This window comes from Haliotis rufescens, unplaced genomic scaffold (assembly GCF_023055435.1).
Source record: "Haliotis rufescens isolate VD_foot unplaced genomic scaffold, xgHalRufe1.0.p SCAF_6, whole genome shotgun sequence".
Taxonomy (NCBI): domain Eukaryota; kingdom Metazoa; phylum Mollusca; class Gastropoda; order Lepetellida; family Haliotidae; genus Haliotis; species Haliotis rufescens.
The window spans coordinates 37759159-37903337 of record NW_025964334.1 but is presented as its reverse complement, the minus strand read 5'-3'; the positions used below and the strand labels follow the sequence as shown (position 1 = coordinate 37903337).

At 41.6% G+C, this 144179-nt stretch overlaps 5 protein-coding genes across 7 annotated transcripts in view; 2 read left to right on the top strand and 3 right to left on the bottom strand.

The window, feature by feature from the left end:
* Positions 1–48427, top strand: part of LOC124145836 — a 64594-nt gene extending 16167 nt beyond the window's left edge. Inside the window, exons 3-25 of the mRNA XM_046515788.2 lie at positions 11035–11375; positions 12017–12145; positions 14927–15121; positions 22122–22282; positions 24523–24638; positions 25172–25311; positions 28705–28965; positions 29631–29676; positions 29878–29980; positions 30638–30891; positions 31473–31557; positions 32621–32745; positions 33389–33553; positions 34032–34186; positions 35230–38958; positions 39885–39995; positions 40500–40637; positions 42952–43103; positions 43353–43532; positions 44231–44425; positions 45215–45262; positions 46189–46308; positions 46803–48427. Coding sequence (XP_046371744.2) covers positions 11100–11375; positions 12017–12145; positions 14927–15121; positions 22122–22282; positions 24523–24638; positions 25172–25311; positions 28705–28965; positions 29631–29676; positions 29878–29980; positions 30638–30891; positions 31473–31557; positions 32621–32745; positions 33389–33553; positions 34032–34186; positions 35230–38958; positions 39885–39995; positions 40500–40637; positions 42952–43103; positions 43353–43532; positions 44231–44425; positions 45215–45262; positions 46189–46308; positions 46803–46878 — 6960 coding nt within the window. The 5' untranslated portion in view covers positions 11035–11099 and the 3' untranslated portion in view covers positions 46879–48427. The remainder of the gene's footprint in view (positions 1–11034; positions 11376–12016; positions 12146–14926; positions 15122–22121; positions 22283–24522; positions 24639–25171; positions 25312–28704; positions 28966–29630; positions 29677–29877; positions 29981–30637; positions 30892–31472; positions 31558–32620; positions 32746–33388; positions 33554–34031; positions 34187–35229; positions 38959–39884; positions 39996–40499; positions 40638–42951; positions 43104–43352; positions 43533–44230; positions 44426–45214; positions 45263–46188; positions 46309–46802) is intronic.
* Positions 48428–60479: 12052 nt separating this feature from the next.
* On the bottom strand, positions 60480–78667 carry LOC124145837 (myoglobin-like). Of its 2 annotated transcripts, none has more exons than XM_048386601.1 (14): positions 78534–78667; positions 75635–75730; positions 74353–74472; positions 73414–73532; positions 73081–73095; positions 72383–72482; positions 70884–71001; positions 69899–69950; positions 69273–69336; positions 67358–67433; positions 66386–66487; positions 65365–65461; positions 64927–64997; positions 60480–62366 (listed from the first exon to the last, which is right to left on the bottom strand). In XM_048386601.1, exons 1-14 carry the CDS (start codon positions 78600–78602, stop codon positions 62308–62310), a joined length of 1158 nt encoding a protein of 385 aa, XP_048242558.1. In that variant the 5' UTR covers positions 78603–78667; the 3' UTR covers positions 60480–62307. The 2 variants fall into 2 exon arrangements, with proteins under 2 accessions (XP_048242558.1, XP_048242559.1); XM_048386602.1 differs by lacking the exon at positions 78534–78667 and adding an exon at positions 77915–78029.
* Positions 78668–87991: 9324 nt separating this feature from the next.
* On the top strand, positions 87992–98092 carry LOC124145777. 2 transcript variants are annotated; one of them, XM_046515694.2, is made up of 5 exons: positions 87992–88091; positions 90778–90963; positions 92143–92156; positions 94603–94776; positions 97901–98092. In XM_046515694.2, exons 2-5 carry the CDS (start codon positions 90908–90910, stop codon positions 98041–98043), a joined length of 387 nt encoding a protein of 128 aa, XP_046371650.2. In that variant the 5' UTR covers positions 87992–88091; positions 90778–90907; the 3' UTR covers positions 98044–98092. The 2 variants fall into 2 exon arrangements, with proteins under 2 accessions (XP_046371650.2, XP_046371651.2); XM_046515695.2 differs by having other exon boundaries at positions 88015–88091; positions 90784–90963.
* A 20873-nt stretch (positions 98093–118965) lies between these two features.
* LOC124145838 (myoglobin-like) lies at positions 118966–128370 on the bottom strand. The gene is made up of 7 exons (XM_048386312.1): positions 128246–128370; positions 127313–127376; positions 126912–126987; positions 126186–126287; positions 120844–120940; positions 120007–120077; positions 118966–119412 (listed from the first exon to the last, which is right to left on the bottom strand). Exons 2-7 carry the CDS (start codon positions 127367–127369, stop codon positions 119351–119353), a joined length of 465 nt encoding a protein of 154 aa, XP_048242269.1. The 5' UTR covers positions 127370–127376; positions 128246–128370; the 3' UTR covers positions 118966–119350.
* A 3263-nt stretch (positions 128371–131633) lies between these two features.
* On the bottom strand, positions 131634–142015 carry LOC125374836 (indoleamine 2,3-dioxygenase 1-like). The gene is made up of 6 exons (XM_048386508.1): positions 141911–142015; positions 135157–135252; positions 134599–134715; positions 133752–133870; positions 132233–132247; positions 131634–131838 (listed from the first exon to the last, which is right to left on the bottom strand). The coding sequence occupies exons 1-6, from the start codon at positions 141977–141979 to the stop codon at positions 131634–131636; spliced, it is 621 nt and encodes a 206-aa protein (XP_048242465.1). The 5' UTR covers positions 141980–142015.
* Between the last annotated feature and the right edge of the window lie 2164 nt (positions 142016–144179).

Here is a 144179-nt window from a genome sequence, read left to right as displayed (position 1 = left end):
TCACTAATGTTGGCATTTCTTTCTGACTATGCACCCACACGTTTATATGTTTGAATAAAGATAAAACTTCAGTCAACTTCAGTGTATGCATGACCAGATCGTTTTATGTGGGTACCTAAATACATTTTCTCCAGGGCTACAGTCAAACTATTCCCAATCGGACAGTTTGCACCTCCCTCTTGAGACCTACAGTGACCCGGGTAGGGTCGGGTAATAGGTGGGTGGGTACCCGGGTAGGGTCAGGTAATAGGTGGGTGGGTACCTGGGTAGGGTCAGGTAATAGGTGGGCGGGTACCCGGGTAGGGTCAGGTAATAGGTGGGTGGGTACCCGCGGAAGTAAATATGGACTCGTCCCAGCCCTAGTATTTAGAGTACCGTTCCTTGTCTTCATGTCTTTTTCTTTCTTTCTTTTTCTAAACTTGCTCTATTTTTCAAAAAGAACAGTTCCAAACAAAAAAACATCTTGAATGCAATGTTAAACCCTATTTCACCTCACCTCACCTAAACAAAGGGATAAAGTCTAAGCCGTTGATCACAATGGGCTCACTTCTGACATGAGGCTGTCACGTATCACAGAACTGAATCACTCTCACAGGCAAAGCTCATGTTGTCAATCACAGGTTTGTCTGGTCCAGATTCAGTTGTACCTACCTCTTGAGACCTACAGCGGGTACCTGGGTCGGGTCGGGGAATAGTGGGGTGGGTAACCGGGCTGTAAATTTGGACTCGGCCCAGCCCTCGTTTGTTCTATGCCACAGCTAACCAGGATTCAACACAACATATTTCCTCATATTGACTGATGTGTGTCCTTGAACAGCTTCCTTGTCTAGCCTTGATGTTAGTGCTCATCCCTGGAGGAGAACAGTGCTGGCAACATGGAAGTCCCAGTCAGATACTGGAAAGTGTGTTCTTGTATGGTGGCTTTAACAAGCTTGTATACAAGGGAGAGAACTGTCCAGTTTTCACCACCTGTTCATTAAGGAGTGACATATCTAACACATGCAGTATTTCTGCAGATTTATGAAAAACAATCTCAAATTAACTTTCACAGATTAGGCTCCACTTTTTAAAAGTACCATTTTAATATTTTCTAAACAAATTGCCAGTATCTTTTATTATGGGGAAGATCTTCCACAACACAACAAGTCCTTAGAACCTGATGCTTTTGATGGGCGTAACAACGCTAATTGTTATATGCTCCCCCATGATGTGGGTCATTTGTGCTGTTATAAACACTGAGTGGCCTGGCCCTGGTCCTTATGGCTGTCATGTTCATGGTGATCTTCATGTCCTGCTTCTCTTGCCCGGAGAGCAGAAGATCAAGGGCCGTGTCATAGCAAAAGCCTTTAAAAGATGGTACTTGTTGTTACCCTGTCTGGCGCTCGGCATTAAGGGGCTAAAACAAGGACTTGTCAGCTCGGAGTCAGTATACTGTGTCTGAGTGATGATTCATGTTAAACTGTGGCATCAATCGGCACCAGTCCCCACTAGTAGAAGCAGACACACACACACACACCCACAGACACAGACAGACAGACAGACAGACACACATCTCTCTCTCACACACACACACACGCACACGCACACACACACCTCACACATCTCACCCCATTTCACCTTGCCAGATAAATTTCTCAGCGTGGAATAAATCTTGTGGTATAAAACCTAACACTGGCCTCATAAAACCCCATGTACCCCTCGTGGTCCTGCTACAACTTATAATATAACACTAAGGGAGCGTCCATTTTAATTGTGGTGGTGGTGGGGGTGGGGCGGGGGGGGGGGTGGGGCGGTGGGGCGGTGGGGATATATTTTGGAGAACAATCTATTTCTCTTCCACATGTATCCCAAAAAATAACGGTATTTATTTACTGAGCACATCAAACAAACTATTCATATAAAAAATCTTTCTTTTCCAGTCACCCCCCCACTCCCCAAACCCAACCCCCCCACTCCCCAACCCCACCCCCCACCCCCCACCCCCTGCACCCATACTGAAAGCAACCGGTCCAGTAATAAATTAAACATAAAAATATTTATTTTTATTTTGTCTCCCGCTGGTAATATAGACCTTTTAGACAATAATTTTTTTTATAAATTCCTTGTCTACATTACTATCAGTGATACAAGAAGCCAGCTGCAGTTTTAACTCCATGGCAGAATGACTAACATATAAATAAATAAATAAATGATTGACATAGCTATTTATTTTTATTATGACCGACCTTGTGTGGAACAGCTGGAACAAATCCTAGAAACATGAAATTAATTCAGAGTGGCCTTATAATTAATCTGTCATGCCATGACACATTAAATGTAGCTATATGAAAGAATGGGGTGTTCTTTAACTTCTTTAAAGTTGTGTATATTTTGGAAACACGATATGCCAATGGACGAGATACTTCCATAGCCATTGTGATGAAAGGTGAAGGGCAAGGGGATTCCCCCAAGTTCTAAGATGTCAAGTGACAGGTAAAACCACACTGAAGCAAGTTGAAACGAGACCCACTTTAATCCCACCACCAAGTGACCGCTAATCATCCCAAGTACAATACCCCTGGTCTGGTCATTTCTCACTGACCTATTCTGATACCTCCCCCACCAGTGACCACGTAATCCTGTCTTTTGTTCAGGCCGGCACATCCAATGATGTCAGCCGGATGAATAGTTAATACCATTGGCTGACCCTTTGACTGTCTCATTTTTCGGGTAATGGAGATTTTTTGTTGACAAGTCTTGACTGGTCGGAGATACTGCTGGGTTGATAGGTGGAGGTATTTTTTGTCCCATCGTTCACATGGTCGGCTCACGTTTGATAATGGGTAAGTTGAAAACGGACACTCAGCTTTAATGTTTTAGGGCCTTTCTCAAAAGTTGTCTGGACTTTTTTTAATGTTAAGTTTACATGTATACTCGGTGTAATTATTGCAGGGTCATGGAGATAATAGGGGATAAAAGTATTTAAAAGTATTTAAAAAAACCTTTGCTTATTCTACTTCCAAGAGGGCTGTTCAGTTGCATCTGGAATGTATCACTTTGTACCCAGATCGACAGTTACTTGTCATGTATTGCATATGCATAGGCTAAACCACTGGTTGCGTTCAGGCGTGTGGTATGGGTAGCTTTTGCCATCACCTTCAATCTTGCACTTTTCATTGTTTTTAATAGTCCTCGTCATTTTCCCGATTTAATAAAATACTGAATCAGTGTGACATAGGCATAAATGTCCTTCAGCTGTTAATCACATTGTCAACATACTCAGACCCTTCAATAATGACGCTGAGTATGTTACTGGTGAGTGAGTGAGTGAGTGAGTGAGTGAGTGAGTTTGTTCAACTCTGCTTTAAGTAGTTTGAGTTATAAGCGTCAGTTTGAGGTTGGAGTCCAATGTGACGAAGGTTGTTCAGATGTTTACCACTATGGAGAAACCCACAGTCACAGGGATGAGGCTCAAGCACCGGGGACCATAAGTAATGGAGAAATCATGAGAATCTGTTGATTCTACTTCCAGAATCAACATAGTCGAGTGATTTCATCGACTTGAACCATGTTATATATACAGGGTTTTACACGATGCATAAATGTGCGTCCAGTACGCACAAATATAGAGAACGGATGCAGAAAAATATATATCCTGTGTCCCTCTGGACGCACAATTATGTTCATAAAACCTACAGCGTCCACATGATTCATTCCAGGCTCTGAAGTAATTATCACAATGAACGGTACACTACATCATTTCATTACTTTACAGGACCCTCATTTTGCCTGCAATGACCCTTACAATTTATTATAGGGGGACACCCACTTTTGTAAGACAAGGAAAAACCCTGTGTATATATATACACAGATATGTATGTATATGTAATTTCTTTATCATTTGCATATTGACCTGGAGTTGCGTCAGTTTTACTTATAAATACACGTTCTGAATGGCCATACGTTCTAGATGAACTGCTAATTGTGGAATGAGAAAGAATATACACTTGTGCTCTTGTAGCTATTGAAACGCTGTCTATTCAACAAAAGTTATCCAGTGGCAACACACCTAAGTTATCAACCCTCAGGAAACAAGTACTGCCGGTATGTGACCTATTATTGACAGATTGTGAAGTATTAAGAAGCAGCCAAAGGCTAAATCTGTACCATAAGCTTCAGTCTCACACCTGGGTATCACACCTGGGTATCACTACTGGGTATGAGACTCGCTCAGTGTGTCACACCTCATTAGGACCTTAAGGCCTCGCCCAACATTCCCTTGTTTTCTGAAACTTGACTAACCCATAGTTTCAGTTTTAACCTTAATATTATTAGTAAGTGAGTGAGTATGGCTTTATGCCTGTTGTTAGTAATATTCCAGCCATATTACAGCAGGGGAATCTATTCCCAGGTGTGACGAGTGAACGCTTTGACCACAAGGCTACCCCACCGCACCCTTAATATTCTTATGGTAGGTTAACAAGATAACCATTTATTTTGGTTATCTGTGTAACAAAGTGCAATAAATTAAGATAAAAGGACATATGAATGTCTCATGATCACGATTTTAATTAAACCAAATATACCCAAAACAGACTTATTTAGACTCAGAGTTGGGGGGTGATGGAGATCTGTATACCCAGAACAGACTTATTCAGACTCAGAGTTGGGGGGTGAGGGAGATCTGATGACCTATTTCTTATTCGTTATATTTATGAACATATCTTAATAATACAAATTTAGTATCTTTGCTTCATGTCTGTGGGGTCCAATGATTTTCAAAAGGTCAGGCAGCATCCCTTAATGTTATCCTGCAGAAAACGGTTGTTTTTTATGTAACTTATGCAATTGTTTTCGCAGGATCCATGTTATTTTTTTTGAACTAGAGATCCAAAATTGACCCAAGTATGCCGATGTATCAAGACTGTACTTCACTTTCTAAACTGTATATTCAAATGATAGCTATATGATAAATTTCTATTGCAATACTATTGTTTTAGTGTATCCATGTCAGTGTGGTTTGACTGTACCTTTGACCAGTGTGTCGACAAAACAATAACAATGAGACACATGTGTGACCCAGTACAATCCCCGATCACGATCACGCTGGTGTAGTGCTGGTGACGTGAGGCAGTCTGGTGAGCTATAAGCAGGATACACATAACATCACTGATCGGCATGATATGTCTTAACGTGGTTTTGATGTTCCTAATGTTTCTACCAGCTTGTCAACTACACAAGTTACAGATATACATGTACCTAGAACAACCTCACCCATGCATTGTAAGTCTTATCTGGTATCCTGGCTCGTCTGGATCTGGGTTCACTAAGCTTCAAATTTCTCTCACGAGGTATTAGAGCTAGAGATTTATGATGGATAAGAAATTGAAGGATAATATTTCAAATACTCATACCTCTCAATTTAAGAAAATAAGAAATTAAGAAAGTCTCTAGGTTAACAAAATAATACTTTTTTAAAACGTGTCTGCCAGGTGCTTTGTCTCGAATCCTAGGTCCATCCCTGTATATATAACTGTCGGCACTGAGAGCTGTTTTTGCAGTATATTTCTTGAGATTATTTATCAATTACTTTGTCAGTATCAGAGATTTATCCAGGCCTGATTAGAGTCTTATATTCGGCCCCAAACCTGCAGCAAAAGTCATTCATAATTCGTAAATCAGAATGAATAATTATGATAATATAACAACTAAGGTTATAGTTATTTCATTGATAACTGGACCAATGAATTCGAAGAGATTGTAATGCTAAGTTTTATATTATTGCCTTGATTACAATCTCAAAATACAATGTTAAAATGCCTCTGAATTTGAAAAATTATTGCAATGAAAAGAAATCCAAATTTTAAACAAAGTAATGATTTTGTCCCAATTTGCCTGCCACTAACTGCAGCATAGCATCACAGAGAGGGTCATTTAATACTGCAAGGATCCTGGATCTAGGTGTCAAGACATTTGATGTTTCACCAATAGAAAATATGTCATGACCTTACGTAGGTCAATCAGGAGTCTCAAAACTTCTTATCTTGCCATATTTTCCCACCAGTTATTGAAATGTGTGATCCTAGTTGTGATGCTATAGGGCCAGGATATATATCGGTGTGATTGTTGATAACACACACCCAGGGGGCCTCATTACAATATCTATATCACAGCTACACAGTCAGTCATGCAACTGCCATGACACGTCTTGTACCTTTCTCCAAATTTTTTAAAATTCTGATGGATTTTTGAAGATAAATTTTCTTAAAAGGATATGAGGGCTCTATTGGTCTCCATTGAGATATATGATCAGGTATGTTTGGTTACATTGTGAGCTGTATTGGTCTCCAGTGAGATATATGATCAGGTATGTTTGGTTACATTGTGAGCTCTATTGGTCTCCAGTGAGATATATGATCAGGTATGTTTGGTTACATTGTGAGCTCTATTGGTCTCCAGTGAGATATATGATCAGGTATGTTTGGTTACATTGTGAGCTCTATTGGTCTCCAGTGAGATATATGATCAGGTATGTTTGGTTACATTGTGAGCTCTATTGGTCTCTAGTGAGATATATGATCAGGTATGTTTGGTTACATTGTGAGCATGTGTGTTGGTATCCTGCTTGTTTGGTATTGGGGGATTGTGTGGCTGTAATGGCTGCTAAGTATGGGGAGAGTCCTGCAGAAGTCCTGACCTTAAAGGCGAGGCCCGGTGGCCTGGTTGATTGCCTGTCATTGTACCCCGATGACATGGATTGTTGCTCACAATATCAGTCACTGGATTGTCTTGTCCCAAAATATAGCAGAAATATTGCTGAGTCTGGCGTTAAACAACAAACAAAGGAAGCAAGCTGGCTATGGATAACAGACAGCATGTCACTATGATTAATTTTATAATCCTTAACTGCGACCAGCAATATTATTGTTATGTAAATAATGGAGTCTGCAAACCAGAAAATGATTGATAGCCTGATGGAATATTGTTGAAATGACAATAAAGGGGTCCTTGTTATAACCATATTCTTAAAAGACTTTAAAAGATGGTACTTGTTGTTACCCTGCCTGCCTATCTACATTGTAGATATTGCTGCAATGAAATGGCATCACAATGCTTTGCAGACCATTGTGCCGTCATTGGTTACCAAATAAATCAAATAACAACTGAAAAAGTTGGAAGAATGATGTTGGATGATAAATAGAATCTCACCCTTGAGTCTTTTGATATCAAATACATCAACACTTGTCTATAAAAGTTCAAAACTCCTCAGCAAGCCTTGGAGTTTTAAACTTTTATTGACTCGTGTAGACTTGGGGGAGATTCTAAATTTATCATCCAGAAGTTGTTTCCACCGGAGATATCGCTTGGAAAGATCAAGTGACATATCCCAGGAGATATCGCTACAAAGAAATTGCATCACAATGCTTTGCAGGCCATTGTGACTTAATCAGTTACCATGACATCACAAGCAAATGACATCACTCTCTGACACTAAAACTATGTTTTTTACATTCAAAAAGCTGGTAATTAGATTCTTGTAAGTAGGAAGAATGATTTGAGATGATAAATGGTATCTCATCCTTGTGTCTTTTAATATCAAATATATATCAACACAGTTTTTAACTGCTGTCAACTCATGTTGATATATTTGATATCAACAGACACTCGGGTGCGATTCTCTGTTTGTTGATAGTCGTCCGTGCCTTAACAGGAATGCAAAGTCATCTGAAACCAGATTTCACTTTGTAATTGGTTTCTGTCCACAAGGATATGTTGACAGGTCAGATTAAGATAGAGGAATATCAATCGCCTGACCTAGTTTACAAGCATGTGTAGTTTTTCCTCTATAACAGAACGTTAACTGATTTAATGTCCTTAATGGCTGCCATCAGCTTGGATAGACATTGGAAAGGAAGGCGCTAAAAGCACCTGCGGTTATTTTGGCAACAAAGAGTTTTTGAGTTTTTATGGCGTTGATTACAATCCAGTTGTTAAATTGTTTGTGTCAAGAAGTATTAAGTGTGCATATGTAGATTTAACTGTACTGAGAGACAATTTGCTAGTGAAAGTTTTCTGGTGCAAATGTGATTATGTCTTTTAAACTTTTTCTTTATGTTCAGCTTATAAGCTAAGCAGTCATATTAGAACCACTTTTCAACTGATGTTAGTGTCATGGCCATCGTTTGTCTACTGCAATACCCATAGTGGCAATGTTGTGTGGACTGGTGTGGTTCCTATGATATTCTGTATGTTTTCCACCTGAGAACCTCATTTAAGCATCAGACCCGTAAACATCCGGGGTAGAACAGGTCTTGAGCAACCCATGCTTGCCCTAAAAGGTGACTATGCTAGTCGTAAAAGGCAGTTTACGGGATCAGGTGGTCAGGCTTGCTGACTTGGTTGATGCATGTTATCCTATCACAGTTGCGTGGATCGATGCTCATGATGTCAATCACTGGATTGTCTTGTCCAGACCTGATTATTTACAGACCGCCGTCATATAGCTCGAATATTTCTGACTGTTGCGTTAAACAACAAAGAAACAAACATCAAACAGAGTAACCGCATATTTCCCTTCTTCTGATATGAGTGGCTATGTGAACCAAGGGACTGTTATTTTCTGGGTTTTGTTCCAAATCTTTGTCAGGATTTGTTTGACTTGGTTTAAATCCCAGATTTGCTCTCATTAGGATTCCGGGCAGTTAGCATCACACCTGTTCCATGTGCCTTCACCAAAGGGAGGTGTCCATGTTAACCTGCAGCATGGTATCTCAGTGGGCTAGCGGGGCGGTCAGGTAGCCTTCAGGTTAAAGCGTTCGCTTGTCATGCCGAAGACCTGCGTTCGATTACCGACAAGGGTACAATTTGTGACGCTCATTTCTGGTGTCCCACTGGAATATTGCTAAAAGCGGCGTAAAACTCACTCACTCACTCACACAGTGGGCTAGCACTATAAAACTGGCATTAGTCCAGACTAGTACAAGAACATTGCTATACAAGTGCAAAAATCTTGAATGTTTGGTTTAACCTTATTTCGTTCACCTAAGAGTAAAAAGATCTTGCAGTTGAGCTGAAATTTTGTCATTCATTGTCATCCCAAATAGTCAGCTTGTATAGTTCTGAAAGAACAGGTTACAGTTTATCAAGACTCTGCTGAAAGTAGGTCAGTTGTCAGGAAGTATTCCGCAAAATCTTTTCCTCTGACCAACTGACTGACAAATTAGGTCTTCTTTCAGGTTAAGTCAATACCTCAGAGTTAGGCACAAAGGGACATCACTCTAAGTGACATTTTGACATGCTGTCTTTGTTAGCCTCACATGTACCTGGAGCAGGTTCCAGTGTCTTGGGAGCAACCCTCAACATTATTACCTTCAGTCAAGTATGGCTGGTAATGGGTCAGGTGTGGGTTTAGAAATGGGTCATTTATTGAGTAGAGGTACATAAACTTTATAGTCAAGTAGTTCATGTATACCGACTGGCATTGAGACTTACAGGGAGATCAGACAGATTCACACTTGTACCTTTTTAACCTCTCCTTCTACTGCAGTTTTTATCATATCAAGAGCATCTTTAATGTCTGTGATGTTTTCATTAATATAATAGCACAACCACTTCTTTTTTCATTTAGGTTTTATATGAATTGAAAGACTGGTGAATACCTCTGATCTAGAAATGAACATTTCGAGTTGACTCACTAGTAGATAACTAGTTGTACACATGTCAGAAATGTTTGATAAAATTCAGGCTCTCTGATGTGTATGAATTAATTTATGAGAAGTGTGTGTTGGTGTGGGAATGCATGAATGAATGACTTTGAACTTAACACATGTTCTTATTTTTTTACTTCATTAACAAACAGTATTTTATGATCTCCATGTCATGTTGCACAGTGTCAAGACAACATGACATGAGTTATTCATACCACAGAGGACAGTAAGATACCCAGAAGACAAACACATGTTTTTGATGAAACAGTTACAATGGTAGGAGCTCTGCTTCAGTCTGAATCAGATTAGAGACAGGGTATATTACCATTGATTTTGAAGGTTTCTACAGGGTGGGATCATATTATAGATGGTGGTATAGTATTAAGGAATTATTTTATTGTATTCTATCGAAAGGTGAAATTGATGGAAACTTACTAATAAATATGATTCCGTGGTATGACATTCTTTCTTCTTAAACAGTGAGTAATTGGGTGAGTAAATGTGGTTTTACGCTGCTTCTACCTGTATTCCACCAATATCACGGCACGGGACACCAGAAATGGGCTTCACACATTGCACCAATGTGGGGAAACAAACCCGAGTCTTCGGCAAATGCTTTAAACACTAGGCTACCCCATCATCCCTCTTACACAGTAAATATTAAGAAGTAAAATTATTGAAACATTTGATATTGTTACAGGGTGGGGGCTGTCACATTAGGGATGGCCATATACTGTATGTTGTAGTGATGGGTATTGGCCGGACATTTGTATTGCAATTTGTTGAAATAATGATTCATGCATTGTGATACGTACCACAATATATTGCATGTGTTCTTTCATCGGTAGTTTGTTTTGAACCTGCATTAAAAAGGACAACTTCCCCCAAACATATTTGACAACTTTGTAATCATCCACCATTTTGCTATAAGTATGAGTAATAGATGCATTATAGATCTACATAGGAAGTTGGTCCCGAATAGTTTCGCTTTGATCCCAGAAAACAGTTGCTTATTTCTAAATATCATAATTTCAATTTGATTTTTCACTTATGTAACCTTTGCTAACAAGATGAATCTATGAATGATTTAGAAAAACGCAATATACCAGTGTTTTCCAAATGTATGGTGTTACATGTTCATCAGAATTTCATCAAATTAGAGTTAGAATTGGTCTTCATTGGCCTCGTATGATGCAACTAACAGGATCGGGTGGTCAGGCATGCTGACTTGGTTAATGCATCCAAATTGAATAGATCTATTCAATCAATATTGCTGAGTGTGTCATAAAACAACAAACAAACAAACAAACACCAAATTAGATGCCTACAACCCTGTCTATATTTGCAGTGCGTTGTGAAGGGAGTGCTGCCACCACTACGTGAGGATGAAGAGCCAGAGGGGGAATCTACACGATGCCAGAGTCTTCAGAGTCCCAGAACAGCCAAAACAGTCCCATGGCGCCATCGGTTCGTCTGCCATCACCAACACGAGCCATCATACAGGGAGGTAGCTCCAGGAGAGACAATGGGTCAGGAAGCGTTGTTGGTCAGTTGTCATCATCATCGTATTCCAATCTGGCAGCAGCACAGAGGAAGAACCGCCTAAACTCTGCCAAGTATTATGACATCGCATCGACCATTCTTGCAGGTGGACCTGACTTTGATGAGCTGTTTCTTGCTGCAGCTAGGGTAGGTCTACTATATTTGAATGTTCTTTTTAGCTCACCTGACTGAAAGTTTAGTGAGATTATGTCATGGCCTCCTTGTCCAGTGTCCATCAGCATCAGTGATTGTAAACCACTGGACCAATGAAGCTGAAACTTCACATGCTTGTTTCGCCAATGATGACACCTGAATTTGCTCAAGAAGTTCAAATCCTCAACACATATGTTCTGTTTTATCGCAATATTTTAAATTTGGGACCTTTGCACTTTGGACCATGATCCTGAATCCTAAATGCATTTTTTGGCACTGTAATCATCATCACCTCTGAAAAACTCTTGACTAATTGTTTTCAAGAGCTTCGATTTTGATTTTCAATATGGCTGCCGAGGCAGGAGTATGGTGTATCGATGTCCCATGTTTACATCTCTTAGTGTAGGTCTGTCCTTGATGCCCTGTATGTTTTGGATGGTTTTAAATGAAACAGTTGCAATGGTAGGAGCTCTGCTTCAGTCTGGATCAGATTAGAGACAGGGTATATTACCATCGATTTTGAAGGTTTCTTCAGGGCGGGATCATATTATAGATGGCGGTATACAGTATTAAGGAATGGCTGACCTTACAGGTGGATGTCACAACATATGTAACCATGTATCATGTGTTTCCAGGATGGGGAGTATGACAAGATTGAGCACTTCCTCCAGGGAAGGAGTGACGTCATCATCAGCATTGATGCCAAGGACAAGCGGACCGGGAATACACCTCTCATCTGGGCAGCAAAGAAGGGGCACGCAAAGGTCTGTAGCAAGTACTGGCACAGTTACATCATGTCAGATTGATAGATACCAGACACATATCACCTACCTGTTTGTTACCTGTTTGCGTATGCTGTTAAGTGTTTTATTCATATCTACCCATGGGGATCCCAACATAGGGTTAGTCCCAAGCAACCAGTTCTGGTTGTAAGAGGCCATGTAATGGATAGGGCGCTTGGGGTCAGGCTCAGTAACTTGTTTGATAGTGTGTCATCATACCCTGATGGCATGGATAGTTGCTAATAGTATCAACCTCTTGATTATCTGGACTCAGTTATCTACAGCCCAACTTCAAATGGGTGGAATATGTCTGAATGGTCTTAGACAACAAACAGACATTGAAATATTTTTTGGCTATTTTGTCGTCTACATTATACCTCAATCAGCAGAGTAAAGATACTGTGGTACAGCGCTGTAACCTGTATAAAGCCAGATCCCAACTCATCAAGTTTGGTTCATTTTGCAAAATAACCCTGGTTGTGTAATAGTCATGTAAACTAGTGAAACTAGTTAATCCAGTTTCAATATGGAATCTGAGATGACCCAACTATTTCCCACTCGACGTGAGTTAGAAATAGTAGGGTGACAATTTAAATGCCATGTTTTGTCTTTATCAATAAAGTGGGAGTGAACAGTGGCTTCCTTTAAGGTCACATTCTTTGATCTATTGCCATGTGCCTGTGTCGTGCCAGTATCTGAAGCTTGTATTGATAGTTCATGATGGTCAAGTCATGTTAAAAATTAAAGTCCCTTGATTTAAGACCCGTGAAGATCCGGGGTAGAATAGGTCTTCAAGCAACCCATGCTTGCCGTAAAAGGCGACTATGCTTGTCGTAAAAGGCGACTAACGGTATCGGGTGGTCAGGCTCGCTGACTTGGTTTGATGCATGTCATCGATCCCAATTGCGTGGATTGATGTTCATGATGTAAATCACTGGATTGTCTGGTCCAGACTCGATTATTTACAGACCGCCGTCATATAGCTGGAATATTGCTGAGTTCGGCGTAAAACAACAAACCAAACCAAAAAACAAAACCCTTGATTTAAATACAACAGGAGAAAATCTCAAGGACCATAGGACCCCCCATTAATTTCGAAGACGTCTCTGTCGCTGGCTGGCCTGGCACAGCGCTGATGAGCTCGGCTCCTGTCATATAGCTGGAATATTACTGACTGTGGCGCCAAACAACATTTACTCACTCACTTACCAATATTGTAAGTGGGTGAGTATGGCTTTCAGCGCTTTTGGCAATATTCCAGCAGTATCCCAGCAAGGCTCCACCCATTGTATCCATGTGGGGAATCGAACCTGGGCCTTCGGCATGACGAGCAAACACTTTAACCACTTGGCCACCCCACTGCCCCACCAATATTGTGAAAAACTGTAGACTCACAGTGTACAGGTACTCCTTTAAGATCTTCTTTGACCTGGTGCCATGTGCTTATGTGGTACTGAAAGTGTCTATGTGGTATTGAAAGTGAAGCTGTGATATTGAAAGTGCCTGTGTTGTACTGAAAGTGCCTGTGTGGTATTGAAAGTACCTGTGTGGTATTGAAAGTGCCCATGTGGTATTGAAAGTGTCTGTGTGGTATTGAAAGTGCCTGTGTGGTATTGAAAGTGCCTATGTGGTATTGTAGTGCCTGTGTGGTATTGAAAGTGCCTATGTGGTATTGTAGTGCCTGTGTGGTATTGAGGTGCCTGTGTGGTATTGAAAGTGCCTGTGTGGTATTGTAGTGCCTATGTAGTATTGTAGTGCCTGTGTGGTATTGAAAGTGCCTGTGTGGTATTGAAAGTGCCTATGTGGTATTGTAGTGCCTGTGTGGTATTGAAAGTGCCTGTGTTGTACTGAAAGTGCCTGTATGGTATTGAAAGTGCCTGTGTGGTATTGAAAGTGCCTGTGTGGTATTGAAAGTGCCTGTGTGGTATTGAAAGTGCCTGTGTTGTATTGAAAGTGCCTATGTGGTATTGTAGTGCCTGTGTGGTATTGAAAGTGCCTGTGTGGTATTGTAGTGCCTGTGTGGTATTGAAAGTGCCTGTTTGGTATTAAAAGTGCCTATGTGGTATTGTAGTGCCTGTGTGGTATTGAAAGTGCCTGTGTGGTATTGAAAGTGCCTGTGTGGTATTGTAGTGCCTGTGTGGTATTGAAAGTGCATGTATGGTATTGAAAGTGCCTGTATGGTATTGAAAGTGCCTGTGTTGTATTGAAAGTGCCTATGTGGTATTGTAGTGCCTGTGTGGTATTGAAAGTGCCTGTGTGGTATTGTAGTGCCTGTGTGGTATTGAAAGTGCCTGTGTGGTATTGAAAGTGCCTATGCCGTATTGTATTGCCTGTGTGGTATTGAAAGTGCATGTGTGGTATTGTAGTGCCTGTGTGGTATTGAAAGTGCCTGTGTGGTATTGAAAGTGCCTGTGTGGTATTGAAAGTGCCTGTATGGTATTGAAAGTGCATGTGTGGTATTGAAAGTGCATGTGTGGTATTGAAAGTGCCTGTGTGGTCTTGAAAGTGCCTATGTCGTATTGTATTGCCTGTGTGGTATTGAAAGTGCATGTGTGGTATTGAAAGTGCCTGTATGGTATTGAAAGTGCATGTGTGGTATTGAAAGTGCATGTGTGGTATTGAAAGTGCATGTGTGGTATTGAAAGTGCCTGTATGGTATTGAAAGTGCATGTGTGGTATTGAAAGTGCATGTGTGGTATTGAGAGTGGCTGTGTGGTATTGAAAGAAGTTATTTGTTTCCATCAATATCTCTCTTCCATCTAGATCGTGCAACTGCTGCTGAAGCATGGCGCCGACCCGACACTGCGGAACTACGAGGGCCAGGTGGCAGTGGAGGTTGCATTGGCTTCCATCAAGATGATACTCCTGGATTCTGTAGAGAAGACCACCGAGTCATCACATCGACTGTTACTTCAGGCAGCGTGGCAGGGAAACATCAAAATTGTCCGAAAGTTGCTGGTGAGACTACTGTGTATTTCCAATGTAGACATTTAGTTGTTGGATCTTCAGACGTTGTCTTGGTTAAGGTCTAGGTCTGGAAGTATTGTTTGGGCTGGATGAAGATGTGGAATGTAAAGACTGGAGAAACTTTGAGGAAATGACAGTGAAGGGGCTGCTTCTGTTTCTGCATTACCATATTTCCTTTACTAGATGCCAGGGTATCCCTTAATTTCGTGCAAGCCGTGACCCAGCATCTATTCTGTTCAATGCTGGCACAGTGGCAACTCACTACCTTACCGAATCACAAATTCTACAGTCATACACAGTGGGCAAGTGCAGAATATGGTCATTATTAATCATCAACATATCACAGCATGAGAGACCTGGTGTAACAGGATACACATCCCCCAAGCCAGTTCTTCCCAGGGGAAGATTTGTATGAGGCTATTTTGTCCCCAGGGAATAACTATTGTAGACCAAACCTTCATCAGGACGGACCTGCCATTGGAGGCTGGTGTGTATTGGAGGCTGGTGTGTATTGGAGGCCTGGTGTGTATTGGAGGCTGGTGTGTATTGGAGGCTGGTGTGTATTGGAGGCTGGTGTGTATTGGAGGCCCGTTGTGTATTGGAGGCTGGTGTGTATTGGAGGCCCGTTGTGTATTGGAGGCCCGGTGTGTATTGGAGGCCGGTGTGTATTGGAGGCTGGTGTGTATTGGAGGCCCGTTGTGTATTGGAGGCTGGTGTGTATTGGAGGCTGGTGTGTATTGGAGGCCCGGTGTGTATTGGAGGCCCGGTGTGTATTGGAGGCTGGTGTGTATTGGAGGCCCGGTGTGTATTGGAGGCTGGTGTGTATTGGAGGCTGGTGTGTATTGGAGGCCTGGTGTGTATTGGAGGCCCGGTGTGTATTGGAGGCTGGTGTGTATTGGAGGCTGGTGTGTATTGGAGGCCCGGTGTGTATTGGAGGATGGTGTGTATTGGAGGATGGTGTGTATTGGAGGCCCGGTGTGTATTGGAGGCTGGTGTGTATTGGAGGCTGGTGTGTATTGGAGGCTGGTGTGTATTGGAGGCCCGGTGTGTATTGGAGGCTGGTGTGTATTTGAGGCTGGTGTGTATTGGAGGCCCGGTGTGTATTGGAGGCCCGGTGTGTATTGGAGGCTTGTGTGTATTGGAGGCTGGTGTGTATTTGAGGCCCGGTGTGTATTTGAGGCTGGTGTGTATTGGAGGCTGGTGTGTATTGGAGGCTGGTGTGTATTGGAGGCTTGTGTGTATTGGAGGCTGGTGTGTATTAGAGGCCCCGGTGTGTATTGGAGGCCCGGTGTGTATTGGAGGCCCGGTGTGTATTGGAGGCTGGTGTGTATTGGAGGCTGGTGTGTATTGGAGGCCCGGTGTGTATTGGAGGCCCGGTGTGTATTGGAGGCTGGTGTGTATTGGAGGCCCGGTGTGTATTGGAGGCTGGTGTGTATTGGAGGCCCGGTGTGTATTGGAGGCTGGTGTGTATTGGAGGCTGGTGTGTATTGGAGGCTGGTGTGTATTGGAGGCCCGGTGTGTATTTGAGGCTGGTGTGTATTGGAGGCTGGTGTGTATTGGAGGCCCGGTGTGTATTGGAGGCTGGTGTGAATTAGAGGCCCCGGTGTGTATTGGAGGCTGGTGTGTATTGGAGGCCCGGTGTGTATTTGAGGCTGGTGTGTATTGGAGGCCCGGTGTGTATTGGAGGCTGGTGTGTATTGGAGGCCCGGTGTGTATTCGAGGCTGGTGTGTATTGGAGGCCGGTGTGTATTAGAGGCCCCGGTGTGTGATAGAGGAACTACAGTAGTTGCAAACACCTCTCTTTAGTAACTGTTAGATTGTGTCTTCCTATAGGGCCAAGCCTTAGTTTCCTCTTTCAAGAATGTTCTTTTTGATAAAAAATTATTCACTGAATGAAAATATCTCTACTTCATAATCCAACAAAACACATGACATTATGACGTTATTTCCTCATGGATAATACCATGGTCAATAAAACTTGGTTGACGGACATCATTAAAGGAAAAGTGAACCTATTAATAAAGTCTGAAAGGTTGATAATGTTAAACAGTATGTAGCAATACGGACCAGACTTATTCAGCAAACGTGGTTCAAAAGGCAACATATTCAGATATCTTCTAATAAATCGAAATAAATAAGTTGCCAGGCGGCCACAAGGACCCACAAACTTCAAACTTGCAGGTCCTGACTAAATACTTCAGGCCCTCATTTAAAAAAACCCCTGCAGCTTTGTGACAGGTAAGTCGAGACTAAAATTTACTGCAGAAGGAAAGGCCCTAGACAAGTCTGAAACTATGGTCCCAACATGAGATCTACCTGACACAAGCCTATGTCGCCTCTTGCGACAAACATACCTTATTCGACGTAATAAGCACCCAGTCCTAATAAGCGCCCACGGCGATATTTGCTAATATATTGGCTAGTGAACAATCCCAATTAGCACCCCTTCCAATTGATCAATGTACACAAGACGTATTTATTCGTGTATAATACGCACTCGTGTGTTATATGCACCCTTAATTATGGGCAATTAAATTCTGCAAAATATATTTGTCATGTATAATACGACTTTTCTTCTGTATCATTTCAGGCTGTCAGCATAAACCACGAAATTTACGATCTTTCAACTCTTTTTTTTCTCACCAAAATTATATTCTAATAAGAGCCCCCTTTTTCTAATTTTGAGAGCGCCCTGGGCGCTTATTACATCGAATACAGTAGTTGCCTTTTATGGCAAGCATGGGTTGCTGCAGACCTATTCTATCCTAGACCTATCCCGGATCTTCACGGGTCAAATTGTATATAGAGATATGGTTACTGCAGTTACATATCTGGTGTCTGTCTCCTCAGGCCAGATCCTTTGTTTGAAATATGCCTCTGTTCACCCAGCGGTTAATGGGTACCCGGTAGGATGAGATTGTAATGTGACTCTTAACCTTCTAGTGGCTCACAGGCAGTGCGAACCATATACACCTCAGGGAGCTGAGAATGAAAATCCATTGAACAGATAATAATGTAGTGCTTTGCGCATGCTTTTAGGTCCATAGGTACTGGTATGTGGACATTATAAACTGGAACTAAAAAAAAATATTGTTATGTGAGTTTTGTCCCCATTTTGAGAATGCCAGGCCTTAAGTATGTTATTTAGACAAAATTAGGAACATTAGAGTCATAGTTTTTTGTGTCGTTGCATTGTGACATCCTGCTCATGAGATTTTGATTTAGCACCTTGTATACAAGCAATATCTTTATTTAAGGGCCTGACATTGTCTGTTTTTCTAGTCCATCCTGGTATAAAAAAAGTCCTCAGTCTGCATGAAACAGCACATGATAAGTTACCCACTGGTGATATTTGATTTACAGTTCACCATGTGGGTCCGGAGCCTGTGATAGTGGCGGTAGTGTGGGTCTTATGTTCATGAGCTGGATTACCTGGCAATATACACCTGTCAATATCCCTCGTTACTCTCTTGACGTGCGTCAATATCACCAGACTAATAAATTTTGTCAATGGTCGGCTGTCAGAGAGAGCTGATAGTGTCATTGGGGGCAACGCTGCTATGTCTTTGTGGATTTATGACCATTGTTCCGGAGTTTGACTGTAATGATACTGCAATATAACTACAGTACGTAAGCTAATGGGCTTTGTTGATTTTAAAAGATTATTAACTTGTAATGTATATTACTCAAAAGAAGTTACGAACAGCGAATCTTTCATATTACTATTGTTAATCTGTCATTGGCAGATAATGAGTACCAATAAGGGAAACTTTCACAGGGTTTTTTGCGACTCACAAATGTGTGTCCAGTACTCAAAAATGTGGAGAATGGACGCAGAGGAAAGAAATATACTGCCTCCTTATGGGACGCCCAATAATATTCATTGTATCTACAGGACATTAAGAGCAGTAACGGCAATCATGACCACTGTCCACATGATCACTGATTCATTCCTGGCTCTCAAGTAATTATCTAAACGTACAGTACACTGCACCATTCCATTACTTCACAGGACCCTCATAATGCCTGCAAAGACCCTTAAAATTAATTATAGGAGGTCCCCCAGACTCCTACTTTTGTAAGTCAAGGCAAAACCCTAATTACAGAATTACTTGTGTAACAGCTCTTTTTTTAGTTATAGAATATATTTTCATCATATATAAAATATATACATATATACTACTCAAAAGAAGTTAAGGATCACCCGATTAGTTTCTATTACTATAGTTTATCTTTCATGCCATTACAGATTAACAATAGTAATTTGAAAGAATCTGCTGATCCTCAAGTTCTTTTGAGTAGTATATGTCACATGCAATTCATTATGAATGCTCATGTATATGCCTTGCTCATGTAACAAAAGACTAATTAAAATGATTACTGCAATAAAGCTTTACTTCTGAATGAGATAATTCAGGACATATATATTAATGAGTGTTACTTGTGTACTACAGGATGGAACTTCACGTAGCCACTTCACGTAGCCACTTCACGTAGCCACTTGTGTATTGTTTATCTTTTGTGATACAGCTTCCTCCATGTCTGCTGTTGACATACATTGTTCAGTAATTAATGTCAACAGATGTCTTCTAACTGTTCTAATTAGAATGCTTTTCTTTGTTTAAGGACAAGCATGACAAGTTTTGAAAAAAACCATGAATAAATATGATTAAAATGCTGTGATTAATTGAAAATAATCTTTTTGTAAACAATTTTTGTCAAAAATTTAAACATTTATTCTAAGAGTATAGGAAATAAACCCCAAACTCCCTTACACCATTCAATTCATTTTAGTTGTTCTTTCTGTGCATTTGCATACTCTTACTTAAACAAACTTTAACCCTTAGACTGCTGAATTATATTGAAGAGCCTCATAAAGTGAATTTGATCTTTTCTGACACATAATTGAATTTTACAAATTTGAATTTTATCTAAAAAAATTACCTTTTTTTACAATTTTGTGCAGTTGTTTCTTTTGCAACCATCCCTAAAAATTGTTATATCTAAAAGTATCGGCCTAATCATCTTAAAACTTTTAAAGTCAGGTACAGAATGTCCACAAATTATTTGTCTGGAAAAGTCACGATCTAACGTGCATTTGTTGGTTCAATAAACATAACATGAAATACAACAGGAATTTTAAATCCGAAAAGCATGAAGAAAATTGTGTTTATTGTGCATCGACTTATGTACACGAGATCACCAAACATGCCAGAAAACAATGTGTCAAGTAATAAAAACAAATCAAATCAACAGAATCTGTAAACAAGAGGTTATATTGGTCTTGCTACAGAAATGACAGATCTCACAGGATTTCACACAAAGTACAGGAAACCCACATACTGGATTTTTGCTTCATCATATTTTCTTTTTAAATATGCTGAATTTTATTTTTTGTTACCTTTTTAATTACTTCCTAAACCATAACAGCTACATATGACATTGACATTTGACACCTGTAGGCTCACTGCAAGATTCCCCATGACTCCACACAAAACTACCCAGGTGTGTCCGAGGCATATCAATCGATCTGGGCGCCACCGTTTATTCCAATCAATCATTGACTGTGACAGCTTGTCAATAAATCCATTGTCAGGAGAGAAATAGCCAGTGAGGCTCCTTCTTCTGCTTAAGGTTATTGGATATAGTTCCTTTACAGGTGATAGATTTGAGTAACTGCTATTTTTGGACCCATCGTGTTATGACTTAAGGATCTACTAGACGTGGGAAAAGAACCATTATGCTATCAGGGAATCTAGGAATATGATCACATAATGCTGATTGTTTTTTGTTCTTGATTGTGACTGGCTTGTACTCAAACGTTTCTAGTGCTAGGACACAAAGCAAATTTGCTGAAGTTTAATCAGAGTAAATTTGAAAATGCAAATAGAAACTGAAAAGAGTTGGATAGTTATAAATACTCTTGTCAATACTGGACTCCAAACAGAAGTAGCAGTGATATGAATGTATCAATATCTGTAAACTGATAATGATTCTGATATACATGTATAACCCCTTGAAGATCCAGGTTAGATTTGTCACTCTGTTCACCCAGCAGTGGGGGGGGCAAGGGTGGCCCAGTTGTCTAAGGCGCCTCGATTTGCTGTGCAGAGTTGCACGCCAGAAAACTATGATTGTGGGTTCGAATCCTGGTTCGCCCCGATTGTGTTTCTAGGTTTTTCAGCACCATACCCTGACATGCCGTGATATAACTGGAATACTGTTAAAAGCGGCGTTAAACCCAACTCACTCACTCACTCATCCAGCAGTGAATGACTGACTGTTAACCTGCTATAGCCTCACTGGTGCTGAAGGGGTCGTTGTCTGCTTTTGGCTAGGGTACATTTCTGTATCCTAAACTGTACCTGGGGCACGTAGTACTTGTGCTGACAACTACCCCTTCAGCCTCACTGGTTGCTTGGGTTGATTACTTCCCAGGGAGCTGAGAATTAAAATCAAGTGCACACTGATTCAGTGACTGGGGTAATAATAATATTTATCATGGTCTAAGGGCATTTAAGAAGTTACAAATTGCAAAGTGTGCAACCCAAGTTCATAATAAAATTATGATGTCAAACAGAGAATATTTTGTTCAGGTGTGACCATGCTGGAAGGATACAGTGGGCACCATGGCAACAGTTTTCAATTGTCTGTTGACAATTTGTTAATTGCCATAATTAAAGAAATAATATACATGGTAAACAAATGTTTGTTTGTTTGTTTCTTTTTATTGTTTTTTTTAATGCTGCAATGAGCAGTATTCCAGGTATAAGTCAGCTGCTTGTAAATAATGCAATCTGGACCAGACAAACCAGTGACTGATATTATGAGCACCTTCTCTCGTGTGTCAGAGTCTACCAAGTCTGACCACTTGATTGATTTATTTGCCTTGGATGACAAGCATAGGTTGTTGGGGACCTGTTCTAACTTGTAATCCCTACAGGGACTAATGTGTCCTGTAATGAATTTAGTTGTTATTCTACATTTGTAGCGGGAGAACAAAGTGAAGGATATCAACTGCCAGAATGCTGAAGGGTTAACTCCCCTGTTGCTGGCCACACGGGACAGCCAGCTGTTTGAGAGGTTGTCATTGCAGCTGAATCGGTCCTACAATCCAGTGGAGGTCATACAGGAGCTACTGGCTAATAGAGCGTAAGTGTAACCATCTGGCCAATAGAGTGTAAGTGTCACCATCTAGCTAACAGAACATCAGTGTCACCATCTGGTTAACAGAGCGTAAGTGTCACCATCTGTCTAACAGAACATAAGTGTCACCATCTGGCTAACAGAGCGTAAGTGTCACCATCTGTCTAACAGAACATCAGTGTCACCATCTGGTAAACAGAGCGTAAGTGTCACCATCTGGCTAACTGAGCATAAGTGTCACCATCTGGCTAACAGAGCATAAGTGTCACCATCTGGCTAACAGAGCATAAGTGTCATCATCTGGCTAACAGAGCGTAAGTGTCATCATCTGGTTAACAGAGCGTAAGTGTCACCATCTGGCCAATAGAGCATAAGTGTCACCATCTGGCTAACAGAGCATAAGTGTCACCATCTGGCTAACAGAGCATAAGTGTCATCATCTGGCTAACAGAGCGTAAATGTCATCATCTGGTTAACAGAGCGTAAGTGTCACCATCTGGCCAATAGAGCATAAGTGTCACCATCTGGCTAACAGAGCGGAAGTGTCACCATCTGGCCAATAGAGCATAAGTGTCATCATCTGGCTAACAGAGCATAAGTGTCACCATCTGGCTAACAGAGCATAAGTGTCATCATCTGGCTAACAGAGCATAAGTGTCACCATCTGGCTAACAGAGCATAAGTGTCACCATCTGGTTAACAGAGTGTAAGTGTCACCATCTGTCTAACAGAACATAAGTGTCACCATCTGGCTAACAGAGCATAAGTGTCATCATCTGGCTAACAGAGCGTAAGTGTCATCATCTGGTTAACAGAGCGTAAGTGTCACCATCTGGCCAATAGAGCGTAAGTGTCACCATCTGGCTAACAGAGCGTAAGTGTCACCATCTGGCTAACAGAGCATAAGTGTCATCATCTGGCTAACAGAGCATAAGTGTCACCATCTGGCTAACAGAGCATAAGTGTCATCATCTGGTTAACAGAGCGTAAGTGTCACCATCTGGCCAATAGAGCATAAGTGTCACCATCTGGCTAACAGAGCGTAAGTGTCACCATCTGGCCAATAGAGCATAAGTGTCATCATCTGGCTAACAGAGCATAAGTGTCACCATCTGGCTAACAGAGCGTAAGTGTCATCATCTGGTGAACAGAGCGTAAGTGTCACCATCTGGCCAATAGAGCATAAGTGTCACCATCTGGCTAACAGAGCGTAAGTGTCACCATCTGGCCAATAGAGCATAAGTGTCATAATCTGGTTAACAGAGCATAAGTGTCATCATCTGGCTAACAGAGCATAAGTGTCACCATCTGGCTAACAGAGCATAAGTGTCATCATCTGGCTAACAGAGCGTAAGTGTCATCATCTGGCTGACAGAGCGTAAGTGTCACCATCTGGCTAACAGAGCGTAAGTGTCACCATCTGGCTAATAGAGCATAAGTGTCATCATCTGGCTAACAGAGCATAAGTGTCACCATCTGGCTAACAGAGCGTAAGTGTCATCATCTGGTTAACAGAGCGTAAGTGTCACCATCTGGCCAATAGAGCATAAGTGTCACCATCTGGCTAACAGAGTGTAAGTGTCACCATCTGGCCAATAGAGCATAAGTGTCATCATCTGGTTAACAGAGCATAAGTGTCATCATCTGGCTAACAGAGCATAAGTGTCACCATCTGGCTAACAGAGCGTAAGTGTCATCATCTGGCTGACAGAGCGTTAGTGTCACCATCTGGCTAACAGAGCGGAAGTGTCACCATCTGGCTAACAGAAAGTAAGTGTCATCATCTAGCTAACTGAGTAAGTGTCACCATTTGGCCAATAGAACGTAAGTGTCATCATCTGGCTAACAGAGTGTAAGTGTCACCATCTGGCTAACAGAGCCTAAGTTTTATCTGTCTAACAGAGCGTAAGTGTCACCGTCTGGCTAACAGAGCCTAAGTGTTATCATGTGACTAACATAACATAAGGATTATCACCTGGCCATTAGAGCGTAAGTGTAATCAAAGAGGTCTGTTCCAGAAAGCGATGTTTGCACTACAACTGTCATAAGTATATGTAAATGTTTAAGATTGTCTTAGCACTAAGATACTTTGTGGAATGGGGCAGAGAGTGTAACTTGTCCTGATCAGATGAACAGAGTGCATGTAACCTCATCTGGCCAACAGTCCTTGACTGACAATTGATGCCTAATGTCTTGATATTGACATTAGCTAAAACGTGTGACTTTTTGACTTTGTCTGTTTGCAGTAACATCCACGCCAGCGACTGTGATGAGAAGACCTGCCTTCACCACGCCTCCCATTCCCGCGCCACCCTAGCGCAGTCTCTCGTGGATGTGCTCATCAGGGAAGGGTCAGAGCTAGGTACGGTGAATGACATCCATTTCTCATTCAGGGAGACATGTCACACGCCATGGATTACAAGTCTCTCAACAACGTGTATATCTGTGTGCGTTCATGAAGATATAAAAGTTTTGGATAGCGTGTTGGGTTGATTCAAACCTTGTGAGTGTGTTGGCTGGTGCATGAGATGTCTAATCCTTGTGTTAAGTAGTGTATTGCTGCAACCTTCATTTTAAACTGTTTATTTGCACTCTCTTATTGTTGGGGGCTTGGGGTGGCCCAGTAGTCCAAGTCTCTGCCGCTCATTATGTCATTGGTTTGTCAGTACCACAGACCGTGCTGTGGATTTCACAAAATACTGGAACTGCATCCATGTCCTTCTGCATCAGATTCACTTTGACTTTCTTCCCATGTTAAGCTGATATCCCGTTGATATAAAATATTGATCCCACTGATGAAATACAGTTAATGGTTACCAAGTGTTAAAAGCCCACACCTCTACCTCTGTACATATCCTGTCATGATGGTGTAGAACATTTTCAATTGTTCTTCAGAGCTGCGTGACAAGCGTCATTTCATGCCGATCCACTGGGCCTCACATTCCGGCAACACGAATGTAGTAGTGGCACTGCTGGATGGGGGGTCAGAGGTCAACTCCAGAGGGTTCGCTGGCCTCACTCCGCTGCACATCACGGTACGTCATCATCTTCAGTTTCCAATTTTTTGTGATAAGAATGATGTTCTATGTTTTACAGATTAATATTGTTTGTATGAGCAAGGTTTGCAAAATACTGTGCAGACTTGAGCTGAGAGAGACATGAGAGAGACATGAGAGACATGAGACATGACAGAGGCATGAGACACGAGAGAGGCATGAGACATGAGAGTGACATGAGACATGACATGAGACATGAGAGTGACATGAAACATGAGAGAGACAATAGAGTCAGTGAGTATGGTTTTACGCCGCTTTTAACAATATTCCAGCAGTATCATGGCGGGGGACTCTAGAAATGGGCTTCACTCAATGAGACATGGGAGTGCCAACAGACATGGGAGAGCCAACAGACATGAGAGCTCCATGAGACATGAGAGTGCCAACAGACATGAGAGTGCCATGAGGCATGAGAGTGCCAAGAGACATGAGAGTGCCATGAGACATTAGAGTGCCATGAGACATGAGAGTGCCATGAGGCATGAGAGTGCCAACAGACATGAGAGTGCCATGAGACATGGGAGTGCCAACAGACATTACAGTTCCAAGAGACTTGAGAGTGCCAAGAGACATTAGAGCGCCAACAGACATGAGAGCTCCATGAGACATGAGAGTGCCAAGAGACATGAGAGTGCCATGAGGCATGAGAGTGCCAAGAGACATGAGAGTGCCATGAGACATTAGAGCGCCATGAGACATGAGAGTGTCATGAGGCATGAGAGTGCCAACAGACATGAGAGTGCCATGAGACATGGGAGTGCCAACAGACATTAGAGTTCCAAGAGACTTGAGAGTGCCAAGAGACGTGAGAGTGCCAAGAGGCATAAGAGTGCCATGAGACATGAGAGTGCCAAGAGACATGAGAGTGCCATGAGACATAAGGGCGCCATGAGACATGAGAGTGCCATGGGGCATGAGAGTGCCAAGAGACATGAGAGTGCCATGAGACATGGGAGTGCCAACAGACGTTAGAGTTCCAAGAGACTTGAGAGTGCCAAGAGACATGAGAGTGCCAAGAGACATAAGAGTGCCATGAGACATGAGAGTGCCATGAGACATGAGAGTGCCAAGAGACATGAGAGTGCCAAGAGACATGAGAGTGCCATGAGACATTAGAGTGCCATGAGACATGAGAGTGCCATGAGACATGAGAGTGCCAACAGACATGAGAGTGCCATGAGACATGGGAGTGCCAACAGACATTAGAGTTCCAAGAGACTTGAGAGTGCCAAGAGACGTGAGAGTGCCAAGAGGCATAAGAGTGCCATGAGACATGAGAGTGCCAAGAGACATGAGAGTGCCATGAGACATAAGGGCGCCATGAGACATGAGAGTGCCATGGGGCATGAGAGTGCCATGAGGCATGAGAGTGCCAAGAGACATGAGAGTGCAATGAGACATGGGAGTGCCAACAGACATTAGAGTTCCAAGAGACATGAGAGTGCCATGAGACATTAGAGTGCCAAGAGACGTGAGTGTGCCAAGAGACATGAGAGTACCAAGAGACATGAGAGTGCCAAGAGACATAAGAGTGCCATGAGACATTAGAGTGCCATGAGACATGAGAGTGCCAACAGACATGAGAGTACCAAGAGACATGAGAGTGCCATGAGACATTAGAGTGCCATGAGACATGAGAGTGCCATGAGGCATGAGAGTTCCAAGAGACATGAGAGTGCCATGAGACATGGGAGTGCCAACAGACATTAGAGTTCCAAGAGACCTGAGAGTGCCAAGAGACGTGAGAGTGCCAAGAGACATAAGAGTGCCATGAGACATGAGAGTGCCAAGAGACATGAGAGTGCCATGAGACATGGGAGTGCCAACAGACGTTAGAGTTCCAAGAGACTTGAGAGTGCCAAGAGACATGAGAGTGCCAAGAGACATAAGAGTGCCATGAGACATGAGAGTGCCATGAGACATGAGAGTGCCAAGAGACATGAGAGTGCCAAGAGACATGAGAGTGCCATGAGACATTAGAGTGCAATGAGACATGAGAGTGCCATGAGGCATGAGAGTGCCAAGAGACTTGAGAGTGCCAAGAAACATGAGAGTGCCAAGAGACATGAGAGTGCCATGAGATGTGAGACATGGGAGAGACATGAGACATGAGAGAGGCATGATAGTGAGTGCTTGAGTTTGGTTTAACGCCACTTTTAACAGTATTCCAGTTATATCACGGGGTGTCAGCTTAATGTGGGAGGAAAGCCTGAAGTGATGCAGGTCTCAGACGTTTATCACTTCGCTGAAACCCACGAGCATGGGTATGGTGCTGACAAACCTAGAAACATAATTGGGGCGAACAAGTATTCGAACCCACAATCATAGTTTTCTGGCGTGCCCAAGGGATGCAACTCTGCACAGTGAATCGTGGTGCCTTAGATGAGTGGGCCACTTGTGCCCCCGAGAATCATGAGAGACATGAGACATGAGAGAGTCATTAGAGACATAAGACATGAGAGAGACACGAGACATGAGAGACACCCGAGAGAGAGAGACATGAGAGACACCCGAGAGAGAGACATGAGAGACACCCGAGAGAGACATGAGACAAGAGAGAGACATGAGACAAGAGAGAGACATGAGACATGAGAGAGGCACGGGACATGAGAGACACACGAGAGAGGCATGAGACAAGAAAGAGACATGAGACATGAGAGAGACATGAGACAAGAGAGAGACATGAGACATGAGAGAGACATGAGACAAGAGAGAGACATGAGCCATGAGAGAGACATGAGACATGAGAGAGGCATGAGACATGAGAGAGACATGAGACAAGAGAGAGACATGAGACAAGAGAGAGACATGAGACATGAGAGAGACATGAGACATGAGAGAGACATGAGACAAGAGAGAGACATGAGACATGAGACAAGAGAGAGACATGAGACATGAGAGAGACATGAGACAAGAGAGAGACATGTTGAGACATGAGAGAGACATGAGACAAGAGAGAGACATGAGAGTACAATAGACAATCCTTCTTGGCATGGTGAGAGGTTACATGATTTAGACACAGAGTGTTTATAAGTCACAGATATAAATTAGCCTGAGCATTAATCACATAATGTATCGGATTATGTTCTGGGTTGAGTTGACATAGATGTTGCATGTTCCTTTCCCTGAGTCATTATTATGGCCAAGGGCTGGCATCCCAGATTTGCCCAAATCATGACCTTGGTTTGTCAGCACCATACCTCTGCTGCTGGGTTTCACCAAGGCAGTGTTGAGGACCTATGTTACTTTGGCCCCATTATAGGCTGACACATGAGAAGTTACTGCTCAAAGCATCAGCAAACGGGTTATACCCTACTTGAGCACTATGATGACCGTCCTTCGTTGAGTGGTTGAGTCGTCTCTGTTTCACAGGCACACAACGACCACAACAAGACAGCTGTGGCGTTGTTGGAGCGGGGTGCGGATGTGACCGTCACTGATGACCGTGGACTGACTGCTGTAGATCTGGCCAAGACGAGGAAGATGAAGACGACACTGAAGGAGGCCTGGGCGGAGCAGACGCACATGAAACAGACAACCACTCTGGCTCCTGTCCGTGCTCCGAGTCGGGAAGAATCTCGCATGTCAATGGACGATTGTGGGAAGAGAAGAAAGGGAGAAGTTATTTTTGATGTAAGGGGTTGGTACTTGTTAAGTTTGTCCATTGAGAAAGGTGTAGATGAACATATTGTCTATAAAACAATTGACCCGTGCAGATCCGGGGTAGAATAGGTCTTCAGCAACCCATGCTTGTTGTAAAAGGCGACTTTGCTTGTCGTAAGAGGCGACTAACGGGATCGGGTGATCAGACTCGCTGGCTTGGTTGATGCATGTCCTCATATCCCAATTGTGTGGATCGATGCTCAATCACTGGTCCAGACTTGATTGTTTTACAGACCGCCTTCATATAGCTGGAATATTGCTGAGTGCAGTGTTAAACAACAAACAAACCAAACCAACTATAATATAATTTATTATATAATAAATTTTCTGTTTTGATAATCTAGAGTGGTTTTCATAAGATTAAATGAAGAAATTCCAGCCATATTGCAGGTTTAACAAAAGTGATAAAAGAGATACGTTATTGTGCAAGGGAGATTACTCCAATATGCATATCCTGTTTGACTATTTCATTTTTTGTCATTTTTATCAGCAGTTCATATTATATTATTTGCTTTCTGTTTTGAAATGTTTTGGAAGTTAGAAGAGAAAATGTACTTATATACTTAGAAAAGGAAATGAATAATTATGAACAAATCTTGTTACAGACTTCTTTCATGAATTTTTTTTATATTCAGGGTCTGATAACATCACCTAGGTCATCCAAGACTGGACCTATGTCAAGTAAGTACATTGTAATCAATTTCTATCAAGGGTTCTACCCTAATATCCAAGAGGCTTGGTTTGTGTAAGAGCATCTTCCATGCTTGATGTTTCTTATCTTCTCAGACATTTCTCAGAGCCTAACATTTCATTATTATTAGAGATCAGATGATAACAATATGACTATGTCTTGTTTAACCGTGGAATATCTGTTCTGCTCAGGACCAACGTTTAGTCGATGTCTGAGCAATGCTGACAAGGCACGGCGGGCAGAACAACAGATGATGAAGGATGTCGACTCGGGAAGGTTCACACCAACACCAAAGTAAGTCCTCATAGTAGAAGTGTCTGCGTTGACGCATCTGTTACTATGTGTTTAAGTTGACATGGGTGTCCCAGCTGTCTGAGGTGCTGCAATTTGCCGTGCAGAGTTGCCTCTCTTAGTTATTCCTGAAGGTGATGATTGTCGTTTGAATCCTAGACTTGGCCTGATAATGATTCTTGTGGGATTCACTAAACTTGTCAGAGTCTAGGACTTGCATCACTTTGAACATCTTGCATGAGCAGTAATTTAATGACGGGTTTTGTGTTGAAAGTAATTGTTCTATTGTTAGTAGTGTAACAAGCTACGGTAATGGTGAATTTGATCCCTTAAATGTTGTAGATGTTTTTGGTAACATGATTAGTATACATGATTGTATACGCTGCAGCAGTGTATCACCCAAGCCATCAGCCTGAAGCACACTTGTTTCCCACAACTACCTGGTCATTCCACGAGTAGGGTGTATTTCCAGATTCTGTTTCTTAGGGGATATCACTTAGAGTATGTCTGCATCGGCAACTAACATATGTAAACTTAAAGTTATCTCTGTCTTTTTAGATCAAAGAAAATAATATCCATACTTGTAATGTGTATTATGTGGAGCCAAACGGGATTCAATTTTTATGAGAAACATTTCAAACTTTTGAAACTTGATTCCAGGGAAAATGTAAGAAGACTTGGAACTCTACGAGGAAGTGCCAAAACATCGACTCTGCCCAAGGTGGTGACCGGGTCATGTGGTCCCCCCTCCAGCCCTGACCGTGCGTCCCCCCAGTCTTCCACAGGGAGGAAGAGCTCCCTAGAGGATGTGGATATCCGGAGGTCCCTGGAAGATGTCCGACCTGGGGGGGTCAGGAGGTCCCTGGACGATGGCCGGCCTGGGGGAGTCAGGAGGTCCAAGTCTCAGAAGTTGGGTAAGAGATACCTGAGAGGTCATGTGAGTGAGTGAGTGAGTGAGTGACTAACTATGGGGTTAGGCTGCTTTTAGCAATATTCCAGCAATATTGCGACGGGAGACACCATCTCAGCGGGAGACCCCATATGCCTGCAATATCACGGCCGGGAACACCAGAAATGGGCTTTACACATTGTACCCATGTGGGGAATGAACCTGGGCTTTTGGTGTGATGAGCAAATGCTTTAACCACGAGGCTACCCCACCACCCCTTGAGCCTGAACATTGTTCAGACTCTCAGCCAATGGGATCTCAACTCAGAAGTGATCCCCAGTAGCTAGGTTGTCATTAGGTGCCTTGAATGGGAATTGGATGGACACAATAGTACTGAAGCTGTGCTGGACTTATCTAACACCCGTGGATTGACAGGATGTTTAGGTTTCTTACTCCTGAAGGAAGTAATTATTTATTCTGTGTAACGTGAAATATGGATCCCATTTTATCGCCAAGTGTGGGAAGATCTTTGGAAATCCCTACATGCCTTTCGGTAGAGAATCAGAAATGAAAATCGGTTTTTATTTTTATTGTTTTCTGTTTCAGGAAATATTCCAAGTGACAGGAGAAGAATCACTCCGACGTCAGCGGGTGAGGTGACGCAGGAGGAGTTCTGTGTCCTGAACAACAGGTAACACAAACAAACAACCCACACGGGACTCCAGGGCCCCACCAACCTCAGCTTGTTGATAGAGGTGACTAAATGGATCGGCTGTTCAGGCTTGGTGACTTGGTGACTTGGTGACTTGGCTCATTGTGTGCCATCATGCCTTGATGGCATGGGATGTAGCCCTTGCTTTCTGTCACTGGTTTGTCTGGTCCAGACTTGATTACTTACAGGCTACTGCAATGTAGTGGGAATATTGCAGAGTACTGTTTAACAAACAAACAAGTAAACAAGCGAACAAGAATCAGGAGAATGTTAAATGCATAGGCAGTATACAATGTAGTGCATATACTTGATACATGAAAGGGCCCAGTTTTCAAGATTTGTTTCACAAAACATTGCTTATGTAGTTTGAAGATGATCCAGGGTTCGTGGCCATTTAGTGAGCGACAAGATTCTGTTATGTGTATATCCTTTGTTATTTTTGAGTGGTTAACTATTTACCATCCATGTTAACTATATATATTTTAACTTGTATCGCTATATGGCTGAAATATTGCCGATGCGATGTAAAATTTAACTCACTCATTTAACTTCTAATCTGACCAAGGACAATTGCAATGGATTAATAATTTGAGCAATCATTTCCACCCAAAATAATACTTTACACTCACAGCTGCTAGAAGAGACTGGGTCACAGTCATCTTATCATATTCATTGTGTGGAGTTGTTTCCCTTGGGCATGCCTGAATCCTATCTTCAGGGGCTTGAATCCCCCATTATAATTCCAAGTTTGGCAGCACCATACCCATACTCGTGGGTTTCACCAGAGTGGTAAATGGCCAAGACCTGCATCACTTCGGGCCTTCCTCCCACATCAAGTTGACATCCCGTGATATAACTGGAATATTGTTCAAAGTGGCATTAACCCAACTCACCCACTCACTTGAGATGCTAGATGATTGATGCAAATATTGATACTATGTTGATACTATATTGATACTATGTTGATACTATATTGATATTATGTTTCTGTTGACATGTGCATGTGACAGTGTGACAAATCATCACCATCTTTCCTCTGCAGGGTATCACCTGTACCACACGAGATGCAGACAAGAGGAAGACATCGCAGAACGGGGTCAGATCCTTTCATCCCACCAATTCTCGCTGACTTAGCAAAGTCATGTGATAATTATCTTCCACGGAGAGGTAAATGATGTGGCTTGTTATGGCTTCTATGAACTGTTGTCTTTTCTATCCTGATTTAGGAAAAACTTGAAGGGACGTATGTAAATACTTAGAGTTATCCAAGGTTTGACACAACCGAAAATGATGAATAAAGAAGGAATACGTACGGAACAAGCTTTTGCTTTGAGACAAGTGTAAGTTCAACACATCAAAGTTCAACACAACGGTGTTCATCTGGATGAGCCATCAGTAAGCAATTCAAAAGTCTTGTCCTGCTTGATGTAACCAGTTGCGGTAGCCGATCGTCACCACTCAACTCCTACTCCGACCTGCCTAGTTGAAACAGCTTGGTTTGATTCTCTCTATGGTAGTCCATTGCTGGAAATACCAAATAAAAGCCACCTTCATCATTTTGAAAATGTTGGTATAAAAATTAAATTAAGTTTTTATATATGTTAATTTAGTTTTGGCCTGTTCATAAGTTGCCGTACTGTTGCTCAGGCTATAACAGTCTCCATCATGGTGAGCATAAGGGTAGCCTAGTGGATAAAGTCTTCACTTCTGGGTGAATATGTGAAACCTTGTGTCTATATCACGCCATGGCACTAACTACCCCCAAGTCAAATCCTAGATCTGCCTCTGATCTCTGTCTTGGTTTCTCCAGGGAGGTCACTGTCCAACAGTGAAGAGTACGACCTGGACAAACAAATGAGGATGACCCCGTTACGGACGCCACTTGACCGGGAGATGACCAATCTCAACATCCCCACCACCATCCCCGAAGTCCTAACCCCTCGCACCACCACCAGTGCTGTGTTTGTCGACATAGGTAAGATCAGTACATGATAATGTGTTACTGATGACATTACTTTCTAATCAAAGTCTGTCATTTACTGACAGATGGAGGCTTAGAGTTGGTCTTCAGCATCCCATGCTTCTAAACAGTGACTAACAGGATCAGGTGGTCAGGCTCACTCACTAGTTGATGCATGTTACCATATCCCATTTGCATAGATCAATGTTCATAATGTCAATCACTGGATTGTTTGATCCAGACTTGAATATTTACAGACAGTTGTCATGTAGCTGGAATGTTGCTGAGGGCAGTGTTTAACATCAAACAAATAAACATTTCCAATGCATTATGTTGTATATTTACAAAAAATACCTGATAAAAGACATTTGAGAGCTCCAAATATTAATATGAATATTTATAGCGATTCTCTCATGCTTTATTTCTGATATTGATTAATGGCTTTTTTCTTTTTTGTTGAACTCCTGCTTCACCTTGTCGTTTCCTTTATAAGACACAAACCGCAGCTCGACCCCAGCACAGCTGATCAGCCTTCATCCCAACTCCTCCAACGTGCTGCCTCCCACGCCAACCTTCATCACCCAGAAATCCTACAGCATCCTAGATGCCAAACTTGTCCACATTGCCAAGGAGGGGGACTCTTCCAAGGTACGGCCATCACCAGGATGTGTAGATGGAACCCTGGTTGTTCCCTAATAATAATTATTCCCCATGAGGTGCACTAGTGTAAAACTCACTTCACATGCACCAGTGTATTGGTTCCGTCATCAGGACAGCATTGTTGAAGTCATTCGAATCTTATTGTGACGTAAGGACAGAATGATGCCACACTAGAAACGATGTCATAGCTGAAGAATGTTGACGTCATTTGACAATTGTGATTTTCTAAAACAATGGTCCTGGTCAGTGTATTTTTTCTGAAGGGGAGCTCAAAGGGACTAAGAAATAATGGGTAATAAAGAAGTTGTAACACTCACCTGTGGTTCATGCTGATTTTATGAAAATTCGTGAAAGAATTCATGTTTTTCCCTTGATGTAGCTCTGGAAATACAGGAATTCTGACTCTCATTTTGTAAAATCAGTATGACACACATGCTAATAATATAAATAATAACAAGAAGAAGAAGTACAACTGTAGCACACTCAAAGCTTGAATAAATAATATAAAGGAAATTGTTTCATGAGCCTTAAATAAATGTGAAAAATCATGCATATCTGATTACATGGACAGTGCTAAACTAACTGTAGCGGTCAAATGTATTCTCAATTTTTTAATTCATGAATGTGTGGATTTAATTTAAATCGGATCTTTTAAGTATTCCATACATGTCAAGATCTGACAGACTCTCCATAGGAGGAAGGATTTCACTGCCCATTCAAAATGTAGTTTGCATGAAGGAGCAAATCAGATGTCGGCTTTCTAAAACAATTCAGACATCAATGTTCCCTCTGTAGTAAACCCTTAGAGGAATATGTGGCATGGTGCTCAGAAATGACAGGGTGTATTAATATCCACAACATGTTTTAGAAACACTAACAGTATATGCTGCTCCAAATGTTTTCAGTTGCTCGTACCATTAATTTAGAAGCCTCAACACTGACTGACTGATTAGAAAGTTCACCCGATGTAACCTCCCATAAAGGGTTAATCCCATCTTGATGAAGAGAGTCAATCATCCTTTCCTTTGCAGGAATGTTCCCCAAGGTCAGATGAAGACCTGCCCAAGATCTCAAAGGAGCAGGTGCGTGTGTTGCTCAGCAACCCCTATGAGTTGTTGCGAAGCCGCTCGCTGCTGAAGGAGGAGTTTGTCATAGATGAGAGTCGACCCAAGGACCCTCTCCTCCACTCCTCAGGGAGCGACCCCACATCCAGTGCCAGCAGCTTGTCCTCCTCCCCCAGGGATAACAGTGTCAACATCCTCATCCTCAACAAGACAGGGAAAAGTGTCAAGGAGTATCATTCCCCACTGTCTAAAGTTGGTCGCTACAGTATCAGTGGTCCGAACAATAATGTCGGAGAACGATTCCGGAATAAAGTCACTCGGAGTAAGAGCTTATCCAGCACTCCCAGTAGATCAAGATCAAATGAGAAATTATCTGAAATGCAGAACGTAGGCATATCAGGAAATGTTTTGAAAAAGCCAGTTTATAAGCAAAACAGTTTGGATTCTGCAGTGCAATCCAAAGCTAAAAGCAGTGGTTCAAATAAGGACATTTCCAAGACAGGTGTGGATCATAATATGAATAATTGTGTTGTGCCTGGTAACGATAATGGTGATGTTCCCAAAGCATGTGATAATTCTGTTCAAGTTTCTTCTGTGAGTGGTGGATGTGATAAAACTTGTGAAGTGACAGATTCGAATCTGAAGTCAAATCAGCCAAATACCATGAGTAGTGCCAGTACAAGACAGCCAAATACAAAACAGGGTAGTAATCAAAGAGTGAGTAGCTCTTGTGGTATTGCAAAGAAAGCTCAAAGTAATTCCTCAGCTAAGTCCTCTACAGGAGTTCAGAATGTACCCAAGATTGTTAGAAACGCTAAGACACCTCAAGGCAATAGAGTGAACAGGAATGCTTCTCCACTGCGATCTAGCAGTGGAGTCACGTCATCAAGAGCAGCAAGTACTCTCACATCAATCTCTGTGACAGTAGGTTCAGAAGAAGACTGTAAAAACTGTTCAGTTATGCCTTCTCCCAGTTCACCTGACACAAATGCAGTGACAATAAGTGTTAATTCAGCTTCCGAAAATATTCCCAAAAATGTGTTATCAGTTTCGAAAAATGTTGGTTCTAAAGAAATAAATTTAAGATCAGGATCTGCCAAACCTGCTGTAGGGAGTTTATCCAAAGGAAATTCTACCGCAATCAACCAGACAAAGCAATCTTCAGTTCAGGCATCTGCTGTAAAAACTAAAGTAACTCCTAGAAAACCAAACACAGCCTCATCCAAGACTGGAGCTACGCCTTCAGCAACACCAGCCTCTGTATCTTCAAAATCAGTTCCTTCAAAGTCAATTCCTTCAACCTCAGTGTCTGTGTGTAAAACATCTTTGAAAGAGTCCAACTCTGTGTGTAACACTGTGTCTTGTTCAACTAAGCTATCTGCTGCTGTTCCAAGCAGCCATTTGCACACAACATCTAATCCAGCCTGTTCTGTCTCATCACCAAACCAACCCAAGTCTGAATCTAGTTCTCAGGAACCTGCCAAGGTGCTTACACCAAAACCTGTGCCAAAATTAGAAAGTCCTATGAAATCCCTTAGATCTCCATCCGATAGCCAGCTCAATGTTAAGAGCAGTAACCAAGAAAAGGGTAACAATATGAGAAAGTCCGACAGTTGGAGGTATGTTAAACCATGTCAGGAAAACAAAGAACCTCTTGTGAGAATCTCCTTACCGGGGCAAGATCCTCGGCCTCATATATCTGAACCTGGCAGTATAGGATCAACTTTTGTCATGCAGACACCGGTCATAGTGAATCCGTTCGAGAACTGGATACAACCTGAGATTGTTATTACATCACGGACATCAAGTGATGACCATAACAATACTGACATTGCCAAAGGAGGAACTTCATCGTATGGTTTCGTTATTGGCAAATCTTCGAAAGATGCTACATGTAAGCTGAAGAAAAACCGGAATGTGAAAAGTGCTAAGAAAACTAAAGACATGAAAAGACCAGTTTCAGGCGGTCAAAGACAAAGTTCAGGTCGTAGAAGAGGTGCAAAGAGTCAAGATTCTAAGACCAGTGAGCAATCTGAAAATGGACGTGTCAAAAGTGGGAAATCTGGCAAAAGGGTTAAGTCTGGTCGAAAGCGTAAAAAGGATTTGGAAACAGAAGCATTGAAAACAAATGCAGCCAAACCTGATGTGGCTCTCATTTCAGGCATTGGGTGGCATGTTGCAGCAGGTTGCAATGACACATCCGATGTGAAGGTCGCAACTCATCTGTATTGTTCTGACTCCGAAGATTCTGATATTGAAGTCATCAACCCTGAAGATAACTACTTTAAGCTTCTAACTGCCAGAACTGAGGGCGCTGTGAGCCCCAGCACACCAAGGTTTCAGGAAATAAAAGCAGCTGCGGAAGTCCGAATTCCTCTTCCTGTGATGAGCCATGACGGCTTTCCTCCCATGAACCTGGACATGACCCAAGAGATGTTTCCAGCACCCAGGTCCAATCAGACATCTTTTGCAGTCAGCAACGCAGAAGAAGAGGAGGATTACACAAATGACTTTGATGACCTTACAAATGCTCTCCATAAGGAGATAATGTTGGGTAAGTTGACTCCAATACCTGAAAGTCCATCTGTGTCTCACAGTGTTCAGGCAGCTATCAATAGGTTTGATCAGACTGTGAAAGAGGACCAGTTGAACAAGATGCTGGGCATCATAGCCGGGGAGTCACTGTCCAGTCAACAGGCTGAAGCTCTGAGACAAGCTAAGCATGATTCGTGTACTTCGGCTGATTCTAGAGTCAGGAGATCAGGATCAATAAGAAAGGAGGTTTTGACACATGAGTCAGCAAAAGCCAGAGTTAAGGCTACAGGTAAAACCGAAAGTCCTGGGTCAGCATCTAAGAAAACTGTTCCAGGAAAAACAGTTGTGAAGAGCAAAGCAAGTAATTCTGGTATCAAAGGCAGCACTTCAAATGTGAAAGGCAGCAAAGAGAACCTCAGTCTCCTCAAGGAGGAACCCAAAGGTGCTGCATCCTCTGAGAAAGGTAAACCCATTGAAGCTGTGGCGAAGGAGGAAGACAATCTTTCCAAAGGTATAAGACGAGAAAGAAAGTTTTCTGAGTCTAAAAAGGAAGATGAGGAGATAGATGAAGCTATTGAAGAAATTCTGAATGCCACGGGGAACTCCCTATCATCAACGCTGAAGTCAAACAACAATAATAAATCTTTAAGTAGTACTCTGACTGAAGCAGACAGGAATGTTCTCAGGAGACTTAAGAACAATGAGTCGATGTTCCATGCCAAAACTGCTGATAAAGATGATGTAAGACATTCTGACAGCTATGCACAAGACACTAACCCAAACCTACTCAAAGTGTTCCATGCGGAAAATTTCAACCTTGGGTCAAAGGTCAAGGCGATGATAGATGCTGGTGCTGATCCTTCAAAGGTCAAGGCTATGATTGATGCTGATGAAGAGGCAAAGCAGCTGGCCAAGGTGATGAACTCTTTCAGACACATGGAGCTTCATGCAGGAGGTGCTGGAGGGTCTGTGCGGTTGTCAAAGGACACACCAAGGAAACATAACTCTGTGCCTAGGCCTGAAGGCAGCTCTGATGGTCCAAGCATGACTCGTAAGCCTCCCTCAGGACGACCTTCTTCAGCAGGAGGTCTTCGTAAAGGAAAGTTTCATGAGATGAAGGCAATCACTCCAAGAATACAAGGAAACCAGTCTTCTCTCAAGGTAATTATTCCAGATTTCAGGGTTCAAAAGTCTGTTAGTCAAAGACTCGATGGGATTTCCTTGTGGCCTATAACATTAACCATTAGGTAGATTGCAACCCTGTAGCAAATCCTTATTGTTGGGTACTGAAAATAAAATCAATTCCTAACACTTGGTTCGGGTGGGGGTTAGCCAAGTGGTTTAAGTGTTCACTCATCACACCAGAGACCTGGGTTACATCTCATCAGGGGGCACGGGTGGCCCAGTCGTCTAAGGCGGCGCGATTCACTGTGCAGAGTTGCGTCCCTTGGGAACACCAGAAACCTTTGATTGTGGATTCGAATCCCGGTTTGCCCTGATTATGTTTATAGGTTTGTCAGCACCATACCCGTGCTCGTGGATTTTACGGAAGTGGTAAAGGTTCGAGACCTGCATCACCTCAGACATGCCATGATGTAACTGGAATAATTTTAAAGCGGCATTAAACCCAACTCACTCCCACATCCCAGCAATGATACAGTGTGTAAGCCAGTCTTGATGTTCCCTACTTTGAATGGATATTCCTGGAGTATTCTATAAAGCAGTGTAAAAGCAGAGTCCCTCACTCACTATGAAATGTTTATGAAGTCTATTTAGAAGTAAGCGGAGAGCTGACGAATAACATGAATCTCAACACATTTTGATGAAACATTAAAAACAATATAAAGATGGTGTGTACTGTAACAATTTAAGGGGTTGTTGCTATGTCTTTTCGGCATATGTTGCTGTGACTGACATTCTATCTTTCTTGGGACAGTGGGAAAGCTAAACGTTTGGTTTGTCATGACGAAGACCTGTTTCAATTCCCTGCATGGGAACAAAGTTTTTTTGTTTCCTGCGATGATATTGCTTGAATTTTGCTAAAAGCAGAGTAAAACCAAACTCACTTGCTCATTACTTTTGTCCAGCATGTTGAGACATCCATAGTCCAGGAGGAGATGGATGTTCTGGAGAAGTTGTCCGAAGCTGTAGCTGCTGAAGTTGCAGATCCTATACTTGCCAACACATCTGATGGGGAGGTGAGCCCTTGTAGAGTGTCTGCTTATGGGCCCACTTGTCAACCAGTACTTTATGGCAAGGCCTGATACTAATGTGTAGCATGCTTACGTGTATTACCAGGATATTCTTATGATGTCAACTGAAATATTTTTTGCTTATTAGAGAACAAGAGGCTCCATGCGTATAGTGACTGAGTAGTCCTATCTGTGGAAAATCTTTGAAACTCTGTCTTGTGTATTGGTTACCATGGAACCAGTCTCTACCTCAGACACTGGTGGATGAACAGTCCCTTGTATTGGTTGCCTTGGAAACCATTTTCCCCCTTAGACACTGGTGGATGAACAGTCCTGTGTATTGGTTACCTTGGAAACCTCCCTCCACCTCAGACACTGTTGGATGAACAGTCCTGTGTATTGGTAACCTTGGAAACCATTCTCCACCTCAGTCACTAGTGCCTGATGAGCCCTTGATGTCAGTAGCAATTAGTACGTCACATCTTTGTCACCGTGTATCCTACCCTGCAGACCCTGTGCAGTCGACTGAGTGGCCGCAGAGGGAGCAGAACAGGCAGTGCCTGCACTGAGGACAGTATTGGGTCCAGTATTGAGGAGACAATTCAGTGGAAGAAAGGAAATGTCCTTGGCAAAGGAGCCTTTGGAACCGTGAGTTTCAGTCATGTTCACCTTTCAGAACAATTAAAGGTTTCCTATGTTTGGAATTGTCCTATTCTGACACACTTTGAAAATACATATTCAAATTTGAGTAATATTTGGCAATATTGACACAAAAATCTAGTGAGGTGTTCTTTGTGTTTAGGAACCAGATCATCATGCACAGCAATGATGTTGTGCCAGTCCTAATCTCATGTGATGTTTTTTGGGATGGACTTGAGTGAAAAAACATATCTTGTCTGATGCTTGCTTGATCATGTGTTTTCATTGTGTGTCAGTATATTTCTTTACATATTTTCCATTTTCAGTGTTATAGAGTAATTTTAGGTTGGGAAACTTTATTTTCCTTTTATCATCTTGTCAGTTTGGATTGATGAATAACTTGAATGAAATAGGTTCACACCATCACACTGAACCCACTGTTTTTCTAGGATTAGATTTACATGTGTCTAACCAATGAGGAGGAACTGTTAGCTGTGATACTGATGGTAGCATGTGATATATTTCCTATATTGCCTGTGCGTGGGTGTTTGACCTGACCAGTGAAGAGGGTTTGTTAGCTGTGTGATATTGATGGTAGAATGTGATACATATGTTGCCTCTGCGTGGGTGTTTGACCTGACCAGTGAAGAGGGTTTGTTAGCTGTGTGATATTGATGGTAGAATGTGATACATATGTTGCCTGTGCGTGGGTGTTTGACCTGACCAGAGGGTTTGTTAGCTGTGTGATATTGATGGTAGAATGTGATACATATGTTGCCTGTGCGTGGGTGTTTGACCTGACCAGAGGGTTTGTTAGCTGTGTGATATTGATGGTAGAATGTGATACATATGTTGCCTGTGTGTGGGTGTTAGACCTGAAAAGAGGGTTTGTTAGCTGTGTGATATTGATGGTAGAATGTGATACATATGTTGCCTGTGTGTGGGTGTTTGACCTGACCAGAGGGTTTGTTAGCTGTGTGATATTGATGGTAGAATGTGATACATATGTTGCCTGTGTGTGGGTGTTTGACCTGACCAGAGGGTTTGTTAGCTGTGTGATATTGATGGTAGAATGTGATACATATGTTGCCTGTGCGTGGGTGTTTGACCTGACCAGAGAAGAGGGTTTGTTAGCTGTGTGATATTGATGGTAGAATGTGATACATATGTTGCCTGTGCGTGGGTGTTTGACCTGACCAGAGAAGAGGGTTTGTTAGCTGTGTGATATTGATGGTAGAATGTGATACATATGTTGCCTGTGTGTGGGTGTTTGACCTGACCAGAGGGTTTGTTAGCTGTGTGATATTGATGGTAGAATGTGATACATATGTTGCCTGTGTGTGGGTGTTTGACCTGACCAGTGAAGAGGGTTTGTTAGCTGTGTGATATTGATGGTAGAATGTGATACATATGTTGCCTGTGCGTGGGTGTTTGACCTGACCAGAGAAGAGGGTTTGTTAGCTGTGTGATATTGATGGTAGAATGTGATACATATGTTGCCTGTGTGTAGGTGTGGTGTGGGCTGACCAGAGAAGAGGGTTTGTTAGCTGTGTGATATTGATGGTAGAATGTGATACATATGTTGCCTCTGCGTGGGTGTTTGACCTGACCAGTGAAGAGGGTTTGTTAGCTGTGTGATATTGATGGTAGAATGTGATATATATGTTGCCTGTGCGTGGGTGTTTGACCTGACCAGAGGGTTTGTTAGCTGTGTGATATTGATGGTAGAATGTGATACATATGTTGCCTGTGCGTGGGTGTTTGACCTGACCAGAGGGTTTGTTAGCTGTGTGATATTGATGGTAGAATGTGATACATATGTTGCCTGTGTGTGGGTGTTTGACCTGACCAGAGGGTTTGTTAGCTGTGTGATATTGATGGTAGAATGTGATACATATGTTGCCTGTGCGTGGGTGTTTGACCTGACCAGAGAAGAGGGTTTGTTAGCTGTGTGATATTGATGGTAGAATGTGATACATATGTTGCCTGTGCGTGGGTGTTTGACCTGACCAGAGAAGAGGGTTTGTTAGCTGTGTGATATTGATGGTAGAATGTGATACATATGTTGCCTGTGTGTGGGTGTTTGACCTGACCAGAGGGTTTGTTAGCTGTGTGATATTGATGGTAGAATGTGATACATATGTTGCCTGTGTGTGGGTGTTTGACCTGACCAGTGAAGAGGGTTTGTTAGCTGTGTGATATTGATGGTAGAATGTGATACATATGTTGCCTGTGCGTGGGTGTTTGACCTGACCAGAGAAGAGGGTTTGTTAGCTGTGTGATATTGATGGTAGAATGTGATACATATGTTGCCTGTGTGTAGGTGTGGTGTGGGCTGACCAACGAGGGAGAGCTGATTGCTGTGAAGCAGATTGACCTGAACACTACAGACATGGACAAGGCTCACAGAGAGTACGAGAAGGTGCAGGAGGAGGTGGAACTCCTCAAGAATCTCCGACACAAGAACATCGTGGGGTGAGTGAAATACCTGCAGTGTTTCCCTTCACCAGGAGTTACCAGCTAGTGACCAGAGGAATTCCAGAAGATGCTCTCTTCTTTCAAACCTTTGTGGCAATTCCCTGCATTCAAACCTACATGTAATGACTTGACTTCTATATATATATAATAGACTTAAAAAATGACAAAAACATGTGATGGCATGGGATGTTGCTCATGACTTCAACCACCACATTTACACTCACTCACTCACACACTGTTTTTCAGATACATGGGCACAAGCTTTGAGGACTACACAGTAAGCATCTTCATGCAGTTTGTGCCGGGCGGATCTATCGCCAGCATCCTGGCTAGGTTTGGAGCCCTGGATGAGTCAGTGTTCCGACGCTACACTCGACAGATCCTCGAGGGCGTGGAGTACCTTCATGAGAATGATGTCATACACAGGTGAGCAATCCCTCCCAGGAACTATAGGGCTAACCCTATCTTCTATTGCCCTGCTGTTAACTGTGCAGAGTTACCCCCCTTAGTTGTGTCAAAATCTGCTGATTGTGGCTTGAAATTCCAGATTCATCAAAGTGGTAAACATCTTTGACTTTTCACTTTGGAATTTTTTCATCATTATATGACTCTGTATGATATGATTTTGTTCAAACGTGTTCAAAGTAATGTTATATGTTAAAGTAGGGGAATTACGTTCCTCCTACTGCGGAGATTGCTTTGTGGAATGGGCCGGGCCCTGGACTGAGTGTGGTTTTGACTGTATTGTCAGATGATTCTGTATGAACCATGGCACCATGTTGGTTTGTACTATTCCATTCCTCTCAATTTTGTCTTGTACTGGAATATCAGAATTTTTTTTTTTCTATAATGTGAAATTATGGAAATTTCAAATTCTTTACAAGTCTATTTTTACCAAATTTAGGATATGCAAAACTGATTTATATTTAGTTAACTTATTTAAGCTCTAAGACTGCTGATGCGAAATTAATCAATAATCACTCACTCACACAACCACTCCCAACACTTTAGGTTAGGTAAAAATTAACAAAAATTGAATTCTGTGGAAAAGAAAATGTTTTGAAATGATTCCTTAAAATGGAAAATTTGTTTTCCTTCACAAGTTCCAATATTTCTTTCTTCAGAGACATCAAGGGAGGCAATGTGATGTTGATGCCCAATGGTGACATCAAACTGATTGACTTCGGCTGCGCCAAGAGACTGTGCATCAACCTCAGCATGAGCCAGAGTCAGATTCTCAAATCCATGAAGGGCACTCCATACTGGATGGCGCCGGAGGTGGTCAACGAGACCGGCCATGGCAAGAAGTCAGATATATGGTGAGTGGTTTGTGGATGTGTTTTAGGATAGAATTGGGCTACAGAGGAGGTTATTCTTCAGCCAGATGACATATTTCTACATAAACATGCTGTGTTTTCAATGTAGAGCTAGGTTACCTGTTGATCTAACTGCGCTAAATTTTGAACAGTGCAGAGATGTGGCTGTCAAATGAGTTGTTTCAATCAGTTATTGTGGTTATTCATACAGGTAGTTATTGTGATTTAAAACCTCTGACTGAACAATCAGAATTGAGTATCTTCTTAATTCATGATTGAATTATTATTTTTCAGCTTTAAATTTGTTTATTGTAGTGTGTCTGTGAATAGTTTGAGAATCAAGTTGACTGACTGAGTCTGTCATGACAACATCACAATAAAAGACTATGTATAGCTTCAGTGTGTATTTGTATATGATAAAATATTTTGTATCAAGACCTACTTAGAGGTCTCACCCATCTCTGGAGCAATGTCAGTTAACATTCCCAAATTAGAATTAAGAATATCCCAATTCATGTCAATGAGGTTATAACTTCTGACGCTGCACTGTAGGCTTAACTTGTAATGCTCTGATAACAGGACCAATGAAGAGGAAAAGACTTCAATGTTTAGATCTACATTATTGCACTGAATGCAATACCCCAGGTTTCAGGAAATATAATATTTAAAACTATTGATTTCTTCCCACTGTGCCTGCCAAAGGCACTTAGTTTAGAATCCTAGATAGATACCTGGTGTGCATAGCTTCAGTATGCGTTTGTCTCAGAGATGTTTTTCCCTTCTGTTGTTCAGGAGTGTGGGATGCACTGTGTTTGAGATGGCCACGAGGAAACCACCTTGGTGAGTGACACTCCATATCTTGTCCAAGTATGTCAAGCATTGTTTAATCTGTACAGTAAACGTCTGCCATAGATTCTTGGATTCTCGGCAGTCCCTAGTGTAGTCCATGCCTTTGTAATATAACTATTGAGGGTGCCAACCCACTTTTGTATGCCGGATGCGAGCTGTTAGGTGGTATTCCTGATGCCACAGTGCACTACGCTGAATGACATGAGTGAGTGAGTGAGTGAGATGGGTTTAACACCGCTTTTAACAGTGTTCCAGTTATATCGCTGCGTATCAGCTTGATGTGGGAGAAAAAGTCCGACGTTTACCACTTTGGTGAAACCCATGAGCACGGGTATGGTGCTGACAAACCTAGACACATAATCGGGGCAAACCGGGATTTGAAGCCACAATCGTTAGTTTCTGGCGTGCCCAAGGGACGCAACTCTGCAAATTGCGCCGAGTTGGCCGACTGGGCCACCCGTGCCCCCTGAGTGACATAAAACATTTATCTGATTTGCTCATGTTTGCCAATATTTCAATGTTGAAATGCATTTTTCATTCTAGTTTTCTTGCAAAAAGTGACAAATCAATAAAATATTGAGCCCTAAGCTTATAAGCATGAATGGTCATGCATTCTATGTGGAGATCTCAGCCTGCTATACACCAGCTGTGTACACTGGGCTGACTCATGAATACTTGCACTGGATGCCAGGTGGTGTGATGGGTGCCTGGAGGAGTAGATTGGCACCCTCACTAATGTGAACGTGGTTACAGTGTGTGACCTGGCTGATGGTGGATCACGGTAAACTGACACTGTGGATTGTGCTCATGCCATCATCCACTCATCCATCGTTCTTGAAAGAATGACATAGAAGTAATTGAAACCTCTTATTTTCGGGATACGATTTTTCAATACTGTCATGTCAAATATCCTTTAGGTCGGACATGAACCCAATGGCTGCCATATTTGCTATTGGATCTGATAAGCCAGCTCCCACTTTGCCAGAGGACAAGTTCTCCCCGGAAGCCAGGGAGTTTGTCATGAAGTGCCTCACAAGGTCAGTCTGCGTATTGTTTTTGTGTATTAGTTATCTCCCGTCACAAAGTCTAGGGATGATGTAGCATTTGGTGCTGTCTGTGTGTCCGCCACAACTCCAAAACAATGAGAAATATCTTCACCAAACTTTGCACATAGGTGGGTCTAGTGATGAACTGGTGCCTTTGGACAGTTTGGGATTTTTGAAAAATTTGTTTTTCACGTTTCCATGGCAACGACTTTGACATAGACTGAAAATGGTGGTAGTGCTTGTTTCTGGAGCAGGTCTTGAAAATCGTACAATATTTCTTGTCCAGACATCTCATATAGTGGGAGATATGAGTATTTCATGCTTGTTTTATTTGTGAGTTGTTTTCTTCAGGAAATGTACAGCTCAATATCTCCTTCGTATAGTGAGTTCCCCATTTGCAGTAAGGAACTACCGGTAGTCATTTGTAATTTGTGTTATCTCTGGATAAATGAATATGTAATCATGTGAATCTTATTCATTTCCAGGGATCAAAACATCCGTTCATCGGCGACAGAGTTACTTCAAGATGTTTTCATTCTGAAGAAATCTTCCAAGAAATAACCACAGATCTGTCTGTTTGAAAGAGTGAGTTCTGATAGTGTTCTGGTTCATGACATGCAAGGCAATAGGAACACAACAGCTGAGTGATTGTGCCTTTAGAGTTTCTTGGGCTCTAGCTTTTGTCCATTTTGTCAGTCAGGACAATGATGGGTATTTGCATGAATAACGATGACAATATTTCGTACACAGTGACATTATATGATAACAATGACATTGTATGATGGTGGAGTATTACAAATAGAAATGTTTGCTGGTCAGGCTACCTGTACACGGTGCCGATTGTTTCTGGGGAGCAGGAGAGTGTTAATGTCTTTCCCTTCTTACAGTGACATGCTAATGTGGGATCTGACTGACACAAAATCTTACCTTAAAAAATATAATCATACACCATATATTCTGAAGATTTACAGTTTGTATATTTAAATATTAATAATATTAAAAATATTTAATGGAACATGCTTTATTTCCCTCACTATATTGTCATGTTTTTTGTAGGTAGATATACTTTATTGACATTTTTGCAGAGATTTGACAATATTGAGTTGTAATTTGATTGTATAGAAAATGTTAAACCTTGATATTTAAGTGGCATTACTGTGTTTGCTGTTTATAATGTAGATTCATGTATAGATTGTTGTAGTCATTGTCTAACCCAATACTAAGAAGCATTTGCCAGTGGATAGGGGCTTGTTGCTCACAATATCAATCACATTGCGATGAAATAATCACCTCACATATCCATTTTCAAGGGGTGAGATATACATATGTAAATAAAGTGTATAGCATGTATAGAACTGGTTCTCATGGCATTGGAACATTTTGTTGGTCATATTGCAATGGGCGTGTAAGTGATTTTTTAATTGTAAATAGTGTATATTTTTTAAATGTTTTATTATTTAGTTTCATGTAAGTATATATGTCCTGACCAGTTGTATTGGTTTTGTTGTGTAGGTGTGTAACAACAAACATGTTTTCAGAGGGACAGCATGTGTTTTCAGCATTATATTCCATGAAGGAAATATCATACTTGTTTGGTCACCACTACAGTATTGTTTTTTATAATGCAAAAGTATGAAATGGCAGTTTATTAAGCCTATCACTGTACTATTGAGGATTTGACATAAAAGTAGCTTTTATTTTGCAGGCTCAATCCATTCCCTTTATTCCAGGCCAATCAGCAAAATTGTGATAAACTTTTTTAAGTGAAAGCATTTATAATCACTGAAACTTGATTTAAATTGACATTAATAGTCTATGATATTCAAAATATAATTTCTATGAAAACTGCACAAATGGCATGTTATGATTGTTTAATTAATCTGTTACTAAAATGAAATACATGTATGTGTAATGTTTAGTCTTATGCTAAATATTTGTGGGGATATATTTGCTGGGTCATCACTACTAAAAGAAATTCTTGAAATTATCCCTAACCTTTTTGTTCGGCATATATGTGATTTGGAGATATATGTATATTTAGCAACATCAAGCTCAGTACTTCTGCATATATATACAGTCAAGTCTCGTTAATCCGACACTCGGCTTTATCCGACACAAATGATGGGAACCGATTGATTCAGTGCTATTTAGTCCCGTTAATCCGACATTCTCGCACTCCGACTCCGACACACCTAATTTGCAACGAATTGCCGAAATCACTCATTAATCAGTCTCGTTAATCCGACACAGTGATCAGCGTACTCCGTGGTCATCTGACCGTGAGTACACAACCCCGTGTTTTGACACGCACTGGCTGCAGAGATTAACTTAACAATTAACAGGAAAAGCTATTCAAACCTGTATGTACAAAGCTATACAAATGTAGTTTACAAATTGAAGCCAGATAAATGTGCATGAAGCAACCAACGATGTCGGATTAACGAGACTTGACTGTATATATGTATTTGTACATAAAAAGTGGCTGAGAGTTCTCCACATGGTAATTGCCTACGCATAGGTGGTGATTTGAAAGAAGCATACCATACTTTATTTGAACAGAGAGATGTCTTACTTCTACAGAGGGACAGGGCAAGTCTAAGGCACCATAATTTGCTGTGCAGAGTTGCATCCCTTGGGCATGCCAGGAACTTATGATCATGGGATCGAATCTTGGTTCATCCTGATTATGTTTCCAAGTTTGTCAGCACCATATCCATGCTCATGTGTTTCACCAAAGTGGTAAATGTCTTTGACCTGCATCATTTTGGGCTTTCTTCCCACATCAAGCTGACATGCTGTGATATAACTGGAATACAGTTCAAAGCGGTGTTAAACCATCTCACTCACTCTACCGAGAGGAGAGATGTACACTGACAAGAAGTTGTATTGTTTTCAAAGTGCTGTTTTACTGTGTCTATTGTTCTTGTATGAGTGATCAGTATCTGTCCTGGGGTAGGACTTTGTGTGTTTATTTGTTGGATCACAGATAACGTCAACCTTAGTTTCATAAAGAAATTTTATTTTTTAAAGAAAAATTGACACTTACATTTATTCTGCTTACACATCCCGTATCTAAAATTATGTTTTGTGATTACCGTATTCGACGTAATAAGCGCCCCGTCCTAATAAGCGCCCAAGGCGATATTTGCTAATATATTGGCAAGTGAACGATCCCAATTAGCACCCCTTCCAATTGATCAATGTAAACAAGAAGTATTTATTCGTGTATAATACGCACTCGTGTGTCATATGCACCCTTAATTATGGGCAATTAAATTCTGGAAAATATATCTGTCGTGTATAATACGACTTTTCTTCTGTCGAGAAATTACGATCTTTCAACTCTTTTTTTTCTCACCAAAATAATATTCCAATAAGAGCCCCCTATTTCTAATTTTGAGAGCGCCCTGGGCGCTTATTACGTCGAATACGGTACTCAGTGTTTTAAAGAAAATAACCAACAAAACAAATACAATGCTCAATTCGATTTCCATGTTTTTCAACATTGATCTGTCACAGCTGCTTCTTTGCGTAATAAATCTAGAGTTCTGTCCCTTGATATACAGACTTTTACAAAATTCCTCCCACAAACTTTGAGAAATACCAACAATTTGGTACGCTGATCGAGATTGAAAATAAAATGTACCTTGGTTGAAACTGATGTCATTCTTTTTCCTTCCTCCTATTTCTGGCTGCATCTTACCTTGTTCTTACCCTGTCTTATATTGGTCGGCTCGGAGTCAGTCTACTGTGTCTGAGTGGGACATCCGTGTTAAACTGCGGCATGGTATCTCAATGGGCTAGCACTAGAAAACCGGCAGTAGTCTGGACTACATGTGAACGCAATGTTAAACCCCATTTCCCCACACCTCATCTCCCCCTTTATCTGAGTTTGGCAGAAATGTGACTGATCCAATAAATACAATATGATGGTGTTGTTGTAGTGATGTAGCTGGTGGCGGTGTCGTCCATGTGAGCATCTGCTGATGACCCAGGGAGATCTGGGTTAGAAGTGGTCTTCAGCAACCCATGCTTGTCGTAAGAGGTGGACCCGGTGGTCAGGCTCGCTGATGCATTTCATTGTATCCCAATTGTGTGGATCAATGCTCATGGTGTCAATCACTGGATTGTCTGGTCCAGACTCGATTATTTACAGACCGCCATCATATAGCTGGAATTTTGCTGAGTGCGGCGTTAAACAACAAACACGCAACAACAAATCATCTGCTGATGTCGTGTCCTACTTACTTACCACGTTTAGATAATTGTAGTCTAGTCTTCCAGTTTGCTCCTTCACACAGTCGGGGGGAGCTGGGGTCGAATCCAGGTTGAAACAGTTTGTGGCATGTCTTCTTTTGAAGTCATTTAATTTTGAATGCACTATGTTTTAGTTTACAGCTGTAAACAAACTTTTTTGTAATGGTTGTCATATAATTATGTTGAAAGTGATTCTTTTTGATTATGTTTCCATAAATTGAAAAAAAGCTAAGCCACTCCCATAAACGGACAACTGATTGATAAGAGAATGGATGTGGCTTGTGTTGCGGTATTTCGGTGAACATGTCACTGTTTCAGAATTCTGTTTTATTTGTGTGTTAATGATTAAATAAGCAGTCTGTGACATTATTATTGTTGACATGTTTATTCTTATTTCTGAGAGTTGACTTCAATATATGTTTTTGTTGTTAATTCATAGATAAATGATGAATGTCATCGCTCTTATGCTTCCACAAAAATTAAAAACTGTACAGGACTTAAAGATACAATATCACACAAAATTATTTTGTCGAAAAGTGTAAACTGTACTAATGAGGTCAACCTTTTGCAATTCGTTGTCTCACAAACTCCAACAGTATACTTCCTGACTCTGATATGTTGTGACTTGAAAATCCAGATTTTATCCAATCTTCTTACAGTGTCATCTACAAGGCTGCCCACAAAATTGTCAGCAATACAATATAACAGATTGCTTTATTTTCTTCTTTTCATGTTGTATAAAACAAACTGACAGATTTAATTCTATTGAGATTGGTAAAAAGTGTATTTTCTTCAACCACTAGTCAGCTGTGTGCAGGTACTCTTGTGAAGTTTTCAGGATTAAGACTGGTAGGATGCAAAAGTCCATCAACTGTATAAACCTGAAACCTTATGGCTGACTTTGTGTTTAGAAATTGCAATTTCTGCCTCTAATATATGCAATAAACTCCTGATATTATTTCATGCATAATACTACTGATTTACCGTCATACATATTCTCATATCTGATTGTATAAAAAAAGTAAGTATTTCCATTGTAAGTAAGTAAGCATTTTATTTGTGTCAAAAACAGTTGATCACGTGGAAACAGGGACCAAATTAGGGACCGACCATTTGATATTGTGGAGGGGGCCTGGGATTTTATTGCCAAAATAAATTGTCCAAGAAATTGCTTGAAAAAAATAATTAAGCTTCAGACTATTGAAACAAAATAGAATGTCGGCCACAAAAAATACATTGTTGGAAGGAGTTTTTTGTAAAAGAAATTTAGGCTCAAAGTTTTAGTTAAAACAATAATGATTTTGTGAATGTAGCTAAAAATATATCTGGTCTCCATACAAAATCCAGGCTCCCTGTAGAATATCAAACGGTCGGTCCCTAAATTGAGATACCCTCCGTTTCAGAGCAATATGAGAACCTGCAATGAAATCTCTTGTCCTGAAGAATCTGAGAAATAAGTGGGTGCTTTTCTTGTTATTTGTCCATGGACAGAGCAGCTTCTCTTTGGTCTGACATATGAGGAAGTGACCCATCAACAGTTTGTGTAGTGCTTGGGCAATGTATTGGAACATACATGGCTAGTAGAAACTGAATATGTCCAGAAGGATCCTAAGGATCCTTCAGTCCTGATCAATTTACTTTCCGTTAGAACCAGTATTTAATTGGTTGTGTCCTGAAGACTACATTGAAGGGAGAAGTATGCAGGGCTGGCCGCACCATTTCAAACAAGGCTTTCAAGAACATATTTGTTAATGGAATATTTTGCTAAAGCAATATTTCATGCCATCCAGATTGATCCTTGTTAGCCACGGTCACGATGTCCTCACATCAGATGTGACGGCTTGTAGGGGGTGGAACCAGAGGAGGTCTGGTACTGTGCTTAACAATTGCAAAGCCTCTTTAACTCAGCATTGATGATTTATATTTTTTTGTACATAAATGTTTTTGAGAATATTCTGAATCAATAGTGTATGCTTTATTTTGATAAGAGTATTAGTTGTGAATGTAAGTTTACATTGCTCCACATTTAATTCTGTATTGTCAGCTATAAGCATTGTGTGTAGATAAACCTGTATATACCTGTACATCCAAAACTATTTATTGGATGAGCTGTGTTCTCATGGAACATCACCATACCATTAATTTTATAAAGAAATAAAAGATATAAATTATGTTTGTGATCATGTCGTATGTTAGATTAATGTTTGTTTGTTGTTTAACACAGCACCCAGCAATATTCCAGCTATATTACGGCGGTCTGTAAATAATCTGGACTAGACAATCCAGTGATTGACATAATGAGCATCGGTCTCCACAGTTGTGATACGATGACATGCCTCAACCAAGTCAGCGAGCCTGACCACCCAATCCCGTTAGTCGCCTCTTATGACAAGCATAGTCGCCTCTTATGACAAGCATAGGGGAGCATAGTCCCCTATTTGCGACCAAGCATAAGCTGCTGGAAACCTTATATGTACCCCATGGAGATTTCACGTGGGAGTAAAATAAAGGTGTATATATCAGATCATACCCCTTATACCTAAAGCCATCTAAAATATACAGAACCATGGTTTGCTGGTTGTCGCTGGTTATGTTGAATGGTGAATCAAGGTTCCTTCTCGACTATCTGGATACAATGTGTGAAACCCATACCTAGTGTCCCCTGCCATGATATCGTTAGTAAACAGGAATTGAAATGCTGGTTAAAGGTAATGCAGGCATGAATAATTGACGTTGACTGTCCATTCGGGAAACATAATGGCTTGTTTCACGAGAATAAGATGTGTGTTAACCGTGGTGACGGCTCTATACTGACTCTAGCACAGCGACTGATAAAATTAGGTTTATAAATCAAAGAGTATCGTGAAGGTTAAGGTTTTATCTCGATTTACAACCGATGCCCATCAGAGATATGTTCCCTCTTAAAAAATAAGTACATTTTGAAGCTGCTTCGAGACTGATCTTTGAATCACCTTATCATCCCATAATCTTCGCTTAATCGTAAAACACAAAATGTATGCGCCATCATAGGGTTTTGAATCTTTGTTTGTTTGTTTGTTGTTTAACGTCGCACTCAGGTTCAGTGATTGACACCATGAGCCCGTCTCCACACACAGCAACCCTCTTGCCACACGACGTCGTCCCGCGAACGAGCGAGCCTGGACCAGACAAGCCAGTGATAGCTAGTCTAGATCAGAAAATCCAGTGACACGATGGCTCATTTACTGATTTTATTGAAACTAATAATGAATGTTAAATTTGAATTTCGACTGCCGTGTACAAGTGCAAACATTCTGCTGCTTTCAAACAATGAGAAACACTTGAGGAAAAACTTAGAAACCACAAGTGACGTCGCAGAAAGTACTAATAACTCAGTTACAAAGTGAGCGACATCAATACCACTTTCTCGTTTGAAGTTTTAATGTAGTTGGCATCAATTTTCCGAAACCACAAGTACTCTAAACTTGGTTACAAACTGAGCTAGACGACTCAACCATGTACAGGTAACTGTAATAACAGTTGGATTATTGCAAACTGTGGTTGAAGAGCCGGGGTAGAATAGGTCTTCAGCAACCCATGGTTGTCGCAAAAGGCGAGTGTGCTTGTCGTAAGAGGCGACTAACGGGATTGGTTGGTCAGGCGCGCTGACGCATGTCATCGTATCCCAATTGCTTGGATCGATGCTCATGATGTCAATCACTGGATTGTCTGGTCCACACTCGATTATTTACAGACCGCCGTCATATAGCTGGAATATTGCTGAGTGCGGCATTAAACAACAAATAAACATACAAACACAAAAATGCAAACAGTGATGTACACAACATTCAATCACTCAAATGTCACATACCTGAATACGGATCCCTCAGTCCAGTAGGCAGAGGTGCCTCGCTCGCTGTCTGTACGCTGGAGTGACATGTTACACAACGCTTGCACATTATCACACTTCTCATGACGCAACTACCTCGTGCATCAACATCTACACCACTGAGGATATACACGCGCTGTGAGAGCAGTAGTGGAGTGTGCTGAAACATTGTTCTCAGGTTTGGTTTCCAGCTTTATTGGCTTCACAAAGACAGCAATATTAAAGTAAAGGGCGACCCGTAGTCTGCTATCTTCAAAACTTAAAATATATATCTTATCTGTGAGTTATCTTATCATCTTCCTTTCACCGTATTTATTATTTACAATGTCGCTGATCGGTTCACCATTAGCATCAAGAATAGCATTTGAGCAGATTTCACCCCTCCATTTTATGTGAGTGGGTGTAATGGCTTTAAAGCCACTTTGAACAGTATTGGAGTAAATAAAGCGACAAACCCTTTCCATACTCATAAGAATCTCTTCTGAAGGCATGGTCGATTGTACGATTCATGAGCATATTTTTATGAATCACTATTGAATAGGGATGATGCCAGGTGTTCGCGAAGGCGAGCATATCCTGCCCCACCGGTGGCACCTGTCACGAACACATGCAAAGGCAAGTCAATTCTTCATCTACAAACAGGGAACATATTATACGAGTGAAAATAGGGAATTGCATCAGACCTCGGTCATGTTTACCGCATTTGTAAAAACACAAGGTTTTCTTCGGCTTCGAACATTTGAGCATGCGTCGTTTGATACTTTTTGAAATCTTCATGGAAAGAACACGTTTGGTTGTACCTCACAGGTCTTTCATTGCAGACACCAAGGGCTGGAACTGCTGGAATATTGCTCGACATAAAGGGAAAGTTGACTACTGGAAAGTTAAAGTCATTCATCTTGTCATACAGTCTTATATACAGATACAGATATTTATGTCACTCTGCTTCTGCATAAACCTACACTTGTCTCTTTTATTGCTAGCTCATGTTGTTTTTATCTTTTTTAAAAATTGGCAATGTTACTGCACATCCTCAAATAGTCTGTTGAACAAATGCCAAGATGAACAAGAAGGCAACGTAGCCGATAATCCCACAAAAGGTGCTTGAAAGCATAAAACGTTTGTCATATACCTCATCATTCTTGAAACGGTTAATCCTGTCAACGCGCATGTTGACGGGGATATAGCTCTTGGGGGAATCAAGGACCAAATCGACATTACTGTCCCGGAACGTTTTTTGCACCACATGTAAACAATTAACAACAAATACACAATGAACGGAATACCTGCTCTGACAACACAAACACGGCAATGAGCGGACTTTCCAGCTCAGGCATACATGAGGTCAGCGGAGCCCTAGCTCAACTTCAGGACGTTTCCTACGAGCGGCACATCCTGCTCGAGGTCGTCCCTACACCAGCACTCGGAATACCAAGCTGACTAACAGTGTAATGATAACCCATATATAGTAATGAGCAACAAATGTTCTTCCGGTAAATCAGTGGCTATGACAATCCTAAAGCTTGTTCATTGATTGATGATTAAACCACATGATTCCATCTATGTTTTAAATGATTTCATTAATGTTCAAGGATGTGAAGTTGTAATGGTACTTTTTTCAGTAGACAAAGCTTTACACTATTTAATAGTGATTCATTAACACATGCTCGTGATATTGTCGGAATCGTACAAGCGAAGATTTCTTATGCATATGGAAAGGGTTTTGTCGCGTTTGATTTTCTTGTCATTGCAATGTAAATATATTTTCAAAAGCAAAAACAAAATAATAAATCAATCAAGCAATTCCTGAATTCATGTGTGATACTGTGTTTGTTTATTTTAATAAACACTGTATTAATATTATGAACACCATCACACTCTTTCAAGGTACGATCCCACACAATCAAGGAAGACACCAGGCATGACCACCCAATCAATGTAGTCGCCTTTTAAAACAAATATATGTTACTGGGGACCTATTTACCCCGGAATTCCAACAGGGTTGTAGGCTGTATTATATCTAATGTGTAGTTCAAGAACTATTGAATGGTTTATGAATAATACTACGTAAAATGTTCATTGTCCGATTTGATATTTCCCAAGAAACACAAAATCTAGAAACAACAACACCTGAATAGCAGAAAGCACCAGTTCGGCCAGGTGTGTCACAAAGTGTTACAAAGATAGGATAAACAGTTATGAGTTATGACTTATGCTCTGGAAATTAAGTCTACTTTGATGCATTGGAAACGGAAAAAATATAAATCTAAAAATCCTTAAGTTTCATATGTTACATTTAAATAAAAAATTACCTATCAAACATATTTCGTACGAGGTGGGTTGCGTACAAACTTGCTTTCTCGTTGTTACTGAAGGTCTTCATCACAGTTTTCATTGTAATCCATCATTGTCCATTAACCACCTGTCCATTTTCGGAAAACACGATGGGAACTGATGACTTTTGTTATCCCCACAGGGAAATAATATATTTTCAATCCCAGATTGATTTTCATCTCGCAAGAATTCCAGGTCAGTTTGTTAAGGGAGCCGGCTCTAATAAGGATTATCTCGGCGTTGATCTTTTCTCAATCGCCAATCACTCTGTGATTTACAGGCCTCCGATCACAGCTGGCATATCAACAGTCTGTTTTTCATTTTCAATAATTTCTTGTTCAATCTATTTCAGATGTGGAATTGCGAAGGTCCTTTTTAAAAATTGATGCTGTACATTATGACATATTTGCATAATGTCACAACATTTAAAAGTGTACGATGAATTAATCGATACCTTTGGCTTATCGAGTTTCGAAGAACGGAAGATATACTATTGGGTGATGACATTAGAAATTGATCTGTTCCGGTCACTCAAAGTCACAAAAAGACTTTCATTCCAAGTAGCTCTTGCAAACGCAAAGATATTTTCTTCCTATTATGTGGGACATGTTGAAGTCTTCAAGACACTCACTGTAGGTGTTGAGAGGAAACGCATAACTTTCAAGTCTTACAAAGACCAGACATACAAGTCAAAGCCAAGAAGCCATGGACCTTATCGATATGCTGTGGTCCTTTACAAAATCAAAGGACAAATGTATCTAGGTACCAGAAAGGATTGCTATGCCATGGAGGAGACATCAATATTGGATTTGACTTGACTCCGATCGTAATATACCCACGAGGACATATACCAACCCAAAATAAGATGTTGTTTGACAGCATCAGAGGTGGGAAGTAAAAGTTCACATATAAAGACGTAGGAAAATTGATGTTTAACGCCACATCGGAAATAATTCAGTTGTATGGAGGCGGCCTTTCTGAAATCGTGCTGCAGACAATCCGCCGAAAAAACAACTAAACTCCCTGACTAGGGATAGGAAGTTTAAAAGAAATATACATAATCCCTAAAAACACCTTATTGTATTGCAAGTTTCAGGCATGCCGATCTTCACCATACAGGACAGTGTGTGAGTGAACAGTATTCCAGTTATATCGCGGCGTGTCAGCTTAATGTGGGATGAAAGCCCGAAGTGATGCAGTCTCATTGTTTACCACTTCGGTGAAACCCACGAGCACGGGAATGATGCTGACAAACATTGAAACGTAATCGGGCGAACCGGGATTCGAACCCACGATCATAGGTTTCTGGCGTGCTAAAGCAACGCAACCCAGCACAGCGAATAGCCGCGCCTCAGACGTGCCCTCCATGTATTACAGTGAAACATAGACATCGTAAAAAGAAAGGTGTTTGCATTACATGCGAAACCGAAAGCAGCCTAATCCCCCCTACCCACCATAAATATGTATCATGAACCATTTGGACTTAACCAAATGAGATGACTGATGCCCTCACGAATATCCCTAATTTTGCTCTAGTGCAGTACAACTTTTAAACATCATTCCCAGGATGGGAAGACACATGACCAATGCAAAGCAACAGGAGTATTGCCTCTTATACGTTATACGCACGTCCGGTCTAACATCCATGGCATTCAGTCTCACGGTTGCGAGAATATTTCAAAATGTAAGCACATGTGGCGGAACATAACTACCGAAGCACACTATAAACACAATTTGCATGATACCGTTATCACGTCTTACTATGTTGAAATATGTTTTCTTATGCGTTTGTTATAATAGACGAAATGCTTATAAATACATACGTATTATTAATAATCATTGAAAAATGTTTACTATTGTACTTAATTAAAACCAAATACTCCATGTTTTGACAGTTAGGGTTTGGGTGGCCTTGACCTTCAGGAGAGAAAACCCATCATATAACACCACATAAGTAAGTATACAGAACGTCTTCATTTGACATCATGGGGATTTACGGTGTGGAGTACTATTTTGTTATGGGGGTCATCATTCATACTAGATTCTTGACAACTAATTATTATCAAACCACAATGCTATGAACGTCTACTGAATCTTATCAGAAACAATGTAATACAATAATATTATTACAACATTGTTTGACAATAAATTGCACTGCAACAGAACATGTGTCTCTATGTTATTGAAATAAAAGCGACAAAGCACTTTCGTAATCATCTTACGTCCACTGTACACTTCTGACTATATTTTGAGCATGTGTTTATGAATCACTTATACAAACGGATGATACCAGGTGTTCGGGAAAAGGTGGGCGTTTCCTGCCTCCCCTGGCAACCGTTACAAACACATCACAGTAGGGCACAGTGTAGGGCATCACAGCATTGACCAACTCTTTGACAAAAATAGCAAATACCTAAAACCTTGTGGTATTAGGATTTTTTTTGTTATATTTACATTGGAAAATTTTCGTTATGATTCAATGTTTGAAAGAGGTGTTAAACATGTATAAATCTGAACATATTTCAATGTGTGCTACTTTCACGTTTTGCACTTGTTCGAATCCTAAACCGTTGTATGCAACTCAAACAACGAAGTCTTTAGCGGATCAAGGAGTCTGACATGTATTTTACTCTACAACACACATTGACGTTGCGAAATGTATTTTGAACCATATGACCTTCTCATTATTGAGCCACACAGGAGGTCTAAACAAGAAAGCTACTATACGGTTGAGTGACTAAAAAACATTTTATTATATGCTGGAAACAACAAAGGTTTTGATGTCCCAGTGTCCATATCTGACCTGTACAAAGAAGATGTTGACAAGAAACAATAAAGGTTTTGATGTCCCAGTGTCCATATCTGACCGGTACAAAGAAGATGTTGACAAGAAACAATATAGGTTTTGATGTGCCAGTGTCCATTTCTGATCTGTACAAAGAAGATGTTGACAAGAAACAATATAGATTTTGATGTCCTAGTGTCCATTTCTGATCTATACAAAGAAGATGTTGACAAGAAACAATATAGATTTTGATGTCCCAGTGTCCATTTCTGATTTCTACAAAGAAGATGTTGACAAGAAACAATATAGGTTTTGATGTCCTAGTGTCCATTTCTGATCTATACAAAGAAGATGTTGACAAGAAACAATATATGGTTAAGAGTCAAAGTTTGGTACAGGATTATATTTTACTAAATGTTGTGTTCTGATGAGAATGTGGCGGTGGGGTAGCCGAGGGGTTAAAGCCTTCACTCGTCGCACGGATGACTCCCACAATGAGTACAATGTATGAAGCCCATTGCTGGTGTCCCGCGCTGTCATATAGCTGAAATATTGCTATTTCGACATAAAGCCAACTCACAACCCACTCTGATGAGAATGATGTCTTAGCTGTCGCTTTAGAGACTGCTTGCAGTGTGTGATATGGCATTTAGATGAACTCATGATAGAAACAACAGCTGACCAGATTTCAGAACCACACTCTTACAATCGAAAAGACCAGTCCGACGCATTTTGATTATCTTCTCCTTGGAATAGCCTCCCTTTAACCCGAGCTGAATTTTTCTTAAATGCTTGTTTAAGGATCATATTACTATATTTAGTCACCCTGTGATGAGATGCTTGGCAAAATGTGTTAAGGGAAAGAAACAATAGTGATGAAACTATACACACATGTAGAAAGAACACCAAAATAACACAGACAGACAATATTTGTTTATTTGTATATATGGCCAAAAGGCCCAAAGTACATCATACAATTACATTCTACAAGTTACAGCGCAACCTTCACGTTGTAGTTTCAGAAGATGTAGAACGGGGTTACAACATGAATTTAATCATATATTTATATTGGTTTCTGAGCCCTCAAGAGAAATATGCGGTGTGATAACACGGATAACTAAAATAACATGTTCGTTTGGAGCATATAATACAGCTTTTCACGAGATGGCCCATTTCAAACATACTGTTGCATTTCTTAAACTTGCATATTCTGGACATTTTAATAGTACTTGAAAACCTATAGAAAGTGTGTTCTGTGTTGTGATTGGCTAATTTGGGTCACATGACCAAATGTCAAAGGGTGAAAATATGATTTGCATTTCCTGAAGCAAGCGACCGAGTAAGTACGAGGTGTTAAAGAGTGCGCATGTTTTTTTTCTAAATAAAACAATAGGTTTACAATATCGATAAATACCTAACGCTTTCGGGTCTCGAGATGAATTTCCAAGATGCAAATACTCGATAAAATCCCGGAAATAGACACACACATAGTATCTATCTTCTAAATGATATTCATTTGGGTGGTTACAGTATGGACAGGATGTATTTTCAAATGCAGATTTAAAATAAAATCCAGCTGCTCTAGTGTTAAAAGTATTTACATTGCATCTAAATTTCGTCAAGACTCAACTGCCTCTAATGACGTAAGGTAGGTATCAGATGTAATCGAATTTCTGAAGTCAGAATAATAATGAACACAACTTGAATCTCATACACTCATGAACCATACTTCTTGGTACATATCTTTACATCTTTCTTTAAAAATATTGAGAAACCCTCTTGTGTCAGCTACATCTTGTGCGAGCCAGGCATGACCAAAACCGTAGTTATTTAAATAATAGTATTCTTACACAAGAAACCCAGTTTAAGTCCGCTATATCGTCTTTTGAGTAAGTCATAACAGGTTTTGGAGTATGTTGTCAAAGGATGTCTGATAAGCCTTATCCAATATGAAAAAAACCTCTGATGTGTGCATTTATTAACAGTGGGAAGCGACAACATTCAGCTAAAACATATTTATTGGCAGCTTTGTAACCTGTGTGCAATGGAAATTTGCAGAATTTTGGGTGAACTTTTTAAATTGCCAAATAATTTTTTTTAGGGTATTAGACTATTAGACTATTAGTTTTTGTCTTACCCGTATATATTTTTAATCCCAATTTCAGACAATGCTCATTTAGAAAATCAATTTTACGCTGGAGCAGAATCACCGAGTCCGCCAAAATTGCTACATCGTCTGCAAATAGTAAGATTGATAGATTTTGTATAGTTTCATCTATAAATATCCCTCTCTATTGTTTGATAATATTTCATTCACCAGTTCTTCAATATACAAGAGAAAAGGGACAGGAGACAAAATGCAGCCCTGTCTTACACCAGCATATGTCTTTATATATCGGTCATATCATGTTTAACGTTTTTTTACAGATGATCTTATTTTGGAGTACATGTTTTTATTAAGGCGTTGTTATATCCCATGTAGGTCAGATTGTAGATAAACGTATAGATTGTCACTGTCATAAAAAAACAAAATAAAAACCATATCAATAATCATTCATGTGATCGATCAGCTGATCAGGTATAAACACCCGAAAATAGAAATTAAAGATTTTTATCACTTGAAAACAGGAACATATATTGATATGGAAGAATAGGATTAGTATGTGGCCATTAGGCGGTACACTAAAGATGTGATATTATGCAGATAAGTTGTCATGGTGACGTATGTAGTTCAGTTGATGAAGGTTCAGCTGGTTGTCCCGGTCTTGCAGTCATCTCTCATCCCCTTCACATAGCTAACGATGACTGCAAATATACATGGCAGAAGTTTGAAAATATAAAAACCAAGAACTTGTTTAAAAAGAAAATATCACCCTGGTGGTGTTTCTAGGTTTGTCAGCACCATTAATCGTGGGGTTCACCGAAGTGATAAAGGTCTAAGAACTGCATAATGTCGGTCTTTCCTCCCACATCCAGCTGACCTGCTCGTCATATAACTGAAATACTGTTCACAGCGGCGTTAAACACATTGTCCTTAGCGTAAACAGTGAGTTTTCAGGTTTAGTGATCTTTCAAAGAAACCATGTACACAGATTGAAATATTCACCATCTTTGAACCTCATCAAAAACACAATAGAACCACAGATAGTCTAAATGTATTTCAACAAAGTTGATCTCTGCCCTCCAACTCTTGTTTGCTTGAGTCATTGAATATGAACAGCAATATTCCAATTGTGTGACATCTATCTGCAAATAATCTGGACCAGACAATCCAGTGATCGATACTGTGAGCAACAATCCACGCCGTCCGGTACGATGCCACGCAATGAGCTGAGTCACTGAGCCAGACCACCAGATCCATTAAGTCACCAACAAGCATAGGTTGCCTTGGGCCTATTCGAACCCGGAATCCCCGCGGTACGACCAGCATAGATTGTAGTGGAACTATTCTAACCCGGAATCACAGCGGTGCGACCAGCATAGATTGTAGTGGGACTATTCTAACCCGGAATCCCCGTGGTACGACCATCATAGATTGTAGTGGAACTATTCTAACCCGGAATCCCCGTGGTGCGACCAGCATAGATTGTAGTGGACCTATTCTAACCCGGTATCCCCGCGGTAAGATCAGCATAGATTGTAGTGGACCTATTTTAGAAACCTATTCATTGGGATCGCTATTAAGTAAGAGACTTCTTTCTATAGGCATTAAAACCTATTGTGAGGTTTTGTCTTTCCAGTCGGGTTAAATCTCATAAACAGGGACGTTGTAATGTCCCTGGGATTTTATATAATATCCCTGGGATTTTATATAATATCCCAGGGATTTTATAGGATATTCAAGTCATATTTGCTATAATATCCCAGGGATTTTATATAATGTACTTGGTATTTTATTAATGTAACTTCTGTTCAGATTGTAACATGTAATGTTTTCTTTATAATCCCGAGGATCGAACTCGCAACCTTCATATCTGTAGCCCAGTGAGTGTACCACGAGGCTACAGAGGTGTTGATAAGCAACACAACAGATATTTTACGCGCGTTTCCTAAGGTTCATGGAAAGTATGTTCGAAACATAAAAATGTTGATAAATGTTTCTTTTTTCGGTTTATAAGTATGGAAAAACACTTTCCCTCGGTTTTGGTAGACAGAGCATGCCCTGGGGGTCGGGAAAAACCGCTTCGCCCCCTTGGTTTTTCCCTCTCCCCAGGGCATGCTCTGTCTACCAAAACCTCGTAAGCGTGTTTTCTCCAATACCTAACCCGGAATCCCTGCAGTAAGATCAGCATAGATTGTAGTGGACATATTCTAACCCGGCATCCCCGTGGTACGGCAAGCATAGATTGTAGAGGACCTATTCTCACACAGAATCCCCGCGATACGACTGGCATAGGTTGCTGGGGACCTATTCTAGCCAGCAATGCCCACTGGCCGCTAGTACATAGAAACAAGAACCACTATGAGTACTATCACTTACAGTGTTGCACTGGCCGCTAGTACATAGAAACAAGAACCACTATGAGTACTATCACTTACACTGTTGCACTGGCCGCTAGTACATAGAAACAAGAACCACTATGAGTACTATCACTTACACTGTTGCACTGGCCGCTAGTACATAGAAACAAGAACCACTATGGGTACTATCACTTACACTGTTGCACTGGCCGCTAGTACATAGAAACAAGAACCACTATGAGTACTATCACTTACACTGTTGCACTGGCCGCTAGTACATAGAAACAAGAACCACTATGAGTACTATCACTTACACTGTTGCACTGGCCGCTAGTACATAGAAACAAGAACCACTATGAGTACTATCACTTACACTGTTGCACTGGCCGCTAGTACATAGAAACAAGAACCACTATGGGTACTATCACTTACACTGTTGCACTGGCCGCTAGTACATAGAAACAAGAACCACTATGAGTACTATCACTTACACTGTTGCACTGGCCGCTAGTACATAGAAACAAGAACCACTATGGGTACTATCACTTACACTGTTGCACTGGCCGCTAGTACATAGAAACAAGAACCACTATGAGTACTATCACTTACACTGTTGCACTGGCCGCTAGTACATAGAAACAAGAACCACTATGGGTACTATCACTTACACTGTTGCACTGGCCGCTAGTACATAGAAACAAGAACCACTATGAGTACTATCACTTACACTGTTGCACTGGCCGCTAGTACATAGAAACAAGAACCACTATGAGTACTATCACTTACACTGTTGCACTGGCCGCTAGTACATAGAAACAAGAACCACTATGGGTACTATCACTTACACTGTTGCACTGGCCGCTAGTACATAGAAACAAGAACCACTATGGGTACTATCACTTACACTGTTGCACTGGTCGGAAGCTCTCCTGTATTTCTGGTGGGAAATTCTTCTTAGCACCTTGAATCACGTACCTGGAATAAAAAGGAAAATCCTTGAGTTCTTAAGTTCTGTTAGATTAAGGTTCGGACAAATATGAGGGCATTATTGGTTGGGGTGCACTTAAAATATAAAAAAATATGAATAGAAATAATTCGCGAAACCATTTTTTGAGTTGGCGCCAATGAAGTGTTATCTTTGTTGAAATTATGGCCCCAAATAATTTCATTATGTTTTATACCTCACCATGATAAGTATGCTTAAAACATTAAAAAGGGTGACAGGTAATGGATCTGTATATTAGGAATTCCAGACTCGGCCACTTCAGACCAAGGACATAGCGTCTGAGTTTTTATGGTCATGTGGAGTTTTATTACCTTGGACAATTTTCTATGGACTCACTTGGTTACAATCTGCACGTGGTAGGACCTGAACTTGAGGATGGTCTGGACCAGGTTGTTGTAGGCCTGCTTCAGGTCAGCGTTACTGCTGGACTCGACTGTACAAACATTTCCACGTGTCTTGTAGTGGGCAGTGAGTTTGGTGCAATGTATTACAGTCAGTCATCTATATCATGAACAGCTTTTGACTGATAATTCTTAATTGAAGTATTAAACACTTTTATGTATAGAAAGGACATATACGGAGCTTACATTTAATATGCACCATGTCTATGTGTCACGGAGTCAATGACAGTTATATTTTGAAATATGACTGATAGTGGAGATAAAATGACGGCCATTTAGGAAGGAGGAAGCGATAAAAGTTCTGGCAACATCATTGATGGATTCTGATGTTTTCAACCTTGCTGCCAAGATTCTACCCCGAATTGTTTTATCTCATAAGCGAATATACTACAACCCCGTTCTAACCCTGGTGCCATAAAACACTGCCCCCGTAGTGTAGTGGATAGAGCGTCTGTCCGTAGCGGAAGGCCGTTGGTTCGATTCCCTGCACGTCATTCCAAAAAGACGTCAAAAGAAAGTACTCGTTCTTACGTATACCCTGCCTGGCGCTCGGCATTAAGGGAATAAAACAAGTGAGTAAGTGGGTGAGTTGGGTTTAACGCCTCCTTAAACAGTATTCCAGTTAAATCACGGGGTGGGAGGAAAGCCCGAAGTGAAGGTCTCAGACGATTCGGGTTTCGAACCCACAATCATAGGTTTCTGGCGTGCCCAAGGGACGCAACTCTGCATAGCGAATCGCGGCGCCTTAGACGACTCGGCCACCCGTGCCCCCGAATAAAACAAGGACTAGTCGGAGTCAGTATATTGATACATATGTGACTTTGTGGCGGGGAATAGTAATCTTGAACAAGGCGTTATCCTCCATTTACTTCATCAAGTGTCTGGGTGATCTTACTCCTAAATATTTCTATTTTTAACTTGCTTAACACCTCGTCTTTAAAACTGAAAGGACTTACCGACTGCCTTCAGCTGTTTGGGCCTCTGACGCAAGTCCCGCATAAGCCGCCCATGGTTTGGTACCATATAGGTGATGATTTCCTCGGTATACGCTTGTCTCTCTGTGTAGACAACATAAACAACCAACTGTTAACATATGTATCCCTTGTTATTTACTTCACTTGGAACAAGTAATTCAAATAATACTATTTCTTTATGGCCAGTTCAAATCAGGGTTATGTTTATCGGAACATATAGGAATTTCAAGAGCTTCACTTGGCCTGAATTGGCTGTACTAGATCTGAAAAAGAAATGATCTTTGAAAAAGGATTCAGCTCGAAAACAAAAACAGGTATCGGCTTTTGAAAACAAGATGGTAATTACGAAACTGCAAACTGTTTCAGTTTTCGATCTTGAATCCTCATTTTAAGTTCACTTTCGGTGAAATAAAGATGATATATTTGGAGGTAAGCGGTAAGAAAGAGACTGGTTTATAGATCTTAAAAATGTTTTATGCTCTGTAGCCAATCGGAGACATGGGAGTGTTCTGGTACACTTTCCTGGCGTGTAAACCGGAAACCTCCAAGATGACATTGAACAGCTGATGACAAACTATGAGCCAATGAGGACGAGATGGTGACGATACTTCCAAAACGAAGCTATAGTGACAAATGGGTCAGGAGTGAGTGAGTGAGCGAGTTGGGTTTAACGCCGCTTTGAATAATATTCCAGTCAGTTTACTGTGGGAGGAAAACCCGAAGTGATGCAGGTCTCAGAAGTTTACCACTCTGGTGAAACCCACGAGGATGGGTATGGTGCTGACACAGTAAACCGACACACCGTGATGTGACGGAAAGCGGCGAAAACCTGACTTTCTAACCATTAACCCTTACTCTCTTACCCCCCCATTTACTTGTCTTTTAGTGTAGCAATGGAAACGCATCTGTGCATCTATGTGAGCGCTTGAGAGAAAAGAAAGGGAGACAACTCACTCTCCTCGTGTTCTATCCCCAGCAGAGCGTCAAGAGCCTTCATCACAGGGGATTGGCCTGCGTTGGCACCTTTGGCCTGAAACAAAAGACAGTTGAATCATTTGTTTGTCTACGAACACGCTTGTATGTTATTGTTATTGTTGAGGGTAGGTTCATTGCAACATAAATGTCTTACACCATAATCTCTCTATGACGTTGAAGGCAATGCAACTTTCTGGCTCCGTCAGCGCTATTACCAGCATTATTGTGAAGATCCAGGTTAGAATTGGTTGATGCACATCACCGTATAGATCAATGCTTATGATGTCAATCACTGGACTGTCACTTGATTACAGACCACCGCCATATTGCTTGAATGTGACTGACAACAAACAACAGCGGCGTTACAGCAAGAAATGTTAAGTAACGATGAATACACGAACATCAACCGTCTACGAATGGTTGTTTTGAAACGCAAAACGGATATTTTTGGCCATAAAAGCAAAATTAGCTGACCAAGAGGTACAATGAAAAGGTTTAATGTGTTATAGTGACAAATTTCTCGGATCAAAATGATCACAATAAGGACATGCAAATCATTAGTCAGGAAACACGTATGATTCGGAAAAAACGCACCACGTGCATTAACGAAAGGGCAAGGGGACTGCACGTACTGCACGGGCAGCAGCACTATGAATGGTGTTAAAGTGCAGGGGTTTTGCTTGCCTGGCATCTGCGTCAATCGAACAGTGACAGTTCAACAACATGTCAAGATTAACAGAAGTGCAAAGAAACAACGTCATAGGCCGCTTGCAGGCAGGAGAATCCCGATCAGCTGTAGCCAGGGTTTTCAATGTAGCGCCCACTACCATCACAGGGCTGCGAGATCAGTTTCAACAGTATGGGTCAACACGTGAACGGCCAAGGTCGGGACGACCAAGGGTAACCACTCCCGCCCAAGATCGCTACATCCGACTGCGCAACCTACGTGAAAGGAAGACCACAGCCACCTCAACCGCACCCCAAATACCCGGACTGTCCAGAATCTCCGACCAGACCGTACGAAATCGTTTGAGAGCAGCAGATCTTCGGCTACACCGAAGTCAGCCACAACCCCAGATGGTAGCTGACATTCACCTTGGACTTTACCTATGTACCCATAACTGAGATGACTACAATCACCAAGTGTTCTCTCCACAACATTTTGGCTCAAAACCTTGTACGGTTCCTCGTATAAATGTATTTTCCTACCTCACACAAATGTGGCTTTGCGTTTCTTTTGGTGAAGAGTATATATTTCGACAGTGTGCATGATTATTTTTTATATCTTACAGCGTGAAACTGATTTGTTTGTTTATTGTTTAACGCCGCACTCAGCAATATTCCAGCTATGTGACGGCGGTGCTAAAAATTCGAGTCTGGACCAGACAGTTCAGTGATTGATATTATGAGCATCGATCGGCGCAATAAGGATACGATGACATGCATCAACCAATTTAGCGAGCCTGACAACCCGATCCAGTTAGTCGCCTCTTGCGATAAACACAGTCGCCTTTTACGGCAAGCACGGGTTGCTGAAGACCTATTCTACACCGGATCTTCACGGGTCTCTAAAGATATTTCGACAGGGCACATGATTGATTGTTCATATCTCACAGCCTGAAACTGAAGTTGACGTCACTTAAGTCATAGGGGTGTATTCATTTCGCAGGGAAACATTAATTAAGCTTGTATACCTGGTTCTATTTACTCCTTCTTGTCCCAGTACACAGCTAAATGACGATTGTAAAAAAAACCCCTTTCCAAACAAAAATGGAAAAATAATTGGCCTCACATTTTACAAAAGAAATATGTGTTTGCTTGAAAAAAAGTAAAAGTAAAAGTAATTCAAGAGCTTTAAATGGTCGGTCTCTTGCACCACAATCCCCTCACGCACCTTAATCGGCTCCTGTTTTACGCCTTCAAATATAAGGCCGTCATGCAGCGCCAGTTCCCCGTACCTGAAACCAAGACACGAATATACATATCTACTACAGCAGAAGAGGGGCAGTCGGGTAGCCTAGTGGTTAAAGCGTTCGCTCGTCACGCCGAAGAACCTGGTTCGATTCCCGACATTGGTACAAAGCGACGTAAAACCAAACCCACTCCTTGGCCAATGAGAAAACGTCATTTGATCACGTGGTGCCCATCTATATTTAGATCACTGCAGTCACATCATTTGAAGGACTGTGTGCTGCGCGTGCATTTCGTGTACATGGTGATATATAGTGGTAAAATATAGAACGTTTGACTTTATTTTATTTGGATAGAAATGAGTACAACCACACCGTCTTTGTTTTTGAAGACCATTTGTATTTAGAGAAGGTCCTTTCTCTCGTCCGTCACCTATTACCAATGATGCGTGCGCCATTGGTTTCGCCTTTAAGGTTTTCAGTTTTGTTATTGTTTAACTGCTGTGTCACAAGCACCACTTCATGTTGGTGTATACACACACCAAGTATTTTGTCAGCTATTGTGTTCCATACATCGTGGTTCAGGTGTCGTCTTAAGTGATAAACTTACCCGCCAAAGAAAGTCGTCATTTTCGGGAAGAAACCTTCAACTGTTAGGTTTTCTGAAATGAAAGATCAATTTGAATACACGTGTTCACTGGTTCATATTTAACGATATCATAATTAATCGAATGTCGGTTTATAAAAAAGGTTATAACATTCCTATTTTTTACCCTGTGTGCGGTAATAACTGGAAACCATAACAGAAAAGGAAACCGAAGATTATTAGATATGAATTACAAACCATCACATCATTGCTTCCTGAAAATGAAGTCACCCAGTCCAAAACATCTTTCATTTTTTTACAAGAAGGAGTGCGTATGTTTTTACGCCTCTTTTAGCAACAATCCAGCAATATCACGGCGGGGACAACAGAAATGGGCGTAACACTTTTCACCCATGTGGGGATTCGAGCCTGGGTCTTCGGCGTGACGAGTGAACGCTTCAAGCACTTGGCTAACCCACCGCCTCTTTTTAACAAGAAAGGATTGTGGAATAATCTAATGGTTAAAACAGTCCCTCCTCGAACCGAAACAGGGTTCTATTCACTACACGCGTCAACTAATGATATTGCTGTACTATTGCTAACAGCGGTGTTAAGTCATATTCACTCACCCAACGCAAGACAAACTTTTAATTTATTTAGACACATAAAGTACATATATGGACGGCGATAAACAAAAAATACCCCAAAACAATCATTATATAGAAATTAGATTTAAATACATAAAAGTGTTTATTACAATTACAAGTTTACATGATCCAATACATTCAAACGATGCGTGCGAGCGTGCGTGCCTGTGTGCGTGCGTGTGCGTGTTTGTGCTATCTATTTTCGATAGACTATAACGTCCGAGTTCCCTACCGACTATTAGAAACGAAGAGGTACCATGTACAATGTAGTTATGTTTGGCCATGCAACTAACGATGGACTAAAATGGAACCGATACGCGTGTTACTCCGTCACGTCTAATATATACGTGATGTAGACTCACCGTGAAACCGTTTCATTGTGTTCTGCATGTTGTGGACAGCGTCAGATATTACGTCAAGGGACCTGGCGATCTTTTCTGCATCATTCTCGTCGGTTCCATCGAGGACATCCTGGAATGCCTGGCAAATGTTATAAAACACCAGGTGAGTGAGTGAGTGAGTGAGTGAGCTCAATTCCTCTTTGAGTGAAGGAGTGAGTTGGGTACAACGTCGCTTTTAACCGCATTATAGATTCCTTACTTCTGGTTTCCCCCCAACATTAAGCTGACACACCGTGATATAAGCGGAAAACTGTTCAAAGCGGCGTTAAACCAAACTCACGCAGTCCCACATAGAGCTGACACGCTTTGATATAAGTGGAATACTGTTCAAAGCGGCGTTAAACCAGCCTGACGCAGTCCCACATTAAGCTGACACGCTGTGATATAAGTGAAATACTGTTCAGAGCGGCCTTACCCAACTCATGTAGTCCAAAATAAAGCTGACACGGGTATACTTTTTCAAAGAGGCGTTAAACCAAACTCACTCACTCACTCTGAGTGATAGGTGAGTTGAGATAGGTGAGGTGAATCAAGATTATTGCACTTATATAGCGACGTGCATGCATGTGCTTGTGTCCGCGCGCGTGTGCGTGTGCGCGTGTGTGTGTATACCAGTCCCCCTGTTTTAACCCCTTAGTTCCTTGGCAGGGTAACAACAAGTACCATCTTTTAACATATTTTGGTATGTTAAAAAGCGAAAAATACAATACAATGATATATGACCTTGTCAATCCGTGGGTTCAAGTGTACACAGGCTTCACATATCTAATTCAGCCGACGACACGAAATGCTTTCAACCCATGTTGTTTGCTAAACATAACTCTTCGTCCAGTCAACCCAATCCCCAAAACCCTCGTCCGCCACAGACAATGGACAACATACAGAGCGCCCTACAAACATTATAGTCAAACCTAGTTTTGCGCATTATTAAACGTAATAACGCAAAACATATTTATTAATCTTGACAAGGACGGCGAGAGTTTCGAGAGCGGAGTAAGTTAATGTGTCAGGTCATGTGTTTCCAAACGACAAAAGATCTGAAAAGATCTGAAAAGAATCCGAAGTTTTCATAACTATAATGAAATTGTATTGATGATTTTTCTAAGACACACCCTATATTTCGGGACATGCGGGAGTGCTGATTGTAGAGTCAAGGGTCGACAAAAACCTGTATCGGGATATAACTTTATCCTAAACTACAGTAAACTATGGTTAAAACGCACTCAAAAGGGCAACTAATTTTAGTTCATTATAATCTTAGTTCGTTATAAGCAAATATTCAGCAAACGGACGGGGAAAAACAGTTCGTTATATACGTCAGTTTGTTATAACAATGTAGCTGGAATATTGCTAAAAGCGTAAAACCATACTCACTTACTCTCTCACTATACCCGCATAACTCGTCGCACGGTGTCGAAATATTGCCGATGCCACGTTGCATATCACCTCACTCACCCTACCTGCATAGCCTCTGCAAAGTCCTGCTCGACTCTGATCCCCACGGCGAAGAACCACAGCCATTCCGACCCCCCCATCATGTCGATAATGGCAGCGAAGTTCCTGCAACGACAAAAACGCTACAATCCACAGAGAGAGAGAGAGAGAGAGAGAGAGAGAGAGAGAGAGAGAGAGAGAGAGAGAGAGAGAGAGAGAGAGAGAGAGAGAGAGAGAGTAACACAGTAATATCCCCAGGGCTACTCGTTAGGACATTATGGTTTTCAGGTTAACGGGGGTTCATTGTAAATATTCCTTCACAAGACCTTCAATGCTGTGTGAATAAAATGACATTCAGTCATCTCAGTAACATTTTCCTAAATACGAATTAAGTGACCTGCCCTGGAAATCTTCACAACTCATACAATAGAGCTATTTGCGATGTGAAAGGTTTTAAGCAGTATTGCGCCATATTAAGATATAATCTTACCACAAACTAAGGGAAATCATTTGCGTTGATCACTTTCGTAAACAACTCATCACTATATCGATAACGTGCAAAATTCCGCCTTAAAGCACTGGTTTCTTTTAACACAGTCGTTGCATCAATCTGATTTAATTTCAGTTGCCTCTTCTGAAATCCAAACGGCTAGTGTCAGTGATCGTGCAACAGCTGTAGAGTAAGAAGCCTTTTATTTCAAAAAGAGAAAATATATTCACTTACTCGATAACAGCAGGTCTGAAACAGATCATTGTGTTATAATCAAAGTGATGAAACATTTGGGTAAAAACATCTAACTCTCAAATGAATGATAATGACAAAAAACATATCGGCACCAATCGCCGCTTTCCTTTATCAAATGACAACTTTCCCAAAGAGCACGAGATATGTCAACATCAATAAAAAATCCGTTTAAAAAAACAATATATTATAACCGTTATGTTTTTCACAAATCACATGCTATGTATAAAATCATATATAATAATTCATGAATTAGGTACACATGAATAAAACTACAATTCGATGGGGTGCAATTACAACGTAAAACAATCTCACTCGTTCGGATCCTTCAATATGGTATTCGACAGGTACAAATCAGCGTATGTGATGACGGGCTGGAACCCTTGTTTCTCAAACATCCCATGTAAGGGAACAGCCAAACACTTGGGCAGGACCTGGAATTGATAACAATTAAAAGAATTACAGATATGTCGGCCCTTCGAATTGATTACTTGTTCTTTGGTGTTTTGACAGTGTTTCTGGAAGGTTGTTAGTATTTGAACAGTGTCTGTAGAAGGTTGTTGGTATTTGAACATTGTCTGAAGAAGGCTGTTGGTATTTGAACATTGTCTGTAAAAGGTTGTTGGTATTTGAATATTTGAACATTGTCTGGAGAAGGTTATTGGTATTTGAACATTGTCTGTAGAAGGTTGTTGGTATTTGAATATTTGAACATTGTCTGGAGAAGGTTGTTGTATTTGAACATTGTCTGGAGAAGGTTGTTGGTATTTGAACATTGTCTGGAGAAGGTTGCTTGTATTTGAACATTGTCTGGAGAAGGTTGTTGGTATTTGAACATTGTCTGGAGAAGGCTGTTGGTATTTGGACATTGTCTGTAGAAGGTTGTTGGTATTTGAACATTCTCCAGAAGGTGGTGATGCTTGGACATTGTCTCTAACATCAAGCTTTAAAAGATAACTAGACAGGGGAAGTTGCGGCCAGAACCAATTTGTTGCAAGTTTTGTAGTGCTGATCAATCTAAAAGTTAATTACCTATATTCTAAGAAACAAGTTTCGGTTACTGAAAAAGGTACTTATAACAAAATCTGTCGCCAAACTGAAACTCAGCAGCACATCGTTGATCATAGTCCGTCAGATTACATACGGAATTATCGATCAATTTTTATTTATGATCACGACGGCTGCTCCTGATATTCTTTATGTGAGCGGTATGATTACGATTCTGAGCTTATTTACGAATGATGAGTGTATGACCTTTGGGACGTCATGAAGTCCATTCTGCCAGAGGTATCCTGACGTCATGGCGGTAAGCTGGAGATGGGCTAGTCTCTCCTCCTTCATCCCACACAGGCGATCGACATCCAGCACGGGCAGCTGCAGAGGGACAGATGACAATTGTTAGTGTGTGTTACAGTGAGTGTGTCATCGAACGAACCCCGGAAATATTGCTGAAACCGTCCGAAAACGTGAACCACAAATCAGTTGGTGTTGGTGGATGACTTGTTCTAAGCTGATTTTAGCAACATTGAAGCAATGTTGCGATATCATGACATATTGTACCCATGTGGGGAATTGCACCCGGGACTATCGGCGTGACGAGTGAACTCTTGAAGTACACGGCTTACCCCATCGGGCCTTCAGTGGGTGCGAAGCCCTCCTTATTACAACAATATGACGGGCAAAAGGGTTGTAAAGAATCATATGATATACATCTACATAAATCCCGTAGGTCGAAATCTTTGGCTCCATCGAAAATAAAGCGAATAAGCGACCCAAAGCTGCATATGATATATCCGTCGCCTTAGATGACTGGTCCAGCCGTGACCCTTTGTATAAACGAAGTTTTATTGTCTTAATTTTTTGTTATATTTTCTTTAGTTTGTAGTTTATGCGAAGGACGGACATTAATAAAACAACATAATCGTTTATCGTTAGATGCTTCGACGTCAATCTTTTTTCAAAATCAACAGTTGGCGTAAAACCAATGTCAAAATAAGTAACGGACCACACAGTTGTACATGTGGACATATCCAGGGTCTTCAGAGACTCAAGAGGCGACTAATGGGATCGGGTGGCCTGGTCAGGCTCGCTGACGTGGTTGATGCATGTCATCAATCCCAACTGCATCGATCGATGCTCATGATGTCAATCACTGGACTGTCTGGTCCAGACTCGATAATTTACAGATCGCCCTCATACTGCTGGAATGTTGCTAAGTGCGACGTTAAACAACAAACAAACAAACACGTGGACATAGTGAAATATGATGATAAACTGGTGATGCAACTGCTGGCATATGTTGGTTAAATTGTCGATCTGCAAATTCACCCTATTGCAGTTTGTCGGCAACGTATCATTTTGCATGTATTTCCCCGAATCGATCGATTGTCATGCCCTGGGAGTTCATCATAACGAACCATCAGCCTTGATGTTGTCGTGAAACTCACTCATTCACCCACGAAGCTTCGCTCACGCACCACACACTCAATTTGTTTGGCAGTGTTTCTGAAGTTGGTTTATCCAGGCTTACTCTCACCTTCAGTACCTCCTCCCGCATCGTCTTGGTGCTGACCAGCTCCGTGTACCGGAGCGCCACATTGTTCCAGGGGTCGAAGTAAGGAGGCAGCCGTGTCTGGAAATACAGGAAAGTAAGGGCTTGGTATCTTGTGGCTTCACTGAAGAGGCTGGACTTGGAGATTTGTGACAATACTGTATCTATTAATGTAAACCAATAAGACGAGGTCAGAGGAGAGATAATTTACAACATAAGGTCCATAGACGAGAGTGTGGGTGTGAGTGGGTAAACAGGTAACGTCGGCATTATTTCAGTCATGGAACGATGACAACCTAATATGGAAATTATGTTATGAAAAATGTGCCATCAATAAGCGTCATGTATGGTTCTGTGGTCTGTGGCGACGCCATTGATTTCGTTGTGCAGAGTTGCGAGTCTTAGCTGTTCCAGGATCTGCTGATAGTGGTTCCCAATTGAGGAATCGACACGATAATAACCCTTGGTCTGTCAGCATATTCGCGCTCGTTGGTTACCTTGGTCTGTCAGCATATTCGCGCTCGTTGGTTACACCAGACTAGAAAACGACCTGCGTCTCTTGACGTTATCCTCCCGTTTTAAGCTGACACGTAGTTATTTAACATGTTTGCAACAGAACTGTTCAAAGCGGTATTAAATTCAGTTCACTCACTAGAAGAGCCACATATAAATGATTGAATTACAAATTCAGATTCAACCTCTTAAATCCTGACCAGAGCTATTTTGTGCCTGACCGCATTATGGGCTTGTCTTTACATGATTTAATAGTAGAAAATATGTTGGAAACACTTCCGATGATGAAATATGCCACTTTTGTATAAGTCATCACTAAACCTCTCAAATTTCAACGTGGGGAAGTTCAGTTCAGGAATTGAACGATCGTCACGCCAATGACCCGGGTTCAAATCCTCATGGGTACAATGTGTGAAGACAATTTCTGGTGTCGCCCGCCGTGATATTGCTGGAATATTGCTAAAAGCGGCGTAAAACAGTACTCACTCCTCACTGTGCGCCCTGGTGTCGTAGGTGAAAGCAGCCCCCCCCCCCCCCCCCCCTCAACCACTAGCATGCATTTTCCCAACTTCAGCCTGTACATCTCGGCGTGACACAGCTAGAATATTGCTGACTGCGGCGTAAATCAACATTAACCCAGTCACGCCAATAACACGTTATTATGAAACCATGCCATCCTATTTGAATATGAGGGCTTGAAATTGAGACATTGAAAAGAACGTAGTGTCATTTAAAGTGGCGTTCCCCGAATGCAGATATCCACGTGTAATACTGAAAGGCGAGTGTAGGCATAAAGGGAGTGGAGAATGAATGGAACGTTTGAGTGAACTGGCTGTGGTCCAGTAGAAGGCGGCGCCTTTGATCTCGCTTCCAACCACATGGGTAGCTCCGATACTCCCCGCTATAACGACTCGCACATTGGGGAGGTCGGAGAGATAACCTATAGCTAGGCTTGATCCGTCTCTATTTATTCAGAATTTATGGAAATAAAGGCATCTCATCATTTTTAAATAGTAAGACAAACTAAGCTTATTGAATAAAAATCGATTATGTTTTTACTATAACAATACTTGTATCCGTTTCATTTTATCACGACAGTGTTATTCGTATCCAAGATAATTTCTCAAATATATACAGTAAACTGTATATATTAAACAACAGACCTTAGTCTGCACAGTTATGCAAATGAACGTGAATCTCGTGCAATTCGTTGAAGTATTTCGTCAGTTTCGGATGCAAGATTTTATGATGAAACGTGTTTGGGTTTAAAGGTTTAACAAGGATTTATGACACGCAATGCAATTCAAACATAATTTTGACTTCTATCATTATTTAGATGTAACTTTGTCAATAGATGGAGGATAATAGGTCGTAATTATAGCCTCAAATGTGTTCAACACTTTCATCATTGGAAGCATTGCCGATATGATGTTCTGAGAAAAGTTTGCATTTGAAATGACTGAATGTTTTGTCAAAGAAGACTTCACATATGAGGGCTCAAATTGTTTTGAATTAACGACCAGTGATAGGATACATATATATGTGTGTGCGTGTGTGTGCGTGCGTGTGCGCGTGTGTGTGCGTGCGTGCGTGCTTGCGTGTGTGCATGTGTGTGCGTGTGTGTGTACGTATGCGTTCGTGTGCGTGTGTGCGTGCGTGTGTGTACGTATGCGTGCGTGTGCGTGTGTGTGCGTGTGTGTGTGATCATCATAACAACCATCATATATATAATCATAAGTCTAAACAACCTACCAGTGGATCTTCCAGAACGAAACCAGTCCTCATGGAGACATCATAGTCGGTCAAATCTAAGCGAGCCATTTTTTCGCCGTCACCGGCAACACATACAGTGAATGTTTCTGATCTATGCGAGAACCTCGGTTAAATAATCGTAACGACACTCGCGCAATTCTATGAATCATTTCATCAGTTATGGATGCAAGTTTTTATGATGAAACGTGTTTGGGTATAAAGGTGAAAACTGATTCAAGACATGCAATGCAATTAGAGGAGTAAGCTGGGTTTAACGCCGCTTTTAACAGTATTCCAGTTATATCACGGCGTGTCAGCTTAATGTGGGAGGAAAACCCGAAGTGATGCATGTCTCAGACGTTTGCCATTAAACGATTGGGCCACCCGTGACCCCCCCCCCCCCCCTCCCCCCTCCCCCCCCCCTCCCCCATCGCAATGCAATTAAAATATAATTTATTATTCTATTATTATGTACATGTTACATCCATCATTGGAAGCGTTTCTGATATATATATTTATATATGTGTGCGTGCGTGCGTGCGTGCGTGCGTGCGTGCGTGTGCGTGTTCGTGTAATCATAATAAAAATCATCATATAATCATAAGTCTACACAACCTACCAGTGGATCCTCCAGAACGAAACCAGTCTTCATGGAGACATCATAGTCGGTCAAATCTAAGCGAGCCATTTTCGCGCCGTCACCGGCAAAAAATACAGTCACTGTGAATGTTTCAGATCTATGCAAGAAAGTCGGTTAAATAATGCAGACTTCGGGCTAGCTTCTGGTATCGTGAAAATGACGACACTCGCCCAGCCTATCTGTATAAGTAAACTTTGATATATATGCATGGGCCTTCTGCATGGTTTTTATCACTGGCCCTAAGCTGGGATAGTAATAGTTTTGCTGAAAGTAGGACAAGGTGTTTGCTTGGGTTGTATTTGCCGTATACACAGTCCGAACAGGTTTTGAAAAATCAGGTTGACACAACGTCCGCGGTATAATACCCGCTGTGTAATATAGGGTATGGCGTGAACAAGTGCACACACCCGCACACGTGCAGTGAGTAAGGTACACGTGCACGTCGGTCTACATACGGGGATTGTCTTGTCCAGATTCGACTATTGACAGACCGCCGTCATGTAGCTGGAATACTGCATACAATACAACATTAAACAAAAACAAAAAAAATAAAAAATAAAAAATAAAACAACTAAAACTTACAAATGTCAGCACAAACTGAAAGTGTTCCTTCAACTGCATTCTACGGATATTTGAGGGTTAAATCACGTAGTGAAATCTCTAAAACCCGGCTTTGGGACTGTAGTTTTTGTGTCATGGCCTCTCAGTTCATAGTGTTTGTTTGTTGTCTATCGTCGCACTGGGCAGTATTCCAGCTATTCGGGAGTCAGTAAATATTCGAGTCCGGACTAGACAGTCCAGTGATTGACACCATGAGCATCGATCCACGCAGTTGGGATACGATATCAAGTATCAACCAAGCAACCAAGCCTGACCACCCGATCACGTTATGACAAACATGGGTTAAGACCAATTCTAAGAATCAAATTTTCAAAATTTAGCGTGGTCGCGTCTTGAAGAGGCATTGTCCTGAACGGCAAATGTTCATTCGAGTCATTATGAGTCTAGATATATAATTTACTTGTAATTATATCTAAAATGGAGAGAATTAAGAATTGACCTTCACTTTGTGTGAGTTCATTGGAGCATGAACCTTCATAGAGTGAGGGCCAAACTGTATGAACGTCGGACGTGAACGTGAAAGTCAATTCTTATAAATTTTTTATCACAATTTCTTACCTCAATTGATGTAGGCCAAAATCTAAACACAATTTTATTTAGTACGTGCGACTTCATGTTTACACTGACAGCCATACAACTACCAGCTATATCGCGGAGTAAAATAGTTCCTCAAAAAGAGAGGTGACATGGGCGTATGGATACACAACTTGCTCTTCAGAAACATCTTACGCAGCACATGTGTTCAAATCATATCCTCATTAGATAAGAAAGGTCATTAACTCAGTCACAATGACAGCGCGTCGTAATACATTTACATCAAGTTCAAGACGTCAAAATGGCCGACACGATAAACGTGACGGGAGAGATTTCCGAAGTTCTTAATGAACACGTGGCGGTTACATGTGTTAGTCATCATTGATCAACTGGCCGATCATTGAAAGGTGAATAAAGATGCGTCAAACAGACACTAAGGTAAATTCATAGATTGCTGGAGACGGTCAATGTCAGCCGAGGCACGGATTGAGTCGATACTACGATAGTTTAGATGTGCATTTCTTCGTTTGTTCATTAGGATACGCCGCAGCGAGGATATTCGTGAACAATCATGCAGTCACCCTCTCTGACATTTCTCAATGTATACTGAAACGCTGAGACCAAGAATAAAGGTTCTAAATGACCAGAAAGAACGCTTATGTATGTTTTCGTGCTAGGTAATTCCCAGGAATGTGGAAGTAGTCCGTCAGTGTTTACGTCATTTCAAGAACACGATCTCGTGAAAAACGTATAAACGTCAAATTGTGTCGTTCATACACTTATGAACGTAAATTTCGCGGTCACGTGACCGACCTCTCGTCCAATGGAAAAGCCGTATATCGTGTAAACATCAAACTAAAAAAATATTTATCATTAAGCCGCCCGCATGTTATTAAAAATGAGCGGGCCACTGTAACTTGATAATGCCTTCTTATTGCTTGACGATGGGCCATTATCACGCCCGTTGTTAGGTGACGTCATGGGATAGGGATAGGTTACGTTACTTTCAATAGTGACGGCATCTGGTTTGTTCTCGGACGTTTCCATATTTGTAAAAGTTGGTCAGTGACATTCGTGTTGATTGCAGTAGTTGTTTCAAAACCGATATTGTTGTTTATTTTTATCTGATAACAAATTCCATCCATTTTAGCTATAATAACGGTAACGGTAACGACAGGATTTACGATATGCCATCGAGAATCTTAGGTTTCGTTACTTTTTTTGCTTAAAGTAAAAGTAAATATTATTTTGAAGTACCACAAACGTTCATGTTCATTCAACATCTGATTCCGATCACGTCCAATGCCGTGACAGTGCGTTAACAAAGCTTTCATCTCCTTCAGTGGAGTTTGTTTGGGATAATGGAGTGATGTATTCAGACAACCGTTTCTCCACGCAGATCGCTTAACTGTGTGTATAGTAGTTGTGGCTGCGATAACGCCGCTTTAAACAGTATTCCAGTTATTCAAGGGCGTGTCAGCGTGATGTGGGAGGAAAGACCGAAACGTTGAATACTTTGGTGAAACAAACGGGTAGGTTTCTCACAAACCACAGGAACTCGATGATACCGTGTATAGCATAATATATCCGTATTGAAAAAAACCCCACCCTCTATTCATATAGACAAGGAGTGACACCCGCCATCTTGGTCCTTATTCAAGATTTCGCACTTGGTTCGAACCACAGCTCGATATCGTATAAAATACGATTGTCACTTATTTCAACCTATTGACACTTGCTAAACAAACCATAGACTACACAGTCGTGTTCATCTGTGCTCACCTTCCCTCGTATTTGTTTTAAAATATCAGATCACTACCCAAAGCTTCGCCGCTGAGGTAAACAAGAAAAAGGTGGCTTTGTTTCGCCTCCCTGTTTCAACCGACAATCTCAACATGTTACATCTAAATTTAGCAATACATATTTATAACACAATGGACTATCTGATGTAAGGTATCCTTTAACCGTAAGTAGTGATTTAAATTGGACAGAATAATTACATTTGAAGACAAATTGATGGTACAAATGTCAAACATAATTGAAGCAGTCGTACAATCGTTGTTTAAATGCGATAAATAAACATATTTACCAAAATATTTCCTCAACATTCTATTTTTGGTCACAACTGTGGTGAGATCTCCCCTTCATCCTGAGTGTTGAGCTATCGGCACTTCTATGCGATGTGCCCCCTTTCCCTTGGGTGTGCAGATTAACCCCCATGACTATCCTGTTCACAATCAACATGTTCGCTGCAACAATGTAACACAGAACACTAGGATTAGTCCTTTTATAAGCGAAATACAAGTTACCTCTACAAAGCCATAACAAGAGTTATAACCATTACAACATGAATTGGGTCATGTTTAATTCCCTTGTGGGAATTGGCTGTAGACTTGTGGCCGAAAATCGGACGCTGAGTTAGTCGAGATAAACCCCTTCCTAAGGATTCTCAGAAATCTAGCCAGCTCCGTGATTCAAAGGGGAATGACCTTTCTGCTAGTACCAATGTCACCACCGACGTAGATACAGTTAGGAGATTCGACAATGCGAAGGTCGACGCAGCAGTAGGTCGGTGGCTGTAAAAAATACACAATTTGAAAAGTTATCAGTCATTATAGCTAAAATGGATAGAATTATCATTAAACCGCCCGCATGTTATCAGAAATGAGCGGGCCACTGTAACTTGATAATGCCTTCATACTGCTTGACGATGGGCCATTATCACGCCCGTTGTTAGATAACGTCATAGGAAAGGGACAGGTGACGTTACGTTCAATAGTGACGGCATCTGGTTTGTTCTATGACGTTTTCATATTTGTAAAAGTTGGTCAGTGACATTCGTGTTGATTGCAGTAGTTGTTTCAAAACCGCTGTTGTTGTTTCTTTTATTTGATGACAAATTCCATCCATTTTAGCTATAATAATGGTAACGCTATTTTTCAGAGCATTATCATTTGCAGAAGCCCTCGCTCTTTTCAACTGCCCTCCTTCATCGGGCAGTTAATGGAAGACCTCGGGCTTTTGCAAATGATAATGCCCTGAAAAATAGCGTTACCCTTATATTCTCCGGTAGATTCCATTGTAGCAAACTCAACGGGATTTATTGGGAGAGCCAGGGTAATAAATGGACAAAACAATTTGGCTGGTCAATATTTAAAAGGACAATGTCAAATGTGAGCATATTATTATTACAACTATGAAGGAAAGCGTAGAACCACTGAGCAGCTCCCTGTCGGGTCAAGGTCTCAACAAGGAACTTTATGAAACATGGTTCAAGTCTCAGTCAAGTTCTGATTAATTCATGAAAAATCAAAATTCCGATCAGTAACAATAAACTATCACTAACAGAAACACATGGTTGTGTCAATGCCCCGTTGAAGGGTAATTCACTTGCAAATAGTATCATTCAAATAAGCTGTCCTATGGCATTTGTAACACAACTGAAATCTGAAATTAGCCAAGAGATTAGCGAAGAACGAAGGACAAAGTGTGCACATTTGAGTAACTTCTGTGTCATAGGAATTCAGCACTTTCTTCTATATTTGCCATTTGTGAAAGTCATTCCTACATTGAAAACCGATATGATTTAGAAGATAATCACAGCATGCTACATTGACTTTGCAACGCTACCTATGCTTGTAGTATGAAACTTAATGTCATCGAAGGGTTAAACTCATTAGACCAGCAGTGCCTTTAGTTTATCATTAAGGTAGTGAGATGCATGGGATTTACTTTTTTAAAGTTGTATTGCATTATGCAATGCACGGGATCAAGAAGAAAGAGGATAAATATAATGTTAATGAACTCTGTTTTTAATGATAAAAGCATGAAACTAAACTGTTTATGGTCAAACACACTACCAAGAATTAAATTCGCGACCTCGTTTGTCATTTTACAAAAGGACAATCACAAATAACTGTTGACCACCGTCCAGATCCCTTTATATTTCTGGCGGCGAAAGCTGTTTATCTGTTTGGACTCATCAGCGTTTATTTGTAACTAAAATGAACATCTGAAAATGTTCTGATTATCAATCAAACCAACTTTGAAACATATTTAAATTTGTTTTCATATATGCAGGCTGGTTTACTTAAACGTATGAATCTTCTCGTATTTCGTACGTTGAACAAATTTGAACTGCAATGTCACTCACGAAAACACTGACCACTACATGTACAACTTCTTGTGCAACCTTTGTGCACCGGTGGGGCTGGATGCACTCACCTTTTCACAAACACCTGGTATCATCACTATTTGAAAGTGATTAATAAAAACTTGGTCATGATATAGTCGGAGGAGTACAAATGACTTTGCTTTTGGCAGAGATTTCTTAAGAATATGAAAATGATTTCTGTCGCTTTTATTTACAATTAGAGCAGTGGTGTTTATTAATATTGGTGATGCCAGCAATCAACTGATTTGGTCCAAATGGATCCTGCTGCATGTTTGTGAGGGAAATAGGGGGATTGGGACGCCTCTGTTTATGCAAACCACTTTAGTAGCTGATCAACGAAATGACACACGAGGCTGCACTTAAATTCCCCATCCATTTACCGTGTCACGGGGACAGCGGAGATGACAACCAGAACCAATGACATTGGGCTGGTAGGACAGGCCCAATACCTTGTATCTTGACCCCTTTATTTCTTATAATCTAATTTGTATTCTTAATTAATTAATGTCCAAAACAAAGTATACTAAGTGTTGGAAAGGCTATGAAAGAAAAACAAAAGCATTCAGGAAGTCAATATGTGTAATGTGTATTTTTTAAATTGTGTTTTAACATAACGTGTAGAACTGCTCATGTCATCCAAACAAAAACGTTACGACTGACTGAGACACATGGGGGTAAAATTGACACATTCGAAACCAACTTAAGGCAGAGTATGTCCACCTTGTGCATTAACGCACGCCTGAACACGACGCACCGATGACGCCAAACGTCGGATGACGTTAGGGGTAATCCGCTGCCATTCGTAAAGGCGACATTGTTCCAGTTCTTGACGATTGATTGGTACCGCTGGTCGCCTTCTGATCTGTCGGTCAGTGTGATCTCATGAATGTTCGAATGGGTTCATATCAGGATAACATGCCGGCCAGGGTAAAACGTGAATGTTTGCGTTGTTCAGAAAGAGCCTTGCCGTATGCGCATTGTCTTGCTGGAACACAATTCCACGTGGCTGTTGCTGAATGAAGGGCTGCACAACGGGCCTCAAAAGTTCATCCCGATATATCTGGGCATTCAGGTTTCTCTGAATAATAACGAGCCTCGTTTTGACATCAACGCGGTTGCCTCATCAGACCATGACGCCACAGCTTCCAAATGGTTGAACTTGTTGAACACAATTTGGCACTAAACGTTCACCTGTATATTCTGTATACTCGCTGTCCACCATCATGTCTGTGCAAGCAATATCTACTCTGATCGGAGAACTCAGTCTCACACTTGCCAACGTCAACGGCAGGGTCGACGTTCTCTGATACCACGTTCTCTTAATGTCCTATACAATGTCTGTCGACGTACCCTGTGTCCCAGTGCCGTTGCTGTCGTTGCTGTAATGAAACGGTTTCGGAGATGGATGCTCACCTGCTTCTACGCCTGTCTGATGTCTGTCCTGTCTGTTGTAAACGGTTCATCATTCTGGTAATGGTGACACGGGTGCATTCAAGTGTTCTTGCAATGGCGTCGTATGTGGCTCCTTGTTGCACCATTCCAACGGCTCTCTCCCTCTGTATAAACGCTTAAACGTGGCATATTGTCTTGGTCCTTTTGGTTGATGTGTTCATAAGTTGCGTGTCATCAGTTTTATACAGTATTTCGGCACGTGCATTTCATTTTATGGAGCCCAAAGTCATTGTTGCAAAATGCACAATTCTCCCATACATTGTCAATTATTCCTGCTTTTTGACACGGAATAAATTTGTTGAACATCAAAATATCGTCGCTGAAGTACTGACCCTATTTACCCTTGCAATACACAAATAAAAGTCAAGTTCATGCCATGTCCACAGACCGTTATAAATGATATACTTGATTGGATGTGGATTCGTGCACGTCCATCATCTAACAACTGAATACTGGAGGGCCATGAAATGTTCTTCCTGGTTCATGCCGGAATTAAATACATTAAAAACGTATGTAAACACTTATTTTGCAATCCAAACCTTATAGCGGTGGCGTATGTTCAAGGTTCACATGACGGCTAGATGGTATAGCACTGTACCGTTTATCACAATTTGATGACATTCACTGTTTGGATTTATGCATTATTCAAAGTTCTTTTTACACCCACGCCCCACCACGTTAACCGCCCCCATACCCAACCCCACAAACACCACTTTGCTCTCTCATCCGGCAATTTCTTCAAGGGGCCCGGGACCATGAATGTTTTCATATTCCATACTGTTTTATGGATTGATTCAGCATAGAGTGAGCCTAATGTATGAACATCAGTTCTCGAAGTCACACTTTCTAATTAACTTCATATATTTGTAAACGTATATGTATATGAATGTAAGCCCATCCTCAGAGACTTTACTTCATCAGTGTGTCAAGAGCGTTATTCGTTATATGAGAATGTCACCCTTATAAACATTAGGCGTCCAACACGTCCAAGGCGAATCAGATTACTGCTAGGTTGTACTAACTACGTTATTGTGCTCTATTAGTTCCAAGTCCCCACATCATCTGTGTTTCTAAATCAATATTAATTATGATGTTAATATATATTATAACTTATTGGTCATGGGTCGAATGTCTTAAAATGGTGCATAGTGGTACCGGCAGTTTCATCACATTATTAGTCCATGAAATACGGTATTTTAGGGACACACCTTTAATAAAGTCTGATCACGGGTTGGGCTGAGAGGTTTTCCCCAGAAAGAAGCAATTCTTTTCCTAGAAAAGATGGTGAAACCGACTTGAAATGTTTCCACTTCTATTCCCTATCCCTGAAAACCCTTATGATAGACTGCACTGGACCAAGTTATTGTGAGAGTTAATTTAATATTTTGTGTCGAAAAGGCAATACATGTATCTCAGAGATATATCGGCATGAAACAATGTTAAAAACGCTTCATAGTAAATCCTGATTGATTTAAATGTACATTTCCTGATATTAAGGGTTCATTTGAAAGTATTAACAAACCTGTATAATTGAAGTCCAAATATTTTTAGTGGTTTAAGTGTATTCTATATTGTTACAAGTAAATATATCAGACACGACCTACCAATAGACAGATGTCAATAATGATCAATTGTAGTTTTAAAAGAGAATGCGTAATGCAGAACCATCAATGTCAGTGCCACAACTACGGCTTTTAATTTCACCTCCCACATCATATATGAACACAGAAAACAATGTTTGGGACAACACGTATCCTTGTCTTACACCAATCATTACAGGACATTCTCTAGAGAATATGGCATTCCATTGTAGATAACTTGTCAATATATCTGTTAACTGTTTGATTGGCATTCTAGAAGCTGGTGAGTAAATAAGAAAACGTACAAGTTTATGGATAACAACTGCTGCTTAATTGTATATAGGGACGATTCTGACACCGTTATCAGGCTCCAGATTGCTGTTTCTTATAGAGGGTAAGGAAAAGCCAAAATCCAAATGACCATACACAACGTTGGCATACATTTAGGAGTCTTAATATATGTCTCACGTTTACTAATTTATGTAACAGTGTTCTGACAGACATTGTTTCACAAGAGAAGTTGATGATGAAAAAATATGTTTGTGATAAATCTTTTTCACAAGTATTTATCAACATTTTACAGAAACACAAATAACAAATGAATGATCTCCGGATGGTTTGAAATAACATCGATCTCAGCACATATTGGGCTGTGAAAACCTTTATATTGTTACGTGTCAACTTCCAACTTGAAACAATAAGTTAACCCAGAAATCAAAACAACAAACAACAAAGAAATGGCATACAATAAAAACAAAAATAAGTATGTGTTTGTTCTGCAACTCAGATATTTGTATTATTTTTCAAAGCCCTTCATGTGAAGCAAAAAGGTTGCGTGGTGTTTTAAATATTCTAACTGTCAAATAGTAAAAGAACAACACAGAATCGGGCGATGGAACTGTCACGGGGGTATACGAGTACTATATTAATGTATGAGATGATAAAATGAATTTCAGTGATACATATTTCATCAACTTCAGAAATCTATCAAAGTAGTCATCACATACTTGGAATCAGTTAATAAACTGATGGATACGACTAATATATATAATAAAATAAAAATAATAACCGCCACGTATATTCGCTGCAGTTTGATTGGCAGCCACCTATCCACCTGTTGGCTTTATAAGGCTGTTCACAGCATGGGAGGAGAAGACGAGAAGCCATTTCCTGAAGGTGAGTGTTTGTTTGGTATATGTCTCTCACATTGTTGGCATCGGGCAGACCATTGAAAATGATAAGCTTTAATTGTGATTTAGAAATATTTGATGTTCATCGAGATAATCTCTTGTGGATTCCTTTGTAAAGTACTGTTCATGTTTGATTTGCATACTATGGAATACTGTAAGGGACATTCTCATGTCCTTGCACTTTTGATACATTTAGCTTGTTTCCAAAGGGCGAGATCGTGAGAATTTCCCTGGCTATATTCCATAGTATATACAAGATTGCGATTTCTATAGGCATACAGGAACAAATGATACAAAAAGACACGAAACAATATCTTGTATGGAAGAGATTAGAATATTACACATCGTAACATCGTATGCATTACTCGTTCAGGGATGCGGAACGTAATCAACAGCACGAAAGGCCTATAAAGTCTGTGTGAATATATCAATATGTATTTCTTCTTTGTGTGGTGACTATGACGAGTGACACCTTTATCAAGCAAGTGATAGACATGTTGGAATCTACACCGCCACAGCGCCTCAGTTGTGATACTGAAGCTGTTCATCCATAAGGTTTCCTTGTTTATAGTATGGAAGCGATAGGGTAGCCTCGTGGCTAGACCGTTCACTCGTCATTCCGAAGGCCCGGGTTCGATTCCCCACATGGGTACAATGTGCGAAGCCCGTTTAAGGGGTCTCCCGTCGTGATATTGCTAAACGTGGTGTAAAACTATACTCATTCAATCATATTATGTATTGCTATCATGTTACTAATGTGAGGTGCGGCACATTACTATTTGTTTCACTCTTTTACTCTCTGTCTCTCCTAAGTTGACCTTATTTTGTCTTGCTGCATTTTGGAACCGTGTTGGTGCCTTCGATAAAATACATTCTATAAATTCCCGATTCACGTGCTTGTTATACTTCATAAAGAGCTCGTCATATAGTTGGAATAGTAAAATCGACTGCTTTTAGAACAGATTTCTCATGATTATTGAAGAGGTTATGGTGACCCAGTCGTCCAGGCACCGTTATTCGCTGTGCAGAGTTGCGTCCCTTGAACAAGCTAGAAATCAGTGATCGTGGGTTCGAATCCCGGTTCGCCCCGATTAAATTTCTAGGTTTATCGGCGTTTGACCTCACCCACTTTGATTATTGAAAGTGTTTTTGTCGGAAAGTCCTTTGACTCATCCTATATTCGAGGCATAGTTTCAAATGCCTCTTCTTGATGTCTCTTCGTTGCGTCGATTGAACCGGTGTTTATAGGATTTACGGTAAGTAGAAAAACTACGGCGTCCACTTCGGGGACATAACATAAAACTTAGTATTCTATCCTAACGTGTGTGACCCTGGTGCCGTCTGTGCATGCTGCATTTCATGTTCCTGGTGGAAGCTCTTCATCGCAAGAGAAACAAGAACATTTCATCTAGATTATGAGGCTGTCGCACACGCTCTCTGAGAAAGCGACCCCTAACATTCCACGGGTCTGCAATTCTTTGGATGTTGTGCTGCTTGAGGTATGCATTGACGATTCGTGCATGGCACGCCTTGCAAACGGGACATTAAAAGATGTCAGTATGTTGTCCCAGTAGTACTGTCCAGTGACCCTTCCTTGCACAATATGAAGTCGGGTTCCCTCAGTTATAGTAATGTCACCCCACACCCAAAAATGATCCGCCGCCAGATCTGTCATGAGGTCTCACGATGACATTGGCTTGACGTTCATTGCAACGTTGCCAGGCACGACCACGCCTATCGATGAAGTGCAACATGAACCGGGACTCATCTGAAAACATGACACGTGACCAGCGAAACCCAATTTCGACGTTGTGTACACCATTGACGTCTGTTGGCAATATAACGATTTGTAAGGGGCAGCACAACAAACAACAGTCGAGCATGGAGCTGTATGAAGACGATTTCTAATCGGGTGACCTGTAACTCGTACTCAGTGGCCTGATGAAAGTCGGAAGCAATTTGGCTCTCTGTTTGAGCTCGATTTCGTGGAGTCTGGTTTCGGATCAATAGATCCTGTACCCTTATCGTTGACTTGGGACGCCCTGAACGGGGCCGATCGTCAACATTTTTGGTTTGTTGGTACCTGTTCCATAATCTGCTAACCACAGACTCTGAAACATCGATAATTTTGGCCATTGACGTCGGGATACGTTCAAATATCAAGTCAACTGCGATTCCTTTGACTTTTGCTATTCATATATATAATTTTGAGATTTGGTGTTACCGGGATAAAACAAAAGGTACTATATAGATGAACTGCTGAACAGGTGACTTTTACTATGTATTAATTCAAATGTTTCGGTTTTTAAGTTTCTAGGGTAACATTTCAACTAAGTGTGTGATTTATGTCCAATCCAAAACTTCTAAAACGTTCAGTATTTCTCTACGAAGTGTGGCTCAGTTATATATCTTCTCGTTTGAGAAATGACCTTGAGTGTAAACGTAAGTAGGTTTCTTGCCCAAATGGTACTCAATCACACGTATGGTGGTGTGTTATGTGTTTGTGTGTCGGGATATTGCTGGACCATTGTTTTGAGAGCTGCAACCAGATGTCTGAATTACATAACATATCCTCAGTACTTGGTATAAATAAATTATATTTTTCAATTTTAAATTCATATGTATATTTTACACAAAACAAGAGCACATAACTTCCCTAACCGGAATGTCAGTTTCAGATTTCTGACTGCAAATCGTTCTTCACATACTGATCTGCTGTATCTGCCCGAGTCTTGCAGGATTGAATACAGCTCCTCCACCTCAACCACCTTCGTAGACGTCTCTGATCTTCAACTTCTGACGATGCAGGCCTTAAATGCAGCAGTGCTTGTGCTGGTTCTCATCTCCGTCGTCTCTCCGTAAGTGACTGAGTGATTTAGTGAGTTGGGTTTAACGCTGCTCTGTACAGCATTCCAGTTGTATCACTGCATGTCAACATCACGTGGGAGGAAAGCCCGAAGTGATGCAGGTGGAAAGCAATGAGCCATATTTCGCGAGCGTCACGAGGGGTTGGTCTAGGCTTTCGTCCACGGCCACGTCTCATCGCAACGTCCCGTTTGCCCATAGATGTTTGCCTACAGAGGGTCCAAAGTCGTGACATCACACTGCTGACTGTCTGCTGCAGCCTGTCGTATAGATTGCCCGGACCTAATGCTACCAGCTAACTGCCCTTTCTGTGCTGAACTCATGTATTGTCTCGCCATGTTTCCACGCCATGTTTGACGATGCACATGCGCATTGCCTCTATCTTTACGTGCAACTCATCGATGACACATGAATTCCACGTGCATGTAAGATTTACTGCTGTGGCAATAATGGCAGTGGTATGTTTGCAATCAGCCGTCGATAGTTGGGGTGTTCCCATATTCATGGCTATCATCACTATTACCATCACAATTTGATAGTGATTCATAAACACATTGTCACGATGTAGTAGAAATCGTAAAATCGACTCTGCTTGAGGGATGGGATTTTATCTAGAAAATGCTTGAAATTGTTTTGGTGCTTCTGACTGTTGAAAAAAACGTTAGCCACAAAAATACATTGTTGCAAGTTGTAGGCAAAAGTATATTTAGTCAGATAGTTCAATTATATTTAATCTGGTGTTGCGGATGTAGCTGAAACAATAGCTAGTTTCCATATCAAATGGTCGGTCCCTTAGACATCCAATGAAAAAGGCGGGGTGCTCAACCAATGTCCACGTGCATATCATTATCGGGTGACACTAAAACATATTTGTTTAATCTGAAAACTTCTATGACCGTTCTATACTGTAGGTACTAACACGCCGTGATATAACTGGAATACTGTTAGAAGCGGCGTAAAACCAATTCACTCACTCGCAGATACAAATAAATGATAATTGTTTGAAGAAAGAAAGGGCGGGAGAAATGCTCCTATAAAAATGATTTATCATAAAAGATCATAGGCACAATTATTCTTTTTGTTACAAAATACATTTGAAATAATTCCCTCTTTGAGGACGCCATCCAGCGAAATTTACATCAACCATTTAGACACCTGTTCTTTCATTTCAGATCCTGCGGACAGGGTGAGTGTTTTTAACTTAATTTAGCTCCGCAGTAACTGCAACTCCTGACACATAATTGACTATATTTAGTATGTACGATCACCACCACAACTCCTGACACACAATTGGCTAAATTTAGTATGTACGATCACGACCACAACTCCTGACACATAATTGACTATATTGAGTGTGTACTATCACCACAACTCCTGACACATAATTGACTATATTTAGTGTGTACGATCACCACCACAACTCCTGACACATAATTGACTATATTTAGTATGTACGATCACCACCACAACTCCTGACACATAATTGACTATATTTAGTATGTACGATCACGACCACAACTCCTGACACATAATTGACTATATTTAGTATGTACGATCACGACTACAACTCCTGACACATAATTGACTATATTTAGTTTGTACGATCACCACCACAACTCCTGACACATAATTGACTATATTTAGTGTGTACGATCACGACCACAACTCCTGACACATAAATGACTATATTTAGTTTGTACGATCACGACCACAACTCCTGACACATAATTGACTATATTTAGTATGTGCGATCACGACTACAACTCCTGACACATAATTGACTATTTTTAGTATGTACGATCACCACCACAACTCCTGACCCATAATTGACTATATTTAGTGTGTACGATCACGACCACAACTCCTGGCACATAATTGACTATATTTAGTATGTACGATCACGACCACAACTCCTGACACATAAATGACTATATTTAGTTTGTACGATCACGACCACAACTCCTGACACATAATTGACTATATTTAGTATGTACGATCACAACCACAACTCCTGACACATAATTGACTATATTTAGTATGTACGATCACCACCACAACTCCTGACACATAATTGACTATATTTAGTGTGTACGATCACGACCACAACTCCTGGCACATAATTGACTATATTTAGTATGTACGATCACCACCACAACTCCTGACACATAATTGACTATATTTAGTGTGTACCCGGGTGGACCCGGGTTCGAGTCTCCACATGGGTACTAACTTGTGAAGTCAATTTCTGGTGTCCTCCGCCGTGATGTTGCTGGAATATTGCTAAAAGCGATTCCAGATTGAAACGTGTAATCCTATACCAACTGCATAGATTCAGTCACTGGAATGTCTGTTCCAGATTATTTACAGACCGCCGCCATATAGCTGAAATATTGCTGTGTTGTGTTAAACAAACAAACAAACAAACTAACAAACAAACAAACAAACAAACAAACAAAGCTTACATCACCGAAGGGATTCCGGGTCAGAATTGGTCCTCATCAACCTGGGTCATTGAATCTAACAGGTGGTCAGGCCCGGTGACTTAATTATTTGATTGCGTTGCATCGTGCCCCGACGTCGTGGAACGTTGCTCATAACACCAATCACTGGTTTGTCTGGATTATTTACAGACCGACGTCATACAGTTGTAATATTGCTGAGTGCGGCGTTAAACAACAAATAAACAAAGTGTAACAAACTCTGCCTAAAGGATGATATGTTTAAACATGTATATGATGATGCTCATGACACGGTGTCTATATGATGATATGTGTCGATATGATGATATGTGTCTATATGACTATATGATGATACTGTGTCTATATGATGATATGTGTCTATATGATGATATGTGTCTGTATGATGATATGTGTCGATATGATGATATGTGTCGATATGATGATATGTGTCTTTATGACTATATGATGATACTGTGTCTATATGATGATATGTGTATATATGATGATATGTGTCTATATGATGATATGTGTCTATATGATGATATGTGTAATTATGATGATATGTCTATATGATGATACTGTGTATGTATGATGATACTGTGCCTATATGATGATATGTGTCTATATGATGATACTGTGTATGTATGATGATATGTGTCTATATGATGATACTGTGTATGTATGATGATACTGTGTCTATATGATGATACTGTGTCTATATGATGATACTGTGTCTATATGATGATACTGTGTCTATATGATGATATGTGTCTATATCATTACTGTGCCTATATGATGATACTGTGTCTATATGATGATACTGTGTCTGTATGATGATACTCTGTCTATATGATGATATGTGACAATATCATGATACTGTGTCTATATGGTGATACTGTGTCTATATGATGATATGTGTCTATATGGCTATATGATGATACTGTGTCTATATGATGATACTGTGTTTATATTATGATATGTGTCGATATGATGATATGTGTCTATATGATGATACTGTGTCTATATGGTGATACTGTGTCTATATGATGATATGTGTCTATATGGCTATATGATGATACTGTGTCTATATGATGATATGTGTCTATATGATGATACTGTTTATATATGATGATATGTGTCTATATGATGATACTTTGACCGTCATGTTCGCAGTATGGGGAAGCTGGAGTCAATGGACTGAGACTGCTAGTGAGTGTAGCGCTCTGTGCGGCGAAGGAACTAAAACTATCCATAAAAAAAGAAACTGTGAGGGAGGTTTATTCTGTAAGCCAATATCAGGGGGCACTGCAACGGCTATTGAAGAGTGCAACAACAAGAGTTGTGCAGGTGGGATTGATTTTTTAATTATTTTCACAAAGAAATAACAATGATTAAAATAGACGTCATGTGTCTCACAGACACAATTGAAAACTAAACTTCAGCTTTAAATCAAAGAATATGTACAGTGTTTTATACCCTCCAAGTTCGCATATCTTGTGGAATACAGTACTTCAGTACAAAGAGATCCAGCTGGGGTTCAGACTGGGTCTATGAGGCAGGGCTGTACAAACAGATCCAGCTGGGGTTCAGACTGGGTCTATGAGGCAGGGCTGTACAAACAGATCCAGCTGGGGTTCAGACTGGGTCTATGAGGCAGGGCTGTACAAACAGATCCAGCTGGGGTTCAGACTGGGTCTATGAGGCAGGGCTGTACAAACAAATCCAGCTGGGGTTCAGACTGGGTCTATGAGGCAGGGCTGTACAAACAGATCCAGCTGGGGTTCAGACTGGGTCTATGGGGCAGGGCTGTACAAACAGATTCAGCTGGGGTTCAGACTGGGTCTATGAGGCAGGGCTGTACAAAGAGATCCAGCTGGGGTTCAGACTGGGTCTACGAGGCAGGGCTGTACAAACAGATCCAGCTGGGGTTCAGACTGGATCTACGAGGCAGGGCTGTACAAACAGATCCAGCTGGGGTTCAGACTGGGTCTATGAGGCAGGGCTGTACAAACAGATCCAGCTGGGGTTCAGACTGGGACTATGGGCCAGGGCTGTACAAACAGATCCAGCTGGGGTTCAGACTGGGTCTATGAGGCAGGGCTGTACAAACAGATCCGGCTGGGGTTAAGACTGGGTCTATGAGGCAGGGCTGTACAAACAGATCCAGCTGGGGTTCAGACTGGGTCTATGAGGCAGGGCTGTACAAAGAGATCCAGCTGGGGTTCAGACTGGGTCTATGGGGCGGGGCTGTTCAAACAGATCCAGCTGGGGTTCAGACTGGGTCTATGAGGCAGGGCTGTACAAAGAGATCCAGCTGGGGTTCAGACTGGGTCTATGAGGCAGGGCTGTACAAACAGATCCAGCTGGGGTTCAGACTGGGTCTATGAGGCAGGGCTGTACAAACAGATCCAGCTGGGGTTCAGACTGGGTCTATGAGGCAGGGCTGTACAAACAGATCCAGCTGGGGTTCAGACTGGGTCTATGAGGCAGGGCTGTACAAACAGATCCAGCTGGGGTTCAGACTGGGTCTATGAGGCAGGGCTGTACAAACAAATCCAGCTGGGGTTCAGACTGGGTCTATGAGGCAGGGCTGTACAAACAGATCCAGCTGGGGTTCAGACTGGGTCTATGAGGCAGGGCTGTACAAACAGATCCAGCTGGGGTTCAGACTGGGTTTATGGGGCAGGGCTGTACAAACAGATCCGGCTGGGGTTCAGACTGGGTCTATGAGGCAGGGCTGTACAAACAGATCCGGCTGGGGTTCAGACTGGGTCTATGAGGCAGGGCTGTACAAACAGATCCAGCTGGGGTTCAGACTGGGTCTATGGAGCAGGGCTGTACAAACAGATCCAGCTGGGGTTCAGACTGGGTCTATGAGGCAGGGCTGTACAAAGAGATCCAGCTGGGGTTCAGACTGGGTCTATGAGGCAGGGCTGTACAAACAGATCCAGCTGGGGTTCAGACTGGGTCTATTGGGCAGGGCTGTACAAACAGATTCAGCTGGGGTTCAGACTGGGTCTATGAGGCAGGGCTGTACAAACAGATCCAGCTGGGGTTCAGACTGGGTCTATGAGGCAGGGCTGTACAAACAGATCCAGCTGGGGTTCAGACTGGGTCTATGGGGCAGGGCTGTACAAAGAGATCCAGCTGGGGTTCAGACTGGTTCTATGAGGCAGGGCTGTACAAACAGATCCAGCTGGGGTTCAGACTGTGTCTATGAGGCAGGGCTGTACAAACAGATCCAGCTGGGGTTTAGACTGGGTCTATGGGGCAGGGCTGTACAAAGAGATCCGGCTGGGGTTCAGACTGGGTCTATGGGGCAGGGCTGTACAAACAGATCCGGATGGGGTTCAGACTGGGTCTATATGCCAGGGCTGTATAAACAGATCCGGATGGGGTTCAGACTGGGTCTATGGGGCAGGGCTTCACAAACAGATCCAGCTGGGGTTCAGACTGGGTCTATGAGGCAGGGCTGTACAAACAGATCCAGCTGGGGTTCAGACTGGGTTTATGGGGCAAGGCTGTACAAAGAGATCCAGCTTGGGTTCAGACTGGGTCTATGAGGCAGGGCTGTACAAACAGATCCAGCTGGGGTTCAGACTGGGTCTATGGGGCAGGGCTGTACAAACAGATCCGGATGGGGTTCAGACTGGGTCTATATGCCAGGGCTGTATAAACAGATCCGGATGGGGTTCAGACTGGGTCTATGGGGCAGGGCTGTACAAACAGATCCAGCTGGGGTTCAGACTGGGTCTATGAGGCAGGGCTGTACAAACAGATCCAGCTGGGGTTCAGACTGGGTCTATGGGGCAGGGCTGTACAAACAGATCCAGCTGGGGTTCAGACTGGGTCTATGGGGCAGGGCTGTACAAACAGATCCAGCTGGGGTTCAGACTGGGTCTATGAGGCAGGGCTGTACAAACAGATCCAGCTGGGGTTCAGACTGGGTCTATGGGGCGGGGCTGTACAAACAGATCCGGGTTGGGTTCAGACTGGGTTTATGGGGCAGGGCTGGCAGCTGCCCAAAGGTTGTTCTCTATTTGCTACTCAGAGTCACGGTTCAGTCGCTAAAATCACAGATTCCTCTACTGCGAACATTGGAGACTTGAGGATCTATGTAGGTTTGGCTGTTTCTGACACACAACATGCTTCAACGGATGTCAGGTAATCAGCAGTAACATCGGTGTGTGTTACATTATGGATTTAAGATAACTGACATCTAAAATCCCACAAGAATTATTGAATTCCTTTTTACACTAACATATGTTTCTTGTTGTCTACAGAGTGACGATATGAAGACAAATTTAGGGCATCTCATTAATAATAATATCAATTTGATATACAATAATTTTTATCATATCTTATATCACAGCGAGTGAAAGATAATATTTCTTTTTGTAGTCAGCTCTCTTTATGTTTTAGCGTTAACTTCGTGTTAGGTCCAATCAATATAAACTGTTGTTTTCGTCAGGTGTTTGCCGGCAAGGGTGCATCTCCGACATCCCCAATCCCAAAAGCAATACATCGTACTACCACTGCGAAAACAACGCCGCCTTACTCGTGCAGTGTCCTACAGCAACGGTGTGGTCCCACTGTTCCAGTAGCTGCCGCTGAAAGAAAACATGACGCCATTCATGAACGAATAAATACCTTGTTCGCATAACCCAGTCTTGGCATATTTATCACAATCACATCTCCACCCAACAGGGCCAGGTTGTAAGGTGCAATGGACACTCTTCAATCATTAGGATCTGTTCGTCGAGGTACTGTGTTACTGTTAGTGAGTTGAATGTGTTAGTACACCACGAGGCGTGTTAGATTCAAGTTCCATTGGGCGCGATTAGGTCTACAGGTAATCTACCTCTACACTGGATTAAAAGCGACAAAGCCCTCTAAGGGTATATTGTACGATTCCGACTATAGCATAAGCATATTATGTATATATCACTATCAAATAGTTTTGATAACAGGTGTTCACGAAGAGGTGACCGAATCCTGCCCTACTTGTGGCAACGGTTACGAACACATGCAAAGGCAAATCAATTGTTCACCTAAAAACACGGGAACATCTGGTACAAGTCAAAATAAGGAATTGCATAGGACATGATTATTGTATGCGTTCAATTTGGAAATGTTATCAAAATGTCTATCATAAAAGGTTTTCACAGCTGTACTGAGGCCTTGAGTCGTATGATGCTTTTTCAAATATTCGTGGGAACGCGCATGCACGACAGCAGCTTCTGAACTATTACTCGACACAAAGGTGAAGTTGACTTTTAGAAAGTGGAAGTTGGAGTTGTCCTATCCCCAATTTTCACATATATGTTATCTATGAGGAAGTCACACATTGCTTTCTCTATAAACTTCAGATGCCATTAGCCTAAGTTTCATTTTTGCCAAATTACTATTGGAGACCTTTGTGAGGCGGCGTAAACCCGTGCACGTTCGTTGCAACATTCCGAACGAACGTACAGTGAGTATGTTGACCGACTCCGGTGATGAAATATTTCCTACCCAGACCAAATTCTCTCGTGAAGCTAAATGTACTATTTGATCTAACAGACATATACTAAACAACAAAAGTTCCTGTGACATTGAATAAGATTTAATGCAAAGTTATGTTTTTTACCAAATCTGAAACAATTTCGGTTTGCAACAGATAAAAGACTCCTGTAAGTGTTCAAATGGTTTAATTTGCCATACTGACTTCAGAAAATGCGTGATTTCATAAAAAAAACATGAACATGCCAAAATGTCAGTTTACAAATCAAAAGCGTGTGTGACGACCTCTGGATGCGATGCAAGCAACACATCTTTGTCTCATGGAATGGACCAGGCGTCGCACAAAGTCCTGTGGGATATCTGTCCATATCTGCTGGAGCATGTTTCGATGTTCCTGGAGTGTTTGTGGAACACGTGGTTGACGATTCATCTCATCCCACATGTGCTCGATTGGTGAGAGATCAGGGGAGCGAGCCAGCCAGGGGATGACATTCACGTTTTTTTGTTGAAGAGAATCCTGAACAAGTCGAGCAATATGAGGCCGGGCGTTGTCATGTTGAAAGGTTATGCCTGGGCCATGACGCCGCAAAAACGGTAAAACAACAGGGCCGATGATCTCGTCGCGGTAGCGCTGTCCATTGAGATTTCCCTCTACCACTATCAAACGGGTCCTCTGTCTTTCTGTAATCCCACCCCATACCATAACGCTGCCGCCCCCGAACCGATCTTCTTCCATGAGACAATGATTGACGTAACGTTCACCTCGACGTCGGTACACCCGAATCTGTCCATCGCTGTGGCTGAGGTGAAAACGAGACTCGTCAGTGAATAGAACTTGTCCCCACTGCATGTCCGTCCAGCGTAGACGCTGTCTGCACCACTGTAGACGTGCTTGACGGTGGTTTCCTGTCAACATGGGACGTCTGGCAGGTCTTCTGGCGACAATCCATGCACATATGAGGCGGCGACGTACAGTTGTGAAGATATTCGTCGAAGGCCAGGGATGCTTCTTGCAGTCACTGTTGCTGGCTGGAACAAACAGATCCAGCTGGGGTTCAGACTGGGTCTATGAGGCAGGGCTGTACAATTTAGGTAGGTAGGTGTGTTGTGTTGTCGAATCCAGTTGTCTTGTCGATTATTGGTTACGCGTGGCCTGCCACTCCGAGGATGGTCTTTGACTGCATTCGTCCATCAAATGGTGTTTCTGTGGACATTAAATTGTCTTGCAACATCACGTTGACTCGATCCTGCTTCAAGCATACCAATGGCTCACAGACGCTCATTTTCGGACAGGCATGGCATTTCGTAATGTGGAATAATTGCGTAATTTTGTTGTTTTTCTGAGGGGTTGTAGTCAGCACGATGCTAAACAATGCATATGGAATCCCGTTACCGCACATACTTACATCTACGTGGATGAAACTCCGATCTAAATAGATGATACTTACATCTACGTGGATGAAACTCCGATCTACATAGATGATACTTACATCTACGTGGATGAAACTCCGATCTACATAGATGATACTTACATCTACGTGGATGAAACTCCGATCTACATACTAGTAGATGATACTTTCATCTGCGTGGATGAAACTCCGATCTACATAGATGATACTTACATCTACGTGGATGAAACTCCGATCTACATACTAGCAGATGATACTTACATCTACGTGGATGAAACTCCGATCTACATAGATGATACTTACATCTGCTTGGATGAAACTCCGATCTACATAGGTGATACTTACATCTGCTGGGATGAAACTCCGATCTACATAGATGATACTTACATCTACGTGGATGAAACTCCGATCTACATACTAGTAGATGATACTTACATCTGCTTGGATGAAACTCCGATCTACATAGATGATACTTACATCTTCGCGGATGAAACTCCGATCTACATAGATGATACTTACATCTACGTGGATGAAACTCCGAATTACATAGATGATACTTACATCTGCTTGGATGATACTCCGATCTACATAGATGATACTTACATCTACGTGGATGAAACTCCGATCTACATACTAGTAGATGATACTTACATCTACGTGGATGAAACAACGATCTACATAGATGATACTTACATCTGCTTGGATGAAACTCCGATCTACATAGATGATACTTACATCTGCGTGGATGAAACTCCGATCTACATACTAGTAGATGATACTTACATCTACGTGGATGAAACAACGATCTACATAGATGATACTTACATCTGCTTGGATGAAACTCCGATCTACATACTAGTAGATGATACTTACATCTGCGTGGATTAAACTCCGATCTACATACTAGTAGATGATACTTACATCTGCTTGGATGAAACTCCGATCTACATAGATGATACTTACATCTGCTTGGATGAAACTCCGATCTACATAGATGATACTTACACCTGCTTGGATGAAACTCCGATCTACATAGATGATACTTACATCTACGTGGATGAAACTCCGATCTACATACTAGTAGATGATACTTACATCTGCTTGGATGAAACTCCGATCTACATAGATGATACTTACATCTGCTGGGATGAAACTCCGATCTACATAGATGATACTAACATCTACGTGGATGAAACTCCGATCTACAAACTAGTAGATGATACTTACATCTACGTGGATGAAACTCCGATCTACATAGATGATACTTACATCTACGTGGATGAAACTCCGATCTACATAGATGATACTTACATCTACGTGGATGAAACTCCGATCTACATACTTGTAGATGATACTTACATCTATGTGGTTGAAACTCCGATCTACATACTAGCAGATGATACTTACATCTACGTGGATGAAACTCCGATCTACATAGATGATACTTAGATCTACGTGGATGAAACTCCGATCTACATACTAGTAGATGATACTTACATCTACGCGGATGAAACTCCGATCTACATAGATGATAGTTACATCTGCTTGGATGAAACTCCGATCTACATAGATGATACTTACATCTACGTGGATGAAACTCCGATCTACATACTAGTAGATGATACTTACATCTACGTAGATGAAACAACGATCTACATAGATGATACTTACATCTGCTTGGATGAAACTCCGATCTACATAGATGATACTTACATCTACGTGGATGAAACTCCGATCTACATACTAGTAGATGATACTTACATCTGCTTGGATGAAACAACGATCTACATAGATGATACTTACATCTACGTGGATGAAACTCCGATCTACATACTAGTAGATGATACTTACATCTGCTAAGATGAAAATCCGATCTACATAGATGATACTTACATCTGCGCGGATGAAACTCCGATTTACATAGATGATACTTACATCTGCTTGGATGAAACTCCGATCTACATAGATGATACTTACATCTACGTGGATGAAACTCCGATCTACATAGATGATACTTACAACTGCTTGGATGAAACTCCGATCTACATAGATGATACTTACATCTACGTGGATGAAACTCCGATCTACATACTAGTAGATGATACTTACATCTGCTTGGATGAAACTCCAATCTACATAGATGATACTTACATCTGCTTGGATGAAACTCCGATCTACATAGATGATACTTACATCTGCTTGGATGAAACTCCGATCTACATAGATGATACTTACATCTACGCGGATGAAACTCCGATCTACATAGATGATACTTACATCTACGTGGATGAAACTCCGATCTACATACTAGTAGATGATACTTACATCTGCTTGGATGAAACTCCGATCTACATAGATGATACTTACATCTGCTTGGATGAAACTCCGATCTACATAGATGATACTTACATCTACGTGGATGAAACTCCGGTTTTCATAGATGATACTTACATCTGCTGGGATGAAAATCCGATCTACATAGATGATACTTACATCTGCTGGGATGAAACTCCGATCTACATAGATGATACTTACATCTGCTAAGATGAAAATCCGATCTACATAGATGATACTTACATCTACGTGGATGAAACTCCGATCTACATACTAGTAGATGATACTTACATCTGCTTGGATGAAACAACGATCTACATAGATGATACTTACATCTACGTGGATGAAACTCCGATCTACATACTAGTAGATGATACTTACATCTGCTAAGATGAAAATCCGATCTACATAGATGATACTTACATCTGCGCGGATGAAACTCCGATTTACATAGATGATACTTACATCTGCGCGGATGAAACTCCGATCTACATAGATGATACTTACATCTACGTGGATGAAACTCCGATCTACATAGATGATACTTACAACTGCTTGGATGAAACTCCGATCTACATAGATGATACTTACATCTACGTGGATGAAACTCCGATCTACATACGAGTAGATGATACTTACATCTGCTTGGATGAAACTCCGATCTACATAGATGATACTTACATCTGCGTGGATGAAACTCCGATCTACATAGATGATACTTACATCTGCTTGGATGAAACTCCGATCTACATAGATGATACTAACATCTACGTGGATGAAACTCCGATCTACAAACTAGTAGATGATACTTACATCTACGTGGATGAAACTCCGATCTACATAGATGATACTTACATCTACGTGGATGAAACTCCGATCTACATAGATGATACTTACATCTACGTGGATGAAACTCCGATCTACATACTTGTAGATGATACTTACATCTATGTGGTTGAAACTCCGATCTACATACTAGCAGATGATACTTACATCTACGTGGATGAAACTCCGATCTACATAGATGATACTTACATCTGCTTGGATGAAACTCCGATCTACATAGATGATACTTAGATCTACGTGGATAAAACTCCGATCTACATACTAGTAGATGATACTTACATCTACGCGGATGAAAATCCGATCTACATAGATGATACTTACATCTGCTTGGATGAAACTCCGATCTACATAGATGATACTTACATCTACGTGGATGAAACTCCGATCTACATACTAGTAGATGATACTTACATCTACGTAGATGAAACAACGATCTACATAGATGATACTTACATGTGCTTGGATGAAACTCCGATCTACATAGATGATAGTATTAGTTACATCTACGTGGATGAAACTCCGATCTACATACTAGTAGATGATACTTACATCTGCTTGGATGAAACAACGATCTACATAGATGATACTTACATCTACGTGGATGAAACTCCGATCTACATAGATGATACTTACAACTGCTTGGATGAAACTCCGATCTACATAGATGATACTTACATCTACGTGGATGAAACTCCGATCTACATACTAGTAGATGATACTTACATCTGCTTGGATGAAACTCCGATCTACATAGATGATACTTGCATCTGCTTGGATGAAACTCCGATCTACATAGATGATACTTACATCTACGTGGATGAAACTCCGATCTACATACTAGTAGATGATACTTACATCTGCTTGGATGAAACTCCGATCTACATAGATGATACTTACATCTGCTGGGATGAAAATCCGATCTACATAGATGATACTTACATCTGCGTGGATGAAACTCCGATATACATAGATGATACTTACATCTACGTGGATGAAACTCCGATCTACATAGATGATACTTACATCTACGTGGATGAAACTCCGATCTACATACTTGTAGATGATACTTACATCTATGTGGTTGAAACTCCGATCTACATACTAGCAGATGATACTTACATCTACGTGGATGAAACTCCGATCTACATAGATGATACTTACATCTGCTTGGATGAAACTCCGATCTACATAGATGATACTTACATCTACGTGGATGAAACTCCGATCTACATACTAGTAGATGATACTTACATCTACGTAGATGAAACAATGATCTACATAGATGATACTTACATCTGCTTGGATGAAACTCCGATCTACATAGATGATACTTACATCTACGTGGATGAAACTCCGATCTACATACTAGTAGATGATACTTACATCTGCTTGGATGAAACAACGATCTACATAGATGATACTTACATCTACGTGGATGAAACTCAGATCTACATACTAGTAGATGATACTTACATCTGCTAAGATGAAAATCCGATCTACATAGATGATACTTACATCTGCGCGGATGAAACTCCGATTTACATAGATGATACTTACATCTGCTTGGATGAAACTCAGATCTACATAGATGATACTTACATCAACGTGGATGAAACTCCGATCTACATAGATGATACTTACAACTGCTTGGATGAAACTCCGATCTACATAGATGATACTTACATCTACGTGGATGAAACTCCGATCTACATACTAGTAGATGATACTTACATCTGCTTGGATGAAACTCCGATCTACATAGATGATACTTACATCTGCTTGGATGAAACTCCGATCTACATAGATGATACTTACATCTACGTGGATGAAACTCCGGTTTTCATAGATGATACTTACATCTGCTGGGATGAAAATCCGATCTACATAGATGATACTTACATCTGCTGGGAAGAAACTCCGATCTACATAGATGATACTTACATCTGCTAAGATGAAAATCCGATCTACATAGATGATACTTACATCTGCGTGGATGAAACTCCGATATACATACTAGTAGATGATACTTACATCTACGTGGATTAAACTCCGATCTACATAGATGATACTTACATCTGCTAAGATGAAACTCCGATCTACATAGATGATACTTACATCTACGTGGATGAAACTCCGATCTACATACTAGTAGATGATACTTACATCTGCTTGGATGAAACTCCGATCTAAATAGATGATACTAACATCTACGTGGATGAAACTCCGATCTACATAGATGATACTTACATCTGCGTGGATGAAACTCCGATCTACATATATGATACTTACATCTGCTTGGATGAAACTCCGATCTACATAGATGATACTTACATCTACGTAGATAAAACTCCGATCTACATAGATGATACTTACATCTGCGTGGATGAAACTCCGATCTACATAGATGATACTTACATCTGCTTGGATGAAACTCCGATCTACATAGATGATACTTACATCTACGTGGATGAAACTCCGATCTACATAGATGATACTTACATCTGCTTGGATGAAACTCCGATCTACATATATGATACTTACATCTACGTAGATAAAACTCCGATCTACATAGATGATACTTACATCTACGTGGATGAAACTCCGATCTACATACGAGTAGATGATACTTACATCTGCTTGGATGAAACTCCGATCTACATAGATGATACTTACATCTGCGCGGATGAAACTCCGATCTACATAGATGATACTTACATCTTCGCGGATGAAACTCCGATCTACATACTAGTAGATGATACTTACATCTGCTTGGATGAAACTCCGATCTACATAGATGATACTTACATCTGCGCGGATGCAACCCCGATTTACATAGATGATACTTACATCTGCTTGGATGAAACTCCGATCTACATAGATGATACTTACATCTGCTAAGATGAAAATCCGATCTACATAGATGCTACTTACATCTGCGCGGATGAAACTCCGATCTACATTGATGATACTTACATCTACGTGGATGAAACTCCGATCTACATAGATGATACTTACATCTGCTTGGATGAAACTCCGATCTACATAGATGATACTTACATCTACGTAGATAAAACTCCGATGTACATAGATGATACTTACGTCTACGTGGATGAAACTCCGATCTACATAGATGATACTTACATCTGCTTGGATGAAACTCCGATCTACATAGATGATACTTACATCTGCGCGGATGAAAATCCGATCTACATAGATGATACTTACATCTTCGCGGATGAAACTCCGATCTACATAGATGATACTTACATCTACGTGGACGATACTCCGATCTACATACTAGTAGATGATACTTACATCTACGTAGATAAAACTCCGATCTACATAGATGATACTTACATCTACGTGGATGAAACTCCGATCTACATAGATGATACTTACATCTGCTGGGATGAAACTCCGATCTACATAGATGATACTTACATCTGCGCGGATGAAACTCCGATCTACATAGATGATACTTACATCTGCTAAGATGAAAATCCGATCTACATAGATGATACTTACATCTACGTTGATGATACTCCGATCTACATAGATGACACTTACATCTACGTAGATGAAACTCCGATCTACATAGATGATACTTACATCTACGTGATTGAAACTCCGATCTACATAGATGATACTTACATCTGCTTGGATGAAACTCCGATCTACATAGATGATACTTACATCTGCTAAGATGAAAATCCGATCTACATAGATGATACTTACATCTACGTTGATGATACTCCGATCTACATAGATGACACTTACATCTACGTAGATGAAACTCCGATCTACATAGATGATACTTACATCTACGTAGATAAAACTCCGATGTACATAGATGATACTTACATCTACGTGGATGAAACTCCGATCTACATAGATGATACTTACATCTGCTTGGATGAAACTCCGATCTACATAGATGATACTTACATCTGCGCGGATGAAACTCCGATCTACATAGATGATACTTACATCTTCGCGGATGAAACTCCGATCTACATAGATGATACTTACATCTACGTGGACGATACTCCGATCTACATACTAGTAGATGATACTTACATCTACGTAGATAAAACTCCGATCTACATAGATGATACTTACATCTACGTGGATGAAACTCCGATCTACATAGATGATACTTACATCTGCTGGGATGAAACTCCGATCTACATAGATGATACTTACATCTGCGCGGATGAAACTCCGATCTACATAGATGATACTTACATCTGCTAAGATGAAAATCCGATCTACATAGATGATACTTACATCTACGTTGATGATACTCCGATCTACATAGATGACACTTACATCTACGTAGATGAAACTCCGATCTGCATAGATGATACTTACATCTACGTGGATGATACTCCGATCTACATAGATGATACTTACATCTGCGCGGATGAAACTCCGATCTACATAGATGATACTTACATCTACGTGGATGAAACTCCGATCTACATACTAGTAGATGATACTTACATCTGCTTGGATGAAACAACGATCTACATAGATGATACTTACATCTACGTGGATGAAACTCCGATCTACATACTAGTAGATGATACTTACATCTGCTAAGATGAAAATCCGATCTACATAGATGATACTTACATCTGCGCGGATGAAACTCCGATTTACATAGATGATACTTACATCTGCTTGGATGAAACTCCGATCTACATAGATGATACTTACATCTACGCGGATGAAACTCCGATCTACATAGATGATACTTACAACTGCTTGGATGAAACTCCGATCTACATAGATGATACTTACATCTACGTGGATGAAACTCCGATCTACATACTAGTAGATGATACTTACATCTGCTTGGATGAAACTCCGATCTACATAGATGATACTTACATCTGCTTGGATGAAACTCCGATCTACATAGATGATACTTACATCTACGTGGATGAAACTCCGGTTTTCATAGATGATACTTACATCTGCTTGGATGAAAATCCGATCTACATAGATGATACTTACATCTGCTGGGATGAAACTCCGATCTACATAGATGATACTTACATCTGCTAAAATGAAAATCCGATCTACATAGATGATACTTACATCTGCGTGGATGAAACTCCGATATACATACTAGTAGATGATACTTACATCTACGTGGATTAAACTCCGATCTACATAGATGATACTTACATCTGCTAAGATGAAACTCCGATCTACATAGATGATACTTACATCTACGTGGATGAAACTCCGATCTACATACTAGTAGATGATACTTACATCTGCTTGGATGAAACTCCGATCTAAATAGATGATACTAACATCTACGTGGATGAAACTCCGATCTACATAGATGATACTTACATCTGCGTGGATGAAACTCCGATCTACATATATGATACTTACATCTGCTGGGATGAAACTCCGATCTACATAGATGATACTTACATCTACGCGGATGAAACTCCGATCTACATAGATGATACTTACATCTACGTGGATGAAACTCCGATCTACATACTAGTAGATGATACTTACATCTGCTTGGATGAAACTCCGATCTACATAGATGATACTTACATCTGCTTGGATGAAACTCCGATCTACATAGATGATACTTACATCTACGTGGATGAAACTCCGGTTTTCATAGATGATACTTACATCTGCTGGGATGAAAATCCGATCTACATAGATGATACTTACATCTGCTGGGATGAAACTCCGATCTACATAGATGATACTTACATCTGCTAAGATGAAAATCCGATCTACATAGATGATACTTACATCTGCGTGGATGAAACTCCGATATACATACTAGTAGATGATACTTACATCTACGTGGATTAAACTCCGATCTACATAGATGATACTTACATCTGCTAAGATGAAACTCCGATCTACATAGATGATACTTACATCTACGTGGATGAAACTCCGATCTACATACTAGTAGATGATACTTACATCTGCTTGGATGAAACTCCGATCTAAATAGATGATACTAACATCTACGTGGATGAAACTCCGATCTACATAGATGATACTTACATCTGCGTGGATGAAACTCCGATCTACATAGATGATACTTACATCTGCTTGGATGAAACTCCGATCTACATAGATGATACTTACATCTACGTGGATGAAACTCCGATCTACATAGATGATACTTACATCTGCTTGGATGAAACTCCGATCTACATATATGATACTTACATCTACGTAGATAAAACTCCGATCTACATAGATGATACTTACATCTACGTGGATGAAACTCCGATGTACATAGATGATACTTACATCTGCTTGGATGAAACTCCGATCTACATAGATGATACTTACATCTGCTTGGATGAAACTCCGATCTACATAGATGATACTTACATCTTCGCGGATGAAACTCCGATCTACATACTAGTAGATGATACTTACATCTGCTTGGATGAAACTCCGATCTACATAGATGATACTTACATCTGCGCGGATGCAACCCCGATCTACATAGATGATACTTACATCTGCTTGGATGAAACTCCGATCTACATAGATGATACTTACATCTGCGCGGATGAAAATCCGATCTACATAGATGCTACTTACATCTGCGCGGATGAAACTCCGATCTACATTGATGATACTTACATCTACGTGGATGAAACTCCGATCTACATAGATGATACTTACATCTGCTTGGATGAAACTCCGATCTACATAGATGATACTTACATCTACGTAGATAAAACTCCGATGTACATAGATGATACTTACATCTACGTGGATGAAACTCCGATCTACATAGATGATACTTACATCTGCTTGGATGAAACTCCGATCTACATAGATGATACTTACATCTGCGCGGATGAAACTCCGATCTACATAGATGATACTTACATCTTCGCGGATGAAACTCCGATCTACATAGATGATACTTACATCTACGTGGATGATACTCCGATCTACATACTAGTAGATGATACTTACATCTACGTAGATAAAACTCCGATCTACATAGATGATACTTACATCTACGTGGATGAAACTCCGATCTACATAGATGATACTTACATCTTCTGGGATGAAACTCCGATCTACATAGATGATACTTACATCTGCGCGGATGAAACTCCGATCTACATAGATGATACTTACATCTGCTAAGATGAAAATCCGATCTACATAGATGATACTTACATCTACGTTGATGATACTCCGATCTACATAGATGACACTTACATCTACGTAGATGAAACTCCGATCTACATAGATGATACTTACATCTACGTGGATGAAACTCCGATCTATATAGATGATACTTACATCTGCGCGGATGAAACTCCGATCTACATAGATGATACTTACATCTGCTAAGATGAAAATCCGATCTACATAGATGATACTTACATCTACGTTGATGATACTCCGATCTACATAGATGACACTTACATCTACGTAGATGAAACTCCGATCTACATAGATGATACTTACATCTACGTAGATAAAACTCCGATGTACATAGATGATACTTACATCTACGTGGATGAAACTCCGATCTACATAGATGATACTTACATCTGCTTGGATGAAACTCCGATCTACATAGATGATACTTACATCTGCGCGGATGAAACTCCGATCTACATAGATGATACTTACATCTTCGCGGATGAAACTCCGATCTACATATATGATACTTACATCTACGTGGACGATACTCCGATCTACATACTAGTAGATGATACTTACATCTACGTAGATAAAACTCCGATCTACATAGATGATACTTACATCTACGTGGATGAAACTCCGATCTACATAGATGATACTTACATCTGCTGGGATGAAACTCCGATCTACATAGATGATACTTACATCTGCGCGGATGAAACTCCGATCTACATAGATGATACTTACATCTGCTAAGATGAAAATCCGATCTACATAGATGATACTTACATCTACGTTGATGATACTCCGATCTACATAGATGACACTTACATCTACGTAGATGAAACTCCGATCTACATAGATGATACTTACATCTACGTGGATGATACTCCGATCTACATAGATGATACTTACATCTGCGCGGATGAAACTCCGATCTACATAGATGATACTTACATCTTCGCGGATGAAACTCCGATCTACATAGATGATACTTACATCTGCTAAGATGAAACTCCGATCTACATAGATGATACTTACATCTACGTGGATGATACTCCGATCTACATACTAGTAGATGATACTTACATCTGCTAAGATGAAACTCCGATCTACATAGATGATACTTACATCTGCGCGGATGAAACTCCGATCTACATAGATGATACTTACATCTACGTGGATGAAACTCCGATCTACATACGAGTAGATGATACTTACATCTGCTTGGATGATACTCCGATCTACATAGATGATACTTACATCTACGTGGATGAAACTCCGATCTACATACTAGTAGATGATACTTACATCTACGTGGATGATACTCCGATCTACATAGATGATACTTACATCTACGTGGATGATACTCCGATCTACATAGATGATACTTACATCTACGTGGATGAAACTCCGATCTACATAGATGATACTTACATCTACGTGGATGAAACTCCGATCTACATAGATGATACTTACATCTACGTGGATGATACTCCGATCTACAAACTAGTAGATGATACTTACATCTACGTAGATGAAACTCCGATCTACATAGATGATACTTACATCTACGTGGATGATACTTCATCTCATGTGTGATATAAGTATCTCATGTATCGTTACTCAGACAGTGATTTTGACTCGAGAAGTTGCGACCCTAGTTGTATACTAGCTTATACAAACATTAGTATTTTAAATAAAGGTGAATACTTAATTACCAATAATTTAAGCATATTGCTTGCTTATTTTCATTTGGCCTTTTCCGAATATTTACAACATACTGAGATCATTTCAAAATGTTAAACTATCAAGGCTAAAAAAAAAGTGCTCCAATGCTTCATAGGATGATGACGAGCATTAGTTGGTTTGTTTGTATTGGATATACTTTTACAGTTTAAGTAGTGATTATCACTACAGTAAACTACGGTTATAACGAACTCAAAGGGACCACTAATTTTAATTCGTTATAACCGTAGTTCGTTATAAGCAATTGTTTGGAATATATACAGCAAATAGACAGGATAAAAAAAATAGTTCGTTATATCCGTCAGTTCGTTATAAGCGTGTTCGTTATAGCCGTAGTCTACTAAGTCATAATCACGTTTTACCTCTTAAACCAAATTGAGAATCATCATATTCAAGTGTTATTTCCCGGCGTTAACCATGCTATGGTTGATAATTTACGTCTCATAAATTTTGATAATGACCTATAGTTGTTTTTGTAGTTTGGAGTGAGAGAGTGAGGTTTTACGCCGCTTTTAGCAATTTTCCAGCACTTTCACGGCGGGGGACACCACAAATGTGCTTCACATGTACCCACCACGTCGGGAATCGAACCCGGGTCTTCGACGTAACGGGCGAACTAGGTTACCCGACCGCCCCTTGTAGTTTGGAGAAAGTGTTGTACTCTCTTCTCTTTATTACGGTTGTAAGAGTGGCGTATGTCATTCTCCAGTAACTTGAAATGAAGATTTACTTTATGCAGTGTTTAGTAAGGTAGAAAGTCAAACAATTCGTCTATGAAAGCATCATCTACGTAGATTATAGTATCATCTACGTAAATGTAAGTATCATCTACGTAAATGTAAGTGATATCTACGTAGATTATAGTATCATCTACGTAAATGTAAGACTTAGTAATATCTACCTAGATTATAGTATCATCTACGTAAATGTAAGTATCATCTACGTAAATGTAAGTTATATCTACGTTGATTATAGTATCATCTACGTAAATTTAAGTATCATCTATGTAAATGTTAGTTATATCTACGTAGATGATATTCTTTTTTTTACACTGGCACTAATACGCTTCCATTGGTGTCAGCACATCTAGTGTGTCTGCGTCCACGTGCACCGTGTCTGTTCATTGATCTAACAATATTTTATTGCAGCTGTCACGCTTCGAGATCTACAATGTCAGGTGACGGGTGTTATTTGTAATTTGATAATATCTATAGATATATGTAAAATGTGAGTTTACTGTTATTAAGTTCCATCTGATATAATTCGGTCAACGACACATTTTGAACACATTTCGATTCAACCAGATTGTAACCAGATGGGCTACGTCCTACATGATGCCGGTCGTGAATCCATGAGCACAAGTATGGTGCCGACAAACCAAGGGTCAAAATCAGGTCGAATATGCGGTTCTCACTCATCATTATTGTGCGACACGTGGTCACGTGCATGGCGCAGAGGTCACAGACCATTTGCAGGTGGCTGGGTGACCGCGCATGGCAAACTTGCCTCCGTAGAATGCGTAGGCCTTCCATCCTGCCTTAAAACGAATCATTGGGTATAAACTAGGTTATACACCATTATGTAGTGTCACAGATTATACACTTTTATGTAGTGTCCCGGGTTATAAAACTATTATGTAGTGGCCCGGGTTAAACACTATTATGAAGTGTTCCGGGTTATACACTATCATGTAGTGTCACAGGTTATACACTATCACGCAGTGTCCCGGGTTATACACTATCTAGTGTCACAGATTGTGCACTATCATGTAGTGTCCTGGGTTATACACTATTATGTAGTGGCACAGATTATACACTACCACGTAGCGTCCCGGGTTATACACTATCATGTAGTGTCCCGGGTTATACCCTATCATGTAGTGTCCCGGTTTATACACTATTATGTAGTGCCCCGGGTTAAACACTATTATGAAGTGTCCTGCGTTATACAATATCATGCAGTGTCAAAGGTTATACACTATCATGTTGTGTCCCCGGTTATACGCTATCATGTAGTGTCCTGGGTTATACATCATTATGTAGTGTCCCGGGTTATACCCTATCATGTAGTGTCCCGGGTTATACACTATCGTGTAGTGTCACAGGTTATACCCTATCATGTAGTGTCCCGGGTTATACACTATCATGCAGTGTCACAGATTATACACTATCATGTAGTGTCCCGAGTTATACACTATCATGCAGTGTCACGGGTTATACGCTATCATGTAGGTGTCCCGGGTTATACACTATCATGTAGTGTCACAGGTTATACACTATCCCGCAGTGTCCCGGGTTATACACTATCTAGTGTAACAGATTATACACTACCATGTAGCGTCCTGGGTTGTACACTATCATGTAGTTACCCGGGTTATACACTATCATGTAGTGTTCCGGGTTATACACTATCATGTAGTGTCCTGGGTTATACACTATCATGTAGTGTCCCGGTTTATACACTATTATGTAGTGTCACAAGTTATACACTATTATGTAGTGTTACAGGTTATACACTATCTAGTGTCACAGATTATGCACTATCATGTACTGTCCCGGGTCATACACTACCATGTAGCGTCCCGGATTATACACCAGATGTAGTGTCCCGGGTTAATACTATCATGTACATGTAGTGCCCCGGGTTAAACACTATCATGTAGTGTTTTGGATTATACAATATCATGTAGTGTCCTGGGTTATATATTATTATGTAGTGTCACAGATTATACCCTATCATGTGGTGTCCTGGGTTGTGCACTATCATGTAGTGTCCCCGGTTATACACTATCATGTAGTGTCCCGGGTTATACCCTATCATGTAGTGTCCCGGGTTATACACTATCATGTAGTGTCACAGGTTATACACTATCATGCAGTGTCCCTGGTTATACACTATTATGTAGTGTCACAGGTTATACACTATTTTGTAGTGTCACAGGTTATACATTATCATGTAGTGTCACAGATTATACACTATCATGTAGTGTCATGGGTTATACCCTATCATGTAGTGCACAGGGTTATACACTATCATGAAGTGTCACAGGATATACCCTACCATGTAGTGCACAGGGTTATACACTATTATGTAGTGTCACAGGTTATACACTATCGTGTAGTGTCACAGGATATACCCTATCATGTAGTGCACAGGGTTATACACTATTATGTAGTGTCACAGGTTATACACTATCATGTAGTGTCACAGGTTATACACTATCATGCAGTGTCCCGGGTTATACACTATCTAGTGTCACAGATTATGCACTATCATGTAGTGTCCCGGGTTATACACTATTATGTAGTGGCACAGATTATACGCTACCACGTAGCGTCCTGGGTTATACACTATCATGTACTGTCCCGGTTTATACACTATTATGTAGTGGCACAGATTATACGCTACCACGTAGCGTCCTGGGTTATACACTATCATGTACTGTCCCGGGTTATACCCTATCACGCAGTGCACAGGGTTATACACTATTATGTAGTGTCACGGAATATACACTATCATGTTGTGTCACAGGTGATATCATATCATGTAGTGTCCCGGGTTATACATCATCATGTAGTGTCACAGGATATACACTATCATGCAGTGTCCCTGGTTAAACACTATTATGTAGTGTCACAGATTATACACTATCATGTTGTGTCACAGGTGATATCATATCATGTAGTGTCCCGGGTTATACATCATCATGTAGTGTCACAGGATATACACTATCATGCAGTGTCCCTGGTTAAACACTATTATGTAGTGTCACAGATTATACACTATCATGTAACTGTCACGGATTATACACTATCACGCAGTGTCCCGTGTTATACACTATCTCTAGTGTCACAGATTATGCACTATCATGTAGTGTCCCGGGTTTTATACTATTATGTAGTGGCACAGATTATACACTATGATGTAGCGTCCCGGGTTATACACTATCATGTACTGTCCCGGGTTATACCCTATCATGTAGTGCACAGGGTTATACACTATCATGTAGTTACCCGGGTTATACAATATCATGTAGTGTCCCGGGTTATACACTATCATGTAGTGTCCCGGTTCATACACTATCATGTAGTGTCCCCGGTTATACACTATCATGTAGTGTCACAGGTTATACACTATCATGTTGTGCACAGGGTTACACACAATCATGTAGTGTCCCCCGTTATACACTATCATGTAGTGTCCCGGGTTAAACACTTTCATGTAGTGTCACAGGTTATACACTATCCTGTAGTGCACAGGGTTACACACAATGATGTAGTGTCACAGGTTATACACTATCATGTAGTGTCCCGGGTTATACACTATCATGTAGTGTCACAGGTTATACACTATCATGTAGTGTCCCGGGTTACACACTATCATGTAGTGTCACAGGTTATACACTCTCATGTAGTGCACAGGGTTACACACAATCATGTAGTGTCCCCGGTTATACACTATCATGTAGTGTCCCGGGTTATACACGTTTATGTAATGTGGCAGGTTGTATGGGAACAAGTATGGGAACACACATTTCTTGATGTGGACAAAATGCAATCGACAGAAAATGATTTTTTTTATTAGAATTGATCCAATAGCGATCAAGTATGGACGTCAGGTAGTCACATCTGTGAACAAAGTAACCCAGATATCGCCTCCAAAACCGGTTCTGTCATGTCATAAAGTCACAAGAATGACAAGGGTGTCAATAACGTGTGTGACCACCCCTGGAATGGACGCAGGTACTGTACCCTGTCTCATGGACCTGGCAAGAGTCCTTAAAGTTGCTTGGTGTATTGCTTGGTGTATTGCTTAGTGTATTGCTTGGTGTATTGCTTGGTGTATTGTTTAGTGTATTGTTTGGTGTATTGCTTGGTGTATTGCAGGCACTAGACGAAGTGTGGCAGGTTGACAGAAGGGGGAGGGGGGATTTTGCACTCAAACGTCGTCCCAGTACGTCCCACAGGATTCGATCGGTGCCAGATCTGGGGAATAGGCAGCCATTGCATTCTGGGGATCCCATTTCGGTTGATGAAGTCAGTAGCCACACGTGCCCCGTGAGGCCGAGAACTATCATCCTAGAGCGTGGCACCAGGCCATATGGCAGTCAAAGCAAGAACAAGTGGCCGAAGTATCTCGTCCCTGCAACGAATTCCTGTCAGATTTCCATTCCCATCATGAAGTGGGGTTCTGTGATTCAAACTGAAGCCCCATACCATCACTGAGCACCAAACCGGTCCCGTTTCCTGACTGTGGCATCTGGAAACCGTTCTCCTCTGTGGTGAAAAACTCTCACACCACCATCATTGAACTGCATGCACAAACGTGACTCGCCTGTGACACTTGCGACCACTGCTGCCTATCCAAGCTGAGATGAGCTCGACACCATGCAACACGTGCAGTTATGTGACATGGCCGTAGAGGTGGTCTTACAGCAGGCCGTATGGAGTTGGGGTCACGGGTGGCCCAGTCGTCTAAGGCGCCGCGATCCGCTGTGCAGAGTTGCGTCTCTTCGACACGCCAGAAACCTAGGATTGTGGGTTCGAATCCCGGTTCGCCCCGATTTTGTTTCTTCCACCGAAGTGGTAAACGACTGAGACCTGCATCACTTCGGGCTTTCCTTCCACATTAAGCTGACACGCCGTGATATAACTGGAATACTGTTGCGGTCTGCCTGATTTTCTGTTTGTGGTTTCCGGCAAAATGTCATTACGAGAAACACTTTGTGAGGATTCTGTCTTGTTTGGAATTTGTCCACTTGGTTCAATGGTCGTCTTGGTGCCATGGTGGTTAAACCAGAACATTGACAGAATTCAGCAGTGTCAACCCTTATACCTTTTGTGTGCGGCATATCCACAGACATCCTGTGCATTGTTGCATTTGGGTGATGCTTTCCTCCTTATCGTGACATTGGCCAACTTCTAACCAAACAACTGTTCTTGGGACCAGTCTCCCCCAACACAACGTTGGCCACTCAAAAGACCTATTGGATTTTCAGGCATGGGATGTCCAGTGTTAGATATTTTACCTACAGCATTAAATTATGTGTTTATTTCAAGAAATACGGCAACGGGTATGTAGTATCGTACAATATGTAGGTGTTCCCTCACTTGTTGGAATGAATGAACGCTCATGTGGTGTATCCTAAGACAGTTATCGTAGTAGCGCGTGTCCTCTTCTGGCCACGCCCCTGCGAGTTTGGAGAAGTTTTTGTTTATATTAATAAAGGAGACATAAAATAATTTATCAAAGGATGTTTATAACAAGTTGGGTATTTCTGTTACAAATATATATGTACATTCAAGCGTAAACAAATCAGAAAACTCCATGTAAACATAAACATAAACATAAAATGTTGAAGACATGTCGCGAATGTCGCAAATTTAATTAAAACAACTACGCCGTTATACAATTACGACTTTGAAAAGTGCAACGAGATCACTGATCTGGCGATCCTACATATATATCAAAAACTAAGATCTTGTGTGGATTATAGTAGTTTTGACACGCACGAATATATATATATATATATATATATATATATATATATATATATATATAGCTAAGTGTTATGAATACCGGTGGCCGGTGGAGTATCTGGCATTCACTGTCAACACACACGCGCATACACACACTTACGCACGCACACGCGCGCACACACGCACGCACGCACGCACGCACGCCCACACATACACACACACACGCACACACACACACGCACACACACACGCACACACGCACACGCACACGCACACGCACACGCACACACACACATATATATATCCCGTGGACGGAAGAGTTAAAAGAGCAATAAACTACATATAATACTATAATACTTTTTTAAATGCGCATCATTGTGTGTGTCTTCCGTAGTGCCAAGTGTCACGTTGACGTTCTTAACGTCATCACGTTGACGTCATCGACTTCTTGCAGTCGTCCCTCATACCTTTGATGTAGCTCATGGTAACTGAAAATATTGAGAAAAAAAGTTAATACAGGATTTATCTATATGGTGGGAGGAAATTGATACTATTCAGTATGAAATGATACTGAACCGCAAAAGAAACGTCACCCAAGTGCATGAAAAGTTGTCATTTAAATATCTGGATAATTTTTGTAAAAGTTTCTAAAATTTAACTTTACCTTGTCCGGAGAAATGACATTTGATGATAAAAAAACAAAGCAGATGATTATAAAACCAATCGCCAAAACGCATCACGGCAACGGCCATGGTAACCCGATGCAAATTGAAATGCACATGCGTTTCCTCATTTCTTGCCCTATGAAAATCCACCCAGATCGGATAACATTCATTCGTTATTGAATTGCTACCCTATGCCAAGATTGACAAGAAATCAGCGACACCAAGCCTTTGGACGATTGCAAGCTGGACAAGAACATTTGACACTTAAATTTCAACCTTGATGACCAGTTTTACCAAGTTTAATCTTTTTAATATGTCTCAAAGTATGTTTACAGTGTTTGGACAAATAAGGTTTCTCATATATCTATCCATGGTGACGTTTATTTTGCGGTTCAGTATATTTAAAGCGGCACCTACATTCTTTCACTGGTTTCAAAGCCTTCAGATCTTCTTCTGGCAAATTCTTCTTCATTCCCAATACGAAGTACCTGTAAAGTAATTTTACATACATTGAGTACTGATGCTGGGGTTGCTGTCGGTACAGGTACTTCAGAATAAGAGGAGATGACAATCTCTGTTTATGATCTTTGGATTTCACAGAAGTATGAACATTCAGAGAATGAGAGCCACACGTAGGACGGGACTTCCTTTGGAACCCTGTATACTTCCCTACCTTATAGACCCTGATCGACAATGGTTTTCAGCAATTAAGACTATAAATTTTGATAAGGATAACAATGTTACTAGTAATTTGCCCAGGTCCACGTCAGTCAATTCTGAGTCGAACCCTGATAGACCCTGTGCGACGCCAAGTTTGTTTGCACTCTGGGAAAGTAGTACCTACCTGATCTTTTATATATGCATATTTATTTGTAAAAGACGAAAACGGATAAAAAAAATTATCCGTTGGGTATATTTTGCTGAGAAACCTTGTCATTAAAAGATAAAACTTCATCACCAAGCCACATAAATTAAGTCATTGCTTCTCGAGGTCGACGTTTTCTGTCAGTTGTTAGACGTATTTTGTCAGTTGTTAGAGACGGCTGTATGGGGTATAGTACCCTGTAGAGTTGTATGTGTGGCTACACTTTCAAAACTGTAAAAAGAAATGGTTCATCCCTGATACCTGCAGTAATTATTTCTAAAAATTGATTTTATTTGTTCAGTGACAATTGGGAACCTAGCCACCTGATCCATTTTGCTAACAAAGTGTTACTCAGATGAAGACTATCAATCATTTTGTGAACAACTCACTTTGTAACTAACTGTACATGGTAGGACCTGAAGGTAGTCACAGCTTGGATCAGGTTGTTGAAAGATGCCTTCAGTTCGCTGTTACCACTAGACTCCACTGAAAATATGAAAACAGAAACGTCACACACAAGACTCCACAGATACGTCACACACCATCGTAGAGACGTCACACATACACACACACATACACAGAGACGCCACACACGCCACCACAGAGACGTAACACACATCACCGCAGATACGTCACACACACACAACCACAGAGACGACACACACACCACCACAGAGACGACACACACCATCACAGAGTCCACACACACACACCACCACCACAGGGACAACACACACACCACCACAGAGACGACACACATACCACCACAGAGACGACACACATACCACCACAGAGACGACACACACACCACCACAGAGACGACACACATACCACCACAGATACGACACACACACCATCACAGAGTCAACACACACACCACCACCAGAGGGACGAAACACACACCACCACAAAGACGACACACACACCACCACAGAGACGTAACACACATCGCCACAGAGACGACACACACACCAGCGAAGAGACGACACACACCACCACAGAGACGTAACACACACACGCCACAAGAGAAGTAACACACACACACCACATAGATTACACACACCACCACCATAGAGACGTAACACACACCACCATCACAGAGACGGCACATACACACCACCACAGGGACGTAACACACACACCACCACAGAGACGATACACACCACGACAGAGACAACACACACACCACCAAAGATACGACACACACCACCACGACAGAGACGTAACACAAACCACCACCAAAGAGACGGCACACACACACCACCATAGAGACGTATCACACACAATATCACAGAGACGACACACACACCACCACAGAGACGATACACACCACGACAGAGACAACACACACACCACCAAAGATACGACACACACCACCACGACAGAGACGTAACACAAACCACCACCAAAGAGACGGCACACACACACCACCACAGAGACGTATCACACACACCATCACAGAGACGACACACACACCACCACAGAGACGACACACACACCACCACAGAGACGACTCACACACCAACACAGAGACGACACACACGCCACCACAGAGACGACAAACACCACCACAGAGACGAAACACACACCACCACAGAGACGACACACACACCACCACAGAGACGACACACACACCACCACAGAAACGAAACACACACAATCACAGAGACGACACACACCACCACAGTGACGACACACACACCACCACAGAGACGAAACACACACCACCACAGAGACGATACACACCACGACAGAGACAACACACACACCACCAAAGATACGACACACACCACCACGACAGAGACGTAACACAAACCACCACCAAAGAGACGGCACACACACACCACCACAGAGACGTATCACACACAATATCATAGAGACGACACACACACCACCACAGAGACGACACACACACCACCACAGAGACGACACACACACCACCACAGAGACGACACACACGCCACCACAGAGACGACACACACCACCACAGAGACGAAACACACACCACCACAGAGACGACACACACACCACCACAGAGACGACACACACACCACCACAGAAACGAAACACACACAATCACAGAGACGACACACACCACCACAGTGACGACACACACACCACCACAGAGACGAAACACACACACCACCACAGAGACGACACACACCACCACAGGAACGACACACACACCACCACAGAGACGAAACACACACCACCACAGAGACGACACACACTACCACAGAGACGTAACACACCACCACAGAGACGACACACACACACCACCACAGAGACGAAACACACACCACCACAGAGACGAAACACACACACGCCACAAGAGAAGTAACACACACACACCACATAGATTACACACACCACCACCATAGAGACGTAACACACACCATCATCACAGAGACGGCACATACACACCACCACAGGGACGTAACACACACACCACCACAGAGACGATACACACCACGACAGAGACAACACACACACCACCAAAGATACGACACACACCACCACGACAGAGACGTAACACAAACCACCACCAAAGAGACGGCACACACACACCACCATAGAGACGTATCACATACAATATCACAGAGACGACACACACACCACCACAGAGACGATACACACCACGACAGAGACAACACACACACCACCAAAGATACGACACACACCACCACGACAGAGACGTAACACAAACCACCACCAAAGAGACGGCACACACACACCACCACAGAGACGTATCACACACAATATCATAGAGACGACACACACACCACCACAGAGACGACACACACACCACCACAGAGACGACACACACACCACCACAGAGACGACACACACGCCACCACAGAGACGACACACACCACCACAGAGACGAAACACACACCACCACAGAGACGACACACACACCACCACAGAGACGACACACACACAGCTCCACAGAAACGAAACACACACAATCACAGAGACGACACACACCACCACAGTGACGACACACACACCACCACAGAGACGAAACACACACCACCACAGAGACGATACACACCACGACAGAGACAACACACACACCACCAAAGATACGACACACACCACCACGACAGAGACGTAACACAAACCACCACCAAAGAGACGGCACACACACACCACCACAGAGACGTATCACACACAATATCATAGAGACGACACACACACCACCACAGAGACGACACACACACCACCACAGAGACGACACACACACCACCACAGAGACGACACACACGCCACCACAGAGACGACACACACCACCACAGAGACGAAACACACACCACCACAGAGACGACACACACACCACCACAGAGACGACACACACACCACCACAGAAACGAAACACACACAATCACAGAGACGACACACACCACCACAGTGACGACACACACACCACCACAGAGACGAAACACACACACCACCACAGAGACGACACACACCACCACAGGAACGACACACACACCACCACAGAGACGAAACACACACAACCACAGAGACGACACACACTACCACAGAGACGTAACACACCACCACAGAGACGACACACACACACCACCACAGAGACGAAACACACACCACCACAGAGACGAAACACACACCATCACAGATACGACACAATTACCACCACAGAGACGTATCACACACACCACCACAGAGACGTATAACACACACCATCACAGAGACGACACACACACCACCACAGAGACGACACACACACCACCACCATAGAGACGAAACACACACCATCACAGAGACGACACACACCACCACAGAGACGAAACACACACCACCACAGAGACGACACACACCACCACAGAGACGAAACACACACCACCACAGAAACGAAACACACACCATCACAGAGACGACACAATTACCACCACAGAGACGTAACACACACACCACCACAGAGACGTATCACACACACCACCACAGAGACGTATAACACACACCATCACAGAGACGACACACACCACAAAAGAAACGACACACACACCACCACAGAGACGACACACAGCACCACAGAGACGACACACACACCACCACAGAGACGTATCACACACACCACCACAGAGACGTATAACACACACCATCACAGAGACGACACACACCACCACAGAAACGACACACACACCACCACAGAGACGACACACACCACCACAGAGACGACACACACCACCACAGAGACGACACACACACCACCACAGAGACGAAACACACACCACCACAGAGACGAAACACAAACCACCACAGAGACGAAACACACATCATCACAGAGACGACACAATTACCACCACAGAGACGTTTCACACACACCACCACAGAGACGACACACACACCACCACAGAAACGAAACACACACCATTACAGAGACGACACACACCACCACAGAGACGACACACACACCACCACAGAGACGAAACACACACCACCACAGAGACGAAACACACACCACCACAGAGACGGCACACACACACCACCACAGAGACGTATCACACACACCATCACAGAGACGACACACACCACCACAGAGACAACACACACACCACCACAGAGACGAAACACACACCACCACAGAGACGACACACACACCACCACAGAGACGTAACATACACCACCACCACAGAGACGGCACACACACACCACTACCCCAACAGAGACGACACACACACCACCACAGAGACGGCATATACACACACACCACCACAGAGACGACACACACAGCATCACAGAGCCGACACACACACCACCACAGAGACGACACACACACCATCACAGAGACGGCACACACACCACCACAGAGACGACACACACACACACACACACCACCACAGAGACGTAACACACACACCACCGCAGGCACCACACACACACACCACCACAGAGACGTAACACACACACCACCGCAGGGACCACACACACACACACACACACACACACACACACACACACACACACACACACACACACACACACACACACACACACACACACACACACACACACACCACCACCACCACCACCACCACCACCACCACCACAGTGACGTTACACACACACACACACACACACACACACAGCACTACATAGTCGTCACACACACCACCACCACAGAGACGTAACACACACACCACCACCACCACAGAGACGGCGCGCGCGCGCACACACAAACACACACATACACACACACACACTCACCACCACCACCACCAATGAGACGTAACACACACACCACCACAGACACACACACCACCACCACAGAGACGTAACACACACACATCACCACCACAGAGACGGCACACACACACACACACACACACACCACCAAAGAGACGTTACACACACACCACCACAGAGACTTAACACACACACCACCACCACAGAGACGTAACACACACACCACCACCACAGAGACGGCACACACACACACACACACACCACCAAAGAGACGTTACACACACACCACCACAGAAACGACACACACCACGACAGAGACGACACAAAAGCACCACCTAATCTACCAATCTACAGTGTGTGTGTGTGCGTGCATGCGTGCGTTCGTGCGCGCCTGTGTGTGTGTGGATATCCCAATCAGTCTCTGAGCCGACCAGTCCTTGTCTTACCAAAATCAATGCCGAAACAGCTGCACGCTGGTACTACTTTCCGGGTACAATTCATTACACTGTGTCATGCCTACCAACAGATTTCAGCTGGACTGGTCTCTGACGAAGGTCAGCAATCAACTTCCGGTGGCTGGGGTACAAGTACTCGCATACCGTCTGTGTGTACTGGTGTCTGTCTGATAAAAAAAAGAGAAATAAAGTTAAAGTTCGTTTAAGTACTTTTTGTGACTGGCATCAAGTAAACAGAGACGAACGACGTGTTTGATTTAGAGATTTACAACAATATGTTGCCAGATCAGCCGACGGGATTGATGAATGAAAAGAGTAAAATATGTTGAATGTTGATACAATATAAGCTTTAACAATGACATCCATCAACCAAGTCAACGGCGTGCCTGATCATCCGATCCCGTTTGTCGCCTCTTACGACAAGCATGGGTTGCTGAAGACTCTAACTCTAACCCGGAATCTTCACGGGACACATGTTAAGTACGTGAACAACGGAGACGCATTATACATATAGAACATTGCAATACATTGTAAGTGTTGTGAATGGTTTGGAAGGATTACTGACTCCACCTGTTAAAACAGACATTGAAGACATACACAACCAACCACAGTTAATCTGGACCTTACGATCCGCCACTTTGAAACCATCCGGGCACAAATGGCCGACACCAGACATCATAGAGTGGGGGTGTATCGGAAAGAAGCTCTCTCCCAACAGAAGAGCTTACGTTGTAACAACTGAATTGAAAAAAGGAAAGTAAAACTTGTAAACAAGCTAAATGATATATTACCTTCCCGAATCTGTATCCCACACAGGGCATCTAGGGATTTGAATATCGGGCTCTGACCAGCATTGGCGCCTGCCATCTGCAACACGACTTCACATTTTATACGGTTATGTTCGCAGTATCCCCCCAAACAACTGTACCTCTCTGGGACCGTTTATTGGTAGAAACAGTTGGAAACCCACAACCATATAGTGAGTTGGGTTTAACGTTGTTTTGAAGAATTTTCAAATGACCAATATAAAGTGAGAAGAAAACCCGAAGTGATGCAGAACTTAGACATTTGTTAGGTTACCTACGGGCACGCTGGATCACGAATCCGGAATTGGGAGCCACGATTCCTGCCACGGCTAAGGGACGCAACTCCGTGGTCACCCCACCACACCTCATGAAACTTAAGTTCTCACCTTCACGGGTTCGTCTTTTACGCCTTCAAATATCAGACCATCTGGCAGCGGTTCCATGTCATATCTGAAACAAATATGATTAATACATCAAATGGGTTTTTTATCCCAAGTGTCACCGGTGGTCCAGTCGTCAAAGAGGTGCTATCCTTTGTGCAAGTCCTTTAGTCCTGCTTGAATCCGATGGTCGTGGGTTTGAATCCTAGATTCGACCTGACATTGATACATGAATTGCCAACACATCATTCCTGCCTGTAGGTTTCACCAAAGTGGTAAAGTATCTACTACCTGCATCGCAATGGGCAAGGAGGTACTTTTTGGAATGCGCTTTTTACAATATTAAGGTGGAATAACTGAAGCGTAGTCATGTGACCTAATCCTATTAGGTCAATACAAGCTCTGAGTATTTCCGCGAGCAGGTCAAGTTATTCCGTGTTATAGACTGTTATATACATGTTCGCGGGAATACATGTTGTACAAGCCATCATGTACAAAATGAATTGTTTATTTGGAAATAAATAATTGTGCAACAATTTCACAATGTTGTTAGTGATTTGGTCACGTATGACATAGGTCTTTGAAAAATACTGTTAAATAACTGTGTTAAACCCAACTCACTCACTCACTCTTTCATCCTCTAAGTGTTCAGTGAATGCACGGAAACAACAACTTCTGTCAATCGACGTGCAAGACGACATTACGTTATGTCACCAACAGTACCTCAAGGCCGCTTTGAAGAACAGTGTCACTTCGAGAATCTCAAACTGCGGATACATCGTTGTATTTCATCCATTTGGCTTCAAAGTGATGAAGTTTATTTAACATAAATAACAGAGAATGGAAAAATTATCCATGTCTCTCATTTTCACATGTCGTTTAAAGGATATGAACGATTACCGTAAAGGGTTAATAATGAAAGGCGATTTTAATACTCACCCACTAAAGAATATGCTTAGTTTTGGGAAGAATCCTTCACTCGATAGCTGTTCTGAAATATAACCTTTTTATTTCAACACCACTCAATACATTATGTAGTATGTGTATTCATCTATGTATTAGGGTCAAAGGATTACAGAAATACTTGGTTATAATGAAGGCTTGGTTATAACGAACACTTGGATGTAACTTAGCTATTACAAATACAATTTTAGTCCCCGTTTCACAAAGAGACCTGAGCGCTAGGATATTCATGTTCGAAGTAAAATAAGCGGTAATTTATATTAGAAGTATTCGATTATTTGTTTCGCAGTAGTACTGAAAGACACTCCGTGGGAATTCCGGGTTAGAATAGGTCCCAAGTACCAATGTGGGAATTCTGGATACGAATAGGTCGCCAGAAACCCATTGGAATTCCTGGTTAGAATAGGTCCCCAGTATCAATGTACACTCTCACACTGGTACTAGCACCTATTCTCACCTGGAATTCTAACGGGGTGCTGGGGACCTATTCTAACCCGGAAATCTTATATTGGTACCCGGAATTCCTACGGGGTGCTGGCGACATATTCGTACTTAGAATTCCAACACTGGTATTGGAAATTCCAGGTTAGAATAGGCCCCCAGCACCAAAATAAGATTTCCGGGCTTGAATAGGTCTTCAGCACCCAGTGGGAAATCCGAGTTAGGAAAAGGTCCCCGGCAACCTATGATGGTCATAAGTGGCGACCAGGTGGATGAGGCTGGTTCATGGCATGTCCTTCTACCCCGACGACGTAGATGCTTGTAGACAATACCAATCACTGGATGGTCTGGTCCAGAGTGTGGCGTTCAACAACAAAAAAAGTAAAGAAAACTATTTTGTTGTGAAAGGTTGTACAGCACGGCAATCTGGACACCATAGGTCCGAATGACTAACATGAAGTCCGGGTCTTTACACTGATCTCGCTGGTAGTGTGTCATCCGTTCCGGCGTGAATCGTTACCAACCATTGATTCACTAGTCCCTGTTCGATTAATCGTGACATCTTAAGTTTGGCGAAGTTGGTTGCTCAAAGGATAACATGACACGCCCTCGCATAAGTGACAAAGTAACCGAGGTGGCGTAAATCAATACGCTACAGACATGCATGTCGGCACAAGCAGTGTACGTTACTGTGCAAACGAACCTACTTGGTAGCTGACAACGAACAAGATTGATACAAAGTGACTGAAGAGACTGTAAATGCTTCTAAGCCTCAGTCGGCTGAAACTGAAACTGCCCCGATATACAGAAAATATATATTCTATACTCACACGCAAAAGAAATGCAAGTCGAGTATGCAGTATACATGTTATTTATTTTCAACAGTAAAGACAAGAAATACTAATAGGGCAAGATTGACAAAAATTTGACTGAAGACAGTCTCATGGTTTAAAAGGCAGATGACATAATTGTTTTTTTCAAATGTTAAGGGCTTACACAGTTTCGGGTCAATACCCAAAATGTCAGTCAATACCTGGTGTGACCACCATTAGCATTGATCACTGCCACACATCTCCTGTACATTGTGTGGATCAGACGATTTGTGAAGGCCCTAGGGATCCTCCTGCACACATCCAGAGCAGATGTGCGTAGTTCATCGGCAGTTGTAGGGACTGGGCGCATATTGTGCAGACGCCTTTGAACCTCATCCCATAAGTGTTCGATGGGGTTCAGATCAGGGCTGGGGGCTGGCCACGGTAGAACACGGATGTTGTGTTGTTGCAGAAAGGCCATGGTAGCTCTGGCAACATGGGGACGAGCGTTGTCCTGCTGGAAAATGTGTTGTTGATGTTGTGCAAAAAATGGAACAACGTGGGGTCTGATCACTTGGTCGATATACCGCTGAGCAGGGACGCCGTGTCCCCGACCTTGACCAACATTCAGAAAGCACATGGGTCCAAGTCTCGCATTAAGTCCAATCCCTGCCCATATCATGACGCAAGGTCCACCCCATGGATCCCTTTCCACAAAGTTTCTGTCAGCGAAACGATCACCTCGACGCCGCCAAATTCTGACTCTTCCGTCTGCATGGGAGGCACAAAAGAGACTTTCATCAGAGAAGATGACACGCCTCCACTCACGATGACGCCAATTGTGATGCCCCTGTGCCCACTGAAGTCGTGCTTGTCGATGCCGTGGTTGGAGAACAGGACGACGTCGGATCACAGTGTTCCGGCTAATGTGTCGATTATGTGTTCCTATGGTCTTTCGAGCACTTTCACTTGCAGTTAGGAACGGATGTCGCTGGTGTTGACGGGTAATCTGCCGATCTTGTCGAGGTGTGGTGACCCTAGGACGACCGCTCCGAGGAAGGTCATCTGTGGTCTGTGTAGCATTGTATCGATGCAGGAGACAGTAAATTGTGGTTATGTTAACGTTGAAATGACGGGCAACATCTTGGACAGTTTCTCCAGCTTCCAAACGTCCGATAGCCTGGTTTCTCTGAATTTGAGTTAGGCGTGGCATTGTTGACCAAGGAGTGGTAGGTCCAAGAAACGGCCATAGTTTTATACCCACTACAGTTCACGATTTCGCGAGAAATGGGTGCATGATACCCACATATTCATTGAAATGGTGCGTTTTGGCGATTCGTTTTTTATGTTGTGTTTTACTTTGGGGTTCCAAAATGCAACCAAAAATATTGAAAATACCATCAGGCTTCACTGCATGCTAAAAACTCGTATCAATTTATGGTTCCGTGTTTGTTACCTATTTGCTTAAAACCACTTGCGTTTCTTTTGCGTGTGAGTTTATAGACTATGCATTCTGTTAATGATCCCCGTGAGCTTACTCTGAGTCATTGAAGGGGACTGTACGTGGTCCAAACAAGCAGTAAACAATATTTTACGGGTGGAATACCCTTTAATATTTCCAGATTTATAATATTTCATAATTAAATACAAACTAAATATGATATTTGCGCAGTAAAATGTCCTTCGGAACGCAAGCAAAATAAAGGAAAAAAATGTATTAACATTATCGTGTCAATATAATTGCTTAACATTCAATATTCTTACTAATTCTTCATGTAGGCTGTCATAGTTTATTTCTATGAAGGGAACTGAACTATTTTTAACCAATCTGTTTCCAAATAATGTTGGAGTCTTCTATAAACTAATATTGCTATTTTGTTGTTATAACGTTACATTTATCAATATCCCTGTGTAAAACGTCGACCTGTAAATAATCGAGTCTGGACGAGACAAACCAGTGATTAATATTTTCGGAGTGTTGACCGGGGTACACGGCACACCATAAAAAATGTCACCGAATTTGACCACCCGATCAAACATCGTATTCTGTGGACCAATATATACTCGAAATCTATACGGGTGGAATGGATTAAAATTATGTATTAGCAGACCTACAAATCATCACTAAATAATAGTAAGACTGAAAGATTATGTTTGTAAGTCGGTATTATGGCTGAAGGAAGATAGAGTCGTGAGATTAGAGACTTGGTTGGTACCTTCATTGCTGCGCCAAAGTCCAGTTCCGCCATTGCCCCCACGGCGAAGAACCAGTCCCACTGGGACCTGCCAGGAATGGCAACAATAGCCGCCAGGTTCCTTTGTTGTATTAAACACAAATAAACAAATCGTTCACATAAAATATTAAACTGAAGCATTACGTCAACTCTTCACACAAAGTCTAACGGTTACAATATCTCTGAACGATATCACACTTATGTCTTGTACTTATTCTCGAAGTTTCGTTTCGAAACTCATTATTTTTCATGGCGAAAAAAAATATATTCCGATGGACTGGAATGCTTACATTGTACATGTGGTCCGGTGTCATAGTAAAATTTACTTTTAATATTGACGAGATGATTCTAACGATTCATAAACATTTATGGAGGGAGGATCGGACCACCGACCTTGCGTGCTACGGGCATACGCCTATCCACTACAACAAGGAGGCGATTGTTAAGATGTGTTGGTAAATGTTAAGGCTACTTACTCTACAGACGCAGGTCTGAAATAAAGGATAAACAATAATATGACATATATGTAGATGTAGGTTCACTATCGAATGTATCTCGTCAACAACTGTTCCCCCCAAAAGTTAGTTTAAAGTTAGCCATCGATCGTTGAGACCAATCCCGCTTTACCCCCAAAATGTGGCAACATTTTCGAACAACTCTTGGCGCGCGTTATTTTATCTTCATAGAAACCTTAAGAAAGTAGTTATAACAAAGGGCAGAAAGGTATACCCTTATAGGGGTTACGTGTTATTTTTGGTCTCCCGTTGGATACCGCTCACTGACTCAGCATGTAAGCCTTCAAATTGTTTTATTCATTGCAAACTGAAAGGCCATAGGCCCATAGTTCAACGTATGTACAAGGTATGGGTGTTTCTTCTAACTAACAATGCATGATGTATGTACAATGCAATATTTTGTAATAAAGTAATATTTGAAGTTGACATGAGTATGCAAAACAAATTAATATTTGGGTAAGTTATAAACCTCTTTGGAATATACTTGTTTCTTAATTGACGATAGAGTTTACACACAAGCATAACATGATGCTCGTTTTCTACAACATTAAGGTTACAAGATGTACAGATATTGTTAGACTTTTTAAATATACGTTTAAAGATCTTTAAATCATAATATTCTGCTCTGAACTGCGCTAGAGATACTCGATTTATTTATTGTAACAGATATTAGATATTCTTCGAGTATAAGTTGTTGTTTGAAGAGAGAATAGTGAGTGAGTGAATATGGTTTTACGCCGCTTTTAGCAATATTCCAGCAATATCACGACGGGGGACACCAGAAATGGGCTTCACACATTGTACCCATGTCGGGAATCGAACCCGGGTCTTTGGCGTGACGAGCGAACGCTTTAACCACTAGGCTACCCGACCGCCCCGAAGAGAGAATAGGTACATGTACATTTGTTATTTCTTAGTTTTTCTATCCACATTTGCTGAAAACAATCTTTAGCTCTTTGGAGTAATAATGACATAAACATCTTGACATTTCCAACACCCTGATCCATCCATGCGTATCCAAGGCCTAAACTGAAAAGGGTGATTTCGATATTTGTTGCCCAATTATTTTTATTGCGTGAGTGACTGGCATTTGGATCCAGATAGAACAGCATGTTATAGGCTTTTACTGGGTATCGCGTGGATGGAAGAGTCGTTAGTTTTAACCAATAATTTATACAGCGCTTAAGCGAAAATAAATATACAATGTATATGGGTAAGGCTTCTGGAGATGTACCCGTATTTGTTTGTTTGTTGTTTAACGCCGCACTCAGCAATATTCCAGCTCTATGACGGCGGTCTATAAATAATTGAGTCTGGACCAGACAATCCAGTGATTGACATCAAGAGCATCGATCCACGCAATTGGGATACGACATGCATCACCACCCGATCATGATAGCTCAGACTTGATGGCTCAGACTTGATAGCTCAGACTTGATAGGCCTCTGTCAGGCAACTATCTAATAATGTCAGCAGGTACCTGTTCGGATCTTTGAAGACAGCGTTGCTGAGGATCACGTCAGCGTACGTGATAACAGGCGCCATGCCATACTTCTCATACATGGCGTACAGCGGTACAGCGAGAGGTGGAGGAAGAACCTGAGGCGGAGAAAAGGAACCTAAGATAGTTCTCAAAATGTCACAAACGCAGGGTGAATATCACTGAAAGACTCCTGGATCACACATACCCCTGCATCACACATACCCCTGCATCACACATACCTCTGGATCTTACACATCCCTCTGTATCACACATGCCTCTGTATCATACATACCCCTGGATCACACATACTCCTGGATCACACATACTCCTGGATCCCACATACCCCTGCATCACACATACCCCTGGATCACACATACTCCTGGATCACACATACCCCTGCATCACACATACCCCTGGATCACACCTGCCTCTGTATCATACATACCTCTGTATCACACATAGTCCTGAATCACACATATTCCTGGATCACACATACCCCGGAATCACACATACCTCTGGATCACACATACCCCGGAATCACACATACCCCTGGATCACACATAATCCTGAATCACACATACCCCTGGATCATACATACTCCTGGATCAGATATACCCCTGTATCATACATACCCCTGGATCAGATATACTCCTGGATCAGATATATTCCTGGATCACACATACCCCTGGATCACACATACCTTGAATTGCACAGAATGGGATTATATGGAACAACGTTTACATCTTCAGAATCCATCGGTTTGTTATCATTACATGCAGCTAAATGGTAAACGTCCCCTTTCCCCTTTGTTGATTCTCATCACACAAGTGACGGCGTTATTCACCCTGGGCACATCGGTGGAGTCCATCCAGAGATAGCCAGATGTGATGAACACCAGCTGCATATGGGCCAACTTGACCTCCTTTTCTCCGGACAGACAGCTCACGTCTAACACAGGAAGCTGAAAGGGGAATACCTCCTCCCATTCAGAAGACCAAACACACAATTCGTAGGGCCCAATGTTTATCGCGTATACTCGCGCCATGACAATACTCAGATTATAGCCTGTTTTTAAGATAAAGTCGTTTTTTATAAGTGAGTGAGATCATTGACAGTTGTTCTGATGAATAGCGAGAAAACTACGAATGTTTCTTAAGCGTCCGAAAACCCCAAACACGGGGATACTTTACATAGACTTAATATATAGAGAGTCGTAGAGCTAAGATCGCTTTGTGAAACGTGGGCCATCCAGTTTTAGTCATAACGTTGAACACAACTTATCCAAAACTCTCGCAAATGGAGGATGTGATTACAAGATATACCATCAGACAGAAAGAAACAATTTTAAGACTCCGTGTGTCAGTCTGGTTTTAAGTGACATTTTGATTTTGAGAATGCGTACCTTTGGAATTTCATCCCTCAAAGTCTTGGTTTCGATGCGCTTGACGAGACTGAGTGCCAACCTGGTCCAGGGGTCGAAGTAGGACGGGAGGCGTATCTAAAACACATTAATAACATCCTGACATATGTTGGCTTGCATCAGTATCAGGTCACTATCTGCTGGCGTGGAGGTGAACTGTTATTTAGTAATATAACTCAATGAATTGTACATGTTGGGTGTTCTGGAAAAATGTACTTTGGGTCTGAAAAAAAAGAGAAAAATAAATTCAAACTGTAAAACATATTTCCTCTCAAATCAAAATACCACATCCTCCCCTCCCCAGAGGGTATCCAATAGGGGTCAAGGTCGAGTCACGTTGACCTGGGATTATGTAAGAGACAGGATATTTGATCTGTCAGTGCTTCAAAAGACACATTATAATCGAGTCTGGGCCAGACAATCCAGTGATTGACATCATGATCCACGCAATTGGGATACGATTAAATGCTTCAATCAAGTCAGCGAGCCTGACCATCCGATCCCGTTAGTCGCCTCTTAGACAAGCATGGTCGCTTTTTAACAGCAATAATGGGATGCTGAAAACCTATTCTACCCCGGATCTGCTCGTCATTGACCAGGCTAATGTTGGTTTTATAGAGCAAGGTTAACATGGACACCCACTCAGACACAGTATCCGTACTCAGAACCACCCAGTCATTGTTTTACCCCGTAATGCCGACCGCCAAGTAGGGTAACGCTTTTTGGTATGACGCGGCCAGGGTATAGAACCAACGACCGTCTGCTCTCCGCGCAGACACTCTTTCCACCGCATGTACAGACGCAGTGACTTATAGGACCAGTGGATCGAACTACCTACTAGCTCCCCGGACAGACGCAGTGACTTACAGGACCAGTGGATTGAACTACCTACTAGCTCCCCGGACAGACGCAGTGACTTATAGGACCAGTGGATTGAACTACCTACTAGCTCCCCGGACAGACGCAGTGACTTACAGGACCAGTGGATCGAACTACCTACTAGCTCCCCGGACAGACGCAGTGACTTATAGGACCAGTGGATCGAACTACCTACTAGCTCCCCGGACAGACGCAGTGACTTACAGGACCAGTGGATCGAACTACCTACTAGCTCCCCGGGCAGACGCAGTGACTTATAGGACCAGTGGATCGAACTACCTACTAGCTCCCCGGACAGACGCAGTGACTTACAGGACCAGTGGATCGAACTACCTACTAGCTCCCTGGACAGACACAGTGACTTACAGGACCAGTGGATCGAACTACCTACTAGCTCCCCGGACAGACGCAATGACTTACAGGACCAGTGGATCGAACTACCTACTATCTCCCCGGACAGACGCAGTGACTTACAGGACCAGTGGATCGAACTACCTACTAGCTCCCCGGGCAGACGCAGTGACTTATAGGACCAGTGGATCGAACTACCTACTAGCTCCCCGGGCAGACGCAGTGACTTACAGGACCAGTGGATCGAACTACCTACTAGCTCCCCGGGCAGACGCAGTGACTTATAGGACCAGTGGATTGAACTACCTACTAGCTCCCCGGACAGACGCAGTGACTTACAGGACCAGTGGATCGAACTACCTACTAGCTCCCCGGGCAGACGCAGTGACTTATAGGACCAGTGGATTGAACTACCTACTAGCTCCCCGGACAGACGCAATGACTTACAGGACCAGTGGATCGAACTACCTACCTTAGCTCCCCGGGCAGACGCAGTATCCACTACACCACAAGTCTGTCGACAAGTATTTTACGTGATGTGCTATGTGTTGCTCTTCATAGGTGAGGTGAGGTCAAATGGGGTTTAACGTCGCGTCCAAGATTATTGCACTTATATAGCGACGTGCATGTACGTGTGTGTGTTTCTGTGGTTGCTTGTACTAGTCCGATTTATAGCACTAGCGCACTGAGATACAATGCCGCAGTTTAACATGAATACCCCACTCAGACACAGTATACTGACTCCGAGCCGACCAGTCCTTGTTTTAGCCCCTTAATGCCGAGCGCCAGACAGGGTAACAACAAGTAGCATCTTTTAACGTCTTTTGGTATAACGCGGCCGGGGATCGAACCCCGGACCTTCCGCTCTCCGGGGGACGCTCTACCACTAGACCACGGAGGCGGTCTGTTCTTCATAACAGTACGCTGGGTACGTGTACGTTTGATCGCAATGCTTACAATTCATGTTATTAGATCCCATACCAACAGTAGAAATAGAAATTTGTAATACGGTCGGAACGTCCTATAAAACCAGGAAAGAATAGCTGTATCAATATTAAAATGCCTCAAACGAAGTGCACTCGATTGTGCGCTGTTTTGCTGGGTTTTTTTTTAATACCATTTAAGTTTATTATCAATAGTCGCGAATACACACGGATCCTCCCATCTCTCCTTTGAAGAAAGAAACTGAATTTCCCGAAGACATCCATAACACCTGTTGTTTAGTCAACATAGGAGTCTGCGGAAGACACCGTGTAGAATGGCAGCCCTTTCATCCTGAAGAGAACGCCTCCGTGGTCTAGTGGTAGAGTGTCCACCCGGAGAGCGGAAGGTCGGGGGTTCGATACCCGGCAGCGTCATACCAAAAGACGTTAAAAGATGGTACTTGTTGTTGTCACCCTGTCTGGCGCTCGGCATGAAGGGGCTAAAACAAGCACTTGTCGTCTCGGAGTCAGTATACTTTGTCTGCGTGGGGTATTCATGTTAAACTGCGGCATTGTATCTCAGTGGGCTAGCACTATAAATCGACATCAGTCCGGACTAGTACAAACAGCCACACAAACACATACGCATGCATGCACGTCGCTATATAAGTGCAATGATCTTGGACGCGACGTTAAACCCAATTTCACCTCACCTCACCTGCCACAGCAGACCCAAAGTTGTTCGAGGCGGGCATCAATGCCCTAGGAATTATATTTGAGCAATCATTGATACGTTTCATATCCACCTGTACACCTGCTGCTCGGCCTGTGGCAACATATTGCAGTCAAACAAAACGATCGCTTTAGATTTGTTCTTCCTCCGCTATGTTCGTCCCTCGGCGTCACAGTTTCACGACCCATTCGTGACCAACTCGTCCCATTTCGGGACAGGCTTGTTGTAGATTACGGAAACGTGCGAGTGGTGACGAATGTTTCAAGACCCAAACAATCGATTCACGTCGGTTACGGTATCATGTGGTGCAACTCGGCGGTAAGCACGTGATTTCATGGTTTGCAGTTGTTGCAGTCAATTAACGTTAGTGATGGAAACAAAGTTGCAACTTTAACAACAGAAAACGCCCCACATCCGCCAATAACCAACGACTCGTAACATTCCGCCAATAACCAACGACTCGTAACATTCCGCCAATAACCAACGACTCGTAACATTCCGCCAATAACCAACGACTCGTAACATTCCGCCAATAACCAACGACTCGTAACATTCCGCCAATAACCAACGACACGTAACATCAGGTATGTTTACACGTGTTACCCGTTCACTCATATACGCTTAACAAAAGGACATATTCTTAAACGGCTTTAGCAAAATGGGGGAGATGCACTTTATTTACTTATTAAATTTTATTTTTGTCTGTTTGTTTCTTTAACGCCGCACTCAGCACTATTCCAACTATATGGCGGCGGTCTGTAAATAATCGAGTGTGGACCAGACAAACCAGTGATTGTTATCATGAGCATCGATCCACGCAATTGGGATCGATGACATGCATCAACCAAGTCAGGGAGCCTGACCACCCGATCCCGTTAGTCGCCTCTTACGACAAGCATAGTCGCCTTTTACGGCAGGCATGGGTTGAGAGATGCACTTTAAACATCCATTCTCACCCGTAACGTGCAAGGTGCATCTGTAGAGGTATCTCATTCCTACTAACGAATGTTTCATCGCCTGTAAACTATAATTCTCTTCTAGACTGGTTCCAGGATGTTTTTGGGTAATATAGAAGTGGATGGAGGTCTAACACGTTTACCACTTTGTTGAAACCTACGAGCACGGATATGGTGCTGACAAACCTAGAAACATGATGATAAGGACAAACAGGATTTGAACTTACGATCATCTGGACCGCCTCAAGAACGCAACTCTACACAGCGAATTGTCGCTTATTACAGGACTGGGCCATCCTGTCCCCGGGCAGTAGTGCGGCCATGACAGTTGACAGCTCGCTATTCATCAACACTTCACGGGTTTTGTATATGTTACAGTTAAACGTATAAAAAGATATTATGTATAATACCTGAAATTTCCAGGTACACGTATTATGTTAGTATATACGGTAATAACAGACAGTCTGTTACCCACCACCTTGCTGGCAAATTGTCCCGTTTGGCATGACGTGTTGCAGCCAATAACTCACCGTAACGGAACAAATTAGTATTGATTATCAAGCAAGGACTTGCTAGCAGAGATATATGTCACTTTATTTAGATATGGGCCTCGTGCCTGTCGTGGGGCCACTCGTGTAAAAAAGGGTCGTGAACATCCGGCTTAGATCGGTCTTCCTGTCATAAGAGGCGACTAACGGTATCGGGTGGTCAGGTTCGTTTGATGCATGTGATCGTATCCTAATTTCGTAGATCGATGTCAATCATTGGATTGTCTGGTCCCGATTATTTACAGACCGGCGTCACATAGCTGGAATATTGCAAAGGGTGGTATTGAACAACAAACAAACAAACAAACGAAGTGATCTATATATAGGCATTTTAAAACTAATTCACAGACATATTTCAAACTAGGCGTCTCAATTGAATCACTGAAACCAGTGACGACACATAACACACGCACATTTAGTTCGTGACATTTAATGACATCGTTATACTAGGAGTATGTTGTATACATGTTGAAACTTTGTTGAATGGTATGGTGTGGTTTGAATGATATTACAAGAGGACATCGTTATACTCGGAGAATGTTGGATACATGTTGAATGTTTGTTGAATGTTATGATGTGGTTTGAATGATATTTCAAGGGGACATCGTTATACTCGGAAAATGTTGGATACATGTTGAATGTTTGTTGAATGGTATGATGTGGTTTGAATGATATTACAAGAGGACATCGTTATACTAGGAGTATGTTGTATACATGTTGAAACTTTGTTGAATGGTATGGTGTGGTTTGAATGATGTTACAAGAGGACATCGTTATACTCGGAGAATGTTGGATACATGTTGAATGTTTGTTGAATGTTATGATGTGGTTTGAATGATATTTCAAGGGGACATCGTTATACTCGGAAAATGTTGGATACATGTTGAATGTTTGTTGAATGGTATGATGTGGTTTGAATGATATTACAAGAGGACATCGTTATACTAGGAGTATGTTGTATACATGTTGAAACTTTGTTGAATGGTATGGTGTGGTTTGAATGATGTTACAAGAGGACATCGTTATACTCGGAGAATGTTGGATACATGTTGAATGTTTGTTGAATGGTATGATGTGGTTTGAATGATATTACAAGAGGACATCGTTATACTAGGAGTATGTTGTATACATGTTGAAACTTTGTTGAATGGTATGGTGTGGTTTGAATGATGTTACAAGAGGACATCGTTATACTCGGAGAATGTTGGATACATGTTGAATGTTTGTTGAATGGTATGATGTGGTTTGAATGATATTTCAAGAGGACATCGTTATACTCGGAAAATGTTGGATACATGTTGAATGTTTGTTGAATGGTATGATGTGGTTTGAATGATATTACAAGAGGACGTCGTTATACTAGGAGTATGTTGTATACATGTTGAAACTTTGTAGAATGGTATGGTGTGGTTTGAATGATGTTACAAGAGGACATCGTTATACTCGGAGAATGTTGGATACATGTTGAATGTTTGTTGAATGTTATGATGTGGTTTGAATGATATTACAAGAGGACATCGTTATACTCGGAGAATGTTGGATACATGTTGAATGTTTGTTGAATGGTATGATGTGGTTTGAATGATATTACAAGAGGACATCGTTATACTCGGAGAATGTTGTATAGACGTTGAATATTTGTTGAATAGTATTATATCGTTTAAGTGATATCGGTCAATGCTGTCTTTGTTGAATAAATGTATTAAGAAGGGCTTTCCGTATTCACACAGACAAATATTATATCATAAATACATGGTGCTGCTTTTTACCAGCCCGTTTTAGCAGGGTGCCATTTTAACCTGATTCCTTTTAGACCCAGCAAAAGTATTCCTCTGCGAGTTGTCTGCTAGCTGACCTTGTACGGGGATGGATACACATGTCCAAACCGGTTTCTCGTACACTCACAAACACACACACACACACACACACACACACACACACACACACACACACACACACACACACGCCGCGTAGAAAATGATGACCGGTCCCCAATCGCCTACAGCATCCCAACCCCACGTACCTGATCCCCACCCCACCCCCAAGTGCACAAAGTCACGCCGAAGACCCGGGTTCGAATCACGACATGGGTACAATGTTTGTAGCCCATTTCTGGTGTCCCCCGCCGTGATATTACTGGAATATTGCTAAAAGCGGCGTAAAACCAAACTCACTCACACTCACCCAAGTGCACATCTTGCACTCCGCCTAGCCAGCACCCTACGCGTCCCGCCCCTGGACAGAGAAAGCTGTCAGTAGTCACAACTTTACTGGAGGCCACTGGCCTGAACTAGATAACAAACTTTGCTTTGGTAGGTGTATAGAAATAGTCAGTAGTTTACTTACCAGGGGTTCGTCAAGTAGAAATCCTGTTTTCATCGATATTTCGTAGTCTGTCAAAATCAAACGCGACATTGTCGTTTCCCTGCTCAGTTTTTGTCAACACGGATTCGAAATTACTTATACAGAATATGGGTCTAATGAGGGCATGATATGCCACAGGAACATGTATAAGTAATAGGCAAATTCAGTAATGTTATTCATCCTGCGCAATGACTAGAACAGACATTTTATTGCATATGACGTTACATGCATAAGAATTTGAATGACAGAGCAATTGGTCAACTCGAATAATGGTTAGAGTGTCATCAGCCGATTGGGTCATATGGGGAAGGCTCATGCCACTGATCGGCACATGTGCCAGTAAAAAGTGTCAGTGAGCTGACCCACATCACTATGTTATTGCTTATATCCCCTTTCAGCAACAGCTGTGTTGTGGCGAGACTGTCCTTTATCTGATAGAACCGGGGATCAGCAGACATAGACAGGCTTTTCCCAAAGCATTGACAACATTTTTTGGTCTTATTGTTGTACTTGTTCACATATATTATACTTATTCACATGTTACATTATTTGTCTAGTGCATACTAGGTAGAATATATCACCCTGTTCATTCATATAATAGTTTCGAAAGTGAATACCGTAAGAGGAGTTTGACCCAGAAAGTCTATACTGTGGGTACAGTACACTTTTCTGTTTCAGCATACATGTTCCAGTGTTTTTCTATTGAATTCAATAATGCGTTTTTATTCTAGGCCTAATGATGACAGTAAATCCCTTCTGTGAAGGTTGACATGTACAAATCTCCAACCTTCTAACCGATAAAGACGAGGACGGCTGTATAATTAATCTGAAAGCTGTAACAGAAGACACTTTCTTTACTTCCGGCTGGGAATGCATTTACATTATACAATCTCATCTTCAATTAGTTCCACCTATTATATCATCAAGCGTGCCAAATAAAACAGGTAAAGTAGCCATATAGATAGTAAAGATATATATCAGTGTGTTCTTGGGTTATAATGCCTTTTCTCTCATCAAATAATCTTATAAACCAACTGAGCAAACAAATCGCTTGAAGCTACTATATATAATATGATTCATATGATCAGTAGTTTGACCTTTGTGTATTTCTTTTTATAAATGTATGCCCGTCTTTTAAAAATGTAATGTGATGTGACTAATGATCAATCTTCAAACGACGCATGTTTGCGCGGATGTACAGTCAATTACTAATGTGTTGAGACACAATATTCAACCAACATTTCACCGCCTCCGTGGCCTAGTGGATAGAACGTCTGGCCGGAGAGCGGAAGGTCGGTGGTTCGATCGTCTGGCCGTGTCATACCAAAAGACAGTGTTACCCTGCCTGGCGCTCGGCATATAGGGGGAAAAACAGGGACTGGTCTGGTCGGGGTCAGTACACTGCGTCTGAGTGGTGTGTCGATGTTAAACTGTGGCATGATATCGCAGTGGGCAAGCGTCAAAACCCCGGACTAGTACAAGCAGCCACATCCACGTACATGCACGTCGCTAAATAATCTTCAACACGACGTTAAATCACATTTCGACCCCACACCCCTGCCGTCCCTTGTGGAATAGTGGGTATTTTACTGGCGCGGCTCTTTGACTATATAAGGGAGACTACTCTTCTCTGTTTAAACGTTTCTTCGTTTCAGGGGAGATGTTTGGATTTAGTTGATGTGAAAGACACAGTTCGATTCCAAGTAGAATCTTAATGTACGACGACTCATGATTCAATTAATTGTTTATCTCCCTCAGAAGATAAATTTAGAAAAAAAACTTGAACATGGACGTAAAAACTGCAATGCTTCGTGAATGAATAACAACTAATCACGACATGCAGATATCCCTCCGTCCGTTTCAATCCACTGTTAATGTTTTAAGGTGTATCACAGTTTCGATCACTAACACACACATCCGCAAATCAATTTAAAAAACAACAACTACTACCACCGGTTGACAGTTCTACCAATTTCAACTACTTTTAGTATCAACGTACGACCACCAATACCACGACACCTACCACCACCAATACCACCACCACCACCACCATCATCATCATCACTACCACTATCACAGTCACCACCACAACAACCAGTCACTAGAGCCACTACCACCACAACCACTTGCACCACCATCACAACCACAACCACCAGTCACTAGAGCCACTACCACCACCACCACCACCACAACCAACAGTCACGAGAGCCACTACCACCACAACAACCACCAGTAACTAGAGCCACTACCA

Coding starts and splice junctions, on each gene's coding strand:
- LOC125374836 (XM_048386508.1), bottom strand. CDS start 141,979: ATGTCGCGTTTGATTTTGACAGACTACGAAATATCGATGAAAACAGGA. Junction 135,253..141,910: donor TTCTACTTGACGAACCCCTG/GTAAGTAAACTA, acceptor AATGTGTTTTAG/ATACGCCTCCCGTCCTACTT. Junction 133,871..134,598: donor ACTCCACCGATGTGCCCAGG/GTGAATAACGCC, acceptor TCTCCGCCTCAG/GTTCTTCCTCCACCTCTCGC.
- LOC124145838 (XM_048386312.1), bottom strand. CDS start 127,369: ATGGAACCGCTGCCAGATGGTCTGATATTTGAAGGCGTAAAAGACGAA. Junction 126,988..127,312: donor TAAAAGACGAACCCGTGAAG/GTGAGAACTTAA, acceptor GTCGTGTTGCAG/ATGGCAGGCGCCAATGCTGG. Junction 120,078..120,843: donor CATGTACAGTTAGTTACAAA/GTGAGTTGTTCA, acceptor ATTACTTTACAG/GTACTTCGTATTGGGAATGA.
- LOC124145837 (XM_048386601.1), bottom strand. CDS start 78,602: ATGGCTCGCTTAGATTTGACCGACTATGATGTCTCCATGAAGACTGGT. Junction 73,533..74,352: donor GACTTCATGACGTCCCAAAG/GTCATACACTCA, acceptor TATCAATTCCAG/GTCCTGCCCAAGTGTTTGGC. Junction 62,367..64,926: donor CTTCCGACCAGTGCAACAGT/GTAAGTGATAGT, acceptor GTATATTTGCAG/TCATCGTTAGCTATGTGAAG.
- LOC124145777 (XM_046515694.2), top strand. CDS start 90,908: ATGCAGGCCTTAAATGCAGCAGTGCTTGTGCTGGTTCTCATCTCCGTC. Junction 94,777..97,900: donor CAACAACAAGAGTTGTGCAG/GTGGGATTGATT, acceptor TGTTTTCGTCAG/GTGTTTGCCGGCAAGGGTGC.